General features: G+C 43.4%; 1 protein-coding gene across 2 annotated transcripts; it reads right to left on the reverse strand.

Annotated features, from left to right (window-relative positions):
• Window positions 1-1,268: 1,268 nt before the first annotated feature.
• Window positions 1,269-72,369, reverse strand: LOC115160597 (glypican-4). 2 transcript variants are annotated; one of them, XM_029710789.1, is made up of 9 exons: window positions 71,606-72,369; window positions 31,942-32,100; window positions 11,744-12,141; window positions 4,681-4,846; window positions 4,297-4,427; window positions 4,000-4,146; window positions 3,737-3,861; window positions 3,313-3,485; window positions 1,269-2,425 (listed from the first exon to the last, which is right to left on the reverse strand). In XM_029710789.1, the coding sequence occupies exons 1-9, from the start codon at window positions 71,760-71,762 to the stop codon at window positions 2,202-2,204; spliced, it is 1,680 nt and encodes a 559-aa protein (XP_029566649.1). In that variant the 5' UTR covers window positions 71,763-72,369; the 3' UTR covers window positions 1,269-2,201. The 2 variants fall into 2 exon arrangements, with proteins under 2 accessions (XP_029566649.1, XP_029566647.1); XM_029710787.1 differs by having other exon boundaries at window positions 3,304-3,485.
• Between the last annotated feature and the right edge of the window lie 70,662 nt (window positions 72,370-143,031).

Below are 143,031 nucleotides of genomic sequence, written 5' to 3' on the forward strand. Positions count from 1 at the left end.
TCTCTTCTGAGGTCTTAGCTGATTTCTTTTGATTTTCCCATGATTTCAAGCAAAGAGGCACTGAGTTTGAAGGTAGGCCTTGAAATACATGCACAGGTACATCTCCAATTGACTCAAATGATGTCAATTAGCCTCTCAGAAGCTTCTAAAGCCATCACATAATTTTCTGGAATTTTACAAGCTGTTTAAAGGCACAGTCAACTTATTGTATGTAAACTTCTGACCCACTGGAATTGTGATACAGTGAATTATAAGTGAAATAATCTGTCTGTAAACAATTGTTGGAAAAATGACTTGTGTCATGCACAAAGTAGATGTCCTAACCGACTTGCCAAAACTATAGTTTGTTAACAAGAAATTTGTGGAGTGGTTGAAAAACGAGTTTTAATGACTCCAACCTATGTGTATGTAAACTTCCGACTTCAACTGTAATTATGAGATGAGTTTTGTATGTGTGTGTGTGTATATATATATATATATATATATATATATATATATATATATATATATATATACACACATATATGATATATATATATATATATATATATATATATATATATATATATATATATATACACACATATATGATATATATATATATATATATATATATATATATATATATATATATACACATATATGATATATATATATACACATATATGATATATATATATATATATATATATATATATATATATATATATATATATATATATATACACATATATGATATATATATATATATATATATATACACATATATGATATATATATCATATATGATATATATATATATATATGATATACATATATATATGATATACATATATATATATATCATATATATATATATATATGATATATATATATATCATATATATATATCTATATATATCTATATATGATATATATATATATATATATATGATATATGATATATATATATATCATATATATATCTATATATATCTATATATGATATATATATATATATATATATATCTATATATGATATATATCATATATATATCTATATCTATATATGATATATATCATATATATATGTATATATATCATATATGTATATATATATATACACACACACACACACACACACACACACACCAAAAAATTACTAACAATTAGAAAACTTCCTCAACATAAAACCCTGTGTTACAATTTCATCATACTCAGTCTCCACGTTTCTCTCATCTCTGACTCAATTCACAAAGTCACTCAACTGTGTCTTGGTTTCTCTTTTCTGCTACATCTCAAACCTTTAGGAGATACAAGCTACTCCCTGTCAAGATCATGTTCTTTTATAATATGTAAGACAAACTGTGCGGAGTCTGAGTCTGCTCTGAACTGAATAGACTCTCTGCCCCAGGACACAGAGGACTGCTCTTTGTAAGCTCTGCCTTCTATAGGGGAATGACAGGGGGGGGGGGGGGACCCTCCTCTCAAGTCACCAGCTTTCTCTTCTGGCCTACATCAGGACCTCCCCATACATCCAACTCCATCAGACATGTTCCATTTCAACACTGCTAGTGTATACTGACGATTCAGAGAACACACATGAGGTATGATCTCAGTGGACCAGTTTTGTATTTGAGTGTTTGGGAAGTGGTACTCCTTACACATTATGGATGCACACCTGGGCACACAGAAGCCCCTAGAACCCCTCGCCAGCTAGTTCAATCACCTAACGAACCATCTAAACATCAGCCCTGTAACTTCTTAGTATTTCCCCACAGAGCTACTGTACTCTTAGCTTTGAGAGCCAGTCTAGAGCTTCAACATGTAACCAAGATGTTCTCTTTTCTGGCATAGCCACATTCATCCCTGGCCAGCCCAGATACATGGACAACACAAATTTGAATAATGGGATGAAATGGAAGAACTCAAAACACTGTTGGTGATGTGGAGGGAGGGATTCTAGCTCAAAGGTGCCGCAAGCGGCGAATCAGTTGAATCAGGACAAAAGGCAAAAAAAAAACAAGAAAAGTGAACATTTTGGAAGGAAATCACTGTACAGTATTGTACATTTTTATAAAAACAAATGAAAAATTAAAATTACTCAAGAGTCCCCCACATGATGACGGGCAGACTGAGGTCCTGAAGGCAGTCTTTAAAAGCCTGAAAGTTTTTCCCTTCTCTCCGTCTTACTTTCTCACGCTCTCTCCCTTTCCCTCCCTTTATCTCCAATGGGGGGCGAGCAGGGCCAGGGTGAGCCCACAGAGTGCCAGTGCCATGCTCCCGTGTGCCATACGGTCTCCACCGGTCGTTTCCTGGTGCACCACCTTGAACACGCGGGGGTTGATGGGGGTGGGTGGGATGGAGAAGTAGATGTCCCGGTCCGCCTCACAGGATGGAGAGTCACAGCCGCTGCCACTCTCCTGTCCTCCGCTACCATCCTCATCTGAAAGAAAGAAAAAGAGAGGGAGAGAGAGACAGAAGTGAGAAGATTTCAGGAGGCAAGAAATGAGAGCAGGTTGATGAGGCCATGAACACAGGAAAAGACACAGCATTCAGGGGATGAAAATAGAACTCAAGTCTGTTGTGACATTTTTATGGCAACACCAAAGGTTGTGGTCCTCTCTAGCTCAGTTGATAGAGCATGGCGCTTGCATCGGTAGGATAGTGGGTTCGATTCCCGGGACCACCCATACGTAAAAAAGTATGCACGCATGACTAAGTCGCTTTGGATAAAAGTGTCTGCTAAATGGTATATAAGGTTCCTTCTCTCACAGGGAGGCAATAGTCCTCAAACAGAAGACATGAGAAGAATATCTATGCCAGCTAATCTTTATAGACAGGTGGGGTGTTAACCAACAATCAAAGGGTTATTGACAGTTTGTAAGCTATATTTCGTATGCAAATGTTTATTGAAAACATAAATACATTTGCCCAATAAGCACTTGTCTCTCAAATACATTGTTACAGTTGTTAGTTAGCTAATTTTATCCATATTAGCATAGGATGTGACGTCAAATGTCAAAACAAGACATAAACAAGATACAACTAGTTGTAACAAGCCATCTACGATTCACCACACATCAGCTTCTTGTCATTGTTGCTAGCTATCTGACTGTTCAGAAAACAACTACACACGCACAGCCTTTTACCTCAGAGTTACGCCACATTATTTTAATGATGTTGTCAACACACCTGTCTATTGAAATGGAAAAGATTTCCTAAAGTTTAGTTCCCTGTAGAGGGTGCCAATCAGGTGTCCAACCCGGATGCTCTGCATGGGGCAATGGGCCTCAGTAAGTGAATTAATCTGCTAGTTCTTACCATCCTCACCTTGGTCGATGGAGATATCATTGCCGCTGTGGGCGGCCTTCAGCCAGCTGGTCATTTCCTTCAACACTGCGATCTGACTGCGAATCACCACATCTGGCTTTGTAATGTCCACTTCCACATCCGGGTTGGACACCTGATTGGCCAATCCGTTGCCCATGACAACAGACTCGTACCTATGGCAGAAGGTCAAGGATGAATGTGGAGATCCTACCAAGCACACTGTTAGTTCACTATCTGCAGCAACATTACTTTATGCCTTCAGAATGGTGGGTCCATCCCAAATGGCACCCTATTCCCTAAATAGTGTACTATGTTTTAAAAGTAGTGCACTAAATGGGGAATAGGGTCTAATTTGGAACGCAGACACTGTTGGTTGGTGACTGTATCAAGGGAGTGACTTGAGAAAACAACCTGCCAAACTAACCTGCTCTTTGCTGTTCCGTTCCAACAGTCATCCCTAGACGTAATCCTCTCCCCAGCACAAACGGATTCTGGCAGCGTGGACCAGAACTTCTTAGCATGCTTCAGCCTTTTCTTCACGTCTGTCGTCTGGGCAGAAGGAGAGAGGCAGGCAAACAGATATGGATCATTCATTTATGCCAAGTCCATTTGAAAGACTTCGGAATCTCACGTGAAAACTCTTGAATTTATGCTGACGGTTGGGCCTGATGGCTGACAATGCCTTACCAGTCTGTCCAGGCTGGTGCCAGCAGCAGTAGTGGGCCGTGCGTCAGGGCTGTAGGGACGAAAGCGACCGGTGAATCCTGTCTCCTTGACTGAGCGACGCGACCGGAAGCCATTACCTGGTTTAGGCTGACCACACCCCTGGAACACCTGGAGGGGTGGAGAGGCAAGTGAGTGGAATGTACAGACAAACAGAGACAGATAGACACAGGCTACCAGGCAGGCACACAGACAGAAAGGTTGGCAAATAAAGAAGACACACACACAGTCAAAGACAAACTGAGACAGGAAGTGACTGACCTTCTGTGACACCTGCATGCTGTTCTCCTGCATGTTCATGATGGCATCAGAGATCTTAACGTCAATGGGGTCCATCACAGACTCAAAGTTGAAGGGCCCCTCCAGCCTCTCAGCCAGACTCAACATGGCATCTGATAAGACACAACTCAGTTAGTCATGGACACAATAACTGCAACCCTGCAATAACTGCAAACAAACACCCCCAAAACCAAAATAATTATGTGAATTAAAGTGCTAAAATCTTTTTTGGCCTAGATTCTACCAGCAGGGGGAAGCACACTGCAGACACCAGAGGTCCCCCAGTGAGTGTCAGAAGCCACACACACTCTCCCTCCCTCCCTGGGGCATGTTTAACTGGTCATTGTTGCATATGAAAGCCCTTACCCAGAAAGTTGTTCCACTCTGTGTCGAGGTCAGCCTGGTTGGCCAGACAGCCACGCATCACGTTGAGACAGTAGTTCTGGCAAGGCTTGAGGGCCACCTGGCCTTTGCAGTAGGGACAGTACAACATCTTCATGGCTGCCCGCACACAGCTAGGGGATGCACTAACCTGAGGGGGAGGGCAAAGGGAGTTAGTGACCAATGCATTTCAGACAGACACAGACTATATAGAGTGCAAGATGTATCAGACAGACACTTAGACTATATACAGTAGGGTCCGAAATTATTGACAGCCTTTATAAAGATGACCAAAAATGACTGTTTAAAATAAATGATGTAAATAGAGCTATATTGTATGCTCACATTTTTGGGGAAATTATGTTATATCATTTTATACTAATACAACTGCTCATATAAAGAGATTTGGTTTAACAAGTAATATAATTGTTTCGCAAAAGGCCTGTTTGTTCCATAGGGTGGCACACAATTGGCCCAGCGTCATCCGGGTTAGGGGAGGGTTTGGCCGGGGTAGGCCATCATTGTAAATAAGAATTTGTTCTTAACTGACTTGCGTAGATAAATAAAGGTTAAATAAAATAAATTACAACACCTCACCTTGAGAGGATAGCGGCACTGAGCCTTTTTCTAAAATGTTTCATGAGTTGGAGAACACATTGGGGGGGATCTTAGACCATTCCTCCATGCATAATCTTTCCAGATCCTTGATATTTAATTTTTATTTAACCAGGTAGGCCAGTTGAGAACAAGTTCTCATTTACAACTGCGACCTGGCCAAGATAAAGCAAAGCAGTGCAACACAAACAACAGAGTTACACATGGAATAAACAAACGTACAGTCGTTGCCAAAAGTTTTGCGAATGACACAAATATTAATTTCCACGAAGTTTGCTGATTCAGTGTCTTTAAATATTTTTGTCAGATGTTACTATGGAATACTGAAGTATAATTACAAGCATTTCAGAAGTGTCAAAGGCTTTTATTGACAATCACATGAAGTTGATGCAAAGAGTCAATATTTGCAGTGTTGACCCTTCTTTTCAAGACCTCTGCAATCTGCCCTGGCATGCTGTCCATTAACTTCTGGGCCACATCCTGACTGATGGCAGCCCATTCTTGCATAATCAATGCTTGGAGTTTGTCAGAATTTGTGGGTTGTTTGTTTGTCCACCCGCCTCTTGAGGATTGACCACAAATTCTCAATGGGATTAAGGTCTGGGGAGTTTCCTGGCCATGGACCCAAAATATCGATGCTTTGTTCCCCGAGCAACTTAGTTATCACTTTTGCCTTATGGCAGTGCTTCTCAATTATTTTCTGTTACGCCCCCCCTAGGAAGAAGTAAACATTTCGCGCCCCCCCAACTCTCCGCCGCGACTGTAAATAGTATCATTTGTCTATAAAATTGTTATAAGTACACCTCTGCATAACATTGTATTATTATTTTTGCAGCACTTGCGTCATCCAGCATGAGAGACCATGTCTAATGCTGCAGGCAGTATCAGCTCCTCTGCTATGGAGTGGGGTTTTTTGCACTGAGCAATTTGGTACGCCACCTTATATGATGCTAACAGTGCTCGCTGGTTTACTGAAGTAGCATTCACAAAGCGGGACGATTGTTGACAATATTCGGCACGTTTTCGATGAAAAAACTCAAGCGGCTTATCAGCGTGATTGGGGTGTAATGTCTTTAAGTGACGCCTTAATTTATTTGGCTTCATGCTGTCCGCTGCCAACATTTTTAGACAGAGTAAACATACCGGTCTTTCCTCGTCTCCCACCGTAGTCACAGTGAAGCCAAGCGCTACATTCGCTTCGTCATATTTCCTCGTCTTAGCTTTCGGGAGACTTACGTTTGTCTCATTATCTCCGTCTCTCTCCGCCTTTCTTTTCATCCCTGTTAAATATTTTTCCATGTTGTCTCTTAAGGGTTTGTTATCTGCACTTCATATCTCCTGCTCTGTGCTGTGTGATCTTGTTCGATTAAAAAAAAAACTACTACGGGGCAAAAAAAAGCGTGTTCCCCGGGGTCACGCGCCCCCCCTGGCATCGCTCCGAGCCCCCCCAGGGGGGCAGCCCCACTATTTGAGAAGGACTGCCTTATGGCAAGGTGCTCCATCATGCTGGAAAAGGCATTGTTGGTCACCAAACTGTTACTGGATGGTTGGGAAAGTTGCTCTCGGAGGACGTGTTGGTACCATTCTTTATTCATGGCTGTGTTCTTAGGCAAAATTATGAGTGAGCCCACTCCCTTGGCTGAGAAGCAACCCCACACATGAATGGTCTCAGCATGCTTTACTGTTGGCATGACACAGGACTGATGGTAGCGCTCACCTTGTCTTCCCCGGACCTGCTTTTTTCCGGATGCCCCAAACAATCAGAAAGGGGATTCATCAGAGAAAATGACTTTACCCCAGTCCTCAGCAGTCCAATCCATGTACCTTTTGCAGAATATCAGTCTGTCCCTGATGTTTTTCCTGGAGAGAAGTGGCTTCTTTGCTGCCCTTCTTGACACCAGGCCATCCTACAAAAGTCTTCACCTCACTGTGCGTGCAGATGCACTCACACCTGCCTGCTGCCATTCCTGAGCAAGCTCTGTACTAGTGGTGCCCCGATCCCGTAGCTGAATCAACTTTAGGAGATGGTCCTGGCGCTTGCTGGACTTTCTTAAGTGCCCTGAAGCCTTCTTCACAACAATTGAACCACTCTCCTTGAAGTTCTTGATGATCCGATAAATGGTTGACTTGGGTGCAATATCCTTGCCTGTGAAGCCCTTTTTGTGCAAAGCAATGATGACGGCACGTGTTTCCTTGCAAGTAACCATGGTTGACAGAGGAAGAACAATGATTCCAAGCACCACCCTCCGGTTGAAGCTTCCAGTCTGTTATTCAAACTCAATCAGCATGACAGAGTGATCTCCAGCCTTGTCCTCGTCAATACTCACACCTGTGTTAACGAGAGAATCACTGACATGATGTCAGCTGGTCCTTTTGTGGCAGGGCTGAAATGCAGTGGAAATGTTTTTTGGGGGATTCAGTTCATTTGCATGGCAAGGAGGGACTTTGCAATTAATTGCAATTCATCTGATCACTCTTCATAACATTCTGGAGAATATGCAAATTGCCATCATACAAACTGAGGCAGCAGACTGAAAATTAAAATTTGTGTCATTCTCAAAACTTTTGCCCACGACTGTACAGTCAATAACACAATAGAAAACATTGATATACAGTGTGTGAATAGGGAGGTAAGGCAATAAATAGGCCGTAGTGGCGAAGTAATTACAATTTAGCAATTAAACCCTGGAGTGATAGATGTGCAGAAGATGAATGTGCAAGTAGAGATTCTGGGGTGCAAAGGAGAAAAAAAAAACAATATGGGGATGAGGTAGTTGGATGGGCTATGTACAGGTGCAATGATCTGTGAGCTGCTCTGACAGCTGATGCTTAAAGTTAGAGAAGGAGATATGAGTCTCCAGCTTCAGTGATTTTTGCAATTCGTTCCAGTCAATGGCATCAGAGAACTGGAAGGAAAGGCGGCCAAAGGAAGTGTTGGCTTTGGGGATGACCAGTGAAATATATCTTCTAGAGCACGTGCTACAGTAGGGTGTTGCTATGGTGACCAGTGAGCTGAGATAAGGTGGGGCTTTACCTAGCAAAGACTTATAGATGACCTGGAGCCAGTGGGTTTGGCGACGAATATGAAGCGAGGGCCAGCCAACGAGAGCATACAGGTCGCAGTGGTGGGTAGTATATGGGGCGTTGGTGACAAAACGGTGTCAAAACAGACAAAATATCCTTGTCTGCGCATATGGACTGCCCTCTTCAATTCAAACCACAGGTTTTCAATGGGTTTTAAGTGCGGAGACTGAGATGGCCATTGCAAAATGTTGATTTTGTGGGCAATTCATTTTTCTTTGCGGATTTTGATGTGTGCTTGAGGATATTGTCTTGCTGGAAGATCTATTTGCGGACAAGTTTCAGTTTCTTGACAGAGGCAACCAGATTTTTGGCTAAAATGTTCTGGTACTGAGTAAAGTTAATGATGACGTGGACCTTACAAGTGCCCCTGGATTAGTGGAAGCAAAAATAGTCACATAACATCAAAGTTCACCAACCATATTTTACAGTAGGTATGCAGTTCTTTTCTGCTTATGTATTCTCATTTCAACACCAAACCCACCACTGGTGTGCATGGCCAAAGAGCTATATTTTAATGTCATCTGACCAAAGCAACAGTTAAAATCCAAGTTCCAATGCCGTTTAGCCAACTCCAGGCGGATCACATGAAAATATAGTTCTTTGGCCACGCACACCAGTGGGGGTTTTGTGTCTAAATGAGAATGCATGAGCAGAAAATAACCCATCTTGGATGTTATGGGGCTATTTTTTTTTATTTTCATGTCAGCTGACCAAAGCAACAGTTCAAATCCAAGTGCCAATGTCGTTTAGCAAACTCCATGGCATTGGTCGGATCACATTAAAATGTAATTCTTGGGCCATGCACACCAGTGGTGGGTTTTGATTCTAGATGAGAATGCATGAGCAGAAAATAACCCCTTACCTACTATAAAATATGGTGGTGGATCATTGATGTTATGGGGCTATTTTGCTTCCACTGGTCCTGGGGCCCTTGTTTAGGTCAACTTGGTTGCCTCTGCCTGCCAGGAGGCTGAAACTTGGCAGCAAGTGGATCTTCCAGCAAGACAATAACCCCAAGAACATAGCAAAATCCACAAAGAATTGGCCACCAAATCTACAACTGAACTAATATAATGTCATTCTATGCATCAACATCTCTATATTTCTTAGGGTTGCAAAGGGAGGGTAAATAATTGGTAACTTTCAAAGTTGACCAGTAAACTACCTGAATTTTTGTAACTGTCAAAAATGTTAGGGAATTGTATCACTTGACATCAGTAGCCGTTTTGGGTACTTCAGATTACCACAGCAGTCTAATTATCTCTGGCCCTCCGTGTGGCCTTAACACATGTAAAATATATAAAATAAGATCATTTTAAAATACAAAATAAGAATGAGAAAACTGTAGAACATTATCCTAAATATAACCCAGAAACTTAGTGAACTTCCATTTCATCCCAATATCATGGTTTCAGCATGAAATATAATTTCTATAAAATAAAAATAGATATCATGTCAATACAGTTAATTCAGAAAGTATTCAGACCCCTTTACTTTTCCCACGTTTTTACGTTACAACCTTATTCTAAAATGGATTAGATAAATATTTTTTTACTAAATCTACACACAATACCGCAATAATGACAAAGCGAAAACAGGTTTTTAGAATTTTTTGCAAATGTATAAAAAATAAGACAGAAATATCATATTTACATAAATATTCAGACCCTTTGCTATGAGACTGGAAATTAATCTCATGTGCATCCTGTTTCCATTGATCATCCTTGAGATATTTCTACAACTTGATTGCAGTCCACCTGTGGTAAATTCAATTGATTGGAAAGAATTTGGAAAGGCACACACCTGTCTATCAAAGGTCCCACAGTTGACAGTGCACGAGGTTGAAGGTTGAAGGAATTGTCCGTAGAGCTCAGAGACAAGATTGTGCCGAGGCACAGATTTGGGAAAGGGTACCAAAACATGTCTGCAGCATTGAAGGTCCCCAAGAACACAGTTGCCTCCATTATTCTTAGAAGAAGTTTGTTACCACCAAGCCTCTTCCTAGAGCTGACCGCTTGGCCAAACTGAGCAATCGGGGGAAAAGGGCCTTGGTCAGGAAGGTGACCAAGAACCCGATGGTCACTCTGACAGAGCTCCAGAGTTCCTCTGTGGAGATGGGAGAACCTTCCAGGAGGACAACCATCTCTGCAGCACTCCACCAATCAGGCCTTTATTGTAGAATGGTTAGACGGAAGCCACTCCTCAGTAAAAGGCACATGATAGCCCACTTGGAGTTTGCCAAAAGGCACCTAACGGACTCTGACCATGAGAAACAAGATTCTCTGGTCTGATGAAACCAAGATTGAACTCTTTGGCCTGAATGCCAAGTGTCACGTCTGGAGGAAACCTGGCACCATCCCTATGGTGAAGCATGGCGGTGGCAGCATCATGCTGTGGGGATGTTTTTCAGTGGCAGGGACTGGGAGACTAGTCAGGGTTGATGAACAGAGCAAAGCACAGAGAAATCCTTGATGAAAACCTTCGAGAGGACTCAAGACCTCAGATTGGGGTGAAGGTTAACCTTCCAAAAGGACAACGACCCTAAGCACACAGCCAAGACAAAGCAGGAGTGGCTTCGGGACAAGTCTCTGAATGTCCTTGAGTGGCCCAACCAGACACCGGACTTGAACCCGATCAAACATCTCTGGAGAGACCTGAAAATAGCTGTGCAGCGACGCTCCCCATCCATCCTGACAGAGCTTGAGAGGATCTGCAGAAGAATGGGAAAAACTCCCTAAATACAGTTGTGTCAAGCTTGTAGCGTCATACCCAAGAAGACTCGAGGCTGTAATCGCTGCCGAAGGTGCTTCAACAAATTACTAAGTAAAGGGTCTGAATAGTTATGTAAATGTGATATATTTTTTTTGCAAACATGTCTAAAAACCTGTTTTTACTTTGTCATTATGGGGTAGTGTGTGTAGATTGATGAGGGGGAAAAAACTATTTAGTACATTTTAGAATAAGGCTGTAACGTAACAAAATGTGGAAAAAGTCAAGGGGTCTGAATACTTTCCGAATGAACTGTATGTCTTTGTTGTCAATGTTCTGTTGTCATTGTTTTGCCGCCAAACTGGGGGAAGTTGTGAAAAGAGTAAATAGTTGGAAGAGTTGCAGAGTTAAGTGAAAATAATGCCATTGTTGATTAGATGCTTTATTCTTTAATTAGGCTTTTTCCTTCAACCATATGGTCTATCCACTAGAAACTCATGGATGAATAAAAAATGAATACTATATATGAATACTTAAAAAGAAAAAATCCAACGTTAACATAGATAACATGTTAATTACGAAGCATTTCCGTAACTTTGGTATATTACCATTCGTTTTGCAACTCTACTCTTCGACTTACTGTGGATACTTTGTTGACCACCTCGGGCATGAGCGCCAGGCCACGGGTGAAGGTGCGCGCCGCGACAAAGGCCCGTGTCAGCTGGAGGCGGAGCTTGCGCGGCACGTCACCAAACGGTTTCAGTTGCTCGGTGTGGCGGCTGACGCACTCCATGTAGGCGTCACTGAACTCGTACTGGACGTTGACCAATTGGAACATCCTCTCCAGGAGGTCTTCCCAGAAGTCAGACAGCATGGAGTCCAGGTTGACTGCCCCGCTGCCAGACACGTAGTAGCGCTTCAGCTCCTGGAAGAAGTGCTTGAATAGCTCCGCATTATGCACGTACATCAGGCCGTACGTGCGCACGAACATGTCGTTGAGCGAGTGCTCCGCGTTGTCCAGCAACTCGCGGAAGAATTCTGTAGACGGGAAAGAGAAGAAGAGAGTGTAAGTACGACGATAGCACAGAGCTAAAACTTAATATCAACATCAGAGTGTGGTAACGGTAAGCTATACTTGTGATCTAATAGAATATTAATATAAAGAGTTTATTATTATTAAATATTATTATTGAGTGACTTGTTATTCAGGAAATTGTATTTGTGGCATAATGGAGCGCTTTGTAAATCTTGTAAATCTTCCAAAACATGTGGACAAGGGCAGATTTTATAAAGGCTAATGTCAATACGCGCTCCAATACCAATTTTTTTGTCGATTTAAGAAGACCTTTCTTCTGAAATTCATCAGTCTACTCGTTCTGAGAAATCTTATTTTAAAATGGACAAATGTTTTTGATTTTCTTTCAAAAACAAGGACATTTCTAAGTGACCCCAAACTTTTGAACAGTACTGTACATTTTAGCAAATTTATGTCAATAAAACTTGGGAGTCCACCTGTTGCCAATTCAATCGTTTGGACATGATTTAGGTCTCACAGTTGACAGTGCATGTCAGAACTGACGCTATACCATGAAGTCCAAGGAACTGTCAATAGATCTCACAGATAGAATTGTGATGAGGCATATATCTGGAAGGGCATAAAACAATTTCTAGAGTGTTGAAAGTTTCCAAGAGCACAGTGGTTTCTATCATTGGGAAATTGAAAAAATATGGAACTACCCAGACTCTGAGCAACCTGGCAATAAGGACCTGGGTCAGGGAGGTGACCGAAAACCCAATGACAGAACTACAGAGTTCCTTGGCTGAGATGGAAGAATGGCTGCCAGCTGGACAAGTCTCTACAGCACTTCACCAATCAGGGCTTTATGGGAGAGTGGCCAGACGCAAACCACTCCTGAGAAAAAGCCACATGACAGCACGCCTGGAGTTTACAAAAAGGCACGTGAAAGACTCAGAACTTAATTTTTTTTTTTTACTATTTGGCCTGAATTGTCTGGAGAAAACCCGGCACAGATCATTTCTTGTCTAACACCATCTCTACCGTGAAGCATGGTGGTGGCAGCATCATGATATGATGCCAGAGACTGGGGGCAAAGATTTACATTCTAACAGGATAATGACCCCAAGCATACAGCCAAAGCAACGCTGGAATGGTTTCAGAACAAGAATGTGAAAGTCCTTGAGTGGCCCAGTCAAAGCCCAGACTTGAATCCCATTGAAAATCTGTGGAAAGACTCGAAGATTTCTGTTCAACACCACTCCCAATCTAACTTAACAGAGCTTGAGAAAATCTGCAATGAAGAATGGGAGAAAATCCCTAAATCCAGATGTGCAAAGCTGATACAGACAAACCCAAGACGACTGACTCACAGCTGTAATTTCTGCCAAAGGTGATTCTAAAATGTAAATGTACTTATGAAAAATTCATATTTCTGTATTTCATTTTCAAAGAATTTGCAAACATTTCTAAAAACATGTTTTCACTTTGTTCTTATGGGGTCATTGTGTGTAGATGTGTGAGAAAATATATCTAAGCTATTTTGAATTCAAGCTGTAACAAAAACATGGAGTAAGTCAAGGTGTATGAATAGTATCTGAAGGCATGTAAAGGATACATAAATCCCAGTTCCTTACACTGCATAAACATTATAAATCAGAATATTCTGTATGTTATCCAGAGGTTCTTTGAATGTTTCCCTCTCATCTGATTCTCACACATTGCCTTAATTTTGCTGGACCCCAGGAAGAGTAGCTGAATGGGGATCCATAATAAATACAAATACACAAACTAACATCGTAGTGTACATTTCCACAACCAGATTGAAAGTCTCTTCAATAATGTTTTTGGCAGCGTGTCTGTGACTGTCATTAGACAGATTTAGTAGGTCTACACACAACCAGCAGCAGTACAGCAAAGCTCCTGAAATCACTCAGGAAAAAAAACTGCACGGGAAAGGTTGTATGGGAAAAGAAACGGTTAGAAATGGAGGGAGAAGAGTAAAAAAGAATGAGGGAGTGGGTGGGGGGGTTAGATTTTCTTTGAGGCAGAGATAGAGATAGGCAGAGAGAGGGAAAGGAAGTGATTCCCAAACCTTCCATAACAAAGCCATCACCTACAGAGAGATGAACCTGGAGAAAAGTCCCCTAAGCAAGCTGGTCCTGGGGCTTTGTTCACAAACCTTCCATAACAAAGCCATCACCTACAGAGAGATGAACCTGGAGAAAAGTCCCCTAAGCAAGCTGGTCCTGGGGCTTTGTTCACAAACCTTCCATAACAAAGCCATCACCTACAGAGAGATGAACCTGGAGAAAAGTTCCCTAAGCAAGCTGGTCCTGGGGCTCTGTTCACAAACCTTCCATAACAAAGCCATCACCTACAGAGAGTTGAACCTGGAGAAAAGTCCCCTAAGCAAGCTGGTCCTGGGGCTCTGTTCACAAACCTTCCATAACAAAGCCATCACCTACAGTGAGATGAACCTGGAGAAGACTCCCCTTAGCAAGCTGGTCCTGGGGCTCTGTTCACAAACCTTCCATAACAAAGCCATCATCTACAGAGGGATTAACCTGGAGAAGCGTCCCCTAAGCAAGCTGGTCTCGGGGCTCTGTTCACAAACCTTCCATAACAAAGCCATCACCTACAGAGAGATGAACCTGGAGAAAAGTCCCCTAAGCAAGCTGGTCCTGGGGCTCTGTTCACAAACCTTCCATAACAAAGCCATCACCTACAGAGAGTTGAACCTGGAGAAAAGTCCCCTAAGCAAGCTGGTCCTGGGGCTCTGTTCACAAACCTTCCATAACAAAGCCATCACCTACAGTGAGATGAACCTGGAGAAGACTCCCCTTAGCAAGCTGGTCCTGGGGCTCTGTTCACAAACCTTCCATAACAAAGCCATCACCTACAGAGGGATTAACCTGGAGAAGCGTCCCCTAAGCAAGCTGGTCCCGGGGCTCTGTTCACAAACCTTCCATAACAAAGCCATCACCTACAGAGAGATGAACCTGGAGAAGACTCCCCTTAGCAAGCTGGTCCTGGGGCTCTGTTCACAAACACAAACAGACCCCACAGAGCACAAGGACAGCAACACAATTAGACCCATCCAAATCATGAGAAAACAAAAAGATAATTATTTCCAATATGTCAAGTAATTAACAAAAAAACTGAGCAAACTAGAATGCTATTTGGCCCTAAACAGGGAGTACACAGTGGCAGAATACCTGACCCAAACTTAATGAATGCTTTGACTGTACAGACTCAGTGAGCATAGCCTTGCTATTGAGAAAGGCCGCCGTAGGCAGACCTGGCTCTCAAGAGAAGACAGGCTATGTGCACACTGCCCACAAAATGAGGTGGAAACTGAGCTGCACTTCCTAACCTCCTGCCAAATTTATGACCATATTAGAGACACATATTTCCCTCAGATTACACAGATCCACAAAGAATTTTAAAACAAGCCCAATTTTGATAAACCCCCATATCTACTGGTTGAAAAACCACAGTGTGCCATCACAGCAGCAAGATTTGTTACACCATTGCAAATACAACCCATATTTCTGTTTATTTATTTTCCCTTTTGTACTTTTTGTAACTATTGGCACATAATGACATTTGAAATGCCTTTATTCTTTAGGTACTTTTGTGAGTGTAATGTTTACTGTTAATTTTATTGTTTATTTCACATTTGTTTATTATCTACTTCACTTGCTTTGGCAATGTTAACATACGTTTCCCATGCCAATAAAGCACTTAAATTGAAATTCAATTGATTGAGACAGTGTGGCAGAGCGAGATGCAGAGCGAGAGCGGCAGAGGAAGATGCAGAGCGAGAGAATGGCAGAGCGAGAGCGGCAGAGGAAGATGCAGAGCGAGAGAATGGCAGAGCGAGAGCGGCAGAGGGAGAGCGGCAGAGGGAGAGCGGCAGAGGGAGAGCGGCAGAGGGAGCAGAGATGAGAGAAAGACCGAGGGAGAAGAAGCGAGACAGAGAGGGAGCGAGACAGAGAGAGACGGAGCGAGACAGAGAGAGACGGAGCGAGGGAGAGAGAGACGGAGCGAGGGAGAGACGGAGCGAGGGAGAGAGAGACGGAGCGAGGGAGAGAGAGACGGAGCGAGGGAGAGAGAGACGGAGCGAGGGAGAGAGAGACGGAGCGAGGGAGAGAGAGACGGAGCGAGGGAGAGAGAGACGGAGCGAGGGAGAGAGAGACGGAGCGAGGGAGAGACGGAGCGAGGGAGAGACGGAGCGAGGGAGAGACGGAGCGAGGGAGAGACGGAGCGAGGGAGAGACGGAGCGAGGGAGAGACGGAGCGAGGGAGAGCCCGAGAGAGAGTAAGAGGGCGAGAGAGCGAGAGAACATTGCTATTCAATGTCTCTCCACATCAAGCCGCTGACCACCAATGGCATTTTCTGTTGTCACATTCCATTCGTTTTCCTTTCTCCCTGCTCCTCTTTCAATATGATTACTGCCCACCCCTCCTCTCCCTCCCCTTCCATATAGGGACCTGTATCCCCCTCCACACCCACATCTCTCTCTCACTCCAATGCTTTCAGTTCCTTCAGAATGCTCTCTTCAGTAGAGACAGGGAACAATAACCTACTTCATCCTGAGGAATGTCCATCACCCCCCCCAAATAACACAGCACCCCTCTCCCAAGAACCCCCTCACTTGCCTCACCACCACTTTCTTAATCTGAACAAAATGAGCATTCCAGACTCTCTACGCAAAATGCTTAACCTCTCTCACTTTTACATGTGTGCAAGCATGCACACCCCTTTCACTCTTTTCTCTTTGTATCAACTCCTCTCTCTCCCCCTTCTTTTTCCTTGTAAACACAAAACGTCCGCTGCAGTTTCTCGGTGTGCCCTCTGCCAAGCTTTGAAATGTAAAGTTCCCATACTATCTCTGAGGGAGTCACCAAACACTCCTGAATTCGGCCACCAGGACAAACACACACACACACAAACTTAACAATGGCGCCGGAGGAGATGGCTGCCGTTTTACGGGCTCCTAACCAATTGTGCTATTGTGTGATTTTTCGCATTATTTGAAACATAATGTTTCTGCCACCGTCTCTTATGACCGAAAAGAGCTTCTAGATATCAGGATATCGATTACTCACCTCGTACTGGAAGAAGATTTTATCTTTAATGAGTCAGACGCAAAGAATTTCAGACACCCGACAAGGCCCTCATCCCCGTCATTTGCAGGCGAAAGAGACTGAGATATCCGGGACGTAGGTCGGGGTGCCTTGTAAGGATCCGATGGCGAGTGGGTAATCTTCCTTTACCATCAGTCCTATTTGCCAACGTACAATCATTGGATAACAAAACAGACAAACTATGATCACGTATATCCTGCCAACGGGACATTAAAAACTATAATATCTTATGTTTCACCGAGTCATGGCTGAACAACGACATGAATAACACACAGCTGGCAGGTTTTATGTTGCATCGGCAAGATAAAACAGCCGCCTCCGTTAAGACAAGGGGTGGCTGTCTGTGTATATTTGTAAACAACAGCTGGTGCACGAAATCTAATAGAAAGGAATTCGAGGTTTTGCTCACCTGAGGTAAAGTATCTCATGATAAGCTGTAGACCACACTATTTTCATCTATATTTTTCATAGCTGTCTATTTACCACCACAAACTGATGCTGGCACTAAGACCGCACTCAATGAGCTGTATACGGTCAAAAGCAAACAGGAAAACGCTCATCCAGAGGCGGGCTCCTAGTGGCAGGGGACTTTAATGCAGGGAAACAAATCTGTTTTACCTAATTTCTACCAGCATGTCGCATGTGCAACCAGAGGGGAAAACAACTCTAGACCAGCTTTACTCCATACAGAGACGTGTACAAAGCTCTCCCTCCATTTGGCAAATCTGACCACAATTCTATCCTCCTGATTCCTGCTTACAAGCAAAAACTAAAGCAGGAAGCACCAGTGACTCGGTCAATAAAGAAGTGGTCAGATGACGCAGATGCTAAGCTACATGACTGTTTTGCTAGCACACTGGAATATGTTCCGGGATTCTTCTGATGACATTGAGTAGTACACCACATCAGTCACTGGCTTCATAAAGAGTAACCCTGGGCATACCTGTTTACCTCATTTATCAAACAGTACACGTTATAATTTGAATTTCACCAAGCCAGATGCCCTCACAAGGCGTCACCTGCACCCTAGTCCCTCGTTCAATGAGCTTCACCAAGCCGAGTTCTCTCGCAAGATCACCCACGCTCCAGTCCTTCACTCCACAATAACCTCAGTCCTACTGTGATCAACTCAGTACCACGGATCTGGACTTTTGGTTGCCCGCAACTGGCTAATTAACAATTATGCCCAAGGATACCTCACTTAAGAACACTCATCAACTCAACTCAGTCCTGCTAGTTACCTCAGCTGTGGCCTCTTAAGGAAGATCTCGCTCTGAGCATACCCTCAACAGGGGCTTTTATGTTTTTATTATTTTTCTTTAGAATTTCATCACTTATTGATAGATTGTCCAAGCCGACCTCTCTCAGTACTCTGTCCGAAATCTGGTATCCATCCATGCCCGCTACCTCTCAGATCATAGGCGGGTCCAGCTGCTCAATAATAAGCATGGTTTACCCAGAGATCAAATTTTCTGATCCCCTGTGCACAGTTTACCCAGATCTTCAGGAGAGGTCAACAGGTGAGGTTGCAGATTTCCTCCTTGTCGCCAAAAATGTTGTGGAAATTCAGTACTGACAGAGACTTTGTCATTTCTTCAAACAATCGTTGTTATTTAATATTGATTCATTATTGCAATAATGAAACCTTCGACCCCACACTTGAAAGTGTTTTGTCGAGTGCTTAATGAAAAAAACATATGTTATTTAGGACCTAAAAATGCTTAGTCTGCCTGGTTCCAACCTTCCCATAAGCCACCTTGGACCATCTCCTGCTTATTTGCATGGGATATTGTTTTACTTCCAACCCGGCTAAGTTTCCCAGATGCTAGGAAGATGAGAAAATTAGGCATTGTTCTAAACTCTTCCAGGCTCTCTCCATCTCCATCTATGGAATACCAGCAGTTAGGTTTTTATCATCAAGTCATAGCAGACTAACTGCATGCATAAAGCTAGAGTGGAAACCATCTCATTACAGAAACACAGAATTAAACATTACAGAAATGTCCTACTATTTGCTAATTATTAATTGCTAACTATTAATATCAAACAAATCAGGTAAATATGTAATTGTTCTAATCACAGTGAATAGATGACATCATCCCCACACTGACTGTACGTACATACCCCAACCAGAACCGTCAATACAGGACTAAGATTGAATCGTACTACACTGGCTCCGACGCTCGTCAGATGTGGCAGGGCTTGCAAACTATTACAGACTACAAAGAGAAGCACAGCCGCAAGCTGCCCAATGACAAGAGCCTACCAGACGAGCTAAATTACTTCTATGCTTGCTTTGAGGCAAGCAACACTGAAGCATGAATGAGAACATCAGCTGTTCTGGACGACTGTGTGATGGCGCTCTTTGTAGCCGATTTGAGTAAGGCCTTTAAACAGGTCAACATTCACAAGGCCGCAGGGACAGACAGATTACCAGGACGTGTACGCAGAGCATGCGCTAACCAACTGCCAAGTGTCTTCACTGACATTTTCAACCTTCCCTGACTGAGTCTGTTATACCTACATGTTTCAAGCAGACTACCATACTCCCTGTGCCCAAGAACACTAAGGTAACCGGCCTAAATGACTACCGACCCGTAACACTCACGTCTGTAGCCATTTAGTGGTTTGAAAGGCTGGTCATGACTCACAACACCATTATCCCAGAAACCCTAAACCCACTCCAATTTGCATACCGCCTTGGCTTGCATGCATACCACATGCAAGCCAAGCGCCACCACTACTATCAGTAGCACTGTCAAAGCTGTACAAAAAAGTCTGCAAACAAGCAAACACCGGCAACGAACTATGTGTTTACAATACAACGTTGGTAATAAAGCATTATTTGTTCGACCGCAACTTCTGGGGTAGCTAGCTAGCTTTAGCTTGGTACCTAGCTAGCACCAATACAACCAGCCTGAAAACAATGACCAGTACAAACTGCAGTCATTTTAATTATTCTTAGCAATCATTTAGGCATCCTTGTAAGTATTAGCTTGGTAGCCACTTCTGTTCACCTATTGAAATTGAACTTCAGTTCATGAAAATAAATCGCTCACCATCTACTTAACCCTGTTGCCCAAAGCTAACATTATAAGCAGCCAGCTAGCTTCATCTGGCTAGTGAGGTTCGACCAGACCGGGTTATGTGTTGTGAAGCTAGCCAGAATAAGGATTAGGCACAGTAGTGGAATTTGCAGTTTGCCATCAAAATAAAAGTACCTCTTTGAAAGTGATGCAGAAGGTTACAATTGGTGGAATCATGCCATATATGTTAAACTAGATAATGTTAAACAAGGTTGGAATGTGAAGCAATGAAATGGGGTGTCAGTCTACTCGGTGACACCCACAGAACACAACTGAGAAGAGTTTACGCAAATATTAGCGTTGTAGCTCTTATCGCGAGACTGTGACTGTGTGAAATCACCTCCCCAGTCAGCCTACTGTGTGTATTGACATTCATATTGCACTGTACAGCTTTACCTAAGGATTGGGGGATCAATGAAATGGGGTATCAGTCTACTCAATACCCAAGCTATTGTCTCCTCAGAGTTATGAGACTTCAAAACATCCACACAGTATTGTTTTTCCTCAAGAATAGTGTTCAATACACATAGGTTGACAAATGTGGCTCAATTCAGTTGTTTCAGAGTCCCACAATAAGAGCTACGACGCTAATGTTCTCTGAGTGTCACTGAGTAGACGATACCCCATGTCATTGATCCACAATCCATAGGTAAGGCTGTACAGTGAAATAAGTATGCCCCCAATGCAATGCTAAAGTATAATACATCCAGTGTGATTTCAACAGATTGTCAAATTAACAAATTATTGTCTTTTGTTGATTTTATATAACATTCCAACCTCGTTTAGCATGATAATTCAATTATGACATAATTATACTATTTGTATTCATTTGTCTGTCAATGTCAATGTCACTGTCAATGGCATACTTTTATTTTGAAGGCTAAACGCAAAGTCCACTATTGTGGCTAATCCTTATTGTGGCTAGCTTCACATCGATGGGTCCGACCACCATTAATCAAATAAGAACTGTCTTATAAATTAGGGTTATTTTAGATAGACACCTAGCTAACTATAGCTACTGAAACAGATGTCGTTTTGCTATGCTTAGGGAAGAACATTGTTTGCATCCATGAGCTAGCAACTTAACCAGCATCATAGCATACGCATCGATGAATCGATGTGACATATGAAATACGAGTGATTGTGTAATAAAATAACTACGTAAACAATTAATGAACGCGTTCGATCATTATGTGACGTGCAGTCATAGTAAGTGAAAGAAATAGGTTTTGATTATGTTTTACTGGTAATGGGGACATATGTAAATGCCAACAAAATAATGTTTTGGTCAGTGTGTGTGTGTGTGTGTGTGTGTGTGTGTGTGTGTGTGTGTGTGTGTGTGTGTGTGTAACCTTAAATTAACTAGGCAAGTTAGTTATGAACAAAATCTTATTTACAATGACGGCCTACCCCAGCTAAACCCGGACGACGCTGGGCCAATTGTGGGCCGCCCTATGGGACTCCCAATCACGGCTGGATGTGATACAGCCTGGATTCGAACCAGGGACTGTAGTGACGCTTCTTGCACTGAGATGCAGTGCCTTAGACCTCTGCGTCCATGTGTGTGTGTGAACTATTTAACTGTACTAGAATGCTTAAAAGGCCGCAAAATTTTAAATATCGGTATTGTTTTTTTTGGCAAGGAAAATTTCAGATATCGGTATTGGACAAAAATGTCATATCGGTGCATCACTAAACTGCATTGTTGGTTAAGGGCTTGTTAGTAAGCATTTCACTGTAAGGTTGTATTCGGTGCATGTGACAAATAAAATTTGATTCGGCGCTGTCAATTCCGGCACACTAAAAAGATAAACAGGGTGGAGGTGGCTTGGTGCCGTTTAAATGGAGAGCTTTTTTTTAACTCCAAATCCCCGCTGTGTTGCCAAGGATACCGGAAACACTGCAGCCCTTCCATTTACCTCCCAGCATGGCCACACACCCCCACACAAAGACAGGGGAGAGGGCACCAAGCTCCACGCTCCATTGACAGAAATTAAAACAAAAAGGTTATTCTGACCACCCCCCACTCTGGAATGTCATAGTTGCCACAAGTTTAAAGTCTGAAAGAAGGGATGGGAGGTGGAGGAGGAGTTGGTAGAGGGTAGGACAGGCCCTATCAGTTCTCTTCTTACACCTCTTCCATTCTATGCAGCCATACTAAGTCAAATCTAATTTTATAAGTCTCATGCTTCATAAACAGCAGGTGTGGACTAACATGCTGACCACACCGCCAGCGTTGCAAAATAAATGTACACATACATTTTATTGAATCATTTCATCCAAACTGCTCCCGCGTGTCAACGAGCATCTGCATAGCCAGGCGTTAAAATAGAACTTGGTTCTATTTTTGATGCGCTGCAAGTCCCGCCTCTCCCATCTCCTCAATGGTTTTTAGGATTGAAAGATAAACTGAGGTCCACACTCCAGTCAAAGTTGGTTGCCAACTGCCATATAAAGTCCACAGAAGAATTAGACTGGAGGAGAGATTACTAGAAACTAACTAGGTTTCCCCTTTTATCTGTGGATTCATTGTTGGAGTAGAGAACACACAATTTTGTGTGACTCAAAATGGGTCCAAATTCTACAAAGACGCAGAAAAAAAGTAACTTGTGCATTTCAGGTAAAATAACAACCCAATGTTTATATCCCAGGAAAAAGTAGCTAGCTCGCTAGCTAGCAACAGCAAGCAAGCTAGCTAAATGTCCATGAATGTTTCATGTGTTCTGACCTGTCCCCAAATGAATATAGTTGGTTCAGAGTTTGTTTTGATATTTCAACCTAGATGTCCTGATCGCTTCTGGTGTGGATGGACAAAATCAACATGCGCTCGATGGCGGACGCACGCGCGTGCCCTGTATAGTCAGCATGTAACAGTTAGCTGCTTACTTTATGGGCCCTTTCCAACAATGCAGAGAGAAAGAAAATAGAGAAATAAAATAAAAGTAAAACACGTAATAAAAGACACAATGGGTAACAATGACTTGGCAATATACAAGGGGTACCAGTACCAAGTACCACCACTTCACAGCCAATACATTCTCCCTGGCAAAGACGTATATGCTACTGGGGAATAGAGTACCACAAGGTAGCACAAAACTCCCTTCTAGTTGTAACTTCTGGTACTTTTTAAAGATTGATTAGAGTTGAGTGTGTTTCTCAGGCTGAAGTTAAGGCCTCTAGTATGAAAGCAGCATTACAAAGGCATCTTGCTTCATCATTGAAAACAGTTTATGACAACAGCCAGCAGTCAGCCATCAGCTAGGCCATGGAGCAGCACACACACTCCCTTACAGTTTTCTATCAAAAAACATCCCTGCTGCTCAGCCATTGGTTAAGGAAAATGTAGGTGAAAGGTTACAGGAGAGAGAGCATAGTGTGTAGGGAAACACTAAGGACGTATGAGGCAGTATATGTGTGTATGTTTGTTTGAGAATCTGACTAGATCCTGACAGCAAGAATCTTGTTAGACAAAGAGGGCCTGGAAGAATGTTGTCCTTCCTCTGTGAAGTAGGGCTTTCTTATGCCTCAGTGACTTGCTTTGTTGCTATTTCCATATGTTCCTCCTGCTGTCCCTGAAGTATGAAACACTGATGTTGGGCCCAATCCATCACCTCAACAGAGGAGCTGACCAATCCCCTTTGCACGCCTCCCTCCCCTTCATCCTATAAGGACAACTGAACATCCCACCTTCCCTTCCACCACACTAAACCCTGTCCCTCCATGTCCCAGTCCAGGCAGTAATTGCACCCTATTTGTGCAAATTAGTCTTTGCATGGGGAGAGAGAAGAGAGGAGGGGGAGAGGGAGGGAGAGTGAGAGAAAAAGAGCACGAGGGAAGAAGAGAGCGAGAGAGAACGAGAGCGAGCAATTTATATTATTTTTAGAACTTTTGTGAGTGTAATGTTTACTGTAAAAAAATGTAATTGTTTATTTCACTTTTGTTTATTATCTTTTTCACTTGCTTTGGCAATGTAAACATGTTTCCCATGCCAATAAAACCCTTAAATTGAATTGAACTGAGAGATCAAGAGAGACAGAGGGAAGAGAGCACGAGCCAGAGGTAGGGAGCGAGCGCGAGAGAGAGAGGGAGATAGATCAGGGGAGAGGGAGAGAGAGCGAGAGAGGAATGAGAGGAAGGGGGAGAGAGGGAAGGGGAGAGAAAGTGAGTGAGAGGGAGAGCTAAAGAGTAAGAGGGAGGGGGAGCCACAGAGAGGGAGAGAGAGGGCAAGCGATTGAGAGCGCGAAGGAGGGAGGGGATAGAGAGAACACGAGGGAGGGAGGGGGTAAAGAGTGAGCACGAGAGAGAGAGGGGTAGAGATATCAAGAGAAGGAGTGGGGAGAGAGGGAGGGGGAAGAGCGAGAGAGAGCGAGGTAGGGAGAGGGTGAGAGGGAGCTCGAAAGAGAAAGGGAGGGGATGAGAGAGGGAGGGGTGAGTGTGAGCAAGGAGGGGGGAAAGAGAGCGAGCGAGAGGGAGAAAGAGAGAGCGAGAAGGAGGGAGAGAGAGCGAGGAGGGAGAGAGCGAGGAGCGAGAGAGCGAGGAGCGAGAGAGCGAGAGAGCGAGGAGAGCGAGAGAGCGAGGGAGGGTGAGAGAGAGAGCGAGGGAGGGTGAGAGAGAGAGAGCGAGGGAGGGTGAGAGAGAGAGAGCGAGGGAGGGTGAGAGAGAGAGAGCGAGGGAGGGTGAGAGAGAGAGAGCGAGGGAGGGTGAGAGAGAGAGCGAGGGAGGGAGAGAGAGAGAGAGAGCGAGGGAGGGAGAGAGAGAGAGAGAGCGAGGGAGGGTGAGAGAGAACGAGCGAGGGAGGGAGAGAGAGAGCGAGGGAGGGAGAGAGAGCGAGGGAGGGAGGGAGAGAGAGCGAGGGGAGGGAGGGAGAGAGAGAGAGGGAGGGAGAGAGAGAGAGAGAGCGAGGGAGGGAGGGAGAGAGAGGGAGAGAGAGAGAGCGAGGGAGGGAGGGAGAGAGAGGGGAGAGAGAGAGAGAGAGAGAGCACAGCGAGGGAGGGAGAGAGAGGGAGAGAGAGAGGGAGAGAGAGAGAGAGAGGGAGGGAGAGAGCGAGGGAGGGAGAGAGCGAGGGAGGGAGGGAGCGAGAGCGAGGGAGGGAGCGAGAGAGAGCGAGGGGAGCGAGAGAGAGCGAGGGAGGGGGAGAGAGAGAGCGAGGGAGGGGGAGAGAGAGAGCGAGGGAGGGGGAGAGAGAGAGCGAGGGAGGGGGAGAGAGCGAGGGAGGGAGAGAGAGAGCGAGGGAGGGAGAGAGAGCGAGGGAGGGAGAGAGAGCGAGGGAGGGAGGAGAGAGCGAGGGAGGGAGAGAGAGCGAGGGAGGGGAGAGAGAGCGAGGGAGGGAGAGAGAGCGAGGGAGGGGTAGAGAGCGAGGGAGGGGGAGAGAGCGAGGGAGGGGGAGAGAGCGAGGGAGGGGGAGGAGAGAGCGAGGGAGGGGGAGAGAGCGAGGGAGGGGGAGGAGGCGAGGGAGGGAGAGAGAGCGAGGGAGGGAGAGAGAGCGAGGAGGGAGAGAGAGCGAGGGAGGGAGAGAGAGCGAGGGAGGGAGAGAAAGCGAGGGAGGGAGGGAGAGAGAGAGAGCGAGGGAGAGAGAGCGAGCGAGGGAGAGAGAGCGAGCGAGCGAGGGAGAGCGAGCGAGCGAGGGAGAGAGAGCGAGGGAGGGAGAGCGAGGGAGGGAGAGCGAGGGAGAGAGCGAGGGGGAGAGCGAGGGGGAGAGCGAGGGGGAGAGCGAGGGGGAGAGCGAGGGGGAGAGCGAGGGGGAGAGCGAGGGGGAGAGCGAGGGGGAGAGCGAGGGGGAGAGCGAGGGGGAGAGCGAGGGGGGAGGAGCGAGGGGGAGAGCGAGGGGAGAGCGAGGGGAGAGCGAGGGGGAGAGCGAGGGGGAGAGCGAGGGGAGAGAGAGAGAGCGAGGGAGAGAGAGAGCGAGGGAGAGAGAGAGCGAGGAGAGAGAGAGCGAGGGAGAGAGAGAGCGAGGGAGAGAGAGAGCGAGGGAGGAGAGAGCGAGGGAGAGAGAGAGCGAGGGAGAGAGAGAGAGCGAGGGAGAGAGTGCGAGCGAGGGAGAGAGTGCGAGCGAGGAAGGAGGGAGAGGGAGGGAGGGAGGGAGGGAGGGAGGGAGAGAGAGAGAGCGAGGGAGGGAGGGAGAGAGAGAAAGAGAGCGAGAGAGGGAGCGAGAGCGAGAGCGAGAGAGAGCGAGAGAGGAGAGCGAGAGAGAGCGAGAGGAGAGAGCGAGAGAGAGAGCGAGAGAGAGAGGAGAGAGAGAGCTGAGAGAGAGAGCGAGAGAGAGAGCGAGAGAGAGAGCGAGAGAGAGAGCGAGAGAGAGAGCGAGAGAGAGAGCGAGAGAGCGAGAGAGGAGGGGGGAGAGAGCAAGAGCGAGGGGGAGAGGGGGAGAGAGCAAGAGAGCGAGGGGGGGGAGCGAGCAAGAGGGGGAGCGAGCAAGAGAGCGAGGGGGGGAGCGAGCAAGAGAGCGAGGGGGGGAGCGAGCAAGAGAGCGAGGGGGGAGCGAGAGGGAGGATGGGAGGGGAGGGGAGAGGGAGTATTCAGGACAACAAGTGAATTGATTTTTCATATTTGTTTCAGTATTACTTCAGTGCCTTGTTGCAAACAGGATGTGTTTTTTGGAATATTTCTTATTCTGTACAAGCTTCCTTCTTTTCACGCTGTCAATTAGGTTAGTATTGTCGAGTAACTTCAATGTTGAGCCATCCTATCACAGCCAGTAAATTCTAAAGGTTTTAAAGTCACCATTCAATGAAATGGGGTGTCAGTCTACTCAATACCCAAGCTATTGTCTCGTCAGAGTTATCAGACTTCAAAACATCCACGTAGTATGGTTTTTCCTCGGAAATAGTGTTCAATACACATAGGTTGAGAAATGTGGCTCAATTAACAGTTGTTTGAGTCCCGCAATAAGCGCTACAACGCTAATGATCTCTGGGTGTCACTGAGTAGACTTTTATAAATAGTTTTTTGTTGATTTTGTATAACAACATTCCAACCTCGTTTAGCATGATCTATTCAATTATGGGATAATTCTACTATTTGTATTCACATACTTTTATTTTGAAGGCTAACTGCAAAGTCCACTATTGTGGCTAATCCTTATTGTGGCTAGCTTCACATAGATGGGTCCGACCACCATTAATCAAATAAGAACTGTCTTATAAATTAGGGTTATTTTAAATAAAGACACCTAGCTATATAGTTATCTAGCTAACTATAGCTACTGAAACAGATGTCGTTTTGCTATGTTTTTGGGGAAGAGTATTGTTTGCATCCATGAGCTAGCCATCTTTTTTTAAGACAAGCACTGTAGGTGCGCGTGAAAACTTTACCAGCATCATAGCATACGTATCGATGAATCGACATATGAAATACAAGTGCTAGTGTAATCAATGTGTAATATAATAACTACATACGTGTGTGTATATATGTGTGTGTGTATATATGTATGTATGTATATATATATGTGTGTGTGTGTATATATATATCTATATCTATCTATCTATACACACACACACACACACACATATATATACACACACACACACACATATACACACATATATACACATACATATATATATATATACACACACACACACACACACACACACACACACACATATATATATATATATATATATATATATATATATATATATATATATATATACACACACACACACACACACACACACACACACATATATATATATATATATATATATATATATATATATATATACACACATATATACACACACACACATACATACATACACATATATACACACACACATACATACAGGCTCTCACAGACCTGTTCATTTTTCTTTAAGAAGCCCTCCTGTTCTCCACTCATTACCTGTATTAACTGCACCTGTTTGAACTCGTTACCTGTATAAATGACACCTGCCCACACACTCAATTAAACAGACTCCAACCTCTCCACAATGGCCAAGACCAGAGAGCTGTGTAAGGACATCAGGGATAAAATTGTAGACCTGCACAAGGCTGGGATGGGCTACAGGACAATAGGCAAGCAGCTTGGTGAGAAGGCAACAACTGTTAGCGCAATTATTAGAAAATGGAAGAAGTTCAAGATCACCCTCGGTCTGGGGCTCCATGCAAGATCTCACCTTGTGGGGCATCAATGATCATGAGGAAGGTGAGGGATCAGCCTAGAACTACACGGCAGGACCTGGTCAATGACCTGAAGAGAGCTGGGACCACAGTCTCAATGAAAACCATTAGTAACACACTACGCCGTCATGGATTAAAATCCTGCAGCGCACGCAAAGTCCCCCTGCTCAAGCCAGCGCATGTCCAGGCCCGTCTGAAGTTTGCCAATGACCATCTGGATGATCCAGAGGAGGAATGGGAGAAGGTCATGTGGTCTGATGAGACAAAAATAGAGCCTTTTGGTCTAAACTCCACTCGCCGTGTTTGGAGGAAGAAGAAGGATGAGTACAACCCCAAGAACACCATCCCAACCGTAAAGCATGGAGGTGGAAACATCATTCTTTGGGGATGTTTTTCTGCAAAGGGGACAGGACGACTGCACCGTATTGAGGGGAGGATGGATGGGGCCATGTATTGCGAGATCTTGGCCAACAACCTCCTTCCCTCAGTAAGAGCATTGAAGATGGGCCGTGGCTGGGTCTTCCAGCATGACAACGACCCGAAACACAGACAGGGCAACCAAGCAGTGGCTCCGTAAGAAGCATCTCAAGGTCCTGGAGGGGCCTAGCCAGTCTCCAGACCTGAACCCAATAGAAAATCTTTGGAGGGAGCTGAAAGTCTGTATTGCCCAGCGACAGCCCCGAAACCTGAAGGATCTGGAGAAAGTCTGTATGGAGGAGTGGGCCAAAATCCCTGCTGTAGTGTGTGCAAACCTGGTCAAGAACTACAGGAAACGTATGATCGCTGTAATTGCAAACAAAGGTTTCTGTACCAAATATTAAGTTCTGCATTTGATGTATCAAGTACTTATGTCATGCAATAAAAAAGGAAATGAATTACTTAAAAATCATACAATGTGATTTTCAGGATTTTTGTTTTAGATTCCGTCTCTCACAGTTAAATGTACCTATGATAAAAAATTAGACCTCTGCATGCTTTGTAAGTAGGAAAACCTGCAAAATCGTCAATGTATCAAATACTTGTTCTCCCCACTGTATGTATGTATGCATGCATGTATTTGTTTGTACGCTGTTGTTTTTTAAAGAAAAGCTAATTTTTTTGGTCATTTTTATATAATATCGTCCGATTCCGATATGTTCACCAATATATTGTGAATACATACACATACATAAACTCAACAAAAAAAAGAAACGTCCCTTTTTCGGGACCCTGTCTTTCAAAGATAATTCGTAAAAATGAATAACTTCACAGATCTTCCTTGTAAAGGGATTAAACACTTTTTTCCATGCTTGTTCAATGACCCATAAACAATTAATGAACACGCACCTGTGGAACGGTCTTTAAGACACTAAAAGCTTACAGACGGTAGGCAATTAAGGTCACAGTTATGAAAACTTAGGACACTAAGAGGCCTTTCTACTGGCTCTGAAAAACACCAAAAGAAAGATGCCCAGGGTCCCTGCTCATCTGTGTGAACGTGCCTTAGGCATGCTGCAAAGAGGCATGAGGACTGCAGATGTGGCCAGGGCAATAAATTGCCATGTCTGTACTGTGAGATGCCTAAGACAGCGCTACAGGGAGACAGGACAGACAGCTGATCGTCCTCGCAGTGGCAGACCACGCGTAACAACACCTGCACAGGATCGGTACATCCGAACAGCACACCTGCGGGACAGGTACAGGGTGGCAACAACAACTGCCCGAGTTACACCAGGAACGTATAATCCCTCCATCAGTGCTCAGACTGGCCGCAATAGGCTGAGAGAGGCTGGACTGAGGGCTTGTAGGCCTGTTGTAAGGCAGGTCCTCACCAGACATCACCGGAAACAATGTCACCTATGGGCACAAACCCACCGTCGCTGGACCAGACAGGACTGGCAAAAAGTGCTCTTCACTGACAAGTTGCGGTTTTGTCGGACAAGGGGTGATGGTCTGATTCACGTTTATCATCGAACGAAGGAGCGTTAAACCGAGGCCTGTACTCTGGAGCAGAATCGATTTGGAGATGGAGGGACTGAGCTTGTTGTCATTGCATGCAATCTCAATGCTGTGCGTTACAGGGAAAACATCCTCCTCCCTCATGTGGTACCCTTCCTGCAGGCTCATCCTGACATGACACTCAGCATGATTTCCTGCAAGACAGGAATGTCAGTGTTCTGCCATGGCCAGCGAAGAGCCCGGATCTCAATCCCATTGAGCACGTCTGGGACCTGTTGGATCGGAGGGTGAGGGCTAGGGCCATTCCCCCCGAAATGTCCGGGAACTTGCAGGTGCCTTGGTGGAAGAGTGGGGTAATATCTCACAGCAAGAACTGGCAAATCTGGTACAGTCCATGGGGAGGAGATACACTGCAGTACTAAATGCAGCTGGTGGCCACACCAGATACTGACTGTTACTTTTGATTTTGACCCCCCCCTCCTTTGTTCAGGGACACATTATTCCATTTCTGTTAGTCACATGTCTGTGGAACTTTTTCAGTTTATGTCTCAGTTGTTAAATCTTATGTTCATACAAATATTTACACATGTTAAGCTAAGTTTTCTGGAAATAAACGCAGTTGACAGTGAGAGGACTTTATATATATTTTTCATTCAACCTTCATTTAACTAAGTTAAGAACAAATTTAACTAAGTTAAGAACAAATTTTTATTTACAATGACGGCCTACCCCGGCCAAACTCTAACCCGGACGACGCTGGGCCAATTGTGTGCCGCCCTATGGGACTGCCAATCACGGCCGGTAGTGATACAGCCTGGAATCAAACCAGGATCTGTAATGACGCCTCTAGCACTGAGCGCCTTAGATCGCTGTGCCACTCGGAAGTCTTATACACACACGTACACATGGATTCTGTACTGTAGATATGTGGTAGTGATGGAGTAGGGGCCTGAGGGGACACTGTTGTGAAATCTGTGAATGTACTGTAATGTTTTTAAAATTGTATAACTACCTTAATTTTGCTGGACCCCAGGAAGAGTAGCTGCTACCTTGTATCCATAATAAATACAAAACTGTCCCGTTTCCATTCGTCTGTGACTCAGCATTGTCACATGCTCCCATGTCACCCACAATAGGGCAGGCAGTGGAAACTCGATCAGGATATACACACACACACACACACACACACACACACACACACACACACACACACACACACACAGAGAGAGAGAGAGAGAACAGGGAGTGTGTTAAGGGAAAGAAGACTGGCTCTGGGTGAGCTTGTGGTCTGTCTGGGAGCATGTGTACCTCTCTCCCCCCAGAGTGTAGGGTAAGGCATGGGAGAGGGGATTGGCCAGAGGGGCAGTGACAGACGTTGAGAGACAGGTGTAATTGCCAACAGACAGGTAGACTGGGTGTCTCTGCTGCAGGCAGCCAGCGCACAGGCAGGTGGGACATAAATGGACTGATACAGTAGGAAGGTAGGTGTGTGTGTGTGGGCATGTGTCTCGATCTCTCCCTTACGATCAAAGTGGCTGTGCCTCTGTTTGAAGGTGCTCTGTAGGTTGGAGCTGAGCTGGGAGATGGGGGCCTTCAGGTCTGAGTGGCTCTGCTGGCTCAGCTTTTCCTCCATCTCCAGGGTACAGCATGAGTAGCCCTGGGGACACACCTTTAGGGGGGCTCCTACAGGCACAGACGAGGGAGAGAAAATCCTGTTACACACTATACAGTCGTGGACAAAAGTTTTGAGAATGACACAAATATTAATTTTCAAAGTCTGCTGCCTTAGTTTGTATGATGGCAATTTGCATATGGTCTAGAATGTTATGAAGAGTGATCAAATGAATTGCTATTAAATGCAAAGTCCCTCCTTGCCATGCAAATGAAATGAATCCTCCAAAAACATTGCCACTGCATTTCAGCCCTGCGACAAAAAGGACTAGCTGACATCATGTCAGTGATTCTCTCGTTAACACAAGTGTGTGTGTTGACGAGGACAAGGCTGGAGATCACTCTGTCATGCTGATTGAGATCGAATAACAGACTGGAAGCTTCAAACGGAGGGTGGTGCTTGGAATCATTGTTCTTCCTCTGTCAGCCATGGTTACCTGTAAGGAAACATGTGCCATCCTCATTGATTTGCACAAAAATGGCTTCACAGACAAGGATATTGCTGCTAGTAAGATTGCACCTAAAATCAACCATTTATCGGATCAACAAGAACTTCAAGGAGAGTGGTTCAATTGTTGTGAAGAAGGCTTCAGGGCGCCCAAGAAAGTCCAGCAAGTGCCAGGACCATCTCCTAACAGTTGATTCAGCTGCGGGATCGGGGCACCGCCAGTACAGAGCTTGCTCAGGAATGGCAGCAGGCAGGTGTGAGTGCATCTGCACGCACAGTGAGGCGAAGACTTTTGTAGGATGGCCTGGTGTCAAGAAGGGCAGCAAAGAACCACTTCTCTCCAGGAAAAACATCAGGGACAGACTGATATTCTGCAAAAGGTACATGGATTGGACTGCTGAGGACTGGGGTAAAGTCATTGTCTCTGATGAATCCCCTTTCAGATTGTTTGGGGCATCCGGAAAAAAGCTTGTCCGGAGAAGACAAGGTGAGCGCTACCATCAGTCCTGTGTCATGCCAAAAGTAAAGCATCCTAAGACCATTCATGTGTGGGGTTGCTTCTCAGTCAAGGGAGTGGGCTCACTCACAATTTTCCCTACGAGCACAGCCATAAATAAAGAATGGTACCAACACGTCCTCCGAGAACAACTTCTCCCAACCATCCAGTAACAGTTTGGTGACCAACAATGCCTTTTCCAGCATGATGGAGCACCTTGCCATAAGGCAAAAGTGATAACTAAGTGGCTCGGGGAATAAAACATTAATATTTTGGGTCCATGGCCAGGAAATGCCCCAGACCTTAATCCCATTGAGAACTTGTGGTCAATCCTCAAGAGGCGGGTGGACAAACAAAAACTCACAAATTCTGACAAACTTTAAGCATTGATTATACAAGAATGGGCTGCCATCAGTCAGGATGTGGCCCAGAAGTTAATTGACAGCATGCCGGGGCGGATTGCAGAGGTCTTGTAAAAGAAGGGTCAACACTGCAAATATTGACTCTTTGCATCAACTTCATGTAATTGTCAATAAAAGCCTTTGACACTTATGAAATGCTTGGATTATACTTTAGTATTCCATAGTAACATCTGACACAAATATCTAAAGACACTGAAGCAGCAAACATTGTGGAAATTAATTTGTGTCATTCTCAAAACTTTTGGCCACGACTGTAGATGCACACAAACCAACACCAACCACCGTAAAAAAAAAAAACAGTTCATACACCACACATAATTACACAATATGAAAAACGAACCTACTTCTGTTTCCAGGAAATTAAAAGTTGAGAAAGTAAGAATTCCGTCCACAAAGGTACCGAAATGTTTATTACAGTGCCTTCAGAAAGTATTTACACCCCTTGACTATTTCCACATTTTGTGGGACTAACATTTGTCATTTTTTGTCAATACATAATGCATTTAATGTAAAACATTTTATCCTTTTTTTAAGACCTCAAGCACTTAATCGCTCAGAACTATCACAAATCAATGTGATGTAGTTTTATTGGAATTTGCAGCTGTTGTTGGTAAGTAAAGAATCTGCTAACTTCTGACATGACTTACCGCATCTTTAAGTGAATAAGGAGCCTTGTGAATCAGCAGAAAATATAGAATAAATGTTCAAGAAATAAATATAGATTTTTTTTCCTATTATAACTCCACAGTAAGCAACCCATTCTCTAATTTGCCTTAAACGGACAGCCCAGCAATATAATTTAACATATGGTGTCCCAGGCCTCCATGCTTCACACAAATCAAACTGTCACATGCGCCGAATACAACAAGTGTAGACTTCACAGTGAAATGTTTACTTACAAGCCCTTAACCAACAGTGCAGTTCAAGAAGAGTTAAGAAAATATTTACCAAGTAGAATAAAAAGTTAAAATAAAAAGTAATAGTAAAAAGTAACGCAATAAGAATAACGAGGCTATATACAGGGGACACCGGTACCGAGTCAGTCTGTGAGGGTACAGGTTAGTTGAAGTAATTTGTACATGTAGGTGGGGGTGAAGTGACTATGCATAGATAATAAACATCGAGTAGCAGCAGCGTACAAAAGGGAGGGGGGATTCCATGTAAATTGTCCGGTGGCAATTTTAGTAATTATTCAGAAGCCTTATGGCTTGGGGGTAGAAGCTGTTGAGGAGCCTTTTGGTCCTAGACTTGGCGCTCCGGTACTGCTTGTCGTGCAGCAGCAGAGAAAACAGTCTATAACTTGGGTGACTGGAGTCTGACACTTTTATGGGCTTTCCTCTGACACCACCTATTGTATAGGTCCTGGATGGCAGGGAGCTTGGTGATGTACTGGACAGTTCGCACTACCCTCTGTAGCACCTTACGAGCAGTTGCCATACCAGGCAGTGATGCAACCGGTCAGGATGCTCTTTAGAGGATCTGGGGACCCATGCCAAATCTTTTCAGTCTCCTGAGGGGGAAAAGGTTTTGTCGTGCCCTCTTCACGACTGTCTTGGTATGTTTGGACCATGGTAGTTCGTTGGTGGACACCAAGGAACTTGAAACTCTCGACCCGCTCCACTACAGCCCTGTCGATGTTAATGGGGTCCTGTTCGGCCCGCCTTTTCCTGTAGTCCACGATCAGCTCCTTTGTCTTGCTCACATTGAGGGAGAGGTTGTTGTCCTGGCACCACACTACCAGTTCTCTGACCACCTCCCTATAGGCTGTCTCATCGTTGTCGATGATCAGGCCTACCACTGTGTCATCAGCAAACTTAATGATGGTGTTGGAGTCGTGTTTGACCATGCAGTCGTGGGTGAACAGGGAATACAGGAGGGGACTAAGTACACACCCCTGAGGGGCCACGGTGTTAAGGATCAGCGTGGCAGACATGTTGTTGCCTACTCTTACCACCTGGGGGTGGCCCATCAGGAAGTCCAGGATCCAGTTGCAGAGGGAGGTGTTTAGTCCCAGGGTCCTTAGCTTAGTGATGAGCTTTGTGGGCACTATGGTGTTGAACGCTGAGCTGTAGTCAATGAACAGTATTCTCACATAGGTGTTCTTTTTGTCTGTAGGTACAGATGGGTAACTCAAGAAGTTTAGCCTGGAAAAACATCTATCAAAAAAAGAGAAAAAAAGTTGAATTTAATGCGTGATTTATTCTCCTCAACGTGACGTCTGATAGCAACCATCAGTCCAAACGTTATATGGCGAGCTTCTGCAGCTGTTGCTCATGTGGGAGTAATAGACACACACACACACACACACACACACACACACACACACACACTCTGACACGAGGTGGGGTGGACTGATAAAGACAGGCTTGAGTCGGGGAGAGAAGTTTGAGCGCGGATGTTAAACGAGCTTAACCTATAAAACTTCCACCCTGAAGAAGGCACAGTGATGCCGAAGCGTTGGTGATTTAAATAAATAATAACAATAAATTACTGGGAGTTTATATATGGAGTGTGCGACTATTTTTATAGTTTATTTGCCGTTAGTCAGCACCTCCACACAAAATAATTTCTGGGTGTGCACCAGAAACGAGCTTAACCTGACAATTTTAGCAATTTATTACCGCTGACATCCCATCTGAAGACGTCAGTCTCTCTTCTCTTCTAACCCACGGAATCATTCGAAATCAAACCAAGCCCTCTGCTCTGCTGTACAGAACAATTGACAAGTTTGACAAAGAGTGGTCAAAGTGGACTCAACCTCAAATTATCGCGGGGTTGGAGTGGTACTGCAGCATGGTGGGTAGGAGAGGCGAAGAGGCTGAATTCGAAGTTGCAGCTGCAATAACGTTTTTTTTTTCTTTTTAAAGGCGGCTGTTGGAATTTGGGAAGAACACAGGGGTTATTTCACTCCGCCCAGGCTCCCAATGGCATGTTTGGGTTTTCCCCAACAGTGCTCCGCTCGCTCAGTCAGCGACTCTGGCCCTTCCCGTCTGGGCTGTCTCAACTTATTGTTTAGAGTTAGAATAGTACAATACACACGGTGCAATTTCGAAATTTGGTTGTGCATCAGCAGTTTTTATTTTGTTATGTCAGTCACTCAATTAGCCCAGGTCAGCAATTTTATTTATTTATGGTTAAGTTAGTCAAGCAGCCAGCTATCTAAACTAGTAGTAGTCATGGTCGAATTACAGACCTGGGGGGCCCCATTGATTGTTAGTCATGCTCACTGATATTATTTTTTTTTTTAAACTAGCAACATTCTCACCACCCTATGGAAAAATGTGTAGAATTGCAGGAAAGGAGCTGTAAAACGGCAAAATCTTCTCTCCGACCCATGGCAAAAATGTGTAGAATTGCAGCAAACTTGCTTTAAAACTTTTTTTCTCTCTCCACTGTCAAAAGGGCAGACGTTAAAATGCTTTGCTTGCAAGGTGAGAACAAAAACTCCACCCATCTAAATATATGTCTCTAAACACTTCTACATTAATGTGGATACTACCATGATTACAGACAATCCAGAATAAAAATTTGTGAGAAAGGATAACCACCCCCCCATAATGCTAACCTCCCCTGTTGCTGTAATGTTGTGCGTCTAACTTTCTCTCATCATTATTCACGACTCATTCAGGAATATCCGCAATCATGGTAGCATCCACATTAATGTGTTTAGGAAAATGTGATATTCTTATTTACAATAAAAGTGACTCAAATTACACAATACAATATTTACCATTAATTTCTATTGGGCACAAAATAATCTGAAACACAACCAAAACAAACAGAAAATGCATCCAACAACTTTTTAGAGTCAAAAGCTTGATGTAATTATTGTGTGCTAGGAATATGGGACCAAATAATAAACTAAAAGACTACTTTAATACACATAAGTGAATTTGTCCCAATACTTTTGGTCCCCCAAAGTGGGGGGGACTTTGTACAAAAAGTGTTGAAATAAAAAAATAAAATAGATATGGATGAAAATACCTTTAAATTAAAACTGACAGGATGCACTTTAACCTCAGTCATTGTACCATTTCAAATCCAAAGTGCTGTGGTACAGAGCCAAAACCAAAAGAAAATGGTCACTGTCCCAATACTTTTGGCGCTCACTGTATATCAAGTGCTATTGAGGGAATAATCTTACAATGTTGCAGTCCAGAAATGAGAGCTTTACCATCTATGCCAAAAACCTGGGCCTCTTATGGAGACTATAGAACTGTCATCAACACATACTTCAGTATTCCCCCTTTTCTCCAAAAGCATGTGTGTGCACAGGCCCTATAAGCGTATCAAAAAGATCCCACCCTGCTCACCAATGTGCCTTAGCAGAATGCAATTTAGAAGCTTGTGTGGTCCAGAAACGCAGAACTCTACCATCTATGGCAAAAGCCTTTCACCACGACAGGTTACAATAGTAAAATAATCTGTTGTCACCTGTCAAACTGATTCTATATTGAATATAGTTTTTGAGATGCTCAAACAAGAACGTGTATCTGTAGTTAGTGTTCTTCAACTCTAAAATGCACTAGACTGTGCAAGATAAAACCAACAAAGAAAAGACAAACAAATGCATGTGGTCTCAATGTCTAAATGGTGACGGCAGGGCTAGTTCAAACTGCAAGAGTTAGTGTATAGATCACGGGAGACTAAAATGAGAGAGTTAATAAAGATGCTCAAACAAGCACGTGTATCTGTAGTAAACAAGCATCTGTAGTGGGTGTTCAACTTTAAAATGCACTAGACTGTGTAAGACAAACTCCCCAAAGAAAATACAGCAGACAAATGCATATGTGGTCCCAATGTCTAAATAGTGGATCTCCTCACAGGTGAGTGAATCAGCCTATGCCTGGTGAATAGCACTTGGTTGATCTCTGGGAGCAGGACACAGAAGAGCTGAATAGATCATTCAAAGGAATGTAGTTTGTGAGCTAGAAAATTAACACCCTGACAGTCAGGGTGCTCTGCAGTAATCCTACTCCAACTACTTACAGGGATACTGTGGCATTTCTTATTTGTCAGTATAAATGAAATTAATGGAACCTGCCTTGATGATTGTATTAGCTTTACACTGCTTGTCCTATAGATTTCTTTAGTATTAAATTATTAGTAAACTGATAGCTAAAATGCTCCTGTCATTTTACAGCTTGCATTGATGACATGTTTCAATAACTAAATAGTTGGATAAAACAATTAATCATAAAAACAGACAATCTGATAGCTGTTTTTTCGGACAGAGATCTCTCTCGAGCTGTCATCAGCTGTCTACTACCTTAGGTAAGGATAATGTGATTGGCAGACGTGATCAGCAGAGATGTCCCATTGATGAGGATCGGGGCTTCCAGTAGTGTCAGCAGTTTTAAGTTCCTTGGCTTCCACATCACCGAGGACTTAACATGGACCACCACTCTTGTCAAGAGGGCGCAACAGTGTCTACTTCCTAAGGCAGCTGAAGATATTTGGCATGCCACCCCAGGTCCTCTCCAAATACAACTGCTGCACCATTAAGTACATCCTGACCAGTTGCATCATGGCCTGGTACGGCCCACCATCAGGCAGACCAACAGGCACAGAGATAGAAACTATCTACAAGCCATCAGACTGCTGAACCATTGAGCTGGACCTGCACTGACTCTCCGCACCTTAGCACACAAGCACAGATGCACTCACTCACCCACACAGATATACACTAATCCACACAACTGCTGCCAAACTCTTTATTATTGCTAAATACAGTGCATTCGGAAAATATTCAGACCCCTTCAATTTTTTCACATTTTGTTACGTTACAGCCTTATTCTAAAATTTAGGAAAAAATATTTTTTATTCATCAATCTACCTTCATACCCCATAACGACAAAGCAAAAACAGATTTTTAGAAATTGTAGCAAATTTATAAAACAAAAAAAACTGAAAAAACATTTACATAAGTATTCAGACTCTTTACTCAGTACTTTGTGGAAGCACCTTTGGCAGCGATCACAGCCTCGAGTCTTCTTTGGTATAACGCTACAAGCTTGGAATGCCTGTGTTTGGGGAGTTCCTCCCATTCTTTATCATTTCATTTTTAACCCTTTTTCTCCCCAATTTCGTGGTATCCAATTAGTTGTTACAGTCTTGTCTCATCGCTGCAACTCCCATGTGGACTCGGGAGAGGCGAAAGTAAAGATCCGTGCGTCCTCCGAAACACAACCCAACCAAGCCGCACTGCTTCTTGACACAATACCCACTTAACCAGGAAGCCAGCCGCACCAATGTGTCAGAGGAAACACCGTACACCTGGCGACAGTGTCAGTGTGCATTGCGCCTGACCCGCCACAGGAGTCGCTAGTGTGCAATGGGACAAGGACATCCCTGACGGCCGAACCCTCCCCTAACCCTGAAAACGCTGGGCCAATTGTGTGCCGCCCCATATGTCTCCCCCTCGTGGCTGGCTGCGACAGAGCATGGACTTAAACCCAGAATCTCTAGTGGCACAGCTAGCACTGCGATGCAGTGCACCTGAGTTTCTCCCATTCTTCTCTGCAGATCATCTCAAGCTCTGTCAGGTTGGATGGGGAGCGTCGCTGCACATCTATTTTCAGGCCTCTCCAGCAATGTTCGATCGGGTTCAAGTCCGGGCTCTGGCTATGCCACTCAAGGCTTCTACCACAACATCAGTCCCACAACACGACCAGAGTATGAAGCTCCACCTTCTAGCATCTCTTAAACCGGACCCCTCCCTCCTGGGATCAAGTCCAAATCGACCCACCCACCCACACACACCGAGAGAGCGAAAGCGAGAGAGAAGAGTTGGCAACCACTACCTAAACACATCACTGCTCAACACATAGCTCTTTGTACCAGCATGATTAGAGAGCAACCCAAAGTAAGCAGTGGGCTTGCGCGCACACACACACCGCCTTTAAGTGAAACAGAGATTCAGGCTTTACTCCACCAAGGCGCCTGCTTGAGTGCCCACAGTACAGGGACACAATCTAATGGGCTTTCTCCTTGTGGAAAATGTTCATAATAAGGGGTGCAACTTTTGATTTAAAAGTGGGGGGGGACATAACCTGTAGGCCGGTTTGGGAGACCTCCCCAATACTTTTTTGGGGCATCGAAAGGCATCTAAAGCTAATTTCCTGCATTTCTACATCTAATTTGACCGAAAGCCCTTTCAGCCATCTATTTAGAACATCAGAAAGCAAGCAAAAAATGCCCACAGTCATAAAGCTAGGTAAGAGGTTATTATGTTTAAGTGATTAATAAGACTGAACTAAAGGTAATTCAATAATCAATGTTGTGTTGCACCTTTAACCAATAGACCAACAAATTAACTCTTAAAATAATCTTTGTTAAGACATCCTACGTATCAAATTTCAGCCAGACCGCCCAGCAAACCTGAACTGCCTGCATGCCCAACCCCCACCATATTTTGGAATCAAAAGTAAAAAACTAAAACTAAATAAACAGACACCTACACATATACACAAAAGTATGTGGGCATCCCTTCAAATTTGTGGATTCGGCTATTTCAGCTACAACCGTTGCTGACAGGTGTATAAAGTCGAGCTCACATCCATGCAATCTCCATAGACACACATTGGCAGTCAAATGGCCTTACTGAAGAGCTCAGTGACATTCAACGTGGCACCGTTGAGCCGTTCCAATGAGCCAGTTCGTCAAATGTATGCCCTGCAAGAGCAGCCCTGGTCATGGTTTGGGCCCCTTAGTTGAAGGGAAAACTTAATGGTACAGCATATACTGTAATGACATTCTAGACGATTCTGTGCTTTCATCATTGTGGTAACAGTTTGGGGAAGGCTCTTTCCTGTTTCAGCATGACAATACCCCTTGCACAAAGCGAGGTCCACAAAATGGTTTATTGAGATCTGTGTTAGAACTTGACTGGCCTGGACAGAGCACTGACCTCAACCCCATCAAACACATTTGGGAGGAATTAGAACACGCCGACTGCTAGCCAGGCCTATTTGCCAAATATTAGTGCCTGACCTCGCTAATGTTTTTGTGGCTGAATGGAAGCAAGTCCCCGCAGCAATGTTCCAACATCTAGTGGAAAGCCTTCCAAGGAAGGTGGAGGCTGTTGTAGCAGCAACATTTGTATTTTGTATTTATTGTGGATCCCATTAGCTGCAGCAAAATTAAAGCAGTTAAACAATTTTAAAAACATTACAATACATCCGCAGACCACACACCACACTGTGCCCCCTCAGGCCCCTACTCCACCACTACTACATATCTACAGTAAAAAATCCATGTGTACGTGTGTATTTTTTTATTTTTTTACCTTTATTTAAACAGGCAAGTCAGATAAGAACAAATTATTATTTACAATGACACGGCCTACACCGGCCAAACCCGGACGACGCTAGGCCAATCGTGCCCCGCCCTATGGGACTCCCAATCACGGCCAGTTGTGATACAGCCTGGATTCGAACCAGGGTGTCTGTAGTGACACCTCTAGCACTGAGATACAGTGCCTTAGACCACAGTGGTCTAGACAAAAAATATAGTGCGTATGTGTATATTGTGTATGTTATCGTGTGTTTAAATGTGTCTGTGCCTATGCTGGTGTTGCTTCAGTCCACACTTCCATTAGGTCTAGTTTTTCTGCTTGCATCAGTTACTTGATGTGGAATAGAGTTTCATGTAGTCATGGCTTTCTGTAGTACTGTGCTCCTCCCATAGTCTGTTCTGGACCTCAAAAGGTTCTACAGCTGCACCATCGAGAGCATTCTGACTGGTTGCATCACTGCCTGGAATGGCAACTGCTCGGCCTCCAACCGCAAGGCACTACAGAGGGTAGTGTGAACGGCCCACTACATCACTGAGGCCAAGCTTCCTGCCATCCAGGACCTCTACACCAGGCCCTAAAAATGTCAAATATTCCAGCCACCCCAGTCATAGACAGTTCTCTCTGCTACCACATGGCAAGCGATTCCAGAGGCTTCTAAACAGCAAGTACCCCAAAGCCATAAGACTCCTGAACATCTAATCAAATGGCTACCCAGACTATTTGCATTGCCTCCCCCTCTTAAATGCCGCTGCTACTCTGTTATTATCTATGCATAGCCACTTAATAACTCAACCTACATGTACATATGTGGAGAAGCGGCATCTGCCAGTACCCCTTCGTCAGGTCCTGGGTGCTGACGTATCTTGCCTTCCCCAAGCGGTCGACCAGTTCGTCCACCCGGGGCATGGGGTATGAGTCGATTTTACTGACCTCTTTCCGGCCCTGGAATTCATTGCAGAAGCGGACGGTTCCGTCCGGTTTTGCTACCAGCACTATAGGGCTAGACCACTCACTGTGGGACTCCTCCAGTACCCCCATATCTAGCATTGTTGTCACTTCCCGCTGGACCGCTGTCCTCCGGGCTTCTGGTATACGGTATGGTTGTTTACGCACTTTTTTTTTCACCCGGATGTATGTAGATATGATGTTCCACGAGAACCGTGCGCCCCGGCACCTCAGAAAATACGACCGTATTCCACAGGCTCAACTCTCGGAGTGCCTCTCGTTGGGTCGGGCTGAGGTCTTACCCCATGAAAACTGCTATGGCCGGGTCCACAGCGCCTCTCGTGTGTTCCACTTCCTCAGTAGGTTCACATGGTAAAGCTGGAGGAGTTTTTTCCACCCTGGTTGGCAGACCTTAAATTTGACGTTGCCTACCCGCTCGACAATGTCGTAGGGTCCGTCCTTTTTTTCTCTTCTTCCTACCTTGCGCGCGTGCCTCCCCAGGTCCTCATAATTGGGGGTCTACTTGGGGCCATCAGCATCGGGGTGCCCAGCCCCTGTACTCTACAGTGCATGGAAGAGATGGCAATATCTACCGAGGAGAATGGGCATGGGCAGGTTAGGAACAGCCCCCACGCGCATCTGGCACTCCCCCCTTGGGGTGGTTATCTGCACCAGCACGGTTGGGTACCTCTTCATGTTCCAATGTACACAGGACACTCATCTCCTCATCCCCTGCTTTGTCTATCCCCTCTCGTGTGAGCCACTGCGGTTGGGCCAGGATCACCATGCTGCCGGAGTCCAGCAGAGCGCAGATGTCAACGCCATCGATTCGTATTGGAACCATCGGAGGGGCCATCTCGGTGCGCGCCCAAACAGGAGGTGACATAACTCGCCATCCGGGTTACCCCGGAGCTGGGGGATGCGGAGGGCATGTACTCCTCCTGACCTGGGCAGTTCTACGCAAAATCATATCAGCACCTCTGATCTAGGTCCAGCAGTGGACTTTGTCATTGGTTCGGGTCGCCCTCCCACTTCATGACCTCGGCTGGTTCCGTCCGGGCCCACTTCAGCCCCTTGGCTCTCTCTGCACTTGTCTACCCCCTCCCCGCATCCACACTCTCCTCCTGGGCCTCTTTCAGCAGGTCCTGGTTGTTGCTCATCTCATTGGGGAGGGCCCAAAGGTACCGATCCAGGGCGACTTTATCGATTATCGGGAGGGACGGTACGTCAGTCAGTAGCCAGCCCTTGGTAAGGCACACCAGGTTGTTCATCGGAGAGCAGGGGGAGATGGTGGAGGTAAAGGCCCAGTCGTGGATCAGCTGTGCACGACGTGCGAGGCTGAATCCATAACTGCTCAGGATGTTACGTTTGAGTCTCTCATAATTCACTGCCTGGTCGGCATTCAAGTTGAAGTAGACCTTCTGGGCCCCTCATAATTGGGGTCTACTTCGGGCCATGAGCGTGAGGCTGCCGAGCCCGTGTACTCCCAGCAGAAGAAGCCAACGACGCGGCACGTACGTCCCCTCTATCACCAACCCCCGGGGTAGACCTCCCGGGATAACACACTGGTCAAACACAAGCCAATAAGGGGGCTTTACTCTTCTTAGGTAGTGGAATTACTTTTGCTTTAAGCTTAAATTGAAAATATGGCAAATAGGAGTGGCAATATCGTCCGCTATTTTCCTCAGAAATGTTCCATCCAAGTTGTCAGGCCCCGGTGGCTTGTCATTGCTGATAGACAATTTTTTTCACCTCTTCCGCACTCACTTTACAGAATTTCAAATTACAATGCTTCTCTTTCATAATTTGGTCAGATATACTTGGATGTGTAGTGTCAGTGTTTGTTGCTGGCATGTCATGCTAAGTTTGATAATCTTGCCAATGAAAAAATTATTAAAGTAGTTGAATGAGCCATCTGATTCAATGAATAATGGAGCCGAGTTAGCCTTTTTTCCCAAAATGTCATTTATGGTGCTCCAATGCTTTTTACTATCATTCTTTGTCATTTATCTTTGTTTTATAGTGTAGTTTTTTCTATTTATTCAGTTTAATAAACATGATTTTTCCATTTACAATACGCTTGCCAATCGATTGTGCAGATAGATTTGCCATTCCTTTTGCCTCATCCCTCTCCACCATAACATTTTTCAATTCCTCAATCCACATTAACACACAGAATCCGCACATCCTCCATATAATTAATAGTACTGTAGTGAGCATGTTTTTAATACAGACTCCATCTGTCATACTGTATTCCACATAAGGCATCCAGATCTTATGAAAGTTGCCCAGTATACCCTTAAGTGGGTAATAAATCAAATCTAGTGATACATAACTTTACATGTATGCCATCACTGACATTGTGGGAGGATAACCAACCTCCAGCAGAGGAATGACATTTCTAAATGCATGTTATTCAGTTCCACTAGTATATAGTATGTTCTATGGATGGTAGTAATTTATTAAACTGTAGTAATTTATGTCTGAGATTATATGAACATGACTGGGCATTCTAACATATTTGTATCCATTCATCATCATCAATAGCTTCTACCAGGTCTTCAACTTTTTGTTTTACATGTTTTGTGTCAATGGGAAAAGCATCTATCAACCCATGATACAGTTGTGAAAACAACTTTGGAGGTTTGTCAGACTGCCTTAAAATAGTTTCAATATTTGAAGCTTCTGGCTTGCCCAGTGTTTGCTGCACAGAGGGAATAAAGTGATGTATCTGGTTTACCCTGCTGAGATGAGGCATGACAAAGAATTGCCTTGGTGCACATAAAAAAAAAAAATATTATCCAAGAACAGAATGAATGGTTGATTATTTGAAATTACCAGACAGAAGTTTATGAAGTAGGGCCTTGAAAACAAAAAGGGAGTAATGTAGAGATCTACAGGTCATTAGCTAGGTCCAGCCAACCTTTTGATACAGGATATTGTGATGATGATCTTTTTTTTATTGCACCTTTATTTAACCAGGTAGGCCAGTCGAGAACATTTCTCATTTACAACTGTGACCTGGCAAAGATAAAGCAAAGCAGTTCGACAAAAACAACAGAGTTACACATTGGATAAACAAACGTACAGTCAATAACACAATATAAAAATCTGTATACAGTGTGTGCAAATGAAGTAAGGAGGTAAGGCAATAAATAGTGTCTAAACCATTGAAAATAATCATTAACAAAATCATTAACAACTAAAGTGGTTGCTGTAATGTTGCTATGCACAGGCCTAAAGCCTGATTGATTTACATTCAAAATTAATTTCTCAGAAAAAATGATTAATTTACCAAGGATTCAAGAATCTTAGCTAGACAAGGAAGCCTTGAAAATGGGACAATAATTATTAAGATCTCTACTATCCCCACCCTTATGGAGTGGCAGCACAAGAGCTGACTTCCATACTTGTGGAATATTTCCTGATAACAATGATAAATTAAAGATTTGGCTTATTGAGCCAACAATGATGGGAGCTGCACACTTGTCTATTTCTAGCAAAGCATCCAGGAAGTATTTTTCTGTAAATAGCCAAAAAGAAAAGCTTTGACTATCATTTCTCTGATCATACAGCAAGTTTCACCTGTCAGCATCTAGCCCAATGTCATTGTGAATAGGCTTAGAAGTTATTTCAAAGAGATAGCCCGCTGAAATAAAATGGTGATTAAATGCATCAATGGTGGCATTTTTTACATAATGGGCCAGTGTCGGAATTCATATATTGTGGCACAGAGAAGTAAAACCTTTCAGGGATTTGACAGTTTTCCAGAATTTAGCCGGGTTCCCATTACAATCTGAAAGAGCGGTTACATAATAATCAGATTTAGCCTTTGATTTGTTTTAGGGTTACAATGATTGCTTAAAAGCCTTGACCCAAGCATTATCTTATGATCTTATAATTCTGTTGTGCACCAGGCATTCGATCTACGTTTAACCCTTAATTTGTTGAAGGGAGCATGATTATCCACAAAAGTATTGAAGACATCTGCAAAGAGGATTGAAGCTAAATCAGGTTCAGGGATAGCTGAAATACAATCAAGGTCACTAAAAGAAAGATCATGCAATAAAGCCTGTTCACTGAAGTTTTTGAAGTTCCTCTTTGTGATGACACGAGGCTTAGATTTTTGTATTCTCACATCTGTAACACAAACAACTGGGCAATGGTCACTAATGTCTTGGCTGAAGACACCAGTAGAAATGTATTTCTCTGGTGTAGTCATTAAAATAACATAAAATCAGAGTTGACTTTGAAGGATCTCTAGGGTTGGGCTGTGTAGGTTTAGTCCCCAGCTGGGTTAGGTTTAGATCATTACACATGCTTTTTAAAATGTCTGAAGCCTGCATTTCCCAATCATAATTTAGGTCACCCAGTATAATTTCTTATTTTACTAAATCAGAAGTTAAACTAGTTAACTCCTCGATTACACAAAGGTTAAGGAAGAGATGACAGTAGACCCCTATAATAGTTATGGATACATTTCCCCACCAGACAATGGCTTAAAATAGAGGCAAAAATAGGTTGGCAAGGCAAATGGATTTCGGTAAAGAGAGAAATAATTTTTAATAGAAATGGCCACTCCACCACCTCTACCCTGTCTGTCAACTCTGAACACACAACCCTCAATACTAATATCTGAGTCCAGAATGTCCCCAGAGATCTTAGTTTCGGTCAATACCAGAATATCCAGATTCTTCTTCATAGCCCAGATCTTGATGCAATCTAGTTTAGGAAGGAAGCTCCTAATGTTCAGCTGTTCAACACAAGGCCTTTGCAATTTTTAAAGTCACATGGGAACCTCCAACTCAAACAAGCTACGTACTATAGACTAGAGGTCGACCGATTAATCAGAATGGCCGATTAATTAGGGCCGATTTCAAGTTTTCATAACAAATTGGTAATCTGTATTTTTGGCCACCGATTTGCCGATAATTATAAAAAATAAATAAATGTACACCTTTATTTAACTAGACAAGTCAGATTAAGAACACATTCTTATTTTCAATGACGGCATAGAAACAGGGGTTAACTGCCTTGTTCAGGGAGAATTTGTTTTTGCAACCTTCGGTTACCAGTCCAACGCTCTAACCACCTGCCTTACATTGCACTCCACAAGGATTAACAGGCTGACTACCTGTAACGCGAGGGCAGCAAGAAGCAAAGGTAAGTTGCTAGCTAGCATTAGACTTATAAAAAACTATCAATCTTAACATAATCACTAGTTAACTACACATGGTTGATGATATTACTAGTTTATCTAACGTGTCCTGCGTTGCATATAATCGATGCGGTGCCTGTTAATTTTCATTGAATCACAGCCTACTTCAACAAACAGGTGTTGATTAAACAAGCGCATTTGCGAAAAAAGTACTGTCGTTGCACCAATGTACCTAACCATAAACATCAATGCCTAACAGGAATATTTAGACTTAGCCACCCATTAGATAAAATACGGAACGGTTCCGTATGTCACTGAAAGAAAAAAAACTTTCGAGATGATAGTTTCCGTATTCGACCATATTAATGACCTAAGGCTCGTATTTCTGTGTGTTTATTATAATTAAGTGTATGATTTGATAGAGCAGTCTGACTGAGCGGTGGTAGGCACCAGCAGGCTCGTAAGCATTCATTCAAACAGCCCTTCGCTGTGCTTCAAGCATTGCGCTGTTAATGACTTCAACCCGGGCGGGTATAATTTGTGGAACGTTCCAACAGGAATCTATTCCAAAAACTTCGTAAATAACAAGGTTTCCAAAAAATAACGCATACAAAGTTGTATAGCGGCAGAATAAGATACCGGGTAGGGAGTGGTCTATTTCATTGCGTTTTTCACACATCACGTTTATTCCGAAAAATGTCTGTCCTCACATGTCTGTTTGCCTATGGACAAACATTAAGAATAAGCTACGTGGTGAGTTGATGCCTATTCGGCAGCTAGTTAGCTAGGTTTGTATGCGTTGCTACTTTGTATGCGTTGTTGGTTGGCAACCTTTTACTTTACGTTTTTTGGAACAGATTCCTGTTGGAACGTTCCACAAATTATACCCACCCCTTCAAGCCTATCAACTCCCAAGATTAGGCTGGTGTAACCGATGTGAAATGGCTAGCTAGTTAGCGGGGTGCACGCTAATAGCGTTTCAAACATCACTCGCTCTGAGACTTGGAGTAGTTGTTTCCCCTTCCTCTACATGGGTAACTTTGCTTCGAGGGTCGCTGTTGTCGATGTGTTCCTGGTTCGAGCCCAGGCAGAAGCGAGGAGAGGGACGGAAGCTATACTGTTACACTGGCAATACTAAAGTGCCTATAAGAACATCCAATAGTCAAAGGTATATGAAATACAAATCGTAGAGAGAAATAGTCCTATAATTCCTATAATAATGACCATGGACGTCCAGCCTTTTCTGAGCCTCCTTGAGGACTCACATCAATAGAAGCCCTCCGAGGGGTACAGGCCTGAACACTTATGTATTCTCAAGGATCTCTGTACTTTGCTCCGTTCATCTTTCCCTCGATCCTGACTAGTCTCCCAGTACCTGCCACTGAAAGACAAGCCGAAGAATACCATCCCAACCATGAAGCACGGGGGTGACAGCGTAATGTTGTGGGGGTGCTTTTCTGCAGGAGGGACTGGTGCACTTCTCAAAATCGATGACATTACGAGGAAGGAAAAGTATGTGGATATATTGAAGCAACATCTCAAGACATCAGTCAGGAAGTTAAAGCTTGGTCGCAAATGGGTCTTCCAAATGGACAATGACCCCAAACATACTTCCAAAGTTGTGGCAAAATGGCTTACGGACAACAAAGTCAAGGTATTGGAGTGGCCATCACAAAGCCCTGACCTCAATCCTATAGAAAATATGTGGGTGAGCAAAGAGGCCTACAAACCTGACTCAGTTACACCAGCTCTGCCTCAAGGAATGGGCCAAAATTCACCCAACTTATTGTGGGAAGCTTGTGGAAGGCTACCTGAAACGTTTGACCCAAGTTAAACAATTTAAAGACAATGCTACCAAATACTAATTGAGTTTTTGTAAACTTCTGACCCACTGGGAATGTAATGAAAGAAATAAAAGCTGAAATAAATCACTCTAGTATTATTCTGACATTTCACATTCTTAAGATAAAGTGGTGATCCTAACTGACCTAAAACAGGGAATTTTTCCTAGGATTAAATGTCAGGAATTGTGAAGATTGTGAGTTTAAATGTATTTGGCTAAGGTGTATATAAACTTCCGACTTCAACTGTGTATACTAGGAGGTGTAAGAGGAAGGCCCCAATAATTGTCAAAGACTCCAGTCACAGACTGTTCTCTATGCTACCGCACGGCAAGCAGTACCGGAGTGCCTGTCTAGCACCAAAAGGCTCCATAACAGTTTCAGCCCCAATCCATAAAACTGCTGAACAACTAATCAAATGGCCACCCGGACTATTTACATTGACACACACCCCCCCCCCTTTGTTTTTACACTGCTGCTACTCGCTGTCACTTTTTTCAAATGACCTCAACTACCCTGTACACCCGCACATTGACTCAGTACCGGTACCCCCTATATATAGCCTCGTTATTGTTATGTAAATGTATGGTGTTACCTTTTGATTGATTCGATTTTATCTTCTTCTATAGATTATTTAGTAAATATTTTATTAACTCCTTTTCTTAAAACTGCATTGTTGGTTAAGGGCTTGTAAGTAAGCATTTCACGGTAAGATCTACACCTGTTGTATTAGGCGCACGTGACAAATAAACTTTGATTTGATTGGCGATTTTAAAAACATGATCAGGAACCAGAGTCCCGCTCATAAAGAAACTGCTGGACAACTATTAATAATACCCATTTTATGTGAAGGTATGAGAGCACATGCACACACACACACACACACACGCACGCACACACGCAGACCAAGGTCATCAACGCAAGTGGGGAAATGTTCAACAGGGTTTCACTGTAACCGGAAACCATTATTAGAGCTTCAACTTACTTTCTCCTCCTCCTACACTGCCCCACGCTAAAATACTGGCATGACAAGTTTACAGCATTTTTGCCGACTCCAGTAATGCTTTTCAGGTCCAACTTAAAAAGAGGAGTCAAACCAGCTTCATTAGCTAGGAGATTCTTAACAATATGGTAGGCATCACCGAGTGAGCATATCTGCAGTTTTCACTTTCTCCATTTCCTTTGTAAGATTAAGGGCAACAGTCACTGCACATCTCAGCAGAAATTATCAATTGTTACAAGGTTAGAGCTTCTGAAATCAGACTATTTCTCTAGATTTTTTTTTAAATCCACAAATACCTGAGAGATAACTTCCATTGGAAGTTAGGGAAGAGCAGGGGGGGGCTGAACTCTGATATTACACAGGTATTTAAGGAGCGGGAGATGGGGTTTGCTAGTTTGTTGTCAGGTAATGATAATGTGGCATATTTTGAGGAATAATTTTAAGACATGTTCCCTGAGAACTAAACAGGAAAATTCAATGTTAGAACCCTCTTATATATGTGACCAATAGTTAAATGAGGAGCTGCCTGTGGCAGAAGTTAAGGTGATTGGCGCTGCAAAAAATGGGAAAGCATTTGGCATTGATGAACTGCATAATGAGGTTTTAAAATCCCCTAAATTAATTGAAGTCCTATATGATTTGCTCCAAATGTGTTTTGAGTACACTATACTGCCATCCATTTGGTTTAAGTCTATAGTAAATCCAATTCCCAAATCTTTAAAAAAATTACCTGAGAGTGCCACTGAACTACAGAGGCGTACGTTTATTTAGTACGGTTTATAAATTATATTCATCCATCCTCAACAATAGGCTAATTACATTTTTGGAGGATCAAAACATTCTGGTGGAAGAGCAAAATGGTTTTCATAAATCCAGAGCCTGTATAGATCATATCTTCTCGGTCTGTACAATAATTAGAAATAGATTACACGTAGATTTCCAGAAAACGTTTGATTTCGTAAATAGTGATCTTTTAGCCTATAGTTGGTTAAAGACAGGCTTTGATGGGAAATGTTATCACGCAATCCAGTCTCTTTACAAAGCACCAATTGCTTGTGTGCGTGTTAACGAATATCGTACAGATTGGTTTCCCACACCCTCAGGTGTAAAACAAGGAGACGCCTTATCACCGACTTTGTTTGCTTTGTTTATAAATGGTTTGGCAAAAGAAATGAAACAGTTAAATATTGGAGTAAGATATGATGATGAAATGCCAAGTATCCTTTAATATGCTGACGATATTATTTTGATGGCAGAAACTGAACAACACCTGCAGAACATGATGTTATGTGCAGTCAATTGGTGTAAAAGATGGAGACTCATGACTACCAGACTAAAACACAGATAATGACTTGGTGTAAAAGATGGAGACTCATGACTACCAGACAAAAACACAGATAATGACTTTAGAAAACCAGCTACTAAGAGAAGTGGTTTTCAGTGTTTTGGTGAAGACGTTCTGGAGTTTACTAGCATTTATAAATATCAGGGTATTTTTATTGATGAACATATTACCTTTCTACACACAACATCTGCCCTGGCCGACTCAGCAAGTAGAGCTCTTGGGGGAGTTATAAGAAAAACAAAAACACTCAAAGATATTGGTTATGCTACGTATTCCAAACTGTATCAGACATGCGTGCGTCCTGTTCTGGACTATTCAGCATGAGTGTGAGGTGCTAAGAGGAATTTTAAAAATGAACATGTCCATACCAGAGCAGTACGTTACTTTTTAGGTGTCTACAAGTTTGCACCTATACTTGCAATAACTGGGGACATGGGCTGGGAACCCTGCGGGGTGAGATGGAAGGTGTGTGTGGTGAGACTTTGGAATAGATTGTTGGAGATGTCAACTGCCAGAATAGCTAGTCAAGTTTTTCAATGGGATCTATCCATAGGGGGAGCCTGGGCAACTGAAATGTCTGACCTTTTTCAACCGTCTGACTGTCAACATCTGTATGGAAACCAAATCAAGGGAGACATAGATATGATTAAAAAACAACTGTTCATGCAATATGAAAACGAAAATGGGTGGAGGAGATTAATCATAAACCCAAATCGAGAACCTTTTCTTTGATTAAGGATGAATTTGTGTGTGAGAGATATATTATGTATAATCTACCTAAAGCAAAAGATCGCTATGTGCACAGGTCAGATTAGGGATATTGCCTCTGCGTCTTCAAACAGGTCAGATCAGGGATATTGCCTCTGCGTCGTCAAACAGGTCAGATCAGGGATATTGCCTCGGCGTCTTCAAACAGGTCAGATCAGGGATATTGCCTCGGCGTCTTCAAACAGGTCAGATCAGGGATATTGCCTCTGCGTCTTCAAACAGGTCAGATCAGGGATATTGCCTCTGCGTCTTCAAACAGGTCGGTATTGTGGTGAAATGGAAGAAGAAAGACTATGTAACTATTGTGATCTCGAAGAAATATAGAATGAAAATCATTTTATCCTCTATTGCCCTTTCTACCACGATATACACTTGCTCTTATTCCAGAAAGCACAGCAGATATACCCTGGCATTATGTTAGTGATGAGGAGAAACTGAAATGTTTTTTGTCCATTATTTCCATTTGCTAAATATTTAAATAAAGCCTGGAATAAAAGAAAGGGCTACCTATAATTAAATAGTAAAAATATTTAGCTTCTATGTGGAAAATGGCAGGTGTGTATATAGATTGTGTATAGGCTTGTCTCCCATATGAATCTTCTCTTTGTGTCAGACTGGGTTCAAGTGACTTCTGTTTCTTTTTTTCTGTATTTATCTGTCTGTCTGTATGTATATTATTTTACTGTTCTAGGGATGTAATTATTGTTTGGATAACCTTATTTACTATTATGTTTTGATTTACTTTTTATTTTTTCACTCTTTATGTGATGCACAATGCAGAGAATGCCGGAACAATTATTTAATTATCACAGTGAATTATTGTAATGTTTGTTTATGTGTCAATTAATCCCATAAGGGATGGGTTGCCAATAGGCAATTTGACACAAAAATAAAATGTCATTCATTCGATAACAGCATTCAATGGGTATCAGAGAGTCTTTGACACCGAACACTCATTTCAGCCTAGGTGACCATCGACCTCTACTTAATGATCCTGGCAGTATTAATGCCCACCATGATGCGAGCGGTCAGCAGGCAAATGATTGGCCAGACAGATATCCCCTCTTTCCCCGACAGGGAGGGTGGGTGCTGTGTTAACGAGGAAGTGTGCTAACGAGCAGGATATCCCAGGCCGCATAAACATGCTGACCCTAGCAGGCGCCGGCTGGCAGGAAGCCGCTTTCAGCACACAGACAACCCAGCCAGCTGAATGTACCAGCTGTCTACTGGCACACAGCTTGGACACCCATGCATACCCCACAAGACATGCCACCAGAGGTCTCTTCACAATCCCCAAGTCCAGAACAGACTATTGGAGGAGCACAGTACATGGCTCTGGTCAAAAATAATGCACTATAAAGGGAATAGGGTGCCATTTGGGACCCAGCCCTACTCTACCCTGCTCTGGCTCATCCCCCTATGGGAACTCAGTACTCTACAGATCTCACTGCGGTTGCCATTCAGCAACCAATCAGTTCCAATTAGCACCATACATTGGTATCTGAATTAGGGCTGACCCCATTGAGGCGACTGGTTTGGTCGATAGGCTGTTGGTCGAACAAGATTTCTTTAGTGGAGCAGTAGCAAAAAAAAAAGACAATGTCATGGTGCCTGTTTGAGTGGACTGATCCATTGTGGAGGCCGAGGGGATGGCAGTCCATCACTAAGACATGTGCTACTGAAATTGTATATGGTTATATTACCTAAGAACAATGGTGCAACACTAATAAAAATATTTTAGAAAGAAAAAAAACTCTTTCTCCTGCGATCGATAGATGTTGAATTGGTGCCTTTTCCTAGACCATGTTGCTATGTGCATAATAGCAAAGTTAACCAGCATATTGGTGTTGAGAATAATGTGGCGGAGGCAGCAACGGAGTTAGGAGAAGACAATTAAGGCAAGTGCTGTTTTGTCTAAGAAAAGTGAAGAGAGGAAACGCCAACTTTATTGACTTAATTATCAATAGCCTAACTGTTAAATGTGCCTGTTAAATAAACTGTTCCATTTTGGAAATTGCTTTCACAAATGAATGCGACTGTTTTTAGTCTTTGCTATAATAAAGGCTTTACAAAAAAACATAAGACTCTCTGCTACACTTATAATTTATTTAGTGGCATTTACATTGTTCCAAACAGTAAGAAAAATGATATTGTAATCCAACAGCACCTGTTTGGCACACATAATATGCATGCAGTGCTCGCTCTCCATCTTATTTTTCTTTCAGTATTTTCCACAACTAGTGACATTTATTCCACACATCCTACTTCCCTTTTACCTCGTGAGCAACCGGTAAACATTTCCCAGTTTCGAGTTTATTTGTCACATGTTCTGTATACATTTTAGAGTCACGTGTTCAGAGTTTGTTAGAATTTATTGATGTGATTATGATATGCCATAGGTCAGGCCCTATTGGTCACGTGCATGCGATAGATACATGTGTCACTTAAAGGGAGCAAGGTTTGAGGGAATATTTTTCTTTAAAAAATGTGGGATTTTTTAACAGATCTTTTCAGTAATAAATGGCTATAATTATGTTCAAGCTTCAACAACATGGACAGTTGATAAACACTTGAAGTTCTATAGTGGTCGCTGCATATAGTTGATTTGATTAAAACACATAGGAAGTGTCTATTATTGGAAAAATACATGTTTTAACATTTCAACCAATCGATTGGTCAGAAAAAAGAAATGTTTTAACTCAATTAAAGCAACCAACTCATAGAACAGCATTGATTAACTGCAATGTTGGGTAATCTCTGACCAGTCATCTGTCACAGATAATCATATGATGACTAGTATTCATTACCATAAATTCATGGCTGCCTGCCTTTGTGCTAAAAGTGACAGGAAACAGCTCAGCTCCAACATTACAGAATTACATGTAGAACTTAACTAATTTAATAGGATATCGGTGTCCAACAACCATGCCAAACAAACCAACTTCTCAACATTAGTGGGGAAGCATTGAGCAATGTTAGCCTTGCCTGAAAGATGAGCCGTTGACTGACCCAATTATCAATTTAAAAGAATGCTCAACATTCCATTATGAGATCAGGAGCTTTGGTTAAGGAGAATTCAATTTGGAGGGAGATATTCTACACTTAAGCAGCCAGCCGCAAGACTTTGGAAAGCGTTGGTGCAAAATTGTTTCCTTAAATAAATCAGGGATTCAAATCTCTTCCAAAACACAGCTGTCAAAACACCAACGTGCCAAGATGTGCTTTTTGAATGACAACATTGAATGGAGACATGTACGCTGAGGCCAGGGTGAAACCTCAATACTAGTCTCTTTTCTGTTTAACAGCACCACAACACGGCACTGACACAGCTATAGGCATTGTAACAGGTTAAAACAGAACTGCAAACAGCCATGGCATTTCCTAAGGCTATGGAAAAGACCATCAGCAGGCTAATATATTTTCCTGAATTGTTGACATACTGCTAGAGTTCAAAAAAACTATCCTCAAATGTAAATTAATCCAGTCTCACACAGACACACACACAGAGAGAGACTTACACAAACAAGAACACACACAGCCACCCATAAATCCTAACCCCCTGCCACCGGAGAGTCCATCTCTGATGGCTAAACCAGTCGGGGCCTTTGGCCAATTAAAACTATCCATTTCCATACTATTCCAAAATGCTGTCATCCATGAACATTTACCCAGAAGCCCCTGGGGAGATTCCACAACATGGCCCTGGCCTCTCGCTCTGTGTCTTTTCCCCTCTCTCTCTCTCCCTAGCTCAGCCCACCGTCTCTACCTTTGTCTCTCCACACAAAAGCTCGCCGCTACACTACTTCCAAGGTCAGTGCTTTGTCAATGATTGAACTAGCTCCTGCACTTCCACGCACATACGTTTCAAAAGAAAGTCGGCAAGCTACCAGGACTTACCACAGGGACTACTCAGTCAAACTATTATACGGAACTAGTGGGAAACTATCAAGTTTATGTTTATAATTGTATCAATGTCTCATAACGGGCAACTAATATGGAAGGGCAATCTTTGCATCTGTGAATGTAGAGCAGCATGGTGTAAATATAGCTCCATATTAGTGCATTACTATGCAGTGTGGAACACATTTACCTAAAGTCTCTGAACTGACTCCCAAATGGCACCCTATTCTCAATAGAGTGCACTACTTTTGACCAGAGCCCTGTTGGCTCTATATAGAAAATAGTAGTAGCGAGACAGTGCAATCATACTTGGCCAATGTTAACAATGGTATTAAACATAGTAGTCTAAGTACTCTTAGTAGTAGTAGTAGTAGTAGTAGTAGTAGTAGTAGTAGTAGTAGTAGTAGTAGTAGTAGTAGTAGTAGTAGAGATACTAGCAGGAGCTCTGACTGCTGCAAGGCCCAGGGCCAACAAATACACACAGGTGGGCAAAGCAATGCCATCAGTTTAAAATAATGGGTCAAAACCCTCAGCAGCTAGTTAAGCAACAAACATCTATTGCATCCTTGGGAGAGTGGGAAGACAACATTCTCACTGCGTCTTTCTTCCAGGTATGTGCTCTTTATGAGCCGTTGAGTTCTGTCAACGTTGGATTCCACCTTTACGATCTGGGCGTGTGCTAAAGAATGTGTGGATGTGTGTGTGTACATCATCTCCCCAGATTTGCAGATAACAGTTTACAGCACAGCATGATTATCCCATGGGAAGATAGAGGCGGAGGATTAAAAAAAAAACAGGCACAAAAAACTTTCATGACTCATCCCTCCACCTGCCGTCCTTCCCACTGACTCACAGCACACAAATGAGACATTAAAAGGAGAAAAACACTTTACTTAAGGCCATGTGCTTTACCATGGGAGCCTTACACAAACCCCATGTTGTACTGTCAATCCGAAGTAAAGGTTTAAAAACGTTAACACAAAAAATACATTTCATCCTTGTTAGTAAAAGATGAAATGGGCCGGCTTGCCACTACCAGGGATAGGCAGCCCGTGACAATATTTATAACAGACGTATAAAAACAGCTGAACAGAGGTCCACCAGATTTTGGGGCAGGAACAGGACAGGGCCCGGCCGCTGCGGCCGCCCGGTAAAGCCGCCCAGGCTGAATGAGGTCAGGTACAAGATCAGGTTTCTGGGCACTCAAAGCAACAATGATTCTGATATTCCTGCTGGGCTTGGGGACACTGGACACCAACCAGGGCGGTGGGAAGAAAATTACTCATAGCCAACTGTCAAAGAGAGTTTGGGAAAGACTAAACCTAAATGCAAATGCTTTAATTGGGCTTTAGTCATGGCCGACCAACTCTGGAGAGGATGTGTCAATAAATCACTGCGACTATCAGGTGGGGCAAGTTTTCCCAACAGTGTAACATGTTTTCTGTCCCAAATGGCAGTCTCCAGTTCTCACAATGCCTAGTTTTTCTTTCAGGGAGTACCACCATCCTCAAACCTACTGACCAAACTATTTGTAGATTTTCAAAGCTTCATTTAAAAAGATTTGGAGGCTTTGATTAGCCTTTTTTCTAATTTAATTTCAAATTTTCAAAACGTTTTATATTTTATGTCGCAAGATTATATTCTTGTATAGGGTTGCACATTTCGTAGAATATTCAGAGGTGGAAACTTTCCGTGGGAATATATGGGAATTAACGGAATGATATGCAAATTAACATTAATACCATTTAAATGTAGATGTTTTTTGCATTGGATATAAATACCATATCATATGGAGACAGAAACATAAAACTTGAACCTTATCATAAATTGACATAATCGCAAATGATTAAATGCTTCCAATATATAAAAAAAAACTATTTAGTTACTAACTGAACTTTAATTAAATGAGTTGACTCTTCACATGGGATGATTTAAATGAACAACAAAAGGGAATATTGAACAATCCCCAATGATCCATCGCATCTCCCAAAAACGTTTTCAACATACATCTGTAAAATGATAGTCCAGAAACGAAAGCTTTGGTTGTCTTCCTCTCAGGGTTCAATGTCTTCTCCCTGGACCTCAATGTCCACCTCTTGAACATCAGACTCTGAGGCCTCATCTTCACTGTCACTTTCCAACCTTGTTGAGGATGGCTCGTTGTCAGGCTCAAAAAGCCCAAAATTTGCCCGGATGGCCACCAATTTTTCAACCCTTGTATTGGTCAGCCTATTGCGTGCTTTTGTGTGTGTGTTCCCAAACAAGGACCATTTGCGCTCTGAGGCGGCTGATGTTGGTGGGATTTGGAGGATGATGGAGGTAACAGAGGAAAGAGCCTCAGATCCCCAAAGTCCCTTCCACCAGGTGGTTGATAAGATATGTTGGCACGACTGCCATATTGCATCTCCATCCCAAAGCCTTTGCTTGGAAGTGTACTTCGCCAGACTGCCAAGAACCTTGCCCTCATCCAGGCCAAGGTGACAAGACACGGTAGTGATGACACCATAGGCCTTGTTGATCTCTGCACCAGACAGCATACTTGGGTTCCAACATTCACGTTGTGGCGCGTATGGGCTTCAGGCAGAAGTCTTCATGCTTTTTGATGTATTTCATAACTGCAGTTTCCTCTGCTTGGAGCAACAGTGAAGTGGGCATGGCAATAAGGATTTCTTCTCTTACATCTGCAAGCAGAGTCTGAACATCGGACAGGATGGCATTGTCTCCCTCAAGCCGTGCAATGGCTACTGCTATAGGTTTCAGGAGTCAGGCTGCTTGCCACGCTCTCCCAAAATACATCATCCAGGAGGATCCTCTTGATGGGGCTGTCCATATCGGCAGACTGATATGGCCATTTCTTGGAGACTCCTTCCCCTCCAGGAGACTGTCAAACATGATGACAACACCACCCCAACAGGTGTTGCTGGGCAGCTTCAATGTGGTGCTTATTCTTCTCACTTTGCTTGGTGAGGTAGATTGCTGCTATAACTTTACTTGCACATAATGACATTTGAAAAGTCTATTATTTTTGAACTTTTGTGAGTGTAATGTTTACTGTTAATTATTTTGTTTATTTAACTTTTGTTAAACATGTGTTTCCCATGCCAATCAAGCCCTTAAATTGACATTGAGAGATCGAGAGAGAGAGAGAGTCATAAGAGCACATGCATCTCACCCAGGACCATGTTCTTTAAAATCCCTGAGCTCTGTGTCACATGCTCGCCGCTCACTCCCTCATACACACACACACACACACACACACACACACACACACACACACACACACACACACACACACACAGAGTTTTGGTTTCTTGGTAACCCAGTAAATCTCTTTCCCCCCTCTTCTTTTTCTGCAAGTCAAATGCCCCTCTCTTTCTGTGTGTGCCTCAGTCTGTCACTCCGGGCCACTCTCCATCTGTGGTTCCCAGCTCCAGGGACCCTCTGGTGGGTCTTGGGAGTCTTGTGTGGAATGTTGCGTGGAGGGAGGCAGACTGGCCTAAAAAAGAGGGTGCCCCATTGTTCCCACACACTGCATCCACTCCCCACTGATCTGTCGCTCACTGGTGCAGTGGGGTGAGGATTGGGCCAGCCGGATGGCGTGAGGGATAGTGAGAGATGGCAGTGTGACCTCTTAATCCATAGATAGACAAAACACAGGGCTATTCCACTGATGCTACTGATATACCACAACAAATGCTGACATCTATAATGGGAATACACGTCATCCGTCTCAATGTTTCAAGTTTTAATGTCACGTGCACACGTACAGTTAAATGCCTTTCTTGCTAGCTCTAAACCAAACAATGCAGTAATCATTGGGGCGGCAGGTAGAGTAACCGAAAGGTTGCTAGATCGAATCCCCAAGCTGATAAGGTCAAAATCTGTCGTTCTGCCCCTGAACAAGGCAGTTAACCCACTGTTCCTAGGCCGTCATCGTAAAAAATTATTTGTTCTTAACTGACTTGCCTGGTTAAATAAAGGTTAAATAAATAATAACAATCAATATCAATGTCGTACTAATGTTACATAAAAGGATCAGCATGTGGAAAAAAATAACATACTTGAGATAAATTGAACACCAGCCATTGTGGCAGGTCAGACCTAAAATAATTTAGCTTCTGTGCAAGACCGGCACAACCTAACTATAAGTACTCGGTTTGTTGGTTAAGGTCTGCCAGGTGCAATGCTCAGACAGGCTTGGGATGCATTCCAAATGGCACCCTGGTCAAAAATGAGTGCACTACATAGGGAGCCATTTGGGACAAATATAATTTGTTTGTGGTGGGAATGAATGCTTATTTGTCTGTGAATGTGGATAAGGCAGCGAGTGGCTGGAAGCAGTAACGCGGCGGGTGCCAGGAGGAACACAGGTCACAGTGCTGCCGTCCCGCCAGGCCACCACGGGACAGGAAACTGATAAGGCTGCTGCTACACCACTGAGCCAGCAGGCGTGTGCACTAGCCCCCAGACCACCCCAGGTCAGGCAATCCAGTCTCACACACACACAAGCAAAACTCCTCTCCAGGTTCAGAATACCTATTCCTCCTGATAAATATTGAAGTATTTGGCATGTAATGACAATTATCATTTGACAAACCTGGTTTGTCTGATGGTAGTTACACAGCGTGATTTTTGTGCCAGGAACTATGGGGAAAACGTTGGTAACATAGAATAAACATACATGGGAAAATGATATAAAATCAATACAAGGAAGAAAACAAGTTCAACTGATTAGGCTATCTGACACTGACTAGGCTAGGTACACTATCTCCGCAATAATGAAAGCAGGTCACTTGTTTTATGGTTCTGTTTCCCTTAACACTGAGGTTAGGTAAGTCTCTTCATGTTTCACAGAAATTACTGACCTTAATAAGGGAAAATGTTTTTTTTCCGTTTTTTATTTTACCTTTAACCAGGTAGGCCAGTTGAGAACAAGTTCTCATTTACAACCGCGACCTGGCCAAGATAAAGCAAAGCAGTTACACACGGGATAAACAAACATACAGTCAATAATACAATAGAAAAGTATATGTACAGTGTGTGCAAATGTAGAAGATTAAGAAGGTAAGGAAATAAATACGCCATAGTGGCGAAATAATTACAATTTAGCATGAACGCTGGAGTGATAGATGTCTGCTACAAGACCATGGTGCTTGCCTACGGAGCTGTGAGGGGAACGGCACCTCCAGGCTCTGATCAGGCCCTACACCCAAACAAGGGCACTGCGTTCATCCACCTCTGGCCTGCTGGCCCCCCTACCTCTGCGGAAGCACAGTTCCCGCTCAGCCCAGTCAAAACTGTTCGCTGCTCTGGCACCCCAATGGTGGAACAAGCTCCCTCACGACGCCAGGACAGCGGAGTCAATCACCACCTTCCGTAGACACCTGAAACCCCACCTCTTTAAGGAATACCTGGGATAGGATTTAGTAATCCCTCTAAACCCCCCCCCCAAAAAAAAAAATATAGATGTACTATTGTAAAGTGGTTGTTCCACTGGATATCATAAGGTGAATGCACCAATTTGTAAGTCGCTCTGGATAAGAGCGTCTGCTAAATGACGTAAATGTAAATGTAAAATGTGCAGATGATGATGTGCAAGTAGAGATACTGAGGTGCAAAAGAGCAAAAAACAATATGGGGATTAGGTAGTTGGGTGTGCCATTTACAGATAGGCTGTGTACAGGTACAGTGTTTGGTAAGCTGCTCTGACAGCTGATGCTTAAAGTTAGAGAGGGAAATAAGTCTCCAGCTTCAGTGATTTTTGCCATTCTTTCCAGTCATTGTCAGCAGAGAACTGGAAGGAAAGGCGCAGTATATGAGGCTTTGGTGACAAAACGGATGGCACCGTGATAGCTAGTGACATGTTGGATGTAGTCTGTTTTTTTTTTAATTAGTTTAATATGTTAAAACTGTAACCAGTACGGGAGTAGAAGAGCCCACACACCAACACTGGCCTGGCAGCTATAAAAGCTGCCTAGACCTGATCGTAGACTTCAGGAGACAGCAGAGAGCGCACGCCCCCATCCACAACGACCGAGCTGCAGTGGAAAAGGTGAAAAGCTTCAAGTTCCTCGGCGTACACATCACTGACAATCTGAAATGGTCCACTCACACAGTGTGGTGAAGAAGGTGCAACAGCGGCTCGTCAACCTCAGAAAGCTGAAGAAATCTGGCTTGGCCGCTAAGAACATCACAAATTTTTACAGATGCACCATTGAGAGCATCCTGTCGGGCTGTATCACCACCTGGTACGGCAACCATCCACAACCGCAGGGCTCTCCAACGGGTGGTGCGGTCTGCCCATTTACATTTACAGCCCTAGGTGTCACAGGAAGGCCAAAAAGATAAATCAAGAACCTCAGCCACCCGAGCCAAGGCCTGTTCAGCCCGCTACCATCCAGAATGCACGGTCAGTACAGGTACATCAAAGCTGGGACTGAGAGACTTACAGTTGAAGTTTTCCCCTCAGTAAGATTCTATGACTGTTAGACAACAGCATTGTTCTTTGTAGAATAGAATGCCATGTGCTCAAAGTATGTTTTTCTTTAGAATAACTTTAGAATAATAAATAAAAAGAATATTTTGGCCATATCGCCCAGCACTATCATAAGAGTATTTTTCCAATGTTGGACAGTATTTCAGGTTTTTGAATGATAAATGTTCTAAATTTGCTTTCTGAGTAGAGCGTGACCCTACGGTGGCAACACATACATTCTAAGTGATTTCAATGGGTCTTTCTACATTCTGATTGTTTTATACTGTTCAATTCAACCAAAAGTAATTTCCTGCATTTCCATCAATTTCTGTATTTCCTGCACTCATTTGAGATAATCTCCACACTGCTGCACGATATGGACAAAAAAAAAAGACTTGGGCTTATTTTTAACCAAATGTTGAAATTGCGATTTGACTTGCGATTTAGATCAAAACACTTGGGTGGACTGTCGGAATCATGGAAATAGAAAGTCTATTATAATTATATAGTTAGAACATGAATAATAATAACAGGCACTTTGAATACAGTGTTTGACATGACAACGAATTAAAATGCCAGGGAGGAGTTATTGTGACAGGGTAGGAACCAAAGTGATGGTCAATGTTTCCTAGGGACCCTATAATCTTTAGCTACATTAAATGTTTCTTCACGTAGCCAACAGTCATGCTTTACCTATTCCTCTTTGATTTAGAAGATACTGCTGTACAAACATGATGATTTAGGCCGACACCAGCACTGGTATCAGGCTGTGTTAACTAGCCATGTTTGCTCTGACTCAGAACATTTATTTGCACGCTAGCCAGCTAACTAAATCAAATAAAATGTATTTGTCACATACACATGGTTAGCAGATGGTAATGCGAGTGTAGCGAAATGCTTGTGCTTCTAGTTCTGACAGTGCAGTAATATCTAACAAGTAACAAATTCACAACGACTACCTTATACACACAAGTGTGAAGGAATGAATAAGAATATGTACATATAAATATATGGATGAGCGATGACCGAACGGCATAGGCAAGATGCAGTAGATGGTATAGAGTACAGTATATACATATGAGATGAGTAATGTAGGATATGTAAACATTTATTAAAGTGGCGTTATTTAAAGTGACTAGTGATACATTTAATAAATGGATTTAATAAAGATACTCAAGTGGCCAGAGATTTGAGTCTGTATGTTGGCAGCAGCCACTCAATGTTAGTGATGGCTGTTTACCAGTCTGATGGCCTTGAGATAGAAGCTGTTTTTCAGTCTTTCGGTCCCAGCTTTGATGCACCTGTATTGACCTCGCCTTCTGGATGATAGCGGGGTGAACAGGCAGGGGCTCGGGTGGTTGTTGTCCTAGACAATCTTTTTGGCCTTCCTGTGACATCGGGTGGTGTAGGTGTCCTGAGGGCAGGTAGTTCGCCCCCGGTGATGTGTTGTGCAGACTGCACTACCCTCTGGAGAGCATTGCGGTTGTGGGCGGAGCAGTTGCCGTACCAGGCGGTGATACAGCCCGACAGGATGCTCTCGATTGTGCATCTGTAAAAGTTTGGGAGTGTTTTAGGTGACAAGACAAATTTCTTCAGCTTCCTGAGGTTGAAGAGGCGCAGCTGCGCCTTCTTCACCACACTGTCTGTGTGGGTGGACCATTTCAGTTTGTCCGTGATGTGTACGCTGAGGAAAGTCCAGTACCCAGTTGCACAGAGCGGGGTCGAGACACAGGGTGTCGAGACCTACGGTGTTAAATGCTGAGCTGTAGTCAATGAACAGCATTCTTACATAGGTATTCCTCTTGTCCAGATGGGATAGGGCAATGTGCAGTGTGATGGCGATTGCATCGTCTGTGGACCTATTGGGGCGGTAAGCAAATTGGAGTGGGTCTAGGGTGTCAGGTAGGGTGGAGGTGATATGATCCTTGGCTAGTCTCTCAAAGCACTTCATGATGACAAAAGTGAGTGCTACGGGGCGATAGTAATTTAGTTCAGTTACCTTAGCTTTCTTGGGAACAGGAACAATGGTGGCCATCTTGAAGCATGTGGGCACAACAGACTGGGATAGGGATTGATTGAATATGTCCGTAAACACAGCAGCAAGCTGGTCTGCACATGCTGTTAGGACGCGGCTAGGGATGCAGTCTGGGCCGGCAGCTTCGCGAGGGTTAACACATTTAAATGTTTTACCCACGTTGGCCACAGTGAAGAAGCCACAGGCTTTGGTAGCGGGCCGTTTCAGCGGCACTGTATTGTCCTCAAAGCGAGCAAAGAAGTTGTTTAATTTGTCTGGGAGCAAGACGTCGATGACCTCGACGGGGCTGGTTCTCTTTTTGTAATCCGTGATCGACTGTAGAACCTGCCACATACGACCCGTGTTTGAGCCTTTGAATTGCGACTCTACTTTGTCTCTATAATGACGCTTTGCTTGTTTGATTGCCTTGCAGAGGGAATAGCTACACTGTTTGTATTCTGTCATGTTTCCACCCGCCATGTCATAATTAAAAGCAGTGGTTTGCACTTTCAGTTTTGCGCGAATGCTGCCATCAATCCATGGTTTCTGGTTAGGAAAGGTTTTAATAGTCACAGTGGGTACAACATCAACGATGCACATGCTAATAAACTCGCTCACCGAGTCAGCGTATACGCACTGTTGTCTGAGGCTACAGGAACATATCCCAGTCCATGTAATCGAAGCAATCTTGACGCGTGGAATCCGATTGGTCAGACGAGCATTGGATGGACCTAAGCACGGGCGTTTCCTGTTTTAGTTTCTGTCTATAGGCTGGGGGCCAAAAAGTTGAGTCATGGTCAGATTTGCCGAAGGGAGGGTGGGGAGGGCTTTGTATGCATCACGGAAGTTAGAGTAGCAATGGTCCAGAATGCTACCAGCTCATGTCGCGCATTCGATATGCTGATAGAATTGTTGTTGCTGATAGCATTGTTCTCAGATTAGCGGTGTTAAAATCCCCAGCTACAATAAATGCAGCCTCAGGATATATAGTTTCCAGTTTAGAACAACCAGTGAAGCTCTTTCAGGGCCGTCGGGGTATCTGCTTGGGGGGGATATACACGGCTGTGACTATAATTGAAGCGATTAGCATTAGTGGCTGACACAATTCAGCTAAAACTTGCGAAGAAAAGACAAACTAGCTGTTTGCAGATGTAAGAAAATCAAACTAATTGTGTAGTTATAGAACACTTGTGGATTCATATTTAGAAGCAAATTGGAAACAACATTGTTGCATGTGCTGTATTGACCATGCAGACTGAACACAAGTGTCTTGTGGTCAAGCAAGAACAAATGCGCTCCTTGAGTGACAGGGGGCGGGGCTAGGTCTGTGTGGTAAGCTGCATTGAGAGAGAGAGCGGAGATGGATGACTGTAGTAGCGGAGTAAACTATAAAAATGTGCATCACACAAAGCATGTTACATTTATCCTCTACAGGATCGGTGGGACGTTGAGCTAACATAGGCTAATCCGATTAGCATGATGTTGTAAGTAACACGAACATTTCCCAGGACATAGACATATCTCATATGGGCAGAACGCTTAAATTCTTGTTAATCTAATTGCACGGTCAAAATGTACAGTAGCTATTACAATGAAAGAATACCATGCTATTGTTTGAGGAGAGTGCACTGTTATGAACTTTAAAATGTATTAATAAACCAATTAGGCACATTAGGCCAGTCTTGACAACACTTTGAAAGGAAATGTAATGGTTCATTGGATCAGTCTAAAACTTTGCACATACACTGCTGCCATCTAGTGGCCTGTGCTGGAATAATACATTATGGCCTTTCTCTTGCATTTCAAAGATGGTAGAATTATATATATTTTTTAAATGCATAGTTTTTTCATTGTATTATCTTTTACCAGATCTAATGTGTTATATTCTCCAACATTCAATTCACATTTCCACAAACTTCAAAGTGTTTCCTTTCAAATGGTATCAAGAACATCCATATCCTTGCTACAGGCAGTTAGATTTGGGTATGTCATTTTAGGAGAAAATTTTAAAAAAGGGGCGGATCCTTTTAACCAAACATTTAAATACCGTTACAGAGGGTAAAGTAAAAAAACGGTCTGTGCATCAATACCACTATATAGTAAAATATGGTATACCGGTCCTAACAACAGATACCACAAACATCTAACACATACTTCAAAATTAGCCAATAGGTCACATTTACTTTGTGAAGGTTGTAAAAGACAGACAGACCATGGGATCAAGAAACCATTTAACAATGGACTTTGCTGTTACTCAATATCTGCCAATGCTTGAGCATTTATGAGTTTTCTATTACAGTTTGATTACATTAAAACAACTATATTGAATCTTAGTCGGTATAGATTCCAACTAAGCTGTCGGCTCTAATTTGCATGGTTACAAACATTTATCCCCTTAACAAGGTAACGAGGTGTTTGTGGTTGGGGGAAAGGCGATGTTAAGGGCTACATATGCAATAAGCAGTGAATTCCACCAATCTCTGATTTATTGCCATAATATCAGAGGAAACAGATAAATAAACACTGCTATTTCAGTGACACAGAGCCTTTTAGGGGATTTTGGAATGGCCTGGAATGTAGTATAGGAAGAATTGAAATGTACTTAAATAATAATAATACCCTTGCTGATTAATCGCTGGGAGGGAAGGGGTAGTTGAATTGGCAGCGATGAGACAATTTCATGCATACGTTGACTGTGTGTATACCATGTCCAACGTGATGCCTGGAACGATTCAGAAATCGACCATTTTAAAGTGGGCCAAGGAGAATAGATGTTTTGACTCACTGCAAGGTGAAGTGCAGCGTAACTCTGAAAGCCCAGAATGGAGGGGAGCTCAATTAGATGTCACCTCTGAGCAATTTCCTCCCTAGGAACACAACAAACAAAAAAAATCCTACGAGGAAGGCAGGGGCTTTTGTGTTCCCCTCCGCTTTTTCAGAGCCCCAACCCTATTTGACTACAGTAGACCTTGTAACACTCCCTGGATAAATTATCTCTGCCTCTATCAACAACAGAGGTGTTCGTTGAAGTTGGCCCTGCATTGGGGCCAGGCGTATATATTGGGAGTCTTTGTGTGTGTGTGTGTGTGTGTGTGTGTGTGTGTGTGTGTGTGTGTGTGTGTGCACTCGCGCGCAACACAGATCTCACACACAATACATGCAGACATGTTGGGGAACACTCAATTACATTTTTCATGATAATGACAGACAACCAAAGACAAAGAGCCTGGAAAGCAATCAGGGCCTAAAATTAACCCCTGACAGCTTCCAAATGCGGGTTGATTTTGGCATTGGCGGGTAAGATGTTTATTTCACCAGCCACATTGGCGGGTGGTCAGGGCTCCACAGTGCGAGCATTTCACTCGCATTTGTGAATTTTAAAAATAGTCAAGTATGATCACATTCATAGTCAAATGCTGCAGTAGCAGTTTTCAAAGTATTTCTGCCATTTTTTTTCATAGCTGGTAAGTTAATCGCACAAAGCCAAAGAACTATGAATCCTAGCCTATCCCACCTCGCACTGCAACACTGCCTGTTTGGGGGTTGTACGCATGTGAAGCACAGACTGAAACATTCATTTTTAGAAGTGCTGTGCACAGAGAAACATTTTTTCCATGCTTCAAGATTGTTTTGATCACGTGGACTGGGATATGTTCCCATAGCTTCCGAGAATAATATTGACGTGTACACTGAAACGGTTACTGAGTTTATCAAGAAGTGTACGGGAGATGTTGTACCCACTGTGACTTTTAAAACCTACCCTAACCAGAAACCGTGGATAGATGGCAGCATTCGCGCAAAACTGAAAGTGTTAACCACCGCATTTAACCATGGCAAGGTGACTGCGAATATGGCAGAACACAAACAGAGTAGTCATTCCCTCCGCAAGGTAATCAAACAAGCAAAACATCAGAAGACAAAGTGGAGTTGCAATTCAACAGCTCAGACACGAGACGTATGTGTCAGGGACTACAGACAATCACGGACTACAAAAGGAAAACCAGCCACGTCGCAGACATCGATGTCTTGCTTCTAGACAAGCTAAACACGTCATTTGCTCACTTTGAGGATAACACAGTCCAACCGACGCAGCCCACTACCAAGGACTGTGGGCTCTCCTTCTCTGTGGCCGACATGAGCAAGACATTTAAATGTGTTAACCCTTGCAAGACTGCCGGCCCAGACGGCATCCCTAACCTCGTCCTCAGAGCATGCGCTGACCAGCTGACTGGTGTGTTTACGGACATATTCAATCTCTCCCGATCCCAGTCTGCTGTCCCCACATGCTTCAAGATGGCCACCATTGTTCCTGTACCCAAGAATGCAAAGGCAACTGAAATAAATGACCATCGCCTCGTAGCACTCACTTCTGTCTTCATGAAGTGCTTTGAGAGACTAGTCAAGGATCATATCACCTCCACCTTACCTGTCACCCTAGACCCACTTCAATTTGCTTACCGCCCCAATAGGTCCACAGATGATGCAATCACCATCACACTGCACACTGCCCTATCCCATCTGGACAAGAGGGAATACCCATGTAAGAATGCTGTTCATTGACTACAGCTCAGCATTCAACACCATAGTACCCTCCAAGCTCATTATTAAGCTTGAGGCCCTGGATCTGAACCCCACCCTGTGCAATTGGGTCCTGGACTTCCTGATGGGCCACCCCCACGTGGTGAAGGTAGCCAACAACATCTCCACTTCGCTGACCCTCAACACTGGGGCCCCACAAGGGTGTGAGCTAGCAACAAAAATTACCTAGCAACAGCAAGCAAAAAATAGCTAGCAACAGCAAGCTAGCTAGCTAAATGTCCATGAATGTTTCATGTGTTTCGACCTGTCCCCAAACTAATATAGTTGGTTCAGATTTCGTTTTGATATATCAACCTGCGTGTCCTGATCACGTCTGGTGTGGATGGACAAAATCAACATGCATGCGATGGGTCGTTACCATAGCAGCACCCACCCGTAGCACGCGCTCCAGCAGGTATATCTCACTGGTCACCCCCAAAGCAAATTCCTCCTTTGGCCACCTCTCCTTCCAGTTCTCTGCTGCCAATGACTGGAACGAACTACAAAAATCTCTGAAACTAGAAACACTTATCTCCCTCACTAGCTTTAAGCACCAGCTGTCAGAGCAGCTCACAGATCACTGCACCTGTACATAGCCCATCTATAAATAGCCAAAACACCTACCTCTTCCCCTACTGTATTTATTTATTTTTCTCCTTTGCACCCCAGTATTTCTACTTTGCACATTCATCTACTGCAAATCTACCATTCCAGTGTTTTACTTGCTATATTGTATTTACTTCATGGTCTATTTATTGCCTTTACTTGCCTTATCTCAGCTCATTTGCTCACATTGTATATAGTCAATAATACAGTAGAAAAATAAGTCTATGTTTGTTTTACTCCATGTGTAACTCTGTGTTGTTGTATGTTATCGAACTGCTTTGCTTTATCTTGGCCAGGTCACAGTTGTAAATGAGAAATTGTTCTCAACTTGCCTCCCTGGTTAAATAAAGGTGAATATATATATATATTTGCTGTTTATTTTTGCTGTGGAATATAGTGAAAACAAAAGTAATGCTGCGTTTAGATGGTATGATATAGCGGTAAACCAGATGTTATTGTTGTCAATTAGAGAAATAAGGTAAATGCCATTGAGGCTGGCGGGGAATTTTGTCAGCCGCCACCGTACACATATTTTATTCACTTCTGCCATAGCGTTTGTTTACTAAAATCACCATAGCAACGAATACCGTCTTGCTTTTGCAGTCAGTGTTTCTTGCTTTCCCGCCAACTGTTCTAACGTTTTTTGCGTCCCTCGTCTAAATGCAACATAAGGCAACAACAGCCATGCAAGTTTAGCCCAGGGGTGTCAAACTAATTTGGTCCGGAGGCCGTATTCAATCTAGCTCTTATTTCGATGATTATCGAGCTGGCCAGTCCCCCGTAATACCTTTTAACTCAAACCACCGATTTTATAATTAAAGGAGTTTAGTTATTTTTAAGCCAATTAGGCTATTCATTAATGATTGTCATATGAATACTAGGACCACTTTTTGTTAATTTCAAATCACCTAACTTCGGTAGAAGATTGTAGAACGATAAGCAAGTTTAACATAGCCTAAACCTATCAAATTATTTTCAGATGGGTGTTACTTTAAACTCACAAACGTTACATAATAACGTTACAAATGACCTTGATTGTAACATTTTAGCTTTAAAATGTGACAATTCGCGCGTAAATGATCTTCATGGAAAAAAACGTAACACAGACAATCACACCTAAATGAACGAACAAACACACTTAACAGTAGCATCATATGGTTCTGGCCTAAATTAAATAGACAACGTTAAAATTACTCATGAACAAGATTTAAGGTAAACTTACCGTGTACCCCTTTGTTGGGAACGTCATTGACGTTGAAGCCTTTGGAACTGTATGCAGCCCTAACTTCATTGCAGCTTTTCGAATTGGGCTCAGCCTTCGTCGAAACAAAAAGCAGGGCCAATGTATAAACCGTAGAGAACACTAACATCGTGTTCATTGAGTCGGTTAAATTAAAAATATATATATTATGGGCACACAAAACACGAGAAACGCGTTCAGCTGTATTAAGTTACTAGGACAGTTTCAACTCGCACGTTGGGATTTCTTCATGGAGACCCGGATTTCCTTGCACTTCGCTGGCTACTAGATAAAACTCTAAAAGTTACCAACTTGGTTGACTAGCTAACCGGATTCTTAATAAACGTGCTTAGGCCACCTTAAAACTATACATATGGGAAACATGAAGGCAATGTTGTAAAAAAAAAAGTATCGTTTAGTCTTCAAAATGTTTTTCGAGTTCCAGACTCTCCCATAGAAACAAAAAGCAGGGAACAAAACATTGGTTTCAAACGTATTACAATTTTCATAAAATAGGCAACCAAACGAAAACAGCCTAACTTATTTTTACAATTTGTCTGTAAAGTTGCATCCACCTCGACTTCGGTTCCAACGAAGGAAAATGATGGGGGAAAGTGAAAAATATTAAGTTGACCAAAAATGTTTGCAATCTTCAGCGAGCTACAGTTTCTTTACAGACAGGACACTAGACTGTATTCTACGCTGGGCGTGCTAAAGTCCTGAGGCTAAGCGCATAGCAAAGTCCCAGTGGATAGCTAGAATTGCGAGTTCCGGACAAAGACTTGGCAACACAAAATGCCCGGGGTGGAGCCTGGACCGGCCCTTACGCTTCGATCACACCGATAGAGTTTTGCATTTGTAACACCAGAAACACGCAGCATTGCGTTGCAGAGGCAGTTGGGCGTTCTGTTAAGTGCATAGGTATGCGTCAAACTGTACGCATAGACGGCTTGACATAAATGGTAGCAGAAGGTGAATGTTTAACTTTTGTTGCATTCATATCTAGATGATGCTGCATACTATTTGCTCATCAATATTGTTGTGATCAAGGTGTATTGCTATCATTTCCAGATGATGCTGCATACTATTTGAGCTAAACACTATTGGTGTGATCAAGGCATGTCACTACCTTCTGCTACCATTTCCTTCAAGCCTTTTACACATACAACTTGATACATAAGTTCAATAAATCCAACATATGCGCCTCTGCAACGCAATGCTGCAAGGAAAACACAGCATTCCATTGGAAATTAAATGTACTTCTGGTGTACCAAAACGCAATACGCTGTTGGTGTAATTGAGACAGCATCGTTGCGTTTTGGTACACCAGAAGTACATTCATTTCCAACTGCTAAACAAAAATATAAACGCAACATGCAACAATTTCAAAGGTTTTACTGAGTTACAGTTCATAGAAGGAAATGAGTCATTAGACCCTAATCTATTTCACATGTCAATTAGAATATGTTTTTTTCCCCATAAAAGGGCTTTATTACAGACAGAAATACTCCTCAGTTTCATCAGCTGTTCGGGTGGCTGGTCTCAGACAATCCCGCAGGTGAAGAAGCCGGATGTGGAGGTCCTGGGCTGGTGTGGTTACACATGGTCTGCGGTTGTGAGGCCGGTTGAACGCACTGCCAAATTCTCTAAAATGATGTTGGAGACTGCTTTTGGTAGAGAAATTAACATTCAATTCACTGGCAACAGCTCTGGTGGACATTTCTGCAGTCAACATTCCAACTGCATGCTCAGGTTAAAAACCTGAGACATATGTGGCATGTGTTGTGTGACAAAACTGCACATTTTAAAATGGCCTTTTATTGTCCACAGCACAAGGTGCACCTGTGTAAGGATCATGCTGTTTAATCAGCTTCTTGATATGCCACACTAGTCAGGTGGATGGATTATCTTGGCCAAGGAGAAATGCTCAAAAACAAGGATGTAAACAAATTTGTGCACAACATTTGAGAGAAATAAGCTTTTTGTGCATATGCAACATTTCTGGGATCTTTTATTTCAGATTATTAAACTTGGGACCAACACTTTACTAATCTGGATCCCTACAAATCAGCTGGCCTAGACAATCTGGACCCTCTCTTTCTAAAATGATCAGCCGAAATTGTTAGCCTGTTGCTACATTGGTCTCAATCCCATAGAAAATGTGTGAGCAGAACTGAAAAACCGTGTGTGAGCAAGGAGGCCTACAAACCTGACTCAGTTACACCAGCTCTGTCAGGACGAATGGGCCAAAATTTACCCAACTTATTGTGGGAAGCTTGTGGAAGGCTACCCGAAACATTTGACCCAAGTTAAACAATTTAAAGGCAATGCTACCAAATACTAATTGAGTGTATGGAAACTTCTGACCCACTGGGAATGTGATGAAAGAATTAAAAGCTGAAATAAATTATTCTCAATAGTATTATTCTGAGATTTCACATTCTTAAAATAAAGTGGCGATCCTAACTGAGCTAAGACAGGGCATTTTTACAAGGTTTAAATGTATTTGGTGTATTGTAACGGCTGTCGTCCGAAGAAGTGGACCAAGGTGCAGCGGAGTTAGTGTTCATTATTAGAATTTAATATAAACAACGTGAACACTATACAAAACAAGAAAAGAGCAAACCGACAGCAAACAGTCCTGTCTGGTACAAAACACTGACAGAAACAATTACCCACAAAACCCAAATGAAAAACATGCTCCTTATGTGTGACTCCCAATCAGCAGCAACGAGCTTCAGCTGTGCCTGATTGGGAGCCACACACACACGGCCCAAAACAAAGAAATACCAAAACATAGAAAAAGTAACATAGAACGCCCACCCAATGCAACACCCTGGCCTAACAAAAATAAAGAACAAAAACCCCTCTCTATGGCCAGGGCGTTACATGTATGTAAACTTCCGACTTCAACTGTATATCTCCCTCACTAACTTTAAGCATCAGCTGTCAGAGCAGCTTACCGATCATTGCACCTGTACAAAGCCCATCTGTATACAGCCCACCCACCCAACTACCTCATCCCCACACTGTTATTTATTTTTTTGCTCCTTTGCACCCCAGTATCTCTACTTGCACATTCATCTTCTGCACATCTTTCACTCCAGTGTTTAATTGCTAAATTGTAATTATTTCGCAACTTTGGCCTATTTATTGCCTTTACCTCCCTAATCTTACTACATTTGCACACAATGTATATATACTTTTTTTTTCTCTATTGTGTTATTGTCTGTAGGTTTGTTTATTCCATGTGTAAGTCTGTGTTGTTTGTGTCGCACTGCTTTGCTCTATCTTGGCCAGGTCGCAGTTGTAAATGAGAACTTGTTCTCAACTGGCCTACCAAGTTAAATAAAGGTGAAATAAAATTAATTAAAAAATCTCGGGGCCTATTAACACCCGTGCCAATGTATCCTCCAAACACCGGCTTCTCGGGCATTATCACTTAAGTGGACGCTGAATTTCAGACAGAGGGCTCAAGCCTGGTGTAGATGTATGTCTGTGATTGGGTCTGGGTAGTGGCTGATAGGGGATGAGATGGCGGGGCACACAATGGCGTGGGCTGGTATGGACAAAATGCCAGGGCCAAATTCTTGTCCCAGGCCGCTCCTGTTTTCAACATATATTTTCCCCATTCAAGCTTAAAACCTCTTAGGGCTAGGGGGCAGTATTTTCACGGCTGGATGAAAAACGTACCCAAAACATACCCAAGTTAAACAGGTTACTACTCTGGCCCAGAAACTAGAATATGCATATTATTAGTAGATTTGGATAGAAAACACTCTGAAGTTTCTAAAACTGTTTGAATGGTGTCTGTGAGTACAACAGAACTCATATGGCAGGCAAAAACCTGAGAAAAAGTCAAGCAGGAAGTGGAAAATCTGAGGTTGTAGTTTTTTCAAGTGATTGCCTTGACTGTATACAGTGACTTGGGGTTCATTTTGCACTTCCTAAAGCTTCCACTAGATGTCAGCAGTCTTTAGAACGGTGTTTGAAGATTCTATGGTGAATTTTAAGGGAATACCAGCTGTGGTAACCTGGTGTCCCATTATAAGGCATGGGCTCAAGTCACGAGCAAGGACTTGGGAGCGAGCTGAGTTCATATTCACCCCTAAAGAGAACGGATAGGTTGGAATTTTATTCAAGGTATATGATAAAAACAACCTAAAGATTGATTCTATAAATTGTTTGACATGTTTCTACAAACTGTAGTATAACTTTTTTGACTTTACGTCTGGACTAGGTGGATTTGGATTTGGATAGTGAACCTAACGTGCAAACAAAATGGATTATTTGGAAATAAATATGAACTTTATCAAACATTTATTGTGGAGCTGGGATTTCTGGGAGTGCCTTCTGATGAAGATAATCAAAGGTAAGTGATTTTTAATGTACCGGCAGAACAGAGAAGCTAGGGGTTGGGGTTGGGGTGTGTGGCTTTTTGTCAATAACAGCTGGTGCGCAATGTCTAATATTAAAGATATTTATAATGTAATTTCTTAGTTTTATTGACTCCAAGATGGCGGGTTTCTGTTTGCTAGTTGTTAGTGTCATCTGGGCTGTACTCAGATTATTGCAAATTGTGCTTTCGCCGTGAACCTTTTTTAAAATCTGACAAAGCGGTAGCATTTAGGAGAAGTGTATCTATAATTCTGTGCATAACACTTCTGTATTGATCAATGTTTACGTTGAGAATTTACGTACTATGTGTGCTCATTCACCGGAAGGTTTGGAGGGAAAGCATTTCTCAACATTACGCGCCAATGTAAAATGCTGTTTTTGGATATAAATATGAACTTTATCGAGCAAAACATACATGTATTGTGTAACATAATGTCCTAGGAGTGTCATCTGATGAAGATTGCCAAAGGTTAGTGCTTCATTTAGCTGTGTTTTGGGTTTTTGTGATGCATCTAGTTGCTTGGAAAATGACTGTGTGGTGTTTCTTGTGACGTTTATGTCCTAAAGCCTTTTTGAAATCGGACAATGTGGTTAGATTAACGAGAAGTTTATCTTTAAAACGGTGTAAAATAGTTGATTGTTTGAGAAAATGGAATTATGAGATTTTAGCTGTTTTAAATTTGGCGCTCTGATTTTCCACTGGCTGTTGTCAAAATCAATCCCGTTAACGGGATGAGAACGGGAAGGGGTCACCAACAGGTTAATGATTACAAGCATACCCATAATATGATGCAGCCACCACTATACTTGAAAATATGAAGAGTGATACTCAGTAATGTGTTGTATTGGATTTTCCCCAAACATAACACTTTTTATTCAGGACAAAAAGTGAATTGCTTTGCCACAGTCTTTTGCAGTATTACTTGTTGCAATCAGGATGCATGTTCTGGAATATTTTTATCCTGTAAAGGCTTCCTTGTTTTCACTCTGTCAATTAGGTTAGTATTGTGGAGTAACTACAATTTTAACGTGTTTGCTGAGAGTCGGGAAGCAAGTGCAGGGAGTGAATCATTTTAGTAAATGAACATGGACAAAACAAGAAACACGAGCAGCGTACAGACATGAAGCAACTGAACAGAAACAATAACGCCTGGGGAAGGAACCAAAGGGAGTGACAGATATAGGGAAGGTAATCAAGAAGGTGATGAAGTCCAGGTGAGTCTGATGAGGCGCTGGTACGCGTAACGATGGTGAGAGGTGTGCGCCGGAGAGGGAGTATACGTGAAAGCAATGTTGTTGATCCATCCTCAGTTTTCTCCTGTCACAGCCATTCAACTCTGTAACTGTTTTAAAGTCACCAATGGCTTAATGGTGAAATCCTTGAGCGGTTTCCTTCGTCTCTAGCAATTGAGTTATATAGGACGCCTAAATCTTTGTAGTGACTGTGTGTATTGATACACCATCCAAAGTGTATTAAGAACTTCACCATGCTCAAAGGGATATTCAATGTCTGCTTTTACATTTTTACCCATCTAGCAATAGGTGTCCTTCTTTGCGAGGCGTAGGAAAGCTCCTTGGTCTTTGTGGTTGAATCTGTGTTTGAAATTCACTGCAGATAATTGTATGTGTGGGGTACAGAGATTAGGTAGTCATTCAAAAATCATGTTAAACACTATTATTGCACACAATGTCCATGCAACTTATTATGTGACTTATTAACATCATTTTTCTCCTGAACTTATTTAGGCTTGCCATAACAAAGAGGTTGAATTCTTATTGCCAAGATATTTCAGCTTTTCACTTTTAATTAATTTGTAAACATTTTGAAAAACATAACTACACAATAAATCACAATTTAATCAATGTTTTATTCAGGCTGCAACACATCAAAATGTGGACAACGTCAAGAGGTGTGAATACTTTTTGAAGGAATTGTATGTGTGTGTTTATAGCCTTGTGTAAAAGCTTTGGCCACATTCCATTAGTTATTGTTCAGGGCATGTGATCGAACAGACGGGCCCAGCTGGGGCTGTCGCTGGTTGGGAGTGCAGAGCCGGGTGGGGAGCAGAGCCGGGTGTCTGTTCGTCTGCCTCCACACACACGGGCTGTACACAGGGGCGCACGGAGAGGCTGGGAAGGCCTCAGCCAAGAACAACGAGCTGCCCAGAGGAGGGCGGTCCGTGGGCCACATAGCAGCCTGCAACAACACTGGCTCTGTGAGCTCAGCTCTGCTCTTCTCTGGCCTCTCCACCTCCACAGCACTTACTGTTATTGTAGCAGAGGAACCCTCCCACACCAAGGGCATGGCAGGGGGATGAAGAGGGTGGAGAGGGAGTAGAAGAAAGAGAAGAGAGGAAGGAGAGGGAGCAAGAGAGAGAAAATGGGGATGAGGCAGAGAGGGAGAGAGGAGGGTGGAGAAAACAAGAAGAGATGAGGAGAGTCAGGAGAAACACTGGCAATAAAAAGGGAAAGGAGTTAAAGATAAAGAGGGGTGAGAGGGTTAAGAGAGCAGAGGTATAGATTCCTATGTCTGCCTCGCTGTATCCTCATCTAACATGGCAGTATGACTGTATGTATGAGTTAGTGATAATTGATTATTTTGCTCTGCTAAGGAGGGACACCCATGGCTGTATCAGCTCTAAGCCAACATTCCAGACTGCCCTATCAATGGTGGCTTTGTAGGATAAATGCAAGTCAACACCTATTAATTAAAATGGCCAGTGTGGGACTGTATGCATTCCAAATGGCACCCTATTCCCTATATAGTGCACTACTTTTGGCCAGGACCGTGGGCCCTTCAGAGGTAGTGCACTATATAGGGAATAGATTGCCATTTGGGATGCAGCCTGGGTGAAACCCAGTGGTGTCAGAGATGGGATGACCAGTATACAGCGCCAATATGCCTTCTCTCGCTTTCTCTCAATTTTCTCTCCATGTATTTATAGACCACAGCCTCAGAGAGCAGATAGACAGAGAGATACAGAAAGAGATAGAGACGGAGAAAGTGAGACAGACTTGAATTCTAACACAAATTCTTCTGGAGCCAGTTACCTTTCCAGGCAGGGCGAGGAGGTGAAAAATCTGTGTGAGAGCTGGGCATAGAGGAGCGGAGAGCGTAGAGAGGTAAAAACCATAACAAATCCATCATACAAAGAGCTGATTCTGTGCTGAGGCTTTGAGGCTGTGGCAGGGGCTATGTAACATTACAGAGCAGGCCAGGCAAGTAAATCTCCCAGCACTCACTGCACTGCAGAGGATGAGATAGAGAGAGAGAAGGCTAGAGGGTGAGAGAGAGGGGAGAGACTCTCCTAACAGCGGAGTCCATGGAGCAGGAATGAGGGAGAAGACCTGGAGCCAAGCTTAAGACTCTGGATGGCCTTGGGTGGGACCAGGCCTCTGGCCTCTCCTTTGACCCTCTATAGAACTCAACAGAGCTAACAAGACAGGAACACTGCTTTCTATTGTTAGTCAACCAGACCTCATTGAAAACCTGAGGAACAAAGTCTGATCTCAAATGCAAAATGCTTAACCTTCATATACAGAAATGCTGACAACCTAGCCAACCTAAACCTAAATCTCAAACTCCCCCGGGCCATAATAATAACATGTCAGTCATTACCTGTTTGGGTTGTCATACATACTTGCTTCAACACAGAAAGTACTGTTGGGCTATTTAGATGTGAATAACGTATTTGACGAGTGTCCCTAACAATAAATACATAGACCCTAACCCCATTCTTTTCCTGTCATGGTGGGGCAACATAGATTTCGGTGGGGGAAACAATTTGAGGTAGTCTGACAGTACATGTAGAGCTCCTGTTGAGCGGCCAAATTATCCATTTGAACCTTTTTAGTGGTCAGGCTGTGGTTTCCACATGAAAAAATACTATAGTTTAATATAGTATAAATACTGTAGTATTACTATAGTAAAAGTACTAGTGTTTTTCTGGACTGTAGTGTACTGTAGTATTTACTATAGTGTTTTTGTTTTATTATCTTTGACATAGAAGTGGGGGCTTTCTCCTTGAGGAAACCTACTGGACAAATATAATCTATTTGCATTAAATATTACTTTGTTTGCTCAGAATGTTCGTGCAATAATTTCCCACGACTTACAAACACTTCTGAATCATGAATCGGAAGCTACACACTTACACTATTATAGTATTTTTTCATGTAGGCACCGTTGTGTGCTGAGTGTTTATGGACTGCGGCGGAGCTGACAGACAAGACCCAGGAATGAGTCTGGAATAAATTTTGCGCATCCAAAAGTGCCTGTGAATGTAAATAAAGCTCTTAAATAAACAACTTTTTTTTTTCAGGAAGCACACACACACACACACACGAACACACCAAAAATGCTTAGGGAAAAATAGGAGATCAGTGGGGCCCTTCTTTACTGTCGAAACTGGGAACTATGGTTCCCATTTATTTTCTTAGATTGGTGTCATTTGAATTCCAACTGAGACTCCTCTTCCCCCCCTCTGGCCGCTTTTAAGGCTTTTATCCCCAGATCAATTTAGAAAAGCAGCTCCATGGCGGTTCAATGAGCCTCCTCTCTTTTCCTCTCATACACACTTCTCTATTTCTTTCAACAACAGCTTTCCTTTCCGACCATATGTCTTCTCATTTTCTTTCCTCTTTTTACCAGTTACCACTCTCCATTCCTTTATTATCCCCTGCTTTCCTTTCCGGTCCTTTTCTTTCCCCTCCCCTCCTTTTCTCACCGCTTCTCTCATCCCCTCTGTCCATCTCCTCTCCTCTCTGCTTTTTCCATCTGCTCTCCTCTCCTCTCCACACAAAGGGGCACACATGGGTCCTATGGTCAGCCCCACTATGGGGAGAGAGGCTCCCAGACAGACAGACAGACAGACAGACAGACAGACAGACAGACAGACAGACAGACAGACAGACAGACAGACAGACAGACAGACAGACAGACAGACAGACAGACAGACAGACAGACCCACACACACACACACACACACACACCAACCCAAAGCCTGTTTCATTATTTTTGTGAGAGGTGTGGAGCCATAGAGGAGGAGGTAAAGGGATAAGTCCTGTGTCTTTTAGTTAGATTAGTTAGATTTGGGCAACCATCCATCCTCCAGCAAAGGAGCACCTGTGTGTTTTTCAACCCCTCCTCACATCTGCTGCCTGTCAGCCTGCCTGTTAGCTCTTCCCGTCTCACACCAACCAACCTGCAGCGCACATGCCATCTACACAGCTACCACATGTCCAACACACTTATCCATCTACCTTACACATGGCTGTACATATTCACATACATTGTAACCTCGCTTGCCAAGCTTATAGCCCCACACACATCTGTGAAAGAGCCTACAGCTCTTTATGTAAACATTGATAAATGCTGTATCCAGATGAAGCACAGTTAATTATGAGTGGGTCCCAAATTCCCTATATAGTGTTTGGTGTATGTATGGCGGCTTCGATGGAGACGTGTGGTCGGCGCCGTGTGACTCACCTATCAGGTGGTGAGGGGTCAAAGGTGACACCTGGAGCTAATTAGCATTAGCTCCATCTGGATTTAGCATTCCAGATTCTAAACTGGCAATACGGTTGGCTGTTAACTCTACCCATAGCGAGAGGAGAATGTTTTTACGCTGCCTCACTTCCTATCCTTGTCTCCTCATCAACTCCGTCCCTCTGTCCGTCCATAAATGTGAACCAGACCTGAGAGTTGACCCCTGTCTTATCTTTTGTGGTGTGTTTCACATTGCCAGCATATTTACACTTTGTATTTTGCTAACCCCTGGTAAAAGGCTCAAGAGCAATGCAAAAAACAGCTTTTTGTGTGTTTACAGTGACCGAATGTCTGAGGACTGGAAAATAACAAGAGCTCTATTCACAGAACCCATGCTGGGAACTGTGCAGAGCAGGCGGTGAGAGACAGAGACCCAGGGTCAATCAAGCTCAGCAGAAAGGCCCTGGTTCTTTTCCCTCAACATGATTTAGACCTCAGACTTTGTGCCCGGTTCCCAGACACAGGTTAAGTCTGTCCGGGAAAGGTTTATAGTGGTGTTATATTGAAGATATCACTTCAACATTGTATGAGGGTGCGTCCCATATTAATATAGTGTACTACTTTTTAGTGCCTGCAGAAGCGCAGACGATTCCTTGGGCTATCTGAACTAAGACAATGCGCCTTATACGGGTCGTTCCATGAATAAAGTACCTTTATTTTCCTTCAGACATTGTGTGTACATTTTTTAAAAACAGTCAATTTAACTGTTGAATCACATCTACACTCAAACTAAACTCAACCATGTTAGAAATTCCAAAAGTGTGTTGTCATTCAAATAAATTTGAAGTTTTCTTTTGGCATTTCCAATGTCTTGTTTGTTCAACTTTTACGAAGATTTTAACCCACTTAACCTTAAACTTCCCACAAGTTATCATTGTAAAGCCCTAGTTATTTTGTTGCTTTGTCAATTTCATTTCTGAAGACTATTATTTAATTTGTTTAATTAGTGATTCATTTACATTTGTCATTCAGATTTAAGGTCTTAAGGTCAACACTGTTGCATGAACTGAACTCTCATTTTAATATTGTAAACTATTAATAAAAAAAAAATTCAAACAAACATTGAACATCTAATAGTCAAATCATAGTGTAAAAGCAGGTGAGCTGCTTCTACTCTTTTTGTCCGTTTTCTGGTGTTTTGTGATGGAAAACGGAGTGCGTTGAGCATACCAAGTCAGTGCTGTTACCCATAGATACTGTACAGTGCCTTCAGAAAGTAGCCACACCCCTTGACTTAACATTTTGCTTTGTTACAGCCTGAATTTAAAATTGATTAAATTGAGATTTTGTTTCACTGGCCTACACACGATACCTCCTGATAAATGGACGCTGATGGATAGGGCTGCCGTGCTTCTAGCTCTTAGGAAACTTTGCAGTATTTTTATTTTTTTTATGTGCTATTTCTTACATTATTAGCCCAGGAAATGTTTTGTTATTGCATACAGCCGGGAAGAACTTTAGGATATCAGAGTGGCGGTAACTCACCAGCATTACCAGCATTACGACCAGGAATACGACTTTAACAAAACTGATTCTTTCTTCCTACCCCCCAGTGCAATTTAACTGTTTTTCCAGAGGCTGATCCAAAACACCGCCGGCAGAAAAGAAGTACTCGGAGTGGAATTCTAGTCCGACTCACACCACACACCGCTTCCGAGTATATTACTCGCTAATGTTCAGTTTCTGGATAATAAAGTTGACAAGCTCAGGGCGAGGATTTCCTTTCAGAGAGACATTAGGGATTGTAACTGTCTTGTTTTGTACGCTTTGTACAAATAATAAAACGCAGAACTACAGGATGTTTCTTGACATAACTCTTTATTAACTAGCTACAACTACATGTTCGCCTATCTCCAACCACGATCAACTGAAGATGCCCTAACCGTCTGGGTGGTCTTAACCAATCACTGCACAGTAGGATACGGCGGTAAAATGCCTCCAATTATAATTCAGTATGTATTCACATATGAATATTACATCCCCCTTCTTTTAAAACAAAATACAAATGTTTACATATTCTAAGCTTTTCTTTTGAATACATGCTCTGTAGTTTGAACTCAAGGTAAGTAACCATTTATATTGCATAACACACCAACTGAATCAACATAGACTCTGAAACAATGATCCAACATACTGTTACTTTTAGAACAAGGGATTCTCAGCAACTCAGCTTTCACTGTAGAAATGACATCTTAACATTTCAAACAAATACAATACCAAAGCATTTCAAGTGAACTTTCAATAACAAGTTTACAGTCTGGAACTCTTTTAGGGCAGCGATCCGCCTACACCCTTTGACATTTCACAGGTCGAGGACAGCTCTGGGCTTGACCTCTCTTCCTGACCTTGTGCGATATGATGTTGAGCATGCTTCTGTGTCAGTCAACAGCTCTTGTGGTGTTGCAGGTAAGTATGGTGTATGTTGTGCTGTGTGTGTGTTTAGTCCATCACGTTCTCTTTCAGGGGAACAGTTCATCTCATCAGTGTGTTGTTCTTTTGTGTTCAGTAAGTGACGACGATTGCGGCGGTACACTGCTCCTTCTGCTGTGCGGACGTGATATGAACGTTCAGTGTCAGCTGGCTGGATGACGACTGCTGGTTTCCAGAGGCCATGCTCCTGGATTCTAACTGACTCTCCGTCGATCAGTGGTGGCAGTGGTCTAGCTGACCTGTCGTAGTATCGCTTTTGTTGTTGTTGTCTCTGTGCACGTTTTCCATGCATTTCATTGTAGCTGACAACCTCAGGTTGCAGCTGCTGGTTGGTGCTGGGAAGGGTTGAGCGAAGTCTGCGGCTCATCAACAGCTGGGCTGGTGATTTGAAGTTGTCAACTGGAGTGTTGCGTGATTCAAGGAGACTGAGGTAGGGGTCTCTCTTGTCTGCTTTTGCTTTGTCCATGAGTGATTTAGCAATCTGCACAGATTTTTCAGCAAGGCCATTACTTTGAGGGTAATGTGGGCTTGTGGTGACATGTGTGAACTCCCATGCTTTTGTGAAGGATTCAAACTCATTTGATTTGTAACAGGGCCCATTGTCAGATATTGAAGTCTCTACAATGCCATGCCTGGCAAAGGCTGCTTTTAGCTTGTGTATCACAGCTGCAGATGTGGTGCTGTGAAGCTTGTCGAGTTCGAAGTATCTGCTGTAGTAGTCCACTGTTACGATGTAGTCCTCGTTGTTCCAGGTGAACAGATCGGTTGCCACCACCTGCCAGGGTCGGTCTGGGATACAGTGAGGTAACATTGGCTCTTTGGTGTTTGAGGGGCGTCTTTCAAGACAGATGGTGCATCTACCAACAATGTCCTCTATTTGTTTGCACATTCCAGGCCAAAACATAATGTCCCGTGCTCTCTGTTTGCACTTTTCCATGCCCATGTGTCCAGCATGGATCTTTGTCAAAATCTCTTCTCTGAGACTGGTAGGAATAATGATTTTCTCTCCTTTGAAAATGATTCCGTTGATCTGTGATAGTTCATCACGATGGTTCCAGAATTCTGAGACGCTCTGAGGGCATTTTCTCCTCTCCTCAGGCCATCCATCCTGTATGACTTCCCTCAGCTGTGTGAGTTGAGAGTCCTTTCCTGTTTCTGCTTGGATCTCCTTCAGTTTTGTGTCACTAACTGGTAAGTTGCTGTACACAGTGTGTACTTGCATGTCCATGCCTTCACTGAGGCTGCTGTCCTTGTAGGTAAGAAACTTCCTGGAGAGTGTGTCTGCGACAGGGATGTCTTTGCCTGGACGGTGAGTGATTGTGAAGTCGTATTTTTGTAGTTGAAGGATCATTCTCTGTAGCCTTGGCGGGGCTGCAGCTAGTGGTTTCCTCATGATTGACTCAAGGGGCTTGTGGTCGGATTCCACAATGACTTGTCGTCCATATACGTACTGATGGAAACGTTTACATCCGAATAGAATGGCATAGAGCTCCTTTTCAATTTGAGCGTAGTTGATTTCACAGTCTGTGAGAGATTTGGAAGCGTAGCCGATGGGCTTTCCTTCTTGCAGTAGCACTGCACCTAGTCCATACTTCGACGCGTCCACTTGGAGTCTGAGCTCTTTGTTGGGGTCGTAGTAGGCAAGGATTGGTCCTGGTTCTCTCGTGATCAAGTCTTTCACATTCTGGAAAGCAATGTCGTGTTGCTTGTCCCAAAGAAACTCACTGGACTGCTTTAGCAGTTGACGCAGGGGTGCATTAGCATTGGAGAGGCTGGGTGCGAACTTGGATAAGTAGTTGACCATGCCAAGCACTGTTTCCAGCTCTGCACGGTTTTTTGGTGGCTCCATTTCTTTTATGGCTGAGATCTTCTGTGGATCTGGCTTGATTCCATTCGCTGTGAGAAGATGTCCGAAGTAGCTGACCTCTGTAGCGCCGACTGTGCTCTTCTCTGGGTTGAGCCGGACTCCTCTCTCGCGGGATCTTTGCAGCATCGCGCGGAGGTTTCGGTCGTGCTCCTCTTTGGTTCGACCATAGACAAGGATGTCATCCACAATTGCCACAACTCCGTCGAGGCCTTCGTACACTTCATCGATCTTTCGCTGAAACTCGTCTTGGGCTGAGATAATCCCAAAAGGCAGGCGACGGAACCTGTAGCGTCCAAACGGTGTGTTGAATGTTGTGAGCTTAGATGACTCTTCTGTGAGCTTGATAGCCCAGTAGCCTGATCTAGCGTCCATGACACTGAAGTAGTGTGCTCCCGCTAGCTTGTGTGTGATGCCATCTAGCGTCGGTAAAGGGTAATGGGGCCGTTTGATAGCCTTGTTCAAGTCTCTTGGGTCGAGGCATACTCGGAGCTTGCCTGTGCGTGGTTTCTCCACCACCACTAACGCGTTTACCCAGTCGGTCGGTTCTGTAACCTTGGTGACTATGTCAGATTGTTCCATGCTCTCCAACTCTTTCTTCAGACGGGCACGGAGAGCAAGGGGAATCTTTCTCGGGGGGTAGACCACAGGGGTTGCGTCTGGGTCAAGGTGAATGGTACATTCTCCTGGGAATAATCCTATTCCTGTAAAGACATCAGCAAACTCCTCCAGTACATTTCCTGTCTCTACTGGTGCTGTTACTGATAAAACTAGCTTGATGAGGTCCATGTCTAAACATGCTTTAAGACCTAGCACTGCAGGTGCTCTAGTGTCAACAACGTAAAAGTCCAACATCATGTCACTTTCCTTGTATTTGCATTTGAAAGTGCATGTGCCTTTTACTGGGAGCTGTTCACCACCATAACCAGTCAGTCTGCGCATGGTGGGCTGTAGCTCGCACTCAGATGTCAAGCTGCGGTACTTATTCAAAGGAATAATGTTTACTTGTGCACCAGTGTCTAGTTTGAACTTTAGCTTTGTGCCTTGTGTTCCTATCTCAATGTCAGCAAAGGCTTGCTCTGTCTCTGATATGTGACTTTTTTGTGTCACTGAATCAATAAACAGTTCATCATCATTTGACTCTTTGATTGACATTTCATCTTCACTCACTGTGTGTACTGTTTTTCCATGGTAAGCTCTGCACACTTTTGCAAAGTGATTCCATTTACCACATTTAGTACACTGTTTGCCTTTAGCTGGGCAATTTCCTTGTTCGCCATGCACTTTGTATCCACAATATCCACACGTTTTGGGGCGTTTTGAGTCTGTGTCGCTCTGTTTTGGAGTTATGTCTCTCTCCGTTCTGAAACGCGCTCTCTGGGCACCGGAGGTGTGCTTTGATGTCTGCCTGACTGCGTGCACTGCTTGTTCACGTGATGCGCTCGTGCTGCGGCGCGAAATGGTTTTCATCTGAGCCTGTGCTAGCTCGTGAGATCTGGCTATGTCGATAGCTTTGTCCAGCGTTAGCTCAGACCCAACATTCAAAAGTTTCTCTCTCACTCGCGGTGAGTGTATTCCAAATACGATACGGTCCCTGACCATCTCATCCTTGTTTGCATAATCACAGTCTCTTTCACAAGCAGACGCAGCTCAGTCACAAACGGTTCAAAAGACTCGCTAGCTCCCTGTACTTTCTCATGGAATTTGTACCTAGCGAAAATTGTATTAGTCTTCGGCACAACATATGCTTCAAAACGATCGTAGTATGTTTTCAGTACCTTTGATTCAGCCTCGGTAAGTGTCCATGTGTTGTAAATATCTCTCCCTTTTTCACCGATCCAGAGGAGCAGGTAGCTACATTTTTCCTCTTCTCCTCTTTCCTTCAGAGGACCCGTGAACATTAGCTCCACATGCTGTTTGTACTTACGCCATGCATCGGGTAAGTTTGTAGACTCCCAGTCCATTCGAGGTGAAGGAACTCCAGAAAAATCCATCTTTTAAGACCATTTACTCTGACACCATGTCTTGTTTTGTACGCTTTGTACAAATAATAAAACGCAGAACTACAGGATGTTTCTTGACATAACTCTTTATTAACTAGCTACAACTACATGTTCGCCTATCTCCAACCACGATCAACTGAAGATGCCCTAACCGTCTGGGTTGGTCTTAACCAATCACTGCACAGTAGGATACGGCGGTAAAATGCATCCAATTATAATTCAGTATGTATTCACATATGAATATTACAGTAACATACTCTGTTTCATGGAAACATGGCTCTCTCGGGATATAATGTCTGAGTCCGTACAGCCAGTTGGGTTCTCAGTTCATCCCGCAGACAGGAATAAATATCTCTCTGGGAAGAAGAAGGGCGGGTGTGTATGTTTCATGATTAACTACTCATGGTGTGATTGTGATAACATACAGGAACTCAAGCCCTTTTGTTCACCCGACCTAGAATACCTCACAATCAAATGCCGATGGTATTACCTCCCAAGACATTGAATATCCCTTTGAGCATGGTGAAGTGATTAATTACACTTTGGATGGTTTATCAATACACCCAGTCACTACAAAGAAACAGGCATCCTTCCTAACTCAGTTGCCGGTGAGGCAATGATGACTTTAAAACAGTTACAAAGTTTAATGGCTGTGATAGGAGAAAACTGAGGATGGATCAACAACATTGTAGTTACTCCACAATACTAACCTAATTTACAGAGTGAAGAGAAGGAATCCTGTTCAGACAAAACATATTCCAAAACATGCATCCTGTTTGCAACAAGGCACTAAAGTAGAACTGCAAAAAATGCTGCTAAGCAATTAACTTTTTGTCCTGAAAAGACAGTGTTATGTTTTGGGCAAATCCAGTACAACGCATTACTGAGTACCACTCTCCATATTTTCAAGCATAGTGGTAGCTTCATTATGTATTGTGTTATGGGTATGCTTGCAATCGTTTATTTTTTATCCTGTGTGTGTGTGTGTGTGTGTGTGTGTGTGTGTGTGTGTGTGTGTGTGTGTGTGTGTGTGTGTGTGGTCCCTGCTAATTTCTCCAGCTTGATTTAAAAATAAACAGAATGGTGCTAAAAGGAATGGAGCTCCAGCCGGGGAAAATCCTAGAGGAAAACTTGGTTCAGTCTGTTTTCCACCAGACGCTGGGATAATAATTCACCTTTTAGCAGGATAATAACGTAAAACACAATGCTAAATCTACACTGGAGTTGCTTACCAAGAAGACAGTGAATGTTCCTGAGTGGCTGAGTTAGTTTTGACTTAAATCTCCTTTAACATCTATGGCAAAAATTAAAAATGCTAGCAATGATCAACAACCAATTTGACAAAGCTTGAAGAAATTATAAAATAATAATGGGCAAATGTTGCACAATCCAGGTGTGGAAAGCTCTTAGAGACTGACCTGTTCTAACAATCCCCTGTGGCAATTTCGCCTATGGATCTACAGGACTTTTATGTTGTGGTTTTGACATTGTTAAAATACTTTATATTTTATATGAGTCTATACATTCCTTCCTCCTTTAAAAACCTGTTCCCATGTTTTATATCAATGGCACTGAGTGTACAAAACATTATGAACACCTGCTCTTTTGTATTTATTCTGGATCCCCATTAGCTGCACTTTTCCTCTTCCCATGATATAGACTGACCAGGTGAATCCAGGTGAAAGCTATGATCCCTTTTTGATGTCACCTGTTTAATCCACTTCAATCAGTGTAGATGAATGGGAGGAGACCAGTTAAAGAAGGATTTTTAAGCCCTGAGACAATTGAGACATGGATTGTGTATCAGAGGGTGAATGGGCAAGACAAAATATTTAAGTGCCTTTGAATGGGGTAGGGTAGCATGTGACAGGCACACCAGTATGTGTCAACGCTGCTGGGTTTTTTACGCTCAACAGTTTTCCGTGTGTATCAAGAATAGTCTATGCCTCGACGACTGCACTGTTTGCTCTATTCTGGTAGATCTTATGAAGAGAGGGAAGAGAGGGGATATGGGGGGAGGTGATGAGACGTGGGGGGTGAGGGGCTTTGATGGCAGAAGGTCAGAGGGTTTACAGTGAGGATGGTGCAGGTATAGCTGCAGGTGTATTGTTGGTGCAGAGCCAGGTGTGTGTGAGAGGGCATGGTGTGTTGTACACACAGGGCCAAATTCATTACAGGGGCAAAAATCAAGCTGGAGACATTAGCAGGGACCACGCATGGGGGTCAATCACCCTGGATCATTCTGAACATCCACTCTGTGGTCATCAGGCTGACAGCTTTGACATAGCGGGGACCAGGCTCTGGCTGTGCTCTGTCTGCACCTTGTTGTTGTGGCTTTTGTCACCTTTTCCAGGCCCTGGGGAGGGGGGTGAAGGGGGGGGGGGTTGAGGTTGGGTTCTGGTAGACCCTGTCTTTTCTTCTCTCTTCTCCTCTGCTGTGGACAGCTTTGTGAAACAAGATCCATCTCGTCCATCTCAGAGCACCAGGCACAGACATTAGGGCCTCCAGCTCTGCAGCGTGACCTTTTACCCCCAGCCCCCTGTTTGACCAAAACAGGATGACAGGTCACCGGGGTCTGCGTCACAGGCTATCTCTGTACCTGCCTGCACCAGAGACACTCCAAGGTGTACAAACATTGCTGGCTTGCACAAATAGGCATGCAGGCATCACACACAAGCTCGCTCACACACACACACACACACACACACACACACACACACACACACACACACACACACACACCTAGAGAAGAAGTCGACCGACTTTAAATGGATAGATTGTGGAAAATGTAGGAGATAATACTGAGAACTTGACAGTGAATTAACTCATGTAGCTGATACACCAGAGAGCAAGGGGCTATGATACATGGACCCAAAGCCAGTACAGCTGACCAAACACCCAGGTTGAGGGAGTTGTCCTTTTGACAGGGTTGGTTGTTATGACAGAGATTTGGGTTCACTATGCAAGAGAGTGAGACCAGAGGCCTGGGTTAAAGCAGGAATCCATCAGATCCACCACTTCCAGCAGGACCGGACCATGAGATCTCAACGCCGCTTTCCTCTCCATGCTCCTGATAATGGGGAAAGATACTGATCCAACACTGGGTGTTCTCCCAACATTCTTACTGCTGCATTCTTAATCTGTGTGACCTTTGGTTGAGTATGTTTCTCCCTGTCTTAATTGAAAGATTACATGGCGGTGGGTGTCTGACTGACATGCAAAGATACGGAACCATTTACAGCGAGGGGGCGGCCTAAGCCTCGACAACCCTGCACATTCATCCTCATCATCACAGTCGCCACTTTCGAACCCCTCGTCTTCCTCATTTCCCTTACTGCGTCCCTCCGCCACCTGGCCCCCACCTGCCCTGGCTCTCCAGTGCTTCTGGGGCACCCTTACCAGCTGCAGCAGCTGTGGAGGCAGAGAAGAAAGAGTTCAATAAAATAAGATCACACACACATATGTATCTACGTCCCAAAGTAGTGAACTAAATAGGGAATAGGGTGCCATTTGGGATGCAGCCTTTGTGACTGCCTGAAATGTGAGGAAGGCGAAGATGTGCGGGAAATTCCAGAAAAAAAACATTGTCAGGGCTAAAGCAAGTGCCGTTTACTAAACTCCATATATAATCACCATGCACAAAAATATTTCTTATTATAAACTGGGTGGTTAGAGCCCTGAATGCTGATTGGCTGACAGCCATGGTATATTAGACTGTATACCATGAGTATGACAAAACATTTATTTGTACTGCTCTAATTACGTTGAAAACCAGTTTTTAATAGCAATAAGGCATCTCGGGGGTTTGTGGAATATATCCAATATACCACGGCTAAGGGCTGTGTCCAGGCACTCCGCGAATGCGTCGTGCCGAAGAACAGCCCTTAGCCGTGGTATATTGGCCATATACCACTCCCCTCGTGCCTTAATGCATCACAAATATTATTTGATCCATGATCCAGCCACAGGGTGGATATGAAGTAGCAGTCGAAGGCTGTGGCTGTTGTTTAGTGGGACATAGTGGCAATAAAAAGTATGTGAACCCTTTGGAAATACCTGGATTTCTGAATAAATTGGTCATAAAATGTGATCTGATCTTCATCAAGGCCACAACAATAGACAAACACAGTCTGCTTAAACTAATAACAAAAACAATTATACAGTTTCATGTTTTTATTGAACACACCATGTAAACATTCACATTGCAGGGTGGAAAAAGTATGTGAACCCTTGGATTTAATAACTGGGTGACCCTAGTTTGGCAGCAATAACCTCAACCAAACGTTTTCTGTAGTTGCGGATCAGACCTGCACAGCGGTCAGGAGAAAATTTGGACTATTCCTCTTTACAAAACTGTTTGAATTCATCAATATTCTTGGGATGTCTGGTGTGATCTGCTCTCTTGTGGTCATGCCACAGCATCTCAAATCGGGTTGAGGTCAGGGCTCTGACTGGGCCACTCCAGAAGGCGTATTATCTTCTGTTCAAGCCATTCTGTTGATGATTTACTTCTGTGTTTTCGGTCGTTGTCCTGTTGCATCACCCAACTTCTGTTGAGCTTCAATTGGCAGACAGAGAGCCTAACATTCTCCTGCAAAATGTCTTGATAAACTTGGGAATTTATTTTTCCATCGATGATAGCAAGCTGTCCAAGTCCTGAGGTAGCAAATCAGCCCCAAACCATGATGCTCCCTTGATGTTGATGTGCTGTGCGTTTTTTCTCCACACATAGTATTGTGTGTTCCTTCCAAACAACTCAACTGTAGATTCATCTGTCCACAGAATATTTTGCCGTTAGCGCTGTTGTCACGTCCTGACCATAGTAAGTTGTTATTTCCTATGGTAGAGTAGGTAAGGGTGTGACAGGGGGTGTTTGTCTGTTTTTGTATTTCTATGTTCAGTTTCTAGTTTTGTATTTCTATGTTGGTGTTGTTTGGGTTGATCTCCAATTGGAGGCAGCTGATCCTCGTTACCTTTAATTGGAGGTCATATTTAAGTTGATGTTTGTCCCACCTGTTTTTGTGGGTGACTATATTTTGAGTAGTGTGTTTTTGCTCTGCGTCACGGTTTGTTGTTTTTGTGTTTCAAGTATTAATGTATTGCATTTCAGTTTCACGTTAAATAAAATATGTGGAACTATGAACACGCTGCATTTTGGTCCGATCATTCAGACCGCCGTGACAGCTGTGGAACATCCAGGTGCACGTTTGCAAACTTCAGGCATGCAGCAATGTTTTTTTGGTCAGAAGTGGCTAGTTCCATGGTGTCCTCCCATGAACACCCTTCTTGTTTAGCGTTTTACGTATCATGGACTTGTCAACAGAGATGTTAGCATGTTCCAGAGATTTCTGTAAGTCTTTAGCTGACACTCTAGGATTCTTCTTAACCTCATTGAGCGCTGTGCTCTTGCAGTCATCTTTGCAGGACGGCCACTCCTTGGGAGAGTAGCAACAGTGCTGAACTTTCTCCATTTATAGACAAGTTGTCTTACCATGGACTGATGAACATCAAGGCTTTTAGAGATACTTCAGTAACCCTTTCCAGCTTCATGCAAGTCAACAATTCTTAATCTTAGGTCTTCTGAGATCTCTTTTGTTCGAGGCATGGTTCCCATCAGGCAATGCTTCTTGTGAATAGCAAACTCAAATTGTGTGAGTTTTTTTTATAGGGCAAGGCAGCTCTAACCAACATCTTCAATCTCATCCCATTGATTGGACTCCAGATTAGCTGACTCCTGACTCCAATTAGCTTTTGGAAGTCATTAGCCTAAGGGTTCACATACTTTTCCCAACCTACACTGTGAATGTTTAAATGATTCTGTGCATGTTTCTGTTAGCCGACACATCCTGAAAAAATACACCATATTACCGTCGTGCTAATGTCCGTGGACCCCATAACTGATCCAAGTGATTGCCCAATCATACAGGCTAGATGCAGTTATTTCAAAATTAAAATGCTGTCACGACTTCCGCCGAAGTTGGTGCCTCTCCTTGTTCGGGCGGCGGTCGTCGTCACCGGCTTTCCAGCTACCACCGATCCACGTTTCTTTTTCCATTTGTTATGTCTTGAGTGCTCACACCTGGTTCCCATCTCGTTATGATTATTTCCCTATTTAACCCTCTGGTTCTCATTTATGTTTTGTGCGTGATTGTTTCTTGTCTTCGTGTTAGTTGTTGGTGTCAGGATTGTTATCCCTGCGTGGATTATTGGCTTATGATTTTTTCCAAGAGTAAAGTACGTTATTTTACTCAGCTCTGTGTCCTGCGCCTGACTCTATCCTCACCGCCGCACAAATGACATCTGACAGAATCACGCACCAAAATTATGGAGTCATCAGGTGCATCCATTCCTCCGGTACCAGTGGAGGAATGAGTCAGCAGCAAACGACAATGCTACAACATCTTGCCACAGCCATGGATCGTGTGCTGCTCACCATGGAGCGATGGTGAAAAAATGTTTTTTTCCCCACAACTTCATCCACATCACTCCAACCAACATCACAACCCCCACAGCTGTCCACCCCTCCATCACCTGTGGGATTTGGCTCTCGCTTCCGAGGGCTTATGATGGGACGGCTGCCGGGTGCCAGGGGTTCCTGCTCCAGATGGAGCTCCACATGGCAACCGTTCACCTGGTTCCCTCGGGATACGAGAGCGTGTCCGCCCTCATCTCCTGTCTGTCTGGGAAAGCGCTTGAGTGGACCAACGCGGAATGGGGGAGTATAGACGCCACGTTGGTCCGCTATGAGGATTTCACCCGTTGTTTCCGGGCGGTCTTCGATCATTCACCTGAGGGGAGAGCGGCGGGGGAACGCTTGTTCCATCTCAGGCAGGGGATGAGGAGCGCACAGGAATTCGCACTGGACTTCAGGACCCTGGCTGCCAGCGCGGGATGGAATGAAGGGGCCCTGATCCACCATTATCGATGTAGTCTACGTGAGGACGTCCATCGGGAGCTGGCCTGCAGGGACACCACCCTTACCCACGACCAGCTGGTGGATTTATCCATCCAACCTGTTGGCTACCCATGGACGTCCGGATCAGGGTCCATCCATTCCGTCCCCCAGCACCTCCGATTCTACACCTATGGAGCTCGGAGGTGCTGCTCTAAGGGGGACCGGAGGGGGAGCTGTTTCCTACACTACCTGTGGCCGCAGAGGACACACTGCTGGTCGGTGCTGGAGAGGTACCCCAGGAAGTCGAGGCAGCAGGCAGGGCACTGGTGGATCATCCCAGGTGAATATGCACCCAACTCACCCAGAGCTTCCTGTTGTGCACATGTATATATCTATAGAATTTCCTGAGTTTTCCCCGCATTCTCAGCATAAGGCGCTAGTAGATTCAGGCGCAGCTGGGAACTTTATTGATCGTTTGTTTGCTCATAGATTAGGGATCCCTATTGTTCCTGTTGATGTGCCCTTCCCTGTACATTCCTTAGATAGTTGTCCTTTAGGATCGGGTCTGATTAGGGAGGTCACGGCTCCACTATGCATGAGAAAGCAGGAGGGTCATGAGGAGAGAATTTGTCTCTTCCTGATAGATTCTCCTGCGTTTCCTGTGGTGTTGTGGTTTCCCTGGTTGGCTTATCATGACCCCACTATTTCATGACAACAGAAGGCTCTTAAGGGATCACGGAACCCATTCCCATAATTCCGGCTTCTTGCCTGGTGGCACTGGTGGTATGGGAGGTTGACGCGGACATCGAGCGGGCTTTACGTGCGGAGCCCACTCCCACCCAGTGCCCAGTTGGACGTAAGTACGTTCCGTCTGATGTTCGTGATCGATTGATCTGTTGGGCTCATGCGTCACCTTCCTCTGGTCATCCTGGCATCGGTCGGACAATGCGCTGTCTTAGTGGGAAGTACTGGTTGCCCACTTTAGCTAAGGACGTGAGGGTGTATGTTTCCTCCTGCACGGTGTGCGCTCAGTGCAAGGCACCTAGACACCTGCCCAGAGGGAAATTACAACCCCTACCCGTTCCACAACGGCCGTGGTCACATCTATCGGTGGATTTCGTGACGGATCTTCCTCCGTCACAAGGAAACACCACGTTTTTGGTTGTTGTGGATCGGTTTTGTAAGAGCTGCCGTCTCATTCCTTTGCCCGGTCTCCCTACGGCCCTACAGACTGCGGAGGCCCTATTTACACACGTCTTCCGGCACTACGGGGTGCCTGAGGATATAGTGTCTGATCGGGGTTCCCAGTTCACATCAAGGGTCTGGAGGGCGTTCATGGAACGTCTGGGGGTCTCGGTCAGCCTGACCTCAGGTTTTCACCCCAAAAGTAATGGGCAGGTGGAGAGAGTTAACCAGGATGTGGGTAGGTTTCTGCGGTCTTATTGCCAGGACTTGCCGGGGGAGTGATCGGTTTTCATCCCCTGGGCAGAGATGGCCCAAAATTCCCTCCGCCACTCCTCCACTAACCTGTCTCCGTTTCAGTGTATACTAGGTTATCAGCTGGTTCTGGCACCGTGGCATCAGAGCCAGATCGAGGCACCTGCAGTGGAAAAATACAGCATCTCTGCTGTAACGTGACATTTTCTATGGCTTCCATTGGCTCTCAGAAGGCGCCAGAAAGTGGAATGAGAGCTCTGCAGTCTCTGGGCTAAGTACAGCAGCTCTGTTTGTTACTGGTCAGGCTGAGGACAGTGACACTGGAGATGCGCATCCACGAGACTACTCCATTTTGTTCTTTCAGTCTTTGAACGAATACAACATCGCCCGGTTGGAATATTATCGCTATTTTATGAGAAAAATAGCATAAAAATTGATTTTAAACAGCGTTTGCCCTGCTTCGAAGTACGGTAATGGAATATTTAGATTTTTTTTGTCACGAAATGTGCCTGCGCGTCACCCTTCGGATAGTTACCTGAACGCATGAACAAAACGGAGCTATTTCAATATAACTATGGATTATTTTGAACCAAAACAACATTTGTTGTTGAAGTAGAAGACCTGGGAGTGCATTCTGACGAAGAACAGCAAAGGTAATCCAATTTTTCTTATAGTAATTCTGAGTTTAGTGAGCACCAAACTTGGTGGGTGTCAAATTAGCTAGCCTGTGATGGCCGAGCTATCTACTCAGAATATTGCAAAATGTGCTTTCGCCGAAAAGCTATTTTAAAGTCTGACACCGCGATTGCATAAAGGAGTTCTGTATCTATAATTCTTTAAATAATTGATGTATTTTGTAAACGTTTATCGTGAGTAATTTAGTAAATTCACCGGAAGTTTGCGGTGGGTATGCTAGTTCTGAACATCACATGCTAATGTAAAAAGCTGTTTTTTGATATAAATATGAACTTATTTTTGGCAGGGTATTCTCCTGACATAATCTGTTTTGCTTTTGTTGTAAAGCCTTTTTTGAAATCGGACAATGTGGTTAGATTAACGAGAGTCTTGTCTTTAGAAGGGTGTAAAATAGTCATGTTTGAGAAATTGAAGTTATAGCATTTTTAAGGTATTTGTACTTCGCGCCACGCTCTACCATTGGATATTGGTGAGGCATTCCGCTAGTGGAAACCTGTTAGGGACAGACTCAACTTTTTTTCTTGCACTTTGACAGATTTCTATTTAGCCTATAGCCATAATATTTAGCTAATATTTAGATTCTCACTTTGGCACCATATCACTAGCCCCTCTCTTCCCTCTTTTTCTGTGTGCAACAGGCTATAGCAGGGATATGCAACCCTGGTCCTGGAGAGTTGCAGGCATTTTTGATTTAACCGACCTGGAAGACAAGGTGTGTTGAATTTAGGCAATCACTGAACTGATCATTTAGCTCAGTTGGTCAGGTATGGTGCCTAGTTGGAACAAAATTCTGCAATACCTGCGGCACTCCAGGAACAGGGTTGCATACCCCTGCTATGCAAGCCTCTCCGCAATAGGCCATTCCTCTTCTCGTAAAATCCCAGGAAAAGCGATCGGACATTTAGGTTTATAATTTTTATTCTAGGCCTAATAGCCTGTTTGGGGAAAGAAGCAGGCTTGCACTTGTTAATTGCTGAACGTAAAACAGGCTTATAGCATAAAAAATGCAGTCGGGGAATGTTGAAAGTGCATTGGTGTGATAACTTTTGGCCGGTTATGATAAGATTGTTGCACTGATGCATTGCAAATAGTTGCAGAGGAAAGACAGAGAGATGAGCACAGTGAAAAAGAGGACCCAAAGGAATTGACAACCATTAGAAAAATGGAAATCACTTGATCAATGAAGCAATGACATGCTGTAATAGATGCGCTGGCTAAACAAAGTTTGTTGTTGAATTGCAAGATTTATAATTTATATACTAGTTACTATATTATTTTCATTAGGCTAACATGTAACTTATAGTGAAGTATTTTTTGCAGTTGTCAATATGACAATGAACACACCCTGAAAGCACTAAATGATCTGTGTGTTAGAGACCAGTATCTGTGTTGGAGACCTCATGAATGGTCTTGTGTTACCATCTTATTAATAGGCAGCGTGCAGTAGGATGCGTTCATCAGTTGATTGACAGGTGTAAGACTGCAGGACAATAAACTTTCAGTTTCCTCTAGTGTGGATTCTCACCAACGTTTTACAGTTTTTGGCTTGGTGGACGGCCCTTAACTCTGACACAACACAACTAACGTTTTTATCACAACATAACCAGCTAGTGGAGCTAGCTAACATTAGCAAACTTGAATGAAATACATATAAAATTACACTTATGCACTTACACTTATAATTGTTTACTTGAATTTATACTCTATAAATTGACTCCTTAAAATAATTTAGTTTGGCAAATTTGCCACCGGAGCATTGCAGTAGGGAAGTAAAGCAGAGGTTGAATCCATCACTTCCATTGTTTGGCTGTGCCCATAGCAATGTTTGAAAATGAGGTAGATATTTTGGGTTGTGATGGGGTAAGAATGTTGCACAAATCTACATTTGATAGCAATGGTCATTAGCAATCTGTATATTATTATCTGCAAGAATCAATGAGGATTTTGCCTTTAGTTTAATCAGACTGTCACGGTTGTCGTAGGGTAGAGTGGACCAAAACGCAGCGGGAATATGTGCACTCATCTTCTTTTATTAAATGGACAAAGAAGGTCAACCAAAACAACACGTACACAAAAAAAACACAACGACGAATAACAGGCCGGTAAGGCACAAAGCTATACACAGCACATACTCCCACCAAAATGCTAATACAAACACATAACCTATTTATAGGACCCTCAATCAACTAAACATAGAAATACAAATGACTAGTAGCCCTGCACAAGCGAAGTGCTGGCACAGGGCGAAATGGGCTGTGCAGGGGCCTGATGGTTGCCGTGCGTAGAGCGGGCATAGGGTAGCCTGGACCTAGGAGGCGCACCGGTGACCAGATGCGCTGCGCAGGCATCCTCCTACCAGGCTGGATGCCCACTCTAGGACGGCACTTGCGAGGGGCTGGGATCACTCGCACCGGACTGTGCGTGCCTATGGGTGAGATCGTGCGCACTTCCGCATACTCTGGCGCTCTCTTCTCCACCTGCTTCCCATAAAAAGCACGGGGAGCTGGCTTAGGTCTACTGCCTGGCCCAGCCAAACTACCCGTGTGCCCCCCCCAAAAAATGTATTGGGGGTGCCTCTCGTGCTTCCCCTTCGGCGCGTACAATGCCTCATACCGGCGCCGCTCCGCCTTGGCTGCCTCTATCTCCTCCAATGGACGACGGTATTCCCCAGCCTGATGCCAAGGTCCAGCCCCGTCCAGAATTTCCTCCCATGTCCAATTCCCCTGATAGTCCATATAATTTATCCGTTGCTCCTTACCCCGCTGCTTGGTCCTTGGTTGGTGGGAGATTATGTCACGGTTGTCGTAGGGTAGAGTGGACCAAAACGCAGCGGGAATATATGCACTCATCTTCTTTTATTAAATGGACAAAGCAGGTAAACCAAAACAACACGTACACAAAAAAAAACACAATGATGAATAACAGGCCGGTAAGGCACAAAGCTATACACAGCACATACTCCCACCAAAATGCTAATACAAACACATACCTATTTATAGGACCCTCAATCAACTAAACATAGAAATACAAATGACTAGACTAAACATAGAAATACATAGAACAGTGCCCAAAACCCCGGAATAATAAATCAAACACCCTCCTATAAACACAACCAGCCCGAACCACATAAAACAAATACCCCCTGCCACATCCTGACCAAACTACACTAACAAATAACCCTTTCTACTGGTCAGGAAGGGACACAGACCAGACCATAGCTATCAAATGTAGCTTTGTGTAAGTTAATGGTTACAGACATTCAATATAGCAAAGGTTACTGCAAAACATTTTATAAAATCAAGCTCCCATGTTTAGCTAACCTGACCTGATTATTTGTATGTAGCTATCTATCACACTTTACATATTGGCCTAATTTACTTGAATGGCTATGTAGGTAACTGCCAAAATAAAACAAACACTTGAGTAAATGAGGGGTAAAAAGTATATTGAAAGCAGGTGCTTCCACACAGGTGTGGTTCCTAATGGTGCACGACTCCAGTATTTTTTAGAGTCGAATCTGACTCCTGTGGTTGGAGTCGTAGGAGTCGACTCTTGCTCAACTCCCAAAACACGCTGAAATGGATGCACGGACACATGCACACCATCTCATTATTGCAGAGTCCTACTAGGAAGACTACACATGCGTTCTAGAGGACTGACACGAACATGATGCTGCCCATTTGCCTATAAAATGCCTACTTTGTTTGAATATAGAAGGTGAAGTGTAGGAACAATAATATTTCAGTAATATTTCAGCTGTGTGCAGCCATTACGGATCCAATCTACGCTGATAAGCCTATTCTTTGCAATGTCATAGCCGTATTCGGATGGTTATTACTAGAGAAGTTGGTTTTGTAATTATTATCCAAGCGTGTGCGTAATTTCAGAGAATGATTCATGCAGGATTAGTTTTTTTCCAAACTGCCCCCCTGTAATTCTTAATTTTATTTTAAATTGAGTTGACTTATGACGGAAGCCTGGAAGTTTTGATTGTAGGCATGAAGATATTTCAACGTCATGTCTAGACGATAATATCACTACCTGGTATGGCACCTGCTCGGCCTCCAACAGCAAGGCACTACAGAGGGTAGTGCAACAGCCCAGTACATCACTGGGGCCAAGCTTCCTGCCATCCAGGACCTCTATACCAGGTGGTGTCAGTGGAAGGCCCTGAAAATTGTCAAAGGTTCCAGCCACCCTAGTCGTAGACTGTTCTCTCTGCTACCACACGGAAAGTGGTATCGGAGCGCCAAGTCTAGGTCCAAGAGGCTTCTAAACAGCTTCCACCCTCAAGCCATAAGACTTGCCCCCCTCCCCTCACAGCTACTATGTTGTCATCTATGCATAGTCACTTAATTAACTCTTTAATTAACTCTACCTACATGTACATATTACCTCAACTAACCGGTGCCCCCGCACACTGACTCTGTACCGGCACCCCCCTGTATATATTGTTAATTTTTACTGCTCCTCTTTAATTACTTGTTACTTTTATCTCTTATTCGTATCTGTATTTTTTTTAAACTGCACTGTCGGTTAGGGGCTCATAAGTAGATATTTCACTGTTGTATTTGGCGCATGTGACTAATCAAATTTAATTTAAAAGGCTACACTGATAACTCTTGCTTGACTGACAAATACATTCACTACCATTCAGAAGTTTGTGGTCATTTAGAAATGTCCTTGTTTTCTCAAGAAAAGCATAGGTTTTGTTATTAAAATAACATCAAATTGATCAGAACTACAGTGTAGACATTGTTAATGTTGTAAATGACTATTGTAGCTGGAAATGGCAGATTTTTTTATGGAATATCAACATCGGCGTACAGAGGCCCATTATCAGCAACCATCACTCCTGTGTTCCAATGGCAAATTGTGATGGCTAATCCAAGTTTATAATTTTAGAAGGCTAATTGATCATTAGACAACCCTTTTGCAATTATGTTAGCACAGCTGAAAACTATGGTCCTGATTAAAGAAGCAATAAAACTGGCCTTCTTTAGACTAGTTGAGTATCTGGCGCATCAGCATTTGTGGGTTCGATTACAGTCTCAAAATGGCCAGAAACAAAGACCTTTCTACTGAAACTTGTCAGTCTATTCTTGTTCTGAGAAATGACGGCTGTTCCATGTGAGAAATTGCCAAGAAACTGAAGATCTCGTACAACACTGTGTACTGCTCCCTTCACAGAACAGCGCAAACTGGCCCTAACCAGAATAGAAAGAGTGGGAGGCCCCGGTGCACAACTGAGCAAGAGGACAAGTACATTAGAGTGTCTAGTTTGAGAAACAGACGCCTCACAAATCCTCAACAGGCAGCTTCATTAAATAGTACCTGCATGACACCAGTCTCAACGTCAACAGTGAAAAGGCGACTCCGGGTATAAGGGTATAAGACGAGACCCAGATGCAGACACGGGAGGCAGATGGTTTGACTCACTGATATTTATTATAATCCAAGAAGGTAGGCAAGAGAATGGTCATGGACAGGCAAAAGATCAAACCAGGTCAGAATCCAGGAGGTACAGAGTGGCAGGCAGGCAGGCTCGAGGTCAGGGCAGGCAGAATGGTCAGGCAGGCGGGTTCAGAGTCCAGACTCTGAACCCGGGGAGGACTAGCAAAAACAGAGAGAAGGAAAACGCAGGAGAACGGGGGGAAAACCACGTTGGTTGACTTGACAAACAAGACGAACTGGCAACAGACAAGCAGGGAACACAGGAAAAAGTACCCCGGGACTAATGAGAAACAGGTGACACCTGGAGGTGGGTGGAGACAATCGCAAAGATGCTGGGCTAGGCAGCTTTCCTCTGTCCAGTGTCTGTGTTCTTTTGTCCATCTTAATCTTTTATTTTTATTGGACAGTCTAAGATATGGCTTTTTCTTTGCAACTCTGCCTGGAAGGCCAGCATCCCGGAGTCGCCTCTTCACTGTTGACGTTGAGACTGCTGTTTTTCAAAAACAAAGACATTTCTGAGTGACTCCAAGCTTTTAAACGGCAGTGTATATAATTGAGATAATAAAGCCCCATACAACCATGGTCTATTTTTTATTTTCTTGAGTAAGGCAGCTCCAAAATGCAGGTGTTTCAGCCTAGCGAAGTGCTTTCTGTGGTGGTGGTGGGGCGGGTGATCAGAAAATAGGAGCATTGCGCCGTGATTGGCTCAGTATTCTGTCACTCATGGGGACCTTGGCAGTCACCTAGCTTCAGTCCTTTAGTAATGGTAGACATCCAAAATTTCAGCCCTTTGGGTCCTACCATAGAGTTATATTACAAGTGCCCTTCCAAGAAGGCTCAAGGTCATTGGCCACAGAAATGACGTCATAACCAGGTGGCGAATCACATCTCTGCATGTCTGGCAGACATATCAGTGTGGATGACGGCTCACCACCTCAAGCTGAACCTCGGCAAGACGGAGCTGCTCTTCCTCCCGGGGAAGGACTAACCGTTCCATGATCTCACCATCACGGTTGACAACTCCCTTGTGTCCTCCTCCCAGAGTGCTAAGAACCTTGGCGTGACCCTGGACAACACCCTGTCGTTCTCCACTAACATCAAGGCGGTGACCCGATCCTGTAGGTTCATGCTCTACAACATTCGCAGAGTACGACCCTGCCTCACACAGGAAGCGGCGCAGGTCCTAGTCCAGGCACTTGTCATCTCCCGTCTGGATTACTGCAACTCGCTGTTGGCTGGGCTCCCTGCCTGTGCCATTAAACCCCTACAACTCATCCAGAACGCCGCAGCCCGTCTGGTGTTCAACCTTCCCAAGTTCTCTCACGTCACCCCGCTCCTCCGCTCTCTCCACTGGCTTCCAGTTGAAGCTCGCATCCGCTACAAGTCCATGGTGCTTGCCTACGGAGCTGTGAGGGGAACGGCACCTCCGTAACTTCAGGCTCTGATCAGGCCCTACACCCAAACAAGGGCACTGCGTTCATCCACCTCTGGCCTGCTCGCCTCCCAACCTCTTAGGAAGCACAGTTCCCGCTCAGCCCAGTCAAAACTGTTCGCTGCTCTGGCACTACAATGGTGGAACAAGCTCCCTCACGACGCCAGGACAGCGGAGTCAATCACCACCTTCCGGAGACACCTGAAACCCCACTCTGCTGTCAATGACTGGAACGAACTGCAAAAATCTCTGAAGCTGGAGACTCATATCTCCCTCACTAGCTTTAAGCACCAGCTGTCAGAGCCGCTTACAGATCACTGCACCTGTACATAGATGGGCTGTTTACAGATGGGCTATCTACCTACCTCATCCCCATACTGTATTTATTTATTTATCTTGCTCCTTTTCACCCCAGTATCTCTACTTGCACATTCATCTTCTGCACATCTACCATTCCAGTGTTTAATTACTATATTGTAATTACTTCGCCACCATGGCCTATTTATTTTCTTAACTTACCTCATTTGCACTCACTGTAAATAGACTTTTTGTTTCTTTTGTTCTACTGTATTATTGACTCTATGTTTTGTTTATTCCATGTGTAACTATGTGTTGTTGTATGTGTCGAATTGCTACGCTTTATCTTGGCCAGGTTGCAGTTGCAAATGAGAACTTGTTCTCAACTAGCCTACCTAGTTAAAATCTGACACCACGATTGCATAAAGGAGTTCTCTATCTATAATTCTTAATATAATTTATGTATTTTGTGAACGTTAATCGTGAGTAATTTAGTAAATTCACCGGAAGTTTGCGGTGGGTATGCTAGTTCTGAACATCACATGCTAATGTAAAAAGCTGGTTTTTGATATAAATATGAACTTGATTGAACAAAACATGCATGTATTGTACAACATAATGTCCTAGGAGTGTCATCTGATGAAGATCATCAAAGGTTAGTGCTGCGTTTAGCTGTGGTTTTGGTTTTTGTGACATATATGCTTGCTTTGAAAATGGCTGTGTGATTATTTTTGGCAGGGTACTCTCCTGACATAATCTAATGTTTTGCTTTCGCTGTAAAGCCTTTTTGAAATCGGACAATGTGGTTAGATTAACGAGAGTCTTGTCTTTAAAATGGTGTAAAATAGTCATATGTTTGAGAAATTGAAGTTATAGCATTTGTGAGGTATTTGTATTTCGCGCCACGCGATTCCACTGGCTGTTGACTAGGTGGGACGCTAGCCCAGGGAGGTTAAGATATTAACTCAGAGACAGACCAAGACCACTCAGGTAACACCTCCGATCATCTTTAAGCGTTATCATCGTACTGCTGTCTATACTGCCAGGGGTGTTGTCAGTAATCTTTTACCCATTCGTTAGAACTCCACTCTTAGATCTGCTATTGTTTGCTCAAAAGAGAAGCCCACTGTGGTCTGCTCACCCAGTGCTGAGGCTGTGCTTTGTTACCTGAGTGGTCTTGGTCTGTCTCTGGCTTTGGCAAAGTGAGTGGGGTTATATCCTGCCTGTTTTGCCCTGTCCGGGGGTATTGTCGGACGGGGCCACAGTGTCTCCCAACCCTCCTGTCTCAGACTCCAGTATTTATGCTGCAATAGTTTGTGTCGGGGGGCTAGGGTCAGTCTGTTATATCTGGAGTATTTCTCTTGTCTTATCCGGTGTCCTGTGTGAATTTAAGTATGCTCTCTCTAATTCTCTTTCTTTCTCTCTCTTGGAGGACCTGAGCCCTAGGACCATGCCTCAGGACTACCTGGCCTGATGACTCCTTACTGTCCCCAGTCCACCTGGTCGTGCTGCTGCTCCAGTTAACTGTTCTGCTGCGGCTATGGAACCCTGACCTGTTCACCGGACGTGCTACCTGTCCCAGACCTGCTGTTTTCAACTCTCTAGAGACAGCAGGAGCGGTAGAGATACTCTGAATGATCGGTTATGAAAAGCCAACTAACATTAACTCCTGAGGTGCTGACCTGTTGCACCCTCTACAACCACTGTGATTATTATTATTTGACCCTGCTGGTCATCTATGAACATTTGAACATCTTGGCCATTTTCTGTTATCTCCACCCGGTATAGCCAGAAGAGGACTAGCCACCCCTCCATAGCCTGGTTCCTCTCTAGGTTTCTTCTTAGGTTCCGGCCTTTCTAGGGAGTTTTTCCTAGCCACTGTGCTTCTACACCTGCATTGCTTGCTGTTTGTGGTTTTAGGCTGGGTTTCTGTATAGCACTTTGTAACATCAGCTGATGTAAGAAGAGCTTTATAAATACAATTGATTGATTAATTGCTTTTAGTTCAAAAGTGAATTCCATAAACTTGAATACCCGCTTGGTTTTCAAATCACGTAGAGTCAGTTTATAACATTCCATCATTGGTTACTCTGAGAGTTCCCCATATTGACTTTGGCTGTGGCCTCAGGCTGTAGTGGTCTGGGTGTAGCTGGTGCAGAGGAGTCAGGCGCAGGACAGCAGAGATGAGTAACACAAGTAACTTTACAAAAAGTTCCAAGAACATGTCGTAATACCGAGCCCACAATAATGGACCGAACATACATAAAACAATCATGCACAAAAACCATTGGGAAAACAGAGGGTTAAATAATGAACATGTAATTGGGGAATTGAAACCAGGTGTGTAAAACAAAGACAAAACAAATGGAAAATGAAAAGTGGATCGGCGATGGCTAGAAGGCCGGTGACGTCGACCGCCGAACGCCGCCGAACAAGGAGAGGGACCAACTTCGGCGGAAGTCGTGACACAGGCCCTATGGGGCTAACCTTTGAAAAGGAATTCAAATTTCTACTCCTTCGTCTATTCTTAATCGGGATATTCCAAATGGTGCAGTTCTATTCAATTTTATAGCCATACCAACAATATAAATATCAACCATCAGACATGGCCTGCAACCGCCTATTGAACATAGTTTGTTTGAGTTGGAGACTCCATGTGACTTTAAAAATTGCGAATGCCTTGGGTTGAACATCTGAACATTAGGACCTTACATCCGGAAATGGATTACATCAAGATCTGGGGTATGTAGACAAATCCGGACATTCTGGTATTGTCTGAGACTTGAATCTCTGGGGACATTCTGGACTTTTATATTAATATTGAGGGTTATAATAATTTATCTGTCTCTTTACGAAATCCATTTCCCTTGCCAAAACATTTTAGGTACCGTCTTCCATCAGGGAGTTAACAAGTTTGTTGTCTTTTATTGAATCAGAAGTCATTATCCTGGGTGACCTAAATTATGATCGGGAAATGCAGGCTTCAGACAATCTAAAAGACATGAGTAATGATCTAAGCCTAACCCAGCTTGTGACGAATCCTACACTAACCAACCCTAAAGATCCTTCAAAGTCAACTCTGCTTGATCTTATCTTATTGAATACACCAGAGAAATATATTTCTACTGGTGTCTTCAGCCAAGACATTAGTTACCATTGCCCAGTTTTTTGATTTAGAGATGTGAGAATCTAAGCCTCGTGTCATCACAAAGAGGAACTTTAAAAACTTCAGTGAACAGGCTTTTTTACATGATGTCACGTGTGCTCCCTCTCCGGCCTCTAGGTCACCAGGCTGCTCGTTATGGCGCAAACCTGTCACTATCGTTAAGCTCACCTGGACTCTATCACGTCCCTGATTACCTTCCCTATATATGTCACTCCCTTTGGTTCCTTCCCTGGGCGTCATTGTTTCTGTTCGTTTCATGTCTGTGCGTTGTTCGTGTTGCATTTGATGTTTTGTTTATTGATTAAATCACTCACTCCCTGAACTTGCTTCGCGACTCTCAGCGCACTTCGTTACACATGATCTTTATGTTAGTGACCTTGATTGTATTTAAGCTATTCCTGAACCTGATTTAGCTTTCAGCCTTCTTGCAGATGTTTTCAATACTATTGTGGATAATCATGCTCCCTTCAACAAATTATGGGTTAAAGGTAGATCGAATGCCTGGTACACCCCGGAAATTTGAAAAGTCATTCATAGAAGAGATGATGCTTGGGTCGAGGCCAGGAACACAGGCTTAGCCCCAGACTGGCAAGCTTTTAAGCAACCGACGAATCATTGTGTAAGACATCAGAAAGGCTAAATCTTTCGGATTGTAACGGGAACCTGGCAAAATTCTGGAGAACTGTCAAATTCCTGAAAGGTTCTACTTCTTCCTCTCTGCCACAACAAATTAATTCAGACACTGGCCCATTACATAAAAAATGCCATCATTGATGCATTTAATCACCATTTTATTTCAGCAGGCTATGTCTTTGAAAGAACTTCCAAAGCCTATTCACAATGATATTGGGCTCGATGCGGATAGGGGAAACTTGCTGAATGATAAGAGAAATGATAGTAAAGCTTCTCTTTTAGGCTATTTACAGAAAAATACGTCCTAATGCTTTGCTTGCAATAGACAACAAGAAATCTACAGGGGCCAACAAATTGGATCCCGGTCTGCATAAGCGTGCAGCTCCCATCATTGTTGGCTCAAAAACCTACATTTTTTATTAAACATTTATCAGGAAATATTCCAAAAGTATGGAAATCAGCTCTTGTGCTGCCACTCCATAAGGGCGGGGATAGCAAGTGATCTTAATAATTTTCGCCCTTTTAGCCTCATTTATACCTTTTTACTAACATGTGTCCTTTGTCCTGATCTTATCCACATTCTGATTGTGCCCATATTGTAGCCGTTACATCTACAGATGGTAGCAAAATGTGTCTGCATTGTGACCAGATTTCCTGGTGCAGATTATTTGACAGATATTCTTTCAAAATAATATGGATTTATTTATTTGAAGACAATTATTGACGCCATAAGTCAATGGTGCTTCCTGTCAATGGTTTTAGAGACCGGTATGATGATGATTGAAATAGTTTGACTTTCCAGATCTGTTTACACATGATTGATATCCATATACAATGTGTCCCTGACTACCTCCGGAGGTGGTCAGGAAGATCTGATCACAATCAGATCACAAAGTGTCAAAAAATGTAGGCACAATCAGAATGTGGACAAGGACAAACGACACATGTTAGAACCAGGTGTTAACAGGTCTTATGAGAGAAAGAGAAGTCTGACTGATATCTGGGCTGGAATAGAACCTAGAGATAATCACAGAACTACATCAGTCTGAAAGATAAACAAGCTCTGTTCCCTGCCCCTGTTTGCATATACAAACTAGTCAATCTGGGATTTACAAGTGACATAAACTCATTTTAGAGAGAGAACACGCAGGCAGTACGTGTTCCTCCAAGGAGGGCTGCCAAACCCAACAAACCTCTATTCATATCCCCAACATTGAGACCACACATGGTTGATGATGACCACAACATTTCTAAAAGCTTGTTTATTTGGGCCCGAGGATGGACAACCACTGATTCATAGGTACGGAAGATCCATAGGAAATTCTGCATTCTATTAGGGCCTATGACCACCCTGAGAGAAAAGGTGCATTGCTGTGCTGTGTGAGTAGCAACCCCAAAACAGCGCCTCATGGTGAAAAACACAGCTCTTTGTTGTTGTTGTTGTTTTTTGGTTGTTGTGGCTGTGTTGTCTATGTTCATACTGGCTTCTCTGTTGGGTCAGCTGCAGCAATGAGTCATCTCCACAAAGAACAAAGTGGTCTTATTTAACAGAAGTCAATGAAAAACAAGCCTACGGCCTCTCCCCTCTTTCCCCCCTATGAACGAAGTGAGTTTAATGCACTTTACTTTCTCGTTTAAGAAATAATCATGTTTGCGTGTGTGTGCCAGAACCCTCAGTAGATTTACTGAGGGCTCGGAATTTCTTCCTGAGGTCTGTTGTCTGGCAACACAGTTGAACTTTGGGTGGGGAGGGGTGTCCCACAAACAAATTAAAAAGTAAAAAAGAAGCAGGGAGTGAAAGATGTGGTCGGGGGTATTTAAGAACAAAACCTACAAAGAAAGGTAGAAGGAAAGAGAGAAAAACATTGTCCCTGTTTAGTGCATGTTCTGTGAAGAGGGATGTATAACCTCAGCCACCTGCAACTTTATTTTAAAACACAGAGACACGGTAGTACATTTCTTTAAAATACATGGACTTACAAGCCTTCACACAAAGCCCAAGCATGTGGTGGATTGCTCAACCAGTGCAGGGCCAAACCCCCAGAACGTCTGTCATGGCTACACACACATGACATGAACTCCACACATGGTCACTGTGGGCAACACGACAGCTGCGGCTCAATAAATCTGACATAGATCGGAGGACAACCTTTCAGGCCTTTATAGGCATCACCCAGCACTGCTGTAAATGGAGAGCCATTACATTGTTGAAATGATACAAGCGATTTCAATTTAGTGTTGGGTGGTTATGTTGGAGCTCATCTGAAAGAAATTCTGTTTGGCATGAGGCAATGCGGGAAGTCTTTTCTGACAATCATAGCAAATTCAAACAACAGCAACATAAATTCAAATAAGAAACAACACAAAACACAATGCAGCACTGTTCACAACGCATTGGCGCAAGTAGAGGAAACTCAGAGGAAACATTTGAGAAAGAAAGAACGAGGGGGAGAGAGTGAAGTAAGGGGGATGAAGGAATATACTTCACTAAATACAGAATAGGGTGCCTGTGTAGAGGAGTTGGCCACTCCTTTGTCTCAATGACATGGATGATTCAACATGCCAAAGTAGTTCCCATCCCATAATACTGTCCTCCCATGATGTAGCAAATAATCATCATTAGAGAATATCACAAATGCGTGCAGTACCAGGCTGACACACTGCTACAGGGAATCGGTAGAATACCTAGAAAAAGAGAGAGAAAGGGAGAGAGAGAGAAAAATCTTCTGCACAGATTCTGTCAGACCTGGGCCCTGACAGCAAATCTCGGATAGACAAAAATATTATTTCTATGCTTCCCGTTCTTAAGTTTAGTTTTTTCATATTTTATTTTAGGTTTTGTACACCAGCTTCAAACAGCTAAAAATATGTACTGTATATTTTACAGTGGTTTAGAAGGTACAACGATTCTCTACACTACACTTTCTCATTTTGTGACATGAACTGAATTTAGGCAAACTATTAGAATTTTTGTAACCAGCAAATTGCGGAGCGATTTCTGCATAGTGCATCGTTAATTCCGCAGGTGATTTTATTTGGCCAACCAAATTTTCAGATTAATTATGTTCCTGACCCCTGACCATCCGGTGAATAAAAAAATTGTCCCGCAGCTGAATCTAATTGATGAACTCAGAGGAGAAGAGGAAAGGAGCTGTAGCTCAGCTATCCAGTCCTTTGGTAAACTGGGTGTGTGCCCGCCCCACCTTTCTGACAATATTCATATGATTATTTCCAGAATTTTCTGTTCCATCAAATAATTATTTAAGTTCAGAAAAACAGGGTGAGAGGGCGAGAGAGGAAGGACAGGCCCTGTGTTGACAGACAGAGAGGATGCTAACACTGACAAGTCTAGAGGGGAGGGAGAGAAAGAGAGCAAGAGAGCAAGAAAGAGAAATAGAGTTACAAAGAGAAAAAAATGTAGGGAGAGGTAGACAGAGGTAATACTGACAGGTCCAGGACCCCCCCACCCCCCTAAACAAAAGAGAAAGAGAGAAGGTCTGTGACCCTGGCGGGGAGACCCTCTGATGACCCAGTAGAAACAGGAAACAGGAAGTATGACCTCTGACCTCGTGCGGAGGCTCCTGTCCTGTATGACTCTCAAGTGACAACAGGACAGCCCACCCCGGCCCCTGCTGGTCCCACTATACTTCTCACACTGGGAAAGACAGGCCAGGGTTGTAGTCATTAGAGCAGACCATATCAAAACGTTTTACAACAGAAAACAACAAGGGTTTGTTATTGGACAAATTCAGGTAGCTAGGTCTCTTTGCTCCGGTTTGGTTACAAGTGAAAATGACCCAGGATGAGAGCAACACTGCTCTCTCTGACAAAATATCTCTCTGATAGACTGATGTAGACTAATGGCTGTACAAGGTACAGTATATCTATACTATGGGGCCTGGCCATTAGTGCACTATAAAGGGAATAGAATGCCACTTGGGATGCAGTCTGTGTTATGCTGGGTAAGGACTGTACTGTATGTAGTACTTTAGGATTACTACAGTACAGTGGGTAGAGGAGGCCATTGTAGAGGGAGCCAGTTCCCTGGTCCTAGGCCTGGTCCTGGCTGCAGGATTTTAAGAAGTCGGCTGTCTGATAATTACGCCCAGTAGGGTGGGGGGGCATTGGGTAGGTGAGATGGGGCTAGAGAGGGGTGACCCTGACCCGGGCCTCAGGGCTGGGTGGCTGAGGAGGTGGGTTGAGGAGGGGGGGAGAGAGGTGGAAGTGAGGCGGAGGGTTAGGCCTCATTAGCAAGGGGACTAATTGGGAGGAAAGGGGCCCTCACATGCTTTGTCTAACCTCCTGGCCAGCAGGGGTAAGGGGAGAGGGAAAATGGGATTTGGGCTGGGGGGAGGTCGTGTGGGAAATCTGAACGTTTCAGAACCAGAACTCTCCCTACCACCCTCAGAGTTAGCCTAAAGTTCAAGACTCTGCAAGGTTCGGAAGTATGAGGGAAAGTAAGTTGGTGTAGAGCTGTTGTATGGCCAGCCTCTCTCTCCCCATCCAGCACTAGCCTCTGGACTCTTTGAGTCCTCAGAAGAGCAGTGTTTTATACCAGCTCTGCACCCCATTTGGCATCCTATTCCCTATATAGTGCACTACTTTTGACCAGAGCAGTAGTGCACTATACAGGGAAAAGGATGCCATTTGGGACGCAACTGTAATCGATGTGAAATGGCTAGCTAGTTAGCGGTGGTGCGCGCTAATAGCGTTTCAATTGGTGACGTCACTCGCTCTGAGACCTTGCAGTAGTTGTTCCCCTTGCTCTGCAAGGGCCGCCGCTTTGTGGCATGATGGGTAACGATGCTTCGAGGGTGACTGTTGTCGACGTGTGCCTAGGGGCGAGGAGAGGGACGGAAGCTATACTGTTACACAACCCCAAGTGTCACACTTCATTTGAAGAACCCTCATGGCTGCCCCCTTCCCAAGAAAAAGGAATTAGAAAAACGGCCCCCATTCCCTCCTTCAGTTCCACAGTCCTAAAACACAGACATAAAAACCAGAAGGCAATGGGACAAGGAGTCCCCTGAGGGGGCTATATTAAATAACGTTTGAAAAACCCTCAGTAGATAACATTAAACAGAAGTCACCTCTTTGAATGGAACAAACAAGTGTGTCGATACAACAGGCAGTGTAAGTTTACAGACCGGCAGGCCTACATTAACACCCCTGGTACTATAGAGCAGCCTTTATAGTACAGTACTTTTGACCAGAGTAGTGCAACATATAGGGAATAAGGTGCCATTTGGGACAGACCCCTGGTGTCCATTAGCATGATAGTAACAGAGGAGACATAGATACCTGTGTTTCAAGGTTAGATCATGTTATACATAGTTTTTTGTTTTTAATTGACAAGAAATTTACATGAGCACCACAATGCCTACTCCACCAATGCTCTACCAAGATTTTCCAGCACACAGATTTGACCTACTATAGTAGTTATGTTGGCCTACAGTGCATTCGGAAAGTATTCAGACCCCTTCCCCACATTTTGTTACGTTACAGCCTTATTCTAAAATTGATAAATTAAAAAATGTCTTCATCAATCTAGATACAATACCCAATAATGCAAAGCAAAACCGTTTTTTAGACATGTTTGCAAATGTATTAAAAATAAAAAACTGAAATACATGAATACAAGTATTCAGACCCTTTACTATGAAACTCGAAATTGAGCTCAAGTGCGTCCTGTTTTAATTGATCATCCTTACTACAACTTGACTGGAGTCCACCTGTGGTAAATTCAATTGATTGGACGTGATTTGTAAAGGCACCTGTCTATATAAGTTCCCCAGTTGACAGTGCATGTCAGAGAAGAAACCAAGCCATGAGGTTAAAGGAATTGTCCGTAGAGCTCCGAGACCGGACCGTGTTGATGAACTGGGGAAGGATACCAGAAAATGTCTGCAGCATTGAAGGTCCCCAAGAACACAATGGCCTCCATCGTTAAGAAGTTTGGATCCACCAAGTCTAGAGCTGGCCGCCCGGCAATTAGGGGAGAAGGGCCAAGAACCCGATGATTACTCTGACAGAGCTCCAGAGTTCCTCTGTGGAGACGGGAGAACCTTTCAGAAGGACAACCATCTCTGCAGCACTCCACCAATCAGGCCTTTATGGTAGTGGCCAGACGGAAGCCACTCCTCAGTAAAAGGCACATGACAGCCCGCATGAAGTTTGCCAAAAGGCACCTAAAGGTTCAAGATTCTCTGGTCTGATGAAACCAAGATTGAACTCTTTGGCCTGAATGCCAAGCGTCAAGTCTGGCATGGTGGTGGCAGCATTATGATGTGGGGATTTTTTTCAGCAGCAGGGACTGGGAGACTAGTCAGGCAAAGTACAGCAAGATACTTGATGGAAACCTGCTCCAGTTCCTGAATGTAAATGTGTATTATTGTAACTTCACCATCTTTATTGTAAAAATATATACAAATACACACAACTTTAAGCTACATAATCACTTGACAGAGGTAATGTACTGCCCATTGATCAGCACAGCAATTGATCAAACAGGACCATATGTCAATATTACACAGGTAAGCTAATGGTTTGTCACGTCCTGACCAGTAAAAGGGGCTATTTGTTATTGTAATTTGATCAGTGCATGGCAGGAGGTGTTTGTTTTGTGTGGTTCGGGTTTTTTGGTTTATGTTCTACATTTTCTATTTCTATGTGTTTATCTAGTTTTTCTATTTCTATGTTGGGGTTTTGGTAGGACCTCCAATTAGAAGCAGCTGGTTGTTGTTGCCTCTAATTGGAGGCCATATTTAGTTGGGTTAGTTTTCTCTTGTGTTTTGTTATTGGTTGTTTCCTGAATAGTCTGTGCACCTTACGGGACTGTTTTCGTCGTTTGTTTTGTTTAAGTGTGTTTTCTTTAATAAATAAGAAGATGATCAATATACCCGCTGCATTTTGGTCCACTCCTTCGACGATCGTTACAAAACCACCCATCAAAGAAGGACCAAGCAGCGGAGGAAGGAGCAGCAGAAGAGCTACTTGGAGTCATGGACACGGGAGGAAATATTAGATGTAAAGGGACCCTGGAGGCAGGCTGGGGAGTACCGGCGACCGAAGGAGGAACTGGAGGCAGCAAAGGCAGAATGACGGAAGTATGACGCATTATATCCTCCATTTCAGGAGGTGAGGAGGCAGCCCCCTAAAAAAAATTGGGTTGGGCACATGGGTAGTTTGGCTGGGCCAAGGGTTAGCCCTGAGCCAACACCCCGTGCTTATTATGGGGAGCGTTTGGCGTGGAGAGCACTGTGCTATGCGGAAGTGCGCACGGTCTCACCCATCTGCATGCACAGTCCGGTGCAGTCGATACCAGCCCCCCGCAAGTGCCGTGCTAGAGTGGGCATCCAGCCAGGAAGGAGTATGCCTGCTCAGCACATCTGGCCACCAGTGCGTCTCCTAGGCCCAAGCTACCCTGCGCCTGCTCTACGCACGGCAGCCATCATTCCTCAGCACAGCCCAGTTCGCCCTGTGCCAGCACTCTGCCCGTGCCGGGCTACAGTAACAACTCAGCCAGGACGGGTTGTGCAGGCTGTGCGCGCCAGACCTCCAGTGCGTCTTCAAGACCCAGTGTATCCTGTTCCTGCTCCTCGCACTAGCCCTGTGGTGCGTGTTACAGTTCTGGCGCCTCCAAAGCCAGCCCCACGCATCAGGCCTCTAGTGCGCCTGCCCAGTCCAGTACATCCTGTTCCTGCTCCTCGCATTAGCCCTGAGGTGCGTGTCAATAGTCTGGCACCTCCAAAGCCAGCCCCACGCATCATGTCTCTAGTGCGCCTGCCCAGTCCAGTACGTCCTGTTCCTGCTCCTCGCACTAGCCCTGGGGTGCGTGTCAATAGTCTGGCACCTCCAAAGCCAGCCCCACGCATCAGGCCTTCAGTGTGCAGTCCCAGTCCAGAGCTTCCGGCCTTCAGTGTGCAGTCCCAGTCCAGAGCTTCCGGCGACAGTTCCCCGTCCAGAGCTTCCGGCGACAGTTCTGCGTCCAGAGCTTCCGGCGACAGTTCCCCGTCCAGTGCTTCCGGCGATGTCCTACAGTCCGGAACCGACAGAGACGGCCCACAGTCCGGAGCCTGCAGAGACGGCCCACAGTCCGGAGCCTGCAGAGACGGCCCACAGTCCGGAGCCTGCAGAGACGGCCCACAGTCCGGAGCCTGCAGAGACGGCCCACAGTCCGGAGCCTGCAGAGACGGCCCACAGTCCGGAGCCTCCAGCGACGCTCCTCAGCCCTGAGTCTCCAGCGACGCTCCTCAGCCCTGAGTCTCCAGCGACGCTCCTCAGCCCTGAGTCTCCAGCGACGCTCCTCAGCCCTGAGTCTCCAGCGACGCTCCTCAGCCCTGAGTCTCCAGCGACGCTCCTCAGCCCTGAGTCTCCAGCGACGCTCCTCAGCCCGAGGTCTCCAGCGACGCTCCTCAGCCCGAGGTCTCCAGCGACGCTCCTCAGCCCGAGGTCTCCAGCGACGCTCCTCAGCCCGAGGTCTCCAGCGACGCTCCTCAGCCCGAGGTCTCCAGCGACGCTCCTCAGCCCGAGGTCTCCAGCGACGCTCCTCAGCCCGAGGTCTCCAGCGACGCTCCTCAGCCCGAGGTCTCCAGCGACGCACCTCAGCCCGAGGTCTCCAGCGACGCACCTCAGCCCGAGGTCTCCAGCGACGCACCTCAGCCCGAGGTCTCCAGCGACGCACCTCAGCCCGAGGTCTCCAGCGACGCACCTCAGCCCGAGGTCTCCAGCGACGCACCTCGAACCAGAGCCTTCAGCAGTGGTCAACAGCCCTGAGCCTTCAGCGGGGGTGGGCAGGTTAGAATGGGGACTAAGGCCAGAGCCAGAGCCACCTCCGTAGTTGGAGGATTGGGGGGGTGTAGCATGGGAGCCGTCGTTGACGGTGGCCACCCTCCCTTTCCTCCCTTTATGTTTGGGGTTTATTTTTGTGGGGTTTTTGTTTTGAGGTGCATTCGGGGTCTGCACCTTTGGGGGGCGGTACTGTCACGTCCTGACCAGTGAAAGGGGTTATTTGTTATTGTAGTTTGGTCAGGGCATAGCAGGGGGTGTTTGTTTTGTGTGGTTCGGGTTTTTTGGTTTATGTTCTACATTTTCTATTTCTATGTTGGGGTTTTGGTAGGACCTCCAATTAGAGACAGCTGGTTGTCGTTGCCTCTAATTGGAGGCCATATTTAGTTGGGTTTGTTTTCTCTTGTGTTTTGTGGGTGGTTGTTTCCTGTATAGTCTGTGCACCTTACGGGACTGTTTTCGTCGTTTGTTTTGTTTAAGTGTGTTTTCTTTAATAAATAAGAAGATGATCAATATACCCGCTGCATTTTGGTCCACTCCTTACGACGACCGTTACATGGTTACAGAAGACTCGAGGCTGTAATCACTGCGAAAGGTGCCTTTAAAGAAGTACTGAGTAAAGGGTCTGAATACTTATGTAATTGTGATATTTCAGTTTTTTTTACTATACATTTGCACACATTTCTAAAAACCTTTTTTGCTTTGTCATTTGGGGTATTGTGTGTAGATTGATGAGAGGATTTAAAACATATATTTTTAGAATAAGGCATGTAACAAAGTGGAAAAAGTCAAGGGGTCTGATTACTTTCCGTATGCACTGTATAGTACTTCAAACAATGTTTATGCCGGCTGCTTAGGATTCAAACCTTCTCAAACAGCATAATTCATACTCTTAGAGGAGGTTATCCCAAAATAATGTGATTGGTGCCACATACAAATTAAAGTATTGGATTCATCACACACCACACTAATACCATTCCACTAGCTTTTCAATTTTTTTCGTTATTATATGAAAACAAGCTTTGCTTTTATACTTACAAGACCGATTGAGCGAGCTGTTTTGTCTTGTAGTAATGTGGTGCCTGCCTGTATTTCCTTAAACCTAAAATTTTAGCAATACATGTCATTAAGAAAAATACATATTTCACAAAATCTTTTTTGGGTCAGTAGGTGCCCAATATAACTCCATGTGTTAGGCTCTATTGACCTCTATATATGACTGTGTCTATCTGCATTTCTGATTTCTGTAACCATTAGCTTACCTGTGTAATATTGACATATGGTCCTGTTTGATCAATTGCTGTGCTGATCAATGGGCAGTACATTACCTCTGTCAAGTGATTATGTAGCTTAAAGTTGTGTGTATTTGTATTTATTTTTCAATAAAGATGGTGAAGTTACAATAATACACATTAACATTCAGCCTATATCTAAAAATACATACATCCTAATGATATGTACTGCATATCATTTTAATAGCAGGACACTGTGAAGTCCATTAGAGTATGAGTATGAATTAGGTTGTTTGAGGTTTGAATCCTAAGCAACCTGCACACACAGTGCTTGACGTACAATAGACCAACATATCTACTGTCCAATGTGTATGCACTGGTGAAAGCCGTGTGCTGGAAAACCTTCGTAGAGCATGGGTGGAGAAGGCATTTGGTGCTTGTGAGTTTACTTTCTTTTTTGGCTTCAGACCAGTGCCTTTTGTTTTTCCATGGTATTTACACTGGAAGCTCAATTGATTGCGACAGTCATACATTGTAAAATATTACTCAGTTCCCATTAAAGCAAAGTAAAACAATTGTATGACAATTTGCCCAAAGTTGGCTACCTTTGTTTGCCTGTTTGTTATCTAGCTAGCTTTCAGCTGCAAGCTAATGTTAGTTAGGTAATGCATTTAATATTTCTTTGTATTTATTAGGGATCCCCATTAGCTCTACTCTACCCTGGGTCCAAACACATTAAGGCACTTACATTACATATAATACAAAAGATAAAACAGTATATCATATAACATTATTACACCACTATATATCTACAATACAAAATGTATAATACCACCATACAACAATATTACAATGAACGTGTGTGTAGAGTGCATGTGCTAGCGCTTTTGTGCGTGTGTCTGTACCTTTGTGTGTGTCTCTTGTCTCGGGAAATTCTTTATTAACCTCACTAGGAGAAGGGGCAGCATTCGGAAGTTTGGATGAAAAGCGTGCCCAGAGTAAACTGCCTGCTACTCAAGCCCAGAAGCTAAGATATGCATATTATAGATTATATATTGTAGATTTGGATAGAAACCACTCTGAAGTTTCTACAACTGTTTGAATGATGTATGTGAGTATAACAGAACTCATATGGCAGGTGAAAACCTGAGAAAAATCCAACCAGGAAGTGGGAAATCTGAGGTTTGTAGTTTTCAAGTGATTGCCTATCCAATATACAGTGTACATTTGGTCAGATTGCACTTCCTAAGGCTTCCACTTCCACAGTCTTTAGAACGTTGTTTCATGCTTCTACTGGGGAGCGAATAAGACCAGTCACAGTAAATGCCTCAGCCGAAAGCCTTTAGTTGTTCATTCCGCGCGGCCGTGAGCGCAAGCTCCGTTCCCTTTCCTTTCTAAAGACAAAGGAATTGTCCGGTTGGAATATAATTGAAGATTTATAATAAAAACATCCTAAAGATTGATTATAAACATCGTTTGACATGTTTCTACGAACTGTAATGGAACTTTTTTGACTTTTTGTCTGGACTTAGTGCCCGCGCCTTGTGCATTTGGAATAGTGAACTAAACGCATGAACAAAACGAACATAACAATTATTTTAAGAATTATAGATACAGAACTCCTTTATGCAATCGCGGTGTCCGATTTTAAAATAGCTTTTCGGTGAAAGCACATTTTGCAATATTCTGAGTAGATAGCCCGGCCATCACAGGCTAGCTATTTTGACACCCACCAAGTTTGGCACTCACCAAACTCAGATTTACTATAAGAAGAATTGGATTACCTTTGCTGTTCTTCGTCAGAATGCACTCCCAGGACTTCTACTTCCACACCAATGTTGTTATTCTTCCAAATAATCCATAGTTATATCCAAATAGCGGCGTTTTGTTCTTGCGTTCAAGACACTATCCGAAGGGTGACGTGCCGGCGCGTATCGTGACAAAACATTTCTAAATATTCCATTACCGTACTTCGAAGCATGTCAAACGCTGTTTAAAATCAATTTTTATGCGATTTTTCTCGTAAAATAGCGGTAATATTCCGACCGGGAGTCGTTGTTTTCGTTCAAAGACTGAAAATTTAAAATGGACTCTTCACGTGCATGCGTGTGCCCGTTTCATTGTTCTCAGATCGACCACTATCCAAATGCGCTACTGTTTTTCGCCCAGGGACTGTAGAGTCATCATTCCCCGTTCTGGCACCTTCTGAGAGCCTACATTTACAGCCTTAGAAAATGTCACGTTACAGCAGAGATCCTCTATTTTCCATAAAGAGGCTATAGAAGGCCAAGAAATGGTCAGAGAGGGCACTTCCTGTATGCAATCTTCTCAGGTTTTGGCCTGCCATATGAGTTCTGTTATACTCACAGACACCATTCAAACAGTTATAGAAACTTTAGGGTGTTTTCTATCCAAATAAAACAATTATATGCATATTCTAGTTTCTGGGCAGGAGTAATAACCACATTAAATCGGGTACGTTTTTTATCCGGCCGTGAAAATACTGCCACCGATTGAAAGCTATCAGCGCGCACCCGCTAACTAGCTAGCCATTTCACACCGGTTACACCTGACTTGAAAAAAAATATATATACACATTGCAAGATATTTTGTGAAATAGACAGACATGCCTATATTTCCCCCATAGGAAACAATGGGAAGACCGCAGTTCCGATATTATTGTTGTTGTTTACATTTGAACTATAAAACAACATGAGCAGGTCTCATTACCAACAATAGCGAAGCAGGCATTGTGACGTTGAACAATAAGCTGGGAATAGAACGTTCGGAAGGCGAGTTGGTGCCACGGTGCTCAATAGAACTAATAGGAGCTGGCAGGGTGAAAAATGAACTAAAATAAGACCTGTTTTTTCACGATTACTTCAAAATGACGGCAAGCAGCTGGGAAATATGGTCATATTATGAAACTGGGCTCTACAGTGGATGCAATGAACTAGTTTTTATCAGAAAAGAACGTTGTTAAAAATGTAATGTGTCCAGCCTACTATCTACATGGATTTCAGAGCACTCTCATCTGAGTGTACCGGAGCGCAGAATAATTACTTTACCAGCGCTCAACACCCATTGAACATGGCCGGTGTCAGTAGACGTCAGAAAAAAGCGTAATTAAATTATTTCCAGCAGCACATTTACAGTCACCAACGCTCTGGTCAACACGAAAACTGCCTTACCAGCTCTGCTAGGGTGAGTAAAATGGTCAGAGTGGTCTCATTTGTGTCTGGAAGTAGCTAGCAACATTAGCTTGGGTGCTTGACTGCTGTTGTAAGGCCAGAACGCTCAAATCAATCCTACTCCTCGGCCCAAACGTCCAGCGTGTGCTCCGAGAGCGAAAAGGTCTGAATTTACAAACGGACAAATTTTCTCTGAATGAAAACACCATAATATTAATCAAATGAATTAAGCCAAATTTCGTAAAGTCAATCCCATATACTATGTTATTGCAAAACAAATGATTAAATTATCTGGTAACGCCAATACGGAATACTATCAAATGCTTCTCAAGCTAGCAATTACTTGCAGTAATAGAAGAAATGGCTGAGAAAAAATGATGTGCCACAGAATGCTACAGCAGCATGCAGGGTGTGCCGCAGTATGACACAACTTTTAAAACTTCTTAGGGCTGGGGTCTATTTTCCTAAATTTCCGCCTGACTGACGTGCCCAATGTAAACTGCCTGAAGCCAGGATATGCATATAATTGGTAGCATTGGATAGAAAACACTTTGAAGTGTATGAGACTATCACACAATTAATATGGCAGGTGAAAATCCAAAGAAAAACTAACAATATTTTTTTTTTGCTCCTATGCTCATATAATGGAAAGCTATGGGTTCTATGTAATTCCAGCTCCCAGATTGCAATTCCTATGGCTTCCACTAGAAGTCAACAGTCTTTGTTCATTGTTTCAGGCTTGTTTCTTCAAAAACTAGCAAGAATTTTGAGTTTTTGTAGAAAGAGTCCCGGGTACAATATCAGTCTGTTGGCGCACAACAAAGAGGACTCGCGCTTACTAATTTTACTTTTCTATTGAACATACTTCTTTCCGTACAACATATTATAGTTTATTTACATTTTAGGATATCTGAGGATTAAATAGAAACATAGTTTGACTTGTTTGAACAAATTTAGCGGTAGCTTTTTTGGACTCCTTTGTCTGCATGTTGAACGAGTGGATTACTGAAATCGATAAGGATCGAAGAAGGATTTTATCTAACAAAACAACCATTCATGTTGTAGCTGGGACTCTTGGGATTGCAAACAGAGGAAGATTTTCAAAAGTAAGTGATTTATTTAATCGCTATTTGTGATTTGATGAAGGCTGTGCAGGTTGATATGAGTGCCGTCCTCAAAGAATTGCAATGTATGCTTTCACTCTAAAGCCTATTGTAAATCAGATAATGCAGTTAGATTAACAAGAATTTAAGCTTTAAAATGATATAAGATACTTGTATGTTCATAAATGTGTAATATTACGATTATTTATTTGAATTGCACACCCTCCAACTTCACAGGATGTTGTCGACAGGTGTCCCGCTGGAGGGACGCCTAACCTTAACTTCTATGGGCTAGCGTCCCACCCTAGTCAACAGCCAGTGGAATCGCGTGGCGCGAAATACAAATACCTCAAAAATGCTATAACTTCAATTTCTCAAACATATGACTATTTTACACCATTTTAAAGACTCTCGTTAATCTAACCACATTGTCCGATTTCAAAAAGGCTTTACAGCGAAAGCAAAACATTAGACTATGTCAGGAGAGTACCCTGCCAAAAATAATCACACAGCCATTATCAAAGCAAGCATATATGTCACAAAAACCGAAACCACAGCTAAATGCAGCACTAACCTTTGATGATCTTCATCAGATGACACTCCTAGGACATTATGTTATACAATACATGCATGTTTTGTTCAATCAAGTTCATATTTATATCAAAAACCAGCTTTTTACATTAGCATGTGATGTTCAGAACTAGCATACCCACCGCAAACTTCCGGTGAATTTACTAAATTACTCATGATAAACATTCACAAAATACATAACAATTATTTTAAGAATTATAGATACAGAACTCCTTTATGCAATCGCGGTGTCAGATTTTAAAATAGCTTTTCGGCAAAAGCACATTTTGCAATATTCTGAGTACATAGCTCGGCCATCACGGCTAGCTATTTTGACACCCACCAAGTTTGGGACAACCTAAACTCAGAATTACTATTAGAAAACTTGGATTACCTCTGCTGTTCTTCGTCAGAATGCACTCCCAGGACTTCTACTTTAACAACAAATGTTGTTTTGGTTCCAAATAATCCATAGTTATATTCAAATAGCTCCGTTTTGTTCGTGCATTCAGGTCACTATCCGAAGGGAGACGTGCGAGTGCATTTCGTGACAAAACATTTCAAAATATTCCATTACCGTACTTCGAAGCATGTCAAACGCTGTTTAAAATCCATTTTTATGCTATTTTTCTCGTAAAATAGCAATAATATTCCAACCGGGCAACGTTGTATTCATTCAAAGGCTGAAGGTAAAAAAATGTAGAAATCTCATGTACCCGCATCTCAGTCTCACTTTCCCCAGGCTGACCACTCACAAACAGAGCTGTTGTACTTTGCCCAGAGACAGCAGACACCCCATTCCACTTTCTGGCGGCTTTAGAGAGCCAATGGGAGCCTTAGAAAGTGTCACGTTACAGCACAGATGCTGTATTTTCGATAGAGATGCAACAGAAGGACAACAAATTGTCAGACAGGGCACTTCCTGTATGGAATCTTCTCAGGTTTTGGCCTGCCATATGAGTTCTGTTATACTCACAGACACCATTCAAACAGTTTTAGAAACTTTAGAGTGTGTTCTATCCAAATCTACTAATTATATGCATATTCTAGTTTCTGGGCAGGAGTAGTAATCAGATTAAATTGGGTACGTTTTTTATCTGGCCGTTGATTGTTTGAGAATATTGAATTGTGGTATTTTAGTTGGTTTTGTATTTCACGCCATGCGATGCCATTGGCTGTTGGCTAGGGGTTCCGCAGGTGGAACGAGGTTCCGCTAGCGGAACGTCTGTCCTCAACAGGTTTTAAGGGTGTGTTCTGCAAGAGTCTGTATGTACTGTTTGAGGTGTTGAGAACACACTGCCTGGGCTCTTGTGATGGCCTATGGCTCAGAGGAAGTGAGACTGTCTGATGGAATTTGTTGTGCTTGGGATCTGGTTTATTTTCCACCCTGGATTCCTTGCCTACCTGCAGGATTTTCCCAGGTCCTGGCTTCAATTAGGTTGGGAAGCTGGGAGGAGAGGGGGGCCCAGAGAGGGTAGGGTCGACAGGGCTGGAGTTTGTCATATACAACTAAGCACAGCCGCGGAGCGTGACGGAAGGGCAGGGAACAGGTAAAGTGAGAACGAAGAAATGAAGGAGCGAGTAAAGAGTGTGTGGCATACAGAGAGGAAGGCAAGGAGACAGAAAGGGGGAATGGGCTGAGAAAGATGAAAAATCTATTGTTCAATGAAATAAAATAGACAGGGAAATCTACACGTTACTGGTGCCTCTTGCACAAACTCCAGAGAACAATTTGTGAGAAGAGAGAACTTCAGAAAGGGAGTGATAGATTTAGAAAAGGAAAAGTGGAAATGGGGGAAGAGAACGATCAAAGCAAGACGAGTAAGAAAACATAAAAATGCTTCAAAGTTCCACAACTGGGAATGGGAAGTCAATAATTTTGTATGAATGTATAGGTTGGCCTCTGGATCAACCACAGAGCCTCATGCCCATCAGAATGATCCCCCAGAGTTCTGACCTTCCAAATGACAAACTCATCTGACGAATGAGCGGGAAAATGTGCATAATCAAAGAACAATCACATAATTGCTCTATTTCGCCACTAGCTCAAGCATTCACACATTACAAAATAATATAATGTACACTATGGTAAGAATACTATAGTATTCACTGTAGTGTTTTTGCATACTTTACTGTAGAATTTACTGTAGTATACTGTAGCACTTACAGTTAACTATAGTATTAATACTGTAGTAAAAAAAGAGTAGGGTATACTATAGTAGAAACCTACTGGAGAAATACCAAAACAACACATTTTCCATAATTTGCAGGCATTGTATGCAACTCCTGCTCTTTTCTGAACACAATATATGCTCAATACTTGGCATGTAGGTTTCTCACTTACGGGTGGCACAAATTGGGATATAGAGGAAGGGAATGGGTAGGGTATATGCAAATGACATACTGCAGTATTTAATATCGTTTAAAAAAAATTGTTTTTGCTGACATTTCTGTAGTATTTACTACAGTGTTTTTTGGTGGGGATAATACCGTAGTATTTACTATTCTACAGTACACTACAAAATTCTATACTAAGTACTACACATTATCAAGGGATACTACAGTGTGTAGTATAGTATTCACCAGTTTACCCGTAGTCCCGTGTGACTCAGTTGGTAGAGCATGGTGTTTGCAACGCCAGGGTTGTGGGTTTGATTCCCACGGGGGACCAGTATGTATGAAATGTATGCACTCACTACTGTAAGTCGCTCTGGATAAGAGTGTCTGCTAAAATGACTAAGATGGAAATGTATACTACAGTTTATTACAGAATTCTATAGGAAGTAATGTAGTATCCTATAGGCAATTGTAGTATTTTTTTTATGTGGTTTCCCAATGAGATGACTTGTTCACAGCAGAAACCCAATACCCTAAGAATTATAACAGATGTTCTTTTTGAAAAACAAATCTCCAGAAGGAAAAAAATCATCACTCAAATATTGGAAATATTCAAATCTGATTTACAGTGGCCGAGTACATGCATATAAACACACATATGCATATAAACAGATAATGAAAAACTGAGCTAGATTCATCCACAGACAGGTCATTGGACATGAGATTGCATGAGATGCATCACCTGTTGCATCACTGACCCCATAGGGCTCTCGTCAAAAGTTGTGCACTATGTCGGGAATAGGTTGGCATTTGGGACACTGGCACTGTCTAGATTGCAGGACATGCTGAGAGCCTGAGATGTGCTAGCATGTTACTTTTCTTTCTAGTTTGTGATAGCTTAACTACATAAATACACATCACCAAACCCACCCATAACATATACTGGACATGTCTAACAAAGGAATAGACAGCTATGTCCCAAATTAAGTTTACTGATACATCATATAGGGTCTCCTATCTGGCCTTGGGCCTAGATATTCTAACTCTGCCTCTCCAATGGCAACCTATTCCCTATATAATGCACTACTTTTTACCAGAGCCCTTTGGGTGCTGTTCAAAAGTAGTGCACTATACAGGGAATATGGTGCCATTTGGGATGCACCCCAAGTCAAAGAGGAATAACCTAAGTAAAAAGTAATTTCTCGCCATCCATTTCAAACTTTGCTGCTTATAGCCATGACATCAGGCGCTTTAGGCGTGAGAAAGACTTGTTTTATAAGCACAGGGAGGAAAGACTTTGTGTTTTTTGTATGTTTACTTTAGTTAGTGCTGAAGAGCACAGGCCAAGACTCTGTGCCAGACTGTCTCTGTATCTAGACATACTCTGATCAACACTGACAAAGTGAGAAATGACACATTTCCGTTGCACACAACTGTTTTACAAGGCTGAAGTCAAGGAACACTTCGAGAGTGGAGGAAAAAAATGCTGTGGGGATTCAAGCTGGAAGGAAGTGGGCTCTGTGTAGGGGACCCATCCTTCCCTGGCTGGAGGAGAGCATCAACATACAACAACATTTCTCCGCTAATACAAGAGTAATAAAGGTGAAATTATAATAAATAAATAAATAAATATTGATTTATCATCACCTCAGCACCTCAATCATGTCTCTATGGAGAGACATGATTGATTACTTTTGGATTGGCTTTTGGCTAGAAAGATTGATTGTGCAATGACAGAGTCAGCATAGAGATCCAAACACAAATTATAATATCACACTTTTTAAATGATTCATTTCTACATCCTTAGCTTGAAGAACCAATCATACACGTCGGTGACATACAGGTTGAGTGGCAAATGAGGGAGCCCCTCCCCTCATACTAAAGAGCCACTCGCCTGCCCTCTGATCATTCTCACCTCTCTTCCTCAGAGAAGAGTTCTACTTAGCTCTCCTCAGCACAAATTGATCTGTTTTCCTGTTTAACTGTTTACAGGTGTGCCGTCAAGGTTACGCTGCCAAGCGCAGGGTTTTCAGCTTTCGTCTTTTGTGGTGGATGACTAACCGAAAGGAACATTTTCGCTTCAGGAAAGAATTAGCTTCACCGCTTTTTCTTCCCTTTGTCTTCTGTGATAGGTGGTGTCACATGGCTAGCTACTGAGACTTGGCTAGCTTAGCTGCAAGGCTTAGCTAACCTTACTCGTCTCGCCACAAGGTTAGCTATCCTACCAACTAGCTTTTCTACCTGGAAGGGTAGAATTGCTAGCTTTCTCTCTCATTTAGCTCAGTTGACTAGACTGGCCATTCTAGCATCACTGCTTATCGGTCGAGAGCCACGCTTTTGTTCATTGCAAGACTAACAAATCACTAGCATCTATTGGCTAACATTGTGCTAACTAGCTAGGCTAGCTCATGATGCGAACGCTAACTACATTCGCATTGTTAAAGGATTAGCTTTCTCTACAACATGCTTTGTGGTAGTTAGCATCACACAGCTAGCTACTGAGACTTGGTTAGCCCACACTGCAAGGCACAAGATAATTTGGCAAGCTCGATGGAAAGCAAGATATCCACATGAGCATTACTAGATATAACAATCTTAGCCCACAATGCGGGATGTTCCGCAATGCTGGAAGGGGGACCTGAGTGAAAAAGTTTGGGAACCACTGGGCTAAACTGACCGGTTACACCTCATCTCACACAAGAGCCTCCCGGCTAAGCATCGGCTAGCACAAGCATAACCCAGTTAGCAATACTTTTGTGACAGGCTTGTAATGTGCCCCCGTCCTCGATGGTAGTCTTACATGGTTTATATAACGCTCTGTAGTTTTTGTCCTTACTGACTTTACCGGCTTCACCTGCTAGGTTATCCAGTCAAAGAGACGCAAAAACCAGGTCAGCTACTACCATCAAGGCTAGCCTTGCCACCACCTGCCCGGCAGACCTGTAAATCATGGCAACCCAGTCTCCACTCTCCCCCTCTATGAGCCTAGGCTCCACATCGGGGAGAGAGGCAGTTTGCTAGTGTCAGTGCTACTGTGCGACCAGCAACGCAGCAGGCTACAAACCCATGGTCCATGTTTCAGTACGGAGGCAGACAGTGGTGGACCAGCCCTTTGATTCAGTTGTATCGAAGTCCCACACAGCTAATTTCACTGTAGGGGTTTGCTCCAGCTGCAAAGAAGGGCAGCCAACAGTTCAACAAAAAAAGATGTGCCCTACTCTGGACCTACGGGTTCTCTACAGCTATCAGAGAATGTCCAAGTTCCATATACTTCCGCTCAACGTGCTGTCTCGCTCTATTCATTGAGGTGACTGGTTCACATCAGTCGACCTGTGGGACGCTTATTTTCACATAAGCAGCCTACCAGCACACAGGAGGTTTCTAAGGCTTGCTGACAGGGCATAGCCTATGAATACAACACCCTCCCATTCGGGCTAGCGCTAGCTCACAGAAAATGCAGATGTTGTTTAGAGGCAGCTCTCACACCCCTGAGAAACAAGTGGTTGAGGGTCTTTGCCTTCATAGACGATTACCTGCTTTGGTCCCCATCCTGGGAGCGCGGGGTACGAGACAAGGCTTCCCTTGTAACCCACCTCTTCGAGCTGGGGTTCAAGATAAATCAGATAAAGAACAGTTGAATAGAATACCTAGACGTAATGCTGGATTCTCTCTCTTATCAGGTAACTCTCTCTGACGACCGCACCACATCATTCTGAGAGAGCCCTGTTCCACAGGAGGCACTCGGTCATGCTCAGAACGTGCCTCCGAGTGCTGGGGTTGATGGTGTCCACCATCTCAGTAGTATCTACTGAGGATGAGAGACTTCCAGCACTGGGTGTCTGCCCAACGTCCATGTACACAATGTCACTTCAATGATCAGATAAGGTGACCTCCGTATGTCTCTTGGCTCTCCGTCACAGGAAAAGTCCCCCAATCTTCGTTTCTGGTACTCCTTTAGAGGTAGTGGCAATGAGAACAGTGGTGACTACAGATGAGTAACTCACAGACTGTGTCGCAGTTCACGAGGGGAATGCAAGAATTGCTGACAGTGTTTCTTTCACTGAAACACATTCTACCCTCCCTACGGACTTGTCACGTTTTGATCAGAACTAATAATATGACTATGGTGACATACATCAACAGCCAGGGTGGTATTCGCTCCCTGTGCTTACACAAACTATCCGTCAGAATTATTCTATGTGTGACTCATGTCCCGAGCGTACTAAATATAGTAAGTGCCCTGTCTGACAATTTGTTCTACTTCTAGGGCATCTCTATCAAAAATACAGCATCTCTGCTGTAACGTGACATTTTCTAAGGCTTCCATTGAACGTGGAATGACGTCTCTGCAGTCTCTGGGCGAAAAAAAGCATGAGTTTTTGTGAGTGGTCAGGCTGAGAACACTGACACTGCAGTGCGCGTCCACGAGAGGACTCCATGTTTTTCTTTCAGTCTATGAATGAATATAACGTCGCCCGGTTGGAATATTATCGCTATTTTACAAGAAAAATCGCATAAAAATGTATTTTAAACAGCGTTTGACATGCTTCGAAGTACAGTGATGGAATATTTAGAATTTTTTTGTCACGAAATGCGCCCGCGCATCACACTTCGGATAGGGACCTCAACGCACGAACAAAACGGAGCTATTTCAATATAACTATGGATTATTTGGAACCAAAACAACATTTGTTGTTGAAGTAGAAGTCCTGGGAGTGCATTCTGACGAAGAACAGCAGAGGTAATCCAACTTTTCTTATAGTAAATCTGAGTTTGGTGAGGGCCAAACTTGGTGGGTGTCAAATTAGCTAGCCGTGATGGCCGGGCTATCTACTCAAAATATTGCAAAATGTGCTTTCGCCAAAAAGCTATTTTAAAATCTGACACCGCGATTGCATAAAGGAGTTCTGTATCTATAATTCTTAAACTAATTGTTATGTATTTTGTGAACGTTAATCGTGAGTAATTAAGTAAATTCACCGGAAGTTTGCGGTGGGTATGCTAGTTCTGAACATCACATGCTAATGTAAAAAGCTGGTTTTTGATATAAATATGAACTTGATTGAACAAAACATGCATGTATTGTATAACATATTGTCCTAGGAGTGTCATCTGATGAAGATCATCAAAGGTTAGTGCTGCATTTAGCTGTGGTTTTGGTTTTTGTGACATATATGCATGCTTTGATAATGGCTGTGTGATTATTTTTGGCAGAGTACTCTCCTGACATAATCTAATGTTTTGCTTTCGCTGTAAAGCCTTTTTGAAATCGGACAGTGTGGTTAGATTAACGAGAGTCTTGTCTTTAAAATGGTGTAAAATAGTCATATGTTTGAGAAATTGAAGTTATAGCATTTATGAGGTATTTGTATTTCGCGCCACGCGATTCCACTGGCTGTTGACAAGCGTCCCACCTTGCCCAGGGAGGTTAAAATGTGTGCCAGAAGTCACTGGAAGGAAGATGGCAGACTGAACGAAGTTATGTAGAGCACCTCAAGATAAAAACATAATATTCAATATCGGTAAGTTAGACTAAAATATTAGCACTTTACAATCTGGTGGGTGATAACCTTCAATCTGGATAATAACACAAAACAAATCTTAAGACTAGAGACATTTATCGACAAATATTAACGAATACAAGCAACACCCAAACATGACGGAGAGTAAGACAGAGGAACCGATTTCAAAACTAAAACATGACTCTTCTACAGACACAGACGATTTAATATTGTCACCACCGGGAATGGTAAAGGTCGAAACCGAACTGTTAAAATCAATAAATGACAAACTGGGTATACTTGAATTAGCCAGTAAGGATATAAAAGAGTTGAAGGCAAGCCTCGAGATGAGTGATGAAAAAGCTGCGACATTGGAGAAAGATACCAATAAGCTAAAAGGGACAGTCAACAAGATTGAAACCGAAGTGAATGAAATTAAAAAGGAGAACACCGTTCTGAGAGAAGCCTTACTGGACATACAAACTAGAACCATGAGAGAGAATCTGGTACTTACAGGTATGCAGGAGAAAGAAGGGGAAGTTCCTGAATCTGTAGTTAGAGAGTTCCTCCTTACAGCGCTTCAAATCCCACGCAAAGCTATCAACAAAATCCAACTTGAACGTGTACACTGCTTCGGGCAGAGATGCCAAAGGTATGAACGCCCAATCGTTGCCAAATTTGCTTCATTTAAAGATAAAATAATGGTTAAAAGCCTGGCTAAAAGACTTGCTCGGACCAAAATTGGCATGAATGATCAGTTTCCGAAGGAAATTGCAGAAGGGCGTAAAGTTCTGTATCCAATTTTCAAAGAAAATAGATTAAAAGGGAAACGAGTAGCTCTCGTCATTGATAAACTATATATCAATAACCAGTTGTTCAGAGACACAAAGACTACTCCATGGTTATTTTAAAAATTACAAAGTTCTCATAGATGAGGAAAATAATGAAACACAATTCTAGCCCGGTTATGGATTGTAACAATACAATTTTAAAAAATTGCTTTTGTATATATCTTCACATATAACTAATTGGAACACACAAGCACTAATTCAACATGGTGAAGACAAAAACTAAGTAAATAGAAGGCACAGTATGTGTGGATGGTGGGTGTGTGTTTATCTTTTTATTTTATTTGTTATTTTTGGGAAAGTTGAGTGAGTGAGTAATGAAATGGTTGCATATCCCAGAACCAATGTATTGCTGTGAGCCGGGGTATGAGAGGACTTTCAATGTTGTTCAGATGATGGATATACTTTTATAATGAATTATACGTCTTATTTATTTATTTCTTTATTTATTGTCCTATCATGGTGGAACAGTTTTAAAATAAATTATACATTTAATTTATTTATTGTCCTATCATGGGGGACTACATTTTTTAAATAAATTATATCAAATTATTTATTTATGATCCTAATTTAATGGTACGGTCACCTGAGTGACCCAGATACTAAGGAGAAGTCCCTAACTGTTTTATGTGCCTGCTGTAAGCGGTCTCTATGCAGCCAAAATGCAGTCAGAGACCAAGAGCAGCACTGCCCCCTCAAGATTCTGAGCCCACTTGGCAGGGTTGGTCCTGCAAAGCCAAAGCCCCCTAAAGGGAGAGCATACTACACAAGGAAATTCTCAAAGCTGCTAATGAGAACCTGCCTGGGTGGGGGCACCCAGGCAGTGACAGTGCTGGCAACACTAGCTGCAGTAACCCGTGGGGAGGGGGTCACACTCGGACATTCAGAGAGGGGGTATATTATTGTGACCCTGGTGGCACAAAATCAAAAGTCTGACTGCATGGAGATGCTTGGGAATATGGTCAATACGGGTGACCGTATTGTGGGTGTTTCAGGGAAAAGGTGTACATTTTACCTCCATCATCTAGGATGTGACAATGGTTAATAAAATCTCTCAATTTCTGCCCATTTTTTGTGCTGTCTTGCAGGCCTTCTAATGCAGCTGTAACTGTAAATGCATTTGTAAATCAAGACCTTTCTTGAGTTGGGCTCTGGGATGGTGCAACTATTGAGAAAGTGAGCTTAAGGTTGTGTCTGGGGAAAGGGTTGAGTGTGTGTGGGTGGGTGTATCCCACAACTGTTGCGAAGGAGTTAAAGATGTTAGGGACAATAGAGGATGATCCACAGCTATATATAATACAAATCGAGGTGAGGGCGATGGAAATGCATTTGGCAATTGATTTACTTCAATTCGGTAAATGGCACTGTGTGCTCTTTTCGAAGGATGGATCCCAGTCTGTTCAGGGCTATGGGATACGGGGGATCGGGGGTGGTCTGCCGGGCATTGGGATGACAACCCAACTAGGGATGAGGAAGGCTTTTAGCAGGTGGAATAGTAGGGACCAATTGGAGGTTTACTTAGTAGCAATGCAAATATCATGGTACAGCTATATAGACACTCAATCATCATGTTACTTTTTAATGGTACGTTTACAAACATATTTTCATAAATAAAATGTCAAGTTGTGTCTCATTATGGTAAGTGGTGAAATAAGTATAGCCAGTTACAATTGTAATGGCCTAGCAGATAATAAGAAAAGACGATCAGTATTTACCTGGTTAAAAGAAAAGGAATATAATATTTGTTGTTTACAGGAAGCCCATTCAACAATTTTAGATTAAGTTTTGAGGAAAAAGAACTGGGGGGGCGAAATATATTTCTCCCATGGGCAAAGAAATTCAAAAGGGGTGATGGTTTTAATTAACAGTAATTTTGATCCAAATGTGCAAATTGTCCAAACAGATTATCAAGGTAGATGGATTATTTTAAATATGTTATTGTACAATAAACAGATATGGCTTATTAACCTATACGGTCCGAGTAATGATGATCCAAGCTTATTTGAAAATATATATAAGAATTTATCAACTCTACAAGCAACACTAGACTCTATTATTATGGTGGGAGATTTTATTGCGGTCTTAAATACCTATATGGGCCGGAAAGGAAATCACACTACAAACTATCACCCTCAGGCACTTAAGGAAATCATGAATGTCATGGATATATTGGAATTAGTGGATATATGGAGACTTAAATACCCTGACCTAGTGAGATATACATGGCGGAGGCTTAATCAAGCTAGTCGTCTTGATTACTTTCTTATGCCATTCTCTCTGGCACCAAAAGTTTAAAAAGTGTTGATAGGGGACAGAATGCGGTCGGATCATCACATAATTGCCATATATATTACTCTTACAGAATTTCCACGTGGGCGAGGATATTGGAAATTTAATCAAAGCCTACTAGATGATAAATTGTTTAGAACTAGGACAGAAGAATTTATAACTGACATTTTCAGATCCCCTTATTGTATGGGACACTTTTAAGTGTGCCTAACTCCCTCACCATGCAATTCAGTACTCATCTATAAAACAAAAGCAATTTAGATCAAAAGAGTCCATATTAACAAAGGAAATTGAAGGACTAACAGTACAGTTAGATAGCAATAAAAACGGTACCATAGAGGCACAGAATAAGTTAGAGGAAAAACAAAAAGAAATGGAGGAACTTATTCAAGAAATATCCAGTGAAATTTATTATAAAAATAAAGCGAACTGGATGGAATATGGGGAAAAAATGCACCAAATTCTTTTTCAATCTTCAATATAGAAATGCTACCAAAAAATTGTATTAAAAATTGTTACAAATGATGGAGTCACGCATGATTCACCAAATTATATTTTGAAAGAGGAAGTAAATTACTTTAAGAATATGTTTTCGTTTCAGGCTCCTCCATCTCCACTAACTGAAACTAATTGTATGGATTTTTTCCTAATAATAATGTAAAAGTAACATCTGTACAGAAAGACTCATGTGAAGGCCAAATTACAGAGGAGGAACTGCTTGATGCAATTTGGGCCTTTAAGGATGGGAAAACTCCAGGGCTGGATGGCATACCAGTGGAAGTAATACAAAACTTCCAAAGCCAATGACTGGAACGAACTACAAAAATCTCTAAAACTGGAAACACTTAACTCCCTCACTAGCTTTAAGCACCAGCTGTCAGAGCAGCTCACAGATCACTGCACCTGTACATAGCCCATCTATACATAGCCCAAACAACTACCTCTTCCCCTACTGTATTTATTTATTTATTTATTTTGCTCCTTTGCACCCCATTATTTCTATTTCTACTTTGCACTTTCTTCTATTACAAATCTACCATTCCAGTGTTTTACTTGCTATATTGTATTTACTTTGCTACCATGGCCTTTTTGCCTTTACCTCCCTTATCTCACCTCATTTGCTCACATTGTATATATACTTGTTTTTCTACTGTATTATTGACTGTATGTTTGTTTTACTCCATGTGTAACTCTGTGTTGCTGTATGTTGTCGAACTGGTTTGCTTTATCTTGGCCAGGTCGCAATTGTAAATGAGAACTTGCTCTCAACTTGCCTACCTGGTTAAATAAAGGTGAAATCAAATAAAATAACAATTATTAGCATGTTTTAACCACTCCTATATAAATGGTAGATTATCAGACACGCAACAAGAAGGTCTGATATCATTAATACTGAAACAGGACCCAAGTGGTATATATAAAGATCCAGTCCATTTAAAAAATTGGAGACCTCTTACACTTCAGTGTTGTGATGCAAAAATCCTAGCAAAATGCTTGGCGCATAGAATTAAAAAGGTATTGTCAGATATTATTCATCCTAATCAGACAGGTTTTTTACATGGACGATACATTGGAGATAATATAAGACAAGTACTGGAAACAGTAGAATACTATGAAATATCGGGGACACCAGGCCTGGTTTTCATAGCTGATTTTGAAAAAGTACAACTGGAGTTAATATATAAATGCCTAGAATATTTCAATTTTGGGGGAATCTCTTATAAAATGGGTTAAATTTATGTATAGTAACCCTAGGTGTAAAATAGTGAATAATGGCTACATCTCAGAAAGTTTTCAACTATCAAGAGGAGTAAAACAAGGTTATCTACTATCGGCATATTTATTTATTATTGCCATCGAAATGTTAGCTGTTAAAATAAGATCAAACAATAATATTAAGGGATTAGAAATCCGTGGCTTAAAAACTAAGGTGTCATTGTACGCCGATGATTCATGTTTTCTTTTAAAACCCCAATTAGAGTCTCTCCACGGTCTCATAGAGGATCTAGATTCTTATGCTATCCTCTCTGGATTAAAACCAAATTATGATAAGTATTGGGGTTATTACGTATTGGATCACAAAAAAAATGCTAATTTTACATTACCATGTAGTTTACCAATTAAATGGTCTGACGGAGATGTGGACAATCCCAAAAGAAAGAAATTATCTCACTCCAATAAATTGTTATAGAAAGTTAGCAAAAATAAATAAGATCTTGCTACCATGGAAAGGAAAATACCTGTCTATTTGTGGAAAAGTCACCCTGATTAACTCTTTAGTCATGTCACAGTTTACCTATTTGCTTATGGTTTTGCCTACACCTAGTGACCTGCTTTTTAAATTATATGAACCAAAAATATTCCATTTTTTTTGGAACGGCAAGACAGATAAAATTAAAAGGGCCTATTTATATAACAAATATGAATTCGGAGGGAAGAAATTATTAAAGCATTAGACCTCTCACTAAAGGCATCAGTCATACCAAAATTATACTTAAATCCAAACTGGTTTTCTAGTAAATTCAAGAAGGGCCTTTTTCTCTTTATTCAGATTACACCTGCCCACTTTCGGATGTTTGAAAAGGAAATAATCTCCAAAATATCTTTATTTTTTAAACAAGCCTTAGAAAGTTGCTTGCAATTTCAGTTTAATCCACCTGAAAAGACAGAACAAATAATACAACAAATATTGTGGTTAAATTCAAATATAGTAATTGATTAAAAAAAAATATATTTTTCGAAGAAATGTTTAAAAAAGGTATAATTTTAGTGAATGGTATTATAAATAGGACTGGAGGTGTCACGTCCTGACCAGTAAAAGGGGTTGTTTGTTATTGTAGTTTGGTCAGGGCGTGGCAGGGGGTGTTTGTTTAGTGTGTTTCGGGGTTTTTTGCCCAATTTCCTATGTCTATTTAGCCTATTTCTATGTTCAGGGTTTTTTGGTTTGGCCTTCAATTAGAAGCAGCTGTTCTTCGTTGCTTCTAATTGGAGGTCATATTTAAGTAGGGGTTTTTGTCACTGTGTTTGTGGGTAGTTGTTCCGTGTATAGCGTTTAGCCTTACAGGACTGTCTTTGTTGTTTATTTTGTATAAGTATTTTGTTTGTGTTTTTTCCTTCAAATAAAAGAAGATGAGTATACACGTTCCCGCTGCGTTTTGGTACACTCAATACGATGAACGTTACAGAACTACCCACCAAACAAAGGACCAAGCAGCGGGGTAAGGAGCACTGTGAAGAATGATGGGCATTCTATGAGATGAGGATGAGTATATCCAGGGCTATGGAGGATTTAAGGAAGACCAAGAGGTATCCCCCCCAAAAAAATTGGGGGGGGGCACACGGGGAGTTGGGCAGAGTCAGGATGGAGACCTGAGCCAACTCCCCGTGCTTATTATGGGGAGCGACGAATGAAGAAGGCACCGAGCTATGCGGAAATGCGCACTGTATTGCGAAGAAGCATTCAAAGGCCGGCGCGATCCATGGAAGCTCCTCAGCGTGGCCAGGCTATATTGAGCACTCAGCCAGGAAGGGTTGTGCAGGCCGTACGCTCCAGACCTCCAATACGTCTTCAGGGTCCGATTTACCCTGTTCCTGCTCCTCGCACTAGCCTTGAGGTGCGTGTTACCAGTATGGCGCCTCCAAAGCCAGCCCCACGCACCAGGCCTGTAGTGCGTCAGCCCAGCCCAGCCCAGTACGTCATGTTCCTGCTCCTCGCACTAGCCCTGTGGTGCGTGTCCCTAGTCTGGCGCCTCCAAAGCCAGCCCCATGCACCAGGCCTGTAGTGTGTCAGCCCAGTCCAGTACGTCCTGTTCCTGCTCCTCGCACTGGCCTTGAGGTGCGTGTCCCTAGTATGGCGCCTCCAAAGCCAGCCCCACGCACTAGGCCTTTAGTGCACCTGTACACTCCGGAACCGACAGAGACGGCCTACATTCCGGAACCGACAGAGACGGCCTACAGTCCGGAACCGGAGCTGCCAGAGACGGCCTACAGTCCGGAACCGGAGCTGCCAGAGTCGCCCTCCAGTCCGGTGCAGCCAGAGTCGCCCTCCAGTCCGGCGCAGCCAGAGTCGCCCTCCAGTCCGGCGCAGCCAGAGTCGCCCGCCAGTCCGGCGCAGCCAGAGTCGCCCGCCGCGAGGTTCCCCAGTCCGGGTTCGGCGGCGAGGGACCTCGCTCTAGCGGCGCCACCAAAGTGGGGTGAGCCCGTGGTGGAGCGGGGTCTGCGTCCCGCTCCTGAGCCACCTCCGTAGGGGGGAGGTTGGGAAAGGGGGGGTGTTGCACTAGAACCGTCGGTGATGGTGGCCACCCTCCCTTCCCTCCCTTAAGTTTGGGATTATTTTTGTTTTGGATTTCTTTTTGTGTGTTTTTGTTTGAGGTGCATCCGGGGTCTGCACCTTTGGGGGGGGGGTACTGTCACGTCCTGACCAGTAAAAGGGGTTGTTTGTTATTGTAGTTTGGTCAGGGCGTGGCAGTGGGTGTTTGTTTAAAGTGTTTCGGGGTTTGTTGGGCTATGTGTTTAGGTAGAGGGGTGTTTGTTTAGAGTGTTCCGGGGTTTTTGGTTATGTTCTATGTTAGTATATTTCTATGTTCTGGTCTAGTCTTTTTAGTTCTATGTTTAGGGTTATTGGAAGGTGAGCCCATAGCAAATTGTAGTACTGTAGCCTACTCCTGACCGGTCACGTTGTACAGCGCCATGTACAGTACAGCGCTATCGGTAGGACAACAGATACTTTGTGCAAGGCAATTGATCAGTATTAAATTCCAAATGCTGCCCCCTATCCTAGTGAAGTTAAGCCACAGAAAAAGCTGGCACCCTTCCCACTAACCATGATTGGCTGAGATAATGAGTGGGCTGGACATGCAGAGAGAGAAGTTTGGATTGGTTTGCCATAGAAGGCTTCAGTCTTATTTGAGCTTGTCAGTGTGTGTTGGTAATTCTGTCGAACGTGGCTTTTTAAAATGAACTGTATAGTGGAGCTGCATAAGTGTTGCTCTCCACTTTTTGGAGGATCAAGTTTTGAAATCAGTGGAATCAGAGTATGGTAGGTTAAGAGATGGAGAAAACACCTGTCTCCGGATTACATCTTCAAACTAAGGGAAACCGGGGCATGGCATTCCTGACAGGGAGACACATCCTTCATGCATGATGATGTATACAGGTAAGATAGCTAGCTACATTATCAGATATTACACGTTTTCTAATTTTGATAGAAAGTGGTTTAATTTCAAGCTAAAGTGAACTGTTAGCTAGCTAGCTAATGTTAGCTGGCTGGCTCGCTAATGTTAGCTGGCTGGCTCATTAGCTAACATTACGTGTGTGAATTTACACTTTGTTTACATAGCTAGGTACATTGTCTAGCTAGCTAGCTATATGTCTTAATCTAATGTTAGCTGGCTGTCTCCCTAGCTGACGTTATTATTTGTTTCCCAGAGCCGTTTGCTGTTCTAGTTAGAGCCTAATGTTAGCTAGCTAACATTGAACATGATTGGTAAGCTCCCAGCACTGTGGCACTGTTCATTGTTATTTTAACTAGCTAAAGTTATCTGGCCGGCTCGTTAGCTAACATTACGTGACATGTGTACAGCACCCGTTGAATATGGCCTGTGTCAGTAAACGTCTGCAAATAAGCGTGATGAAATTGTTGCCAGCAGAGCTGGTTAGGCTGTTTCATGTTACCCAGACGTAAACAAATCACTGGCCAGAGCCTCAGGTTTGCGCTCTGAACGCAACGAGATGGGTGGTGTTAAAGATGCTGAATGGGTATAGACAAAGAGGAGCTCTTCACTAGATAGAAAAACATTCAAAGGCTATTTTCTCAAAAGTGAGTTTACAAGTTGTTCAACTTTCAAAGCAGAATTACTTTCCCATTGTTCCTCAAATGCCATGTATGATATACTATTTTGTAGCTCTGAGTCTCTATTTTTATCTAATGTAAAAAATACAATTTCAAACTTTGCTACATAAGACCGAAGCCGGGTGGTGAGTCACATATACTAATTGATTAAAAAAACGTAATCAATTGGAACCTTTAACAAGTGGAAGGGGAAAAAGTATTATCATTATTAACCCTGTTTTTCACAAGCAAAGCAGTGAATTCTGCAAACAACGTTTCAAGGATGGGCTAGTAGCAGGACAATACAGTTGAAGTCGGAAGTTTTATATAGTAAGTGATTTTATAAGTATCTTTACTTTTACTCAAGTATTAACATTGGGTACTTTTTCCACAACTGGTTGTATGTCCCTACTTCACAGGAGAGGCATTTGAAAAACCTTTTTTTCTTCATCAAAATGCGTAATTTTCCATCCTCATGACGCCATCTATTTTGTGAAGTGCACCAGTCCCTCCTGCAGCAAAGCACCCCCACAACATGATGCTGCCACCCCCGTGGTTCACGGTTGGAATGGTGTTCTTCGGCTTGCAAGCCTCCCCCTTCTTCCTCCAAACATAACGATGGTCATTATCGCCAAACAGTTCTATATTTGTTTCATCAGACCAGAGAACATTTCTCCAAAAAGTACGATCTTTGTCCCCATGTGCAGTTGCAAACTGTTGTCTGGCTTTTTTATGGCGGTTTTGGAGCAGTGGTTTCTTCCTTGCTGAGCGGCCTTTCAGGTTGTACCTGTTTCCTTCAGCATCTTCACATTAGCCTCCCATTCACAAAATGGCGCCGGAAGAAATGGCAGCAGTTTTACGGGCGCCCAACTAATTGTGATATGTGTTTTTTTTCTTGCGTTATTTGTAACTTATTTTGTACATAATGTTTCTGCAACTGTATCTTATGGAAAAAAAAGAGCTTCTGGATATCAGGATAGCGATCACTCACCTCGGATTAGACTAAGATTTTTTCTTCAACAAGCAAGACGCACAGGACATTCTCCAAAACACCCAACAGGGCCAACATCCCCGTTATTTGCAAGAGGAAGCGACGCAGGTATAGAGAACAAAGAGCTGGATGCCTGGTCAGGACCCGGAAAAGGCGAGTGAGAAAGCTGACATTACTGTCAATACTACTCGCCAGCGTGCAATCATTGGAGAATAAACTAGACAAGATACGATCAAAAATATCCTACCAAAGGGACATCAAAAACTGTAATATCCTATGTTTCATGGAATCGTGGCTGAATGACGACATGGATATCCAGCTAGCGGGATATACGCTGCACCGGCAAGATAGAACAGCACACTCCGGTAAGACGAGGGGGGGCGGTCTGTACATATTTGTAAACAACAGCTGGTGCACAAAATCTAAGGAAGTCTCTAGATTTTGCTCGCCTGAAGTAGAGTATTTTGTGATAAATTGCAAGCCACACTACTTGCCTAGAGAGTTTTCAGCTATACTTTTCGTGGCTGTTAATTTACCACCACAGACAGATGCTGGCACTAAGACCGCACTCAGTCAGCTGTATAAGAAAATAAGTAAACAGGAAACCACTCACCCAGAGGCGGCGCTCCTAGTGGCCGGAGACTTTAATACAGGGAAACTTAAATCAGTTCTACCAAATTTCCATCAACATGTTAAATGTGCAACCAGAGGGGAAATAAATCTAGATCACCTGTACTCCACACACAGAGACGCGTACAAAGCTTTACCTCGCTCTCCATTTGGTAAATCCGACCACAACTCTATCCTCCTGATTCCTGCTTACAAGCAAAAATTAAAGCAGGAAGCACCAGTGACTCGGTCTATAAAAAAGTGGTCAGATGAAGCAGATGCTAAACTACAGGACTGTTTCGCTATCACAGACTGGAACATGTTCCGGGATTTTTCCAATGGCATTGAGGAGTACACCACATCAGTCACTGGCTTTATCAATAAGTGCATCGAGGACGTCGTCCCCACAGTGACTGTACGTACATACCCCAACCAGAAGCCATGGATGACAGGCAACATTCGCACTGAGCTAAAGGGTAGAGCTGCCGCTTTCATGGTGCGGGACTCTAACCCGGGTGCTTACAAGAAATTCTGCTATACCCTGCGACGAACCATCAAACAGGCAAAGCGTCAATACAAGGCTAAGATTGAATCATACTACACCGGCTCCGACGCTCGTCTTATGTGGCAAGGCTTGTAAACTATTACAGACTACAAAGGGAAGCACAGCCGCGAGCTGCCCAGTGACACGAGCCTATCAGACGAGCTAAATCACTAGTATGCTCGCTTCGAGGCAAGCAACACTGAGGCATGCATGAGAGCATCAGTTGTTCCGGACGACTGTGTGATCATGCTCTCCGTAGCCGATGTAAGACCTTTAAACAGGTCAACATACACAAGGCTGCGGGGCCAGACGGATTACCAGGACGTGTCCTCCGGGCATGTGCTGACCAACTGGCAGGCATTTTTTGCATGTCCCTGATTGAGTCTGTAATATGTTTCAAGCAGACCCATATAGTCCCTGTGTCCAATAACACAAAAGCAACCTGCCTATGTCCGTAGACATGAAGTGCTTTGAAAGGCTGGTCATGGCTCACATCAACACCATTATCCCAGAAACCCTAGACCCACTCCAATTTGCATACCGCCCAAACAGATCCACAGATGACGCAACTCTATTGCACTCCACACTGCCCTTTCCCACCTGGACAAAAGGAACCCTTATGTGAAAATGCTATTCATTGACTACACCTCAGCGTTCACCACCATAGTGCCTTCAAAGCTCATCACTAAGCTAAGGATCCTGGGACTAAACACCTCCCTCTGCAACTGGATCCTGTACTTCCTGACGGGCCGTCCCCAGGTGCTGAGAGTAGGTAGCAACACATCTGCCACGCTGATCCTCAACACTGGAGCTCCCCAGGGGTGCGTGCTCTGTCCCCTCCTGTACTCCCTGTTCACCCACGACTGCATGGCCAGGTACGACTCCAACACCATCATTAAGTTTGCAAACGATACAACAGTGGTAGGCCTGATCACCGACAATGACGAGACAGCCTATAGGGAGGAGGTCAGAGACCTGGCCGGGTGGTGCCAGAATAACAACCTATCCCTCAACGTAACCAAGACTAAGGAGATGATTGTGGACTACAGGAAAAGGAGGACCGAGCACGCCCCCATTCTCATCGACAGGGCTGTAGTGGAGCAGGTTGAGAGCTTCAAGTTCCTTGGTGTCCACATCAACAACAAACTAGAATGGTCCAAACACGCCAAGACAGTTGTGAAGAGGGCACGACAAAGCCTATTCCCCCTCAGGAAACTAAAAATATTTGGCATGGGTCCTGAGATTCTCAAAACGTTCTACAGCTGCACCATCGAGAGCATCCTGACTGGTTGCATCACTGCCTGGTACGGCAATTGCTCGGCC

The sequence above is a fragment of the Salmo trutta genome, chromosome 24 (genome assembly GCF_901001165.1).
Source record: "Salmo trutta chromosome 24, fSalTru1.1, whole genome shotgun sequence".
NCBI classification, from domain to species: Eukaryota; Metazoa; Chordata; class Actinopteri; order Salmoniformes; family Salmonidae; genus Salmo; species Salmo trutta.

Bases quoted from the DNA above. Each gene is read 5' to 3' on its own strand.
- LOC115160597 (XM_029710787.1), bottom strand. From the start codon at position 71,762: ATGAACACGATGTTAGTGTTCTCTACGGTTTATACATTGGCCCTGCTT. The intron at 12,142-31,941 runs GTAAGGGAGAGA...TCCCGTCTACAG, and splicing joins GAGGCACAGCCACTTTGATC to AATTCTTCCGCGAGTTGCTG. The intron at 2,426-3,303 runs GTAAGAACTAGC...TCTTTCTTTCAG, and splicing joins CATCGACCAAGGTGAGGATG to ATGAGGATGGTAGCGGAGGA.